General features: G+C 40.0%; 2 protein-coding genes across 6 annotated transcripts; one reads left to right on the top strand and one right to left on the bottom strand.

The window, feature by feature from the left end:
- The first annotated feature begins 18,768 nt into the window (after nucleotides 1-18,768).
- Nucleotides 18,769-77,686, top strand: NLRC3 (NLR family CARD domain containing 3). 3 transcript variants are annotated; one of them, XM_072603127.1, is made up of 19 exons: nucleotides 18,769-19,413; nucleotides 38,456-38,600; nucleotides 39,298-39,558; nucleotides 39,878-41,633; nucleotides 43,357-43,443; nucleotides 45,122-45,205; nucleotides 45,980-46,063; nucleotides 46,821-46,904; nucleotides 48,417-48,500; nucleotides 49,342-49,425; nucleotides 51,502-51,585; nucleotides 53,193-53,276; nucleotides 53,691-53,774; nucleotides 56,332-56,415; nucleotides 57,179-57,262; nucleotides 58,237-58,320; nucleotides 72,165-72,248; nucleotides 73,005-73,088; nucleotides 75,036-77,686. In XM_072603127.1, exons 2-19 carry the CDS (start codon nucleotides 38,594-38,596, stop codon nucleotides 75,124-75,126), a joined length of 3,294 nt encoding a protein of 1,097 aa, XP_072459228.1. In that variant the 5' UTR covers nucleotides 18,769-19,413; nucleotides 38,456-38,593; the 3' UTR covers nucleotides 75,127-77,686. The 3 variants fall into 3 exon arrangements, with proteins under 3 accessions (XP_072459228.1, XP_072459219.1, XP_072459238.1); XM_072603118.1 differs by lacking the exon at nucleotides 18,769-19,413 and adding an exon at nucleotides 23,809-24,114; XM_072603137.1 differs by lacking the exon at nucleotides 18,769-19,413 and adding an exon at nucleotides 32,266-32,344.
- Nucleotides 77,687-82,425: 4,739 nt separating this feature from the next.
- On the bottom strand, nucleotides 82,426-132,515 carry CLUAP1 (clusterin associated protein 1). Of its 3 annotated transcripts, none has more exons than XM_072603147.1 (12): nucleotides 132,248-132,515; nucleotides 124,674-124,785; nucleotides 123,849-123,933; nucleotides 122,485-122,664; nucleotides 120,986-121,081; nucleotides 115,579-115,662; nucleotides 112,992-113,125; nucleotides 108,783-108,924; nucleotides 94,975-95,047; nucleotides 89,096-89,203; nucleotides 86,781-86,836; nucleotides 82,426-83,083 (listed from the first exon to the last, which is right to left on the bottom strand). In XM_072603147.1, exons 1-12 carry the CDS (start codon nucleotides 132,267-132,269, stop codon nucleotides 82,934-82,936), a joined length of 1,242 nt encoding a protein of 413 aa, XP_072459248.1. In that variant the 5' UTR covers nucleotides 132,270-132,515; the 3' UTR covers nucleotides 82,426-82,933. The 3 variants fall into 3 exon arrangements, with proteins under 3 accessions (XP_072459248.1, XP_072459263.1, XP_072459254.1); XM_072603162.1 differs by having other exon boundaries at nucleotides 122,485-122,741; nucleotides 132,248-132,486; XM_072603153.1 differs by lacking the exon at nucleotides 132,248-132,515 and adding an exon at nucleotides 131,483-131,856.
- Between the last annotated feature and the right edge of the window lie 6,458 nt (nucleotides 132,516-138,973).

Here is a 138,973-nt window from a genome sequence, read left to right as displayed (position 1 = left end):
AGCCATATTAAAACATGCTACAAATCACTAATAATTGGAAAAATGTAAATCAAAACAACTCAGAGGTTCTGCTTGCACTTCTAAGATTGGCAAAACTGGCCAAAAAGGAAAATGGCAAATGATGGAGAGGCTGTGGGAAAGCAGGCACTATTGGAAGTATAAATCAGGTTCTTTGATCCAGCATTTGGTAGCCACTAGAGGTCAGGTGTGCCTTGAACAATAGGACTTACTAGTTTAGCAACTGCTCCAGAGATTAGCAACAGCTGTTCAAAGAACTATTTAATTTTCCTGGAAAAATAGTTAATACTAAGAGTGAAAAGAGGCCAGTTGCTATAGTAGTAAAACTTGCCGTTCCCTAGTTACATCTTTGGTCCTTGGTTCCATGTGATAGAAATCTCACTTTATTACCCCAGGGGCAAACAGGAGTGTCGATAAGATGTGTAAAAAGAAGGAACTTTGACATCATATAAACTAATTCTGATCCAGTGACTAAAATTAATTAGGCTATACCAATAATTATTGGAGCTTTGGGCTAAGGAAAGAATGAAAATATAAATTGTCCTAAGCACTCTATTTCATCAGTGATTAGTGTCTCCTGCAAATAAACATATTGAGAATCTTCCTTGTGCATAACATTATGAGAAATATAATGCTTAATAAAAACATACTTGGAAATTATATGGAGCTTGCAGTCATCTAGAACTACAGATAGCTTGGATGGATACCGACCAGGAAGGAAGGGCTAGGGATTTTGGTAATTTACAGATTGTTTTTTCTTTCCATCTTAAACAAAGTACTGTGTCTATAAAATGGTAAACATCTTGAGGAGAGGGAGAGTATCTCATCTTTGTACCTTCCTCAGCTCCTCGAATAGATCATGCAGAATATAGTTCCCTCTTGCCTTGTCTTCTATAAAAATCAAGAACGATAATTCACTGTCTCTCATTGGCAGTAATCAGCATTGTGGTACCATGAGGACTGGGCTCAAAGATGCAGGAGCCCAGTAAGTATGATAGATGAATGAATTCTGAAGAGGTTTTGAAAAGTTCTAAAACAGGTCCTCAGAATATCATAGATCTAGAGCTGGGAGGAACCTCGTAGTCTAAATCCTTCATTTTACAAATGGGGAAATTGAGGCCCAGGGAGGCTAAATGGGACTTGCACAAGGTCATACAGGTCATCAGTGTCAGAGACAAAATTAAAACCTAGGTCCTCTTTCCACTGTATTATATTCCTTCCAGAGAGGAAGAAATATCCAGCTTATGGTGACCTTCAATACACTAAATTAACAAATAGCTGTATTGAGGAAAAGTAGGTCTTGCTCCAGAAAATCACAAATACATATCCAGCCCCATCTAGAAATCTCTTGAAAAGAGGGATTATGATATTCTATTTGAATAGGTAGTTTGGGAATTTAGGCGGAGGTTGTGGCAAAGAATTGAATCTTTGCTCATTAAGGCAGGAAAAAAGCACCATAAACATCTCAGTCATAACGCAGTTCTCCTCCTTCTGCTCCTACTTATCTCAGTCACAATTCTCATCTGATCAGGTATTTCCATGCGAGAAAAGGACTTATGTGGACAGCAGAGAAAAGGAAGAATTTCTTGTGCTAGATTAGTAGTTACTGTGAGTCCATTGGGGCATGCATATAACATTCTTTTTTTAAATTATTGATTGTAATGACTAATTGCCAGGTAGCTTGGGCAAGGAAGTGAGGGGTGATGGAAGTACTATAAGACAGCTGGTACCTCAATGATTGTTGGGGGAAAGAGAAAAAGCATAAGGGCTAGAAGGATGGCTACCTAAATGTACAAATACAGGGAAAGAGATTAGCCTAGAATGTACTAGAAATGGAGAATAACATTTCAGTGTCACCTGATCATTTGTCATTGTGGTACCATAAAGATTGGGTTTAAGAAAGTGGGGAGCACCATCCCAGCTCTCCCTAGAACATCACTTCTTTTTTGCACCAGCCAATTGGGATCCTTCACTGGAACTTCACTTCTACTGTTCCAAGCTCCGCTGTGTTCCCTGCTACCAGGACTCTTCCAGGGAAAAAGAAACAGGGTTTCTTTCCCTCCCTTTTTCTGCTGCTGATCATACATCATCTTCTCAGGCATTTTTGTTTTGAAGAAGACTTTTTAAAATATTATTTTAAACATTCTTTTCTTTTTACATTTTGAGTTCCAGATTCTCTTCCTCCGTCACCCTTTCCCCACTCACTGAAAAGATAAACTATATCAATTACGTATGTGAAATCATGCAAAGCGATTTCCACATTATTTATATCGGAGAAAAATAAAAAATAAAGCAAGAAAATTATTATTACTTCATTTTAAACTTAGAGTTCATTAGTTCTTTCTCTGAAGGTGGATATAATTTTTTTCCATCATGAGCCCTTTGGAATTGTCTTGGATCACTGTATTGATCAGAGTAGCCAAATCTTTCATAGGTGATCATCATTATAACATGTGCTGTTACTGTGCACTATAATCTCCCTTTTCTTCTCACTTCACTTTACATCATTTCATATGGGTCTTGCTATTATTTTTCTGAAATCACCCCTTTCACTTCTTTTTATAAAATTTAATTAATTTATTTGTTTTCAATTTTCAACAATCACTTCTAAAAGTTTTAAATTTTCTCCTATTCCCTCCTGGAGATGGCATGCAGTCTTATATGGGTTCTACACTTACATTCTTATTAAACACATTTTCACATTAGTCATGTTGTATAGAAGAATTAAAACAAATGGGAGAAACCATGAGAAAAAACAAACCAAGCCAAAACATAACACAAGAGAAAATAGTCTGCTTCATTCTGCGTCTGATTCCACAGTTCTTTCTCTGGATGTGGATGGCATTTTGCATCGAGTCCTTTGGGAATGTTTTAGATCCTTGCATTGCTCTGAATGGGCATGCCCTCAATTTCCAGTTCTTGGCCACCCTGAAAAAGAGCTGCTATAAATATTTTTGTACATGTGGGTCCTTTTCCCATTTTTATGATCTCTTTGGGATACAGCCCTAGAAGCAATGTTGCTGGGTCAAAAGGTATGCACAGTTTTATAGCCCTTTTGGCATAGCTTCAAGCTGCTCTCCAGAATGGTTGGATCAGTTTACTACTCACCAACAGGTCATTAATATATCTATTTTCCCTTATTCCGTCTAGCATTTGTCATTTCTGATAGGGGACAGGTGGTACCTTCGAGTTGTTTTATTTTGCCTTTCTCTAATCAATAGGGCATTTTGAAAATATGTCCAAAGATAGCTTTGATTTCCTCTTCTGAAAACTGCCTGTTCATATCCTTTGACCATTTATCAACTAGGAGAGGTGGCTCTTATTTTTATAAAATTTGATTCAGTTCCATATATAGTTGAGAACTGATACCTTTATCAGAGAAACTTGCTGTAGATTTTTTTGATATTGCTTCATGGTCTATGGTAACTTTTAGCAAAATGTGGTTTCCCTGATTATCTCTTTCAACCAGGTCTAATTTTGCTTTTGCATATTGTTAGATTCTAGTTTCCAATTCATTCTGTGATCTGTTGTGGATTAGCTCATTTATTCACATTCACAGTAATGTTCATTAATTGTGCATTTCTCTCCATCCTATTTTCCTCTGTTTATCCTTCCCTTTATCTTTTTATTCTGTCCCTCCTAACAAATCCATTTTGCTTCTGACTGCTGCCTCCCTCAAACCTCCCCTTTATCTCCCCCAATATCTCTTATCCCCTTCCCTTCCTATTTCCCTATGGTGTAAGATCAATCTCCATACCCTTCTGAGTGTGTGTTCAAAGAGCTCCCCTCTTTGAACCAATTCCAATTCCAGTGAGAGTAAGGATCTAGCATGCCTATCCTACCCCTCATTTCCCCCTTCACTATAAAAGCTCTTCCTTGCATGCCTCCTTTATATGAGCAGATTTGCCTCATTCTACCTCTTCCTTCTCTTTTCTCACAGTACATCTGTCTCTCTCTCTCACCACTATTTTCTTTTTTTAGAGATCATCCCAGCATAATCGACTCCCACCCGTTTTCTGTCTATGCAGACTCCTTCTAAGTGCCCTAATAATGATTTGTTTTAAATTTATTTATTTATCTAGTTTAACTTTATTGAGCCCCTTATGTTTTTCTTCCCTCTTTACCTTTTTATGCTTCTTTTGAGTCTTCTGTTTGAATATCAAATTTTCTATTCAGCTCTGCCCTTTTCGTCTGGAATGGAAGTCTTCTATTTCATTGAATGTCCATTTCCCCCCCTGAAAAATGATACTCAGTCTTGCTGGGTAGGTTATTCGTGGTTACAATCCTAGCTCCTTTACCATCTGGAATATCATATGCCAAGCCATCAGTTCCTTTAACGTGAAAGCTGCTAAATTTTGTGTAATTCTAGCTGTGGCTCTATGATATTTGAATTATTTTTTTCTGGCTACTTGAAACATTTTCTCCTTGACCTGGGAGCTCTGAAGTTTGGCTATAATATTCCTGGGAGTTTTCAGATCTCTTTCAAGAGGTGATTGGTGTTTTCTTTCAATTTCTATTGAATCTGGATCTAAGGTATCAGGGAAGTTTTCCTTGATAATTTCTTGAAATATAATGTCTGGGCCTTTTTGTGATCGTGGCTTTTGGGAAGACCAATAATTCTTAAATTATCTCTTCTGGATCTTTTTTCCAAGTCAGTTGTTTTTCCAATGAGATATTGCATATTTTTTCCATTCTTTTGACTTTGTTTTATGTTGAAGTCTTATGAAGTTATTAGCTTCCACTTGCCTAGTTCTGATTTTTAAGGAATTATTTCTTTCATTCAGCTTTTGTATCTCTTTTTCCATTTGGCCAATTCTTCTTTTTAAGGAATTATTTTCTTCAGTGAATTCCTTTTCCATTTGGCCTGTTCTGCTTTTAAAAGAGTTTTTGGTGAATTTTTGTTCCTCTTTTACCATTAGGCCAATTCTGTGTGTTTTTTTAAGGTGATATTTTCTTTAGCACTTTTTTGTGCCCCTTTTATCAAGCTGTTGATTCTTGTTTCATAACTTCCTTGCATCACTCTCATTTTATTTACCAGTTTTTCCTCTACCATTCATCTCTTTCTTTAACTCTTCCAAGAATTCTTGCTGACCTTGAGTCCAATGAGCATTTTTCTTTGAGGTTTTGCAGATAGCTGTTTTTTACATTGTTATCTTCTTTTAAGTTTATGTCTCGGTCTAACCACTGTAGTAGCTTTTTATGGCCACATTCTTCATTGTTGTTTGCTCATTTCCTCACTTCACTTTGAACTTTATGTTAAAGTTGAGCTCTGTTCACTTGGAATGGGAAGTCACTATACGAAACTTTAGGCTTTTTCTTGCTGCTGATTTCAGAGCTAGTTCTGGGGGTCTGCAAGTTTTTGGTGCTTCCAAAGTGGTGCTATCCTAGGAGAGGTATGGTCATTGCTCTCCTGTTTTGTTCTGGTCTTTAACCAGGAAGGGCTACTGTTCCCCTGCAGTTGCAAGTAGTAATGTTCTTCTTGGCCCTGGAACTGTTATCCTTGCTTTCTTGTGGCCAGTCATAAGCGCTCCTCTGAGTCCTGGAAATGAGACCCAGAACTGCTTGTGGGCAATAGGATTGCCAATCAGCACCAGCTGCATCCATTGCTAGTAAAGGGTCTCTTTCTGACCAGTTGTCCAAACCCCTTACCGTCTCTGGGCTGAGAGCTCCCAAATCCACTACTGCTACTTTCTCAGATGCTACTGGTACTCCTCCCACTCTCTGAGCCTATACCCACCCTGGTGTCACAGACCTCTTTTATAGACCTCCTAAAGTTGTCTTAGACTGGAAAAATGTCTCCCTCTGACCTTCTGTTGGCTCTTCTGCTCCAAAATTTGATTTGAAGTGAAATTTTAAAGTTATATGTAAAGGAACGTTAGAGTTTAACTTGATCATGGCCTATACTCTGCCATCTTGGCTCTACCCCCTTCCCCAAGTATTTTTAAAGCAATTTACTGTGAAGCACTAGAGGAAAAATATTCATGACTGGGATGGGGGGGGGGGGGGAATGTTGTGTAGGTCAGAGGAAATACAATATAGATGTAAGGAAAACAATTTCCTGAGTTCTTATCTTTTAATACTGATCCCTATTACCAACTTTGGCAATTCTTAGCTCTATTCTATCTATCTTTTTACCCAGTCTGAATAATTGATATTAACTCATTTCACTTGCCCTGGATTTGTTGGTAAATCCATTTGTTGGGCTACTAAATCTTGGGGAGCAAGGACTAGACTTGTGATTTCATTGATATATAGATTCCCTAGGTGAGGGGACTTCTTAAACCAATACAGGTTGTCATTTTCTCTAAAATCTATAGTCTTAGAGAGTTGCCTACTGCACTAAGAGATGAAGGGATTTGCTCAGGGTAACACAGACAGTAAAAATCAGAAGCAAGATGAACCCAGGTGTTCCTGACTTCAAGAATGGCTCTCCAATTTGGAACTATGCCCAAAGGGTTATAAAACTATGCATACCCTTTGATCCAAAAATACCACTGCTAGGTCTATATCCTAAAGACATTCAAATAAAGGGGAAAAGAACCTATTTATACAAAAATATTTACAGCAGCTCTTTTTGTGGTGACTAAGAAATGGAAATCAAAGAAATGACCATCAATTGGCGAATGACTAAACAAGCTGTGGTATATGATTGTAATGGAATATTACAATGCTGTAAGAAATGACAGAAAAACCTGGAAAGACTTACCTGAACTGATGCATCATGAAGGGAACTGAATCAGGAGAACGTTGTACAAAGTAACAGCAACGTTGTTGGATGAAGAATTGTGAATGACTTAGCAATACGTATTCTCAGCAATACAGTGGTCCAAGACAATACCATCCCCCTCCAGAAAAATCACTGATACTGACTGAATACAGACTGAAGCAGGCTAATTTTCACTTTCTTTCACTTTTTTTCTTTTACTCAAGTCTTCTACAAAATGATTAATATGGAAATGTTTTATGTAATTACACATGTATAACCTATAACTGATTGCTTTCCATCTAAGAGAGGGGGGAGGGGAAGGAGGGATAGAATTTGAAACTTGCAACTTTAAATAAAAATGTTAAAAATTAAAAAAAGAATGGCTCTCCATCCATTTCTCCATGCGTTTTCTCTAGCCTTTAATTAAGAGTCTAGATGCAGGTTTCCCACCCCTGGTATGGTTTCAGCAGTTGACACTCACCAACTATGTGACTATACACAAAATAACTTAAAATCTCTGAGCCTTAATTTCCTCATTTATAAAATGGGGACAAAACCTTCAGTACCTACCTCTTGGGGTTCCTGTGAAGCTAAAATGAAAACCTATACGTCAAATGCTTTCTAATACTTGAAAAACACTGGATTTGGATTCAGAAGTTTGATTCCCAGCTCTATTTTTTACTACCGGTGTGACCTTGGCAAAAATCATTTAGCCTGTATGAGCCTCAGTTTTCTCATTTATAAATAAAGAAGTTGAACTAAATGACCTCTAAGACTTCTAGCTCTAAATCTGTTCATGTCAGTTATTTCAACAAGTATACCTCCTGAGTTCAGTCATTCCTGGAGTGCATTTCCCTGACCCCTCTGGACGTAGTCAGGCAAAGTCTATCTTATCCACTCCAACCTCGCTTCCACCTAGTAAAAAGGTTCCTGTCTAGACCCCAAAACTATTACTGCCCTTCGTTTGGGGCTTAGTGTTTCTCCCTTACCCCATATTTGGAGATGTTCAAACTAGGGCCTCAGAAAAAATGCTCTATCCTTTGACTTACCAAGTCATCAAAAGGCTCATCAAAAGGCATAAACATAGGAAAGAAAGATCAGGATAGTATTAAGTGCACATAAAGAGACACACCTTAATCACCTTCTCCTGGATTATTGAAATCACCTTCCAATTGATCTTCCTGTCTCAAGTCTCTTCCCTCTCCAACCCATCCTCCACAGAGAGGCCAAAATGATTTTCCTAAAGCGAAACTCGTTTCCTAGTGACTCCTCCTCAAATGTAGTTCCTCTGTTTGTCATTTAAAAACCTTCACAAGCTGGACCCACCCTTCCTATGCAGCCTTATTGCTCATTAGTCTCCTTAATACACTCTTTGGTCTAGCCAAACTGGTCTTGCTACTATTCCTTACATATAATATTCTATCTTTCATCTCCAAGACTTGACCTTCATATCTGGGGGGTGTTCTCTTTTTGATTCCCCACATCAGAACCCTCCTACTTCCTTCAAAGCACAACTCAAAACCTCTTCTGCATAAGCTCTTTCCCAACCCTTCTCCATTCCCTACCCCCAGCTTCTAATATCTCCTCCTTGAACTTATCTTGTATTTATATTTTGTGTATGCACACATACGGACATGTTGTTTCCCTCCAAAAGAAAGTAAATTCCTTGAGTGCAGAAACTTAAATGTTTGTATGTAAAGACTCTGGAATAATGCCTTGTACTATTGGCATCTATTAACAATTGATTGATTGATTGGCAATGGAGGTAGGTTAGAACCAAATTATAAAGAGCTTTACATGCCAGACTAGCTATTCAGTATAGGGAGCCACTGAAGGTTTTTTTCGCATAAGCTTTATTGGTGCTTTATGTTTTTTACCCCATAATCATTTCCTGATTTACCTCCTTGCCACTGCACGCTCCTTTGTAACAAAGAAGACAGTGAAGCAAAACCAACTGACAAAATGACCATGTTCCAACAATGTATGCAACGTCCAACGTATGCTCCTGCCGTCTGATGCCTCTTTAACGAGATAAGGGAAACAAGTCTCAGCATCTCTTCTCCTGGACCAAGATTATTCACTAGTTAATCTGAGTTTGGCTTTCTTTTAGTATTGTTTTTAATTTTATGATTGTAGTCATTGTATATATTTATATGTGTATATATATATATTCACATATATACACGCACACACATATATATACACTCATACACACCTTTACACAATACATATGTAAAAATATATATGATAGATTATATGTGTGTATATATGTATATATATTATGAATATGTATATACCCTAAGGAGGTCAAAGACCACCCACATGGTAGGCACATAATAGATGTATTGTATCAAAATGACTAGGGATACTAGAAGGAGGAGCAAATTTTGGAGAGCAAAAAAAAAAAACCTCTCTGGATGAATTCTCTTTTGGACATGTTGAATTTGGGCTATAGACAAGACATTGAGGTATAGCTTGTCCAATGAGCAGTTGTAAGTGTAGTACTCAAAGTCCAAGCTGGAAGTAAAGATCTGGGAATTGTCTGCACAGAGATAATGGAAGCCAAGGTAGTGAATAAGAACACCAAGGAAGAGAATGTAAAGAAAGAAAAAAAGATGACCTTTTAGGAATCACTTTTTTGACTCAGGAGGTAGGAGAATGTAGAGGAACCAGTAAAACAACCTAAAAAGGGTGGTCAGAAAGTATAGGAGAACCAGCATCAAGCCATACCACAGAAGTCTGCTGAGGAAAGAGCATCAAGGACAGGGGAGGGGCCAAGGAACGTGAAGACTAAAGGGGTCATTGAATTTGGTGATTAGGAAGTCATTTATTGGTGACTTTTGAGAGGGTAGATTCAGTAAAGTGGTAGAAACAAAGTCAGGTTGCAGGGGGTTAAGAAGTAGGTAGATGATGAGAAAGTGGAGGTGGTAAAGATATATTTCTCTTTCTTGAAGTCTAGGAGTGGAGGAGAGTTGAAGACAGCTTGGGTGGGGGGATAGCAGAGATAAATGAAGGGTTTGTTTGTTTTTTGGAACATGGCAGAACTAACATTTTTTTTTTGTAGACATAGAGGAAGGAACCAGAAAAGGTTGTATCCAACTCCAACTTCAGTAAGCTGGCCTTCATTTGCCAACCTTAGTTTCACACAGGGCTACAGTTTGGATGCAATGCCTGTTGAGTTCTCTTGCAACAAGAGCACTTCTTCTTTCAGGTCTACTGGATTTTGTGTTATCTACCATGTTCCATGTGCCGATGGGGAGTGGAATCATCTTTGCAAATGTTTTTATACATTTTGAACATTTTTTTGTGTTTTGACCGCATAGTGGAATTCCTCGCCTGACACAGTAATCAGGGCAGAGTTGGGTAAGCAGACGATGTTTAGGGCACCTTTTCTAGCCCCTTTCCTCATACCAGGAGGTGAGCAGTACAATCCTTAAAAGGCTGCTCAGACACCCAGGGGTCTACCGAGTCCAACTGCTACTTCCAGTGAGAAACAACCCTATGGCCTGGGCCGCCTGTGCAGAGGACTACAGCTACAGCTACTACAGTTGTGCTGTGACTACAGCTCCCAGTGTATCCACACCTGCTGCTTCATCACTTACCTGTCACCACAGGACTTTGAGACATAATTGTGAAATGGTATGGGTGATATCGTTTGATTCGTGTGTAAATTGGATTTAAGTGAGGCAGAGTTGCACAAAGTCATCAGCCTCACTCTCTCCTCCTGAGTCATCATAGTCCAGTGGCAGGACAGAGTCAAGATGACTGGCAATGGCTCAGGATACAGCGGATGACCTTGGTGTCTTCTGTTCCACCTAACTCTGACCTGTGGCTCCAAGAAGCTGCAGCATGCTCAGCAGCCACACCCTGGTAAACCGTTTTGGCAGATGGGCCAAACTGGTTTGAGGGTAACCAAGGGTTCTCAAACCCATTGGTGAGTTAGGGGGGTGTCTACCTCAAGCGTGTGAAGACTTCCTCTGGTGGAATGGGCGGATGAGAACAATTTATTCCAAAGGCCATGAAGGCAGATGAAGCAGGCGATGTGAAGCACTTAGAGCGTGGTTAGACACCGCGGAAGGAAGCAGTAGAGAGGGAAAGACTGAAGATGCAGGTGGGAAAGAGATATAAGAGATGCAGAAGATAAGATCAAGGATGAGTTGGGGGGTTAGGTTTGTTAAAGAAATCAATTTCTTCCTCTGGCACTGAAGGGAAGTAGAGAATTTTAGAAGCCCCAAAGGGTCTTGGAGGTTTGCTAATTCTTAATGTAACGGAGATGATTGTTTACCTGATGAGCAGTTATTCTGGCTATTGCCTCCAATCACTTCCCTACCTCATGGTGTTGAATATTGGAGAAAGGGAAGACTGCTTTTTTTTTTTTTTTGATCTGCCAGAGAAATCTGAGTTTACATAGCGATGTCATCATCCTCTTATACTTCCTCTAGCAAGAAGCCAATCTTATCACAAAAGGAAAGAAATACATTAAAAAAAATTAGCTTGCACTCTGAGAGACGAAGGAATGTATACAGCAAAAAAAATTGATGGGAGCAAATGTATACAACCATATACTAAAGACAGGATACTGTCAATGAGATCCTTTCCTACAAGCCTCTTTTACCCTAGGCAGGAAGCCTTGAGGTTTTATCTTTGAGTCAGTGAGGGTTAAATTGATGCTGTCCTGGTTTACTGACCACAGTTATGAAGTAGGTAGAAAGCCTCCCCAGCTCAAAAATCATCTTGCACTTCCTCTGTCATTAAAAGCCAGTTCAGACTTGAAGGGTGAAGAGGTGGCTAAGAGATAGAGTTAAGGTAGTGTGTCCAAGGATCTGAGAGGAATTGAGAAATTCCAGTGCAGGCAGATCTTTCCCTCTCTCCTGCCCCTAGAATTCTCAAATTACTGACTGGGGAGGCAGTGGAAGAGGTCAAAGTTCTGCCAAGCATGTAACCATGCCATGCATGTGCTTGGGACTGTATATAATGAGTTTTCATCCACCCATAAAATAAAATTAGGATAAGGTGGACAAAACTGAATGTCTGATGACTGTGGGCTTCTCTCCCATGATGTTGACAAAGAGTAGCAAGGTCCTTAGCCCAGAGACATGTGGTTTCCTGCCTCTTCTAGGCTGCTTGCTTTCATATGCTTTGTGTGTCACAGTAAAGTCTAAGATTCTGTTTCAAGGCTGAATGTGGGCTCAGGTTGTGTTAGCAAGATGGCAAATATTACAGGATATTCCTCAAAGGTATGAACTAGGTTTTATACAACTTTATATCCCACATGTTAATCAGCACAGTATCTTGTACATACTATGTACTCTGTAGATATTTGTTGAATGAATAAATAAAAACATAATGAAAGGGTTGAATTATAAGGCAATAAGGAAAGGAGTTTTCTAGAATGACAGTGTGGTATAGTGGAAAGCACAAAGGCCTTGGAGTCAGAAGACTTGAGTTCAAATTCTAACTCAACTACAAGTCATTCAACCTCATTGTGCCTCAATTTCCCCATCTTTAAAATAGGAATGTGGAGTAGACCTATGACTTCACTGGTATGAGGAACTCCCAGGTAAGGGAACTCCTTGCCCTAATGCAGGCTGGCACTTTCTCTGCTACTTATAGTATTAGAGAGGTGCCTAAAACATCAAGAAGTTAAGTGACTTGCTCAGGATCACACAGCCAGAGATGAGGTTTGAATTTAGGACTTCCTGACTTTAAGGCAGCTCTCTAGTTACTATGCTAGTGTCTTCCATGTTTTTCCTCTGTAAAAGCACAGTTCCAAATGCTTGTCCTGCCTATCCCACAAGTTGATTGTGAGGAAAAGTACTTTGTTAAACTACAGAATGTTATAGGAATATGGGCTGCTAGCTGTGTGACCTTGGAGAAGTCACTCTTCTCTGGGTCTCAGTTCCCTTTTCCATAAAATTGAGGGTGTTAAACTAAAAGGTCTTTGAGGTTTGAGGTCTCTTCCAAGCCCAACATTCTGAGTCCATGGATTGGAATTACTTATTCTTTACAAGAGGAGGCTGAGTGTTCAGCTAGGTGTGCAGTGGATAGAGGATTGGCCCTGGTGTCACTAGTACCTGAGTTCAAATCCAGCCTCAGACACTTGATACTAGCTGTGTGACCTTAGAAAAATCACTTAACCCTCATTGCCTCACCAAAAATAGAAAAGAAAAGAAAGAAAAGAGAAGAGGAGGCTGGGGGAGATACTTAGCAATTGTCAAGCTTCTTGTTTCTTTTTGTTTCTTTTTTTATAATTTATTTTTAGTTTTCAATATTTACTTCCATAAGACTTGGAGTTTTAAATTTTCCCCCTTCTGTCTCCTCCCCAAGACGGTGTGCAATCTGATATAGGCTCTACTTATACATTCATATTAAACATATTTTCACATTAATCATATTGTAAAGAGGAACTAGAACCAATGGGAAGAACCATGAAAAAGAAGAAACAAAGCAAAATAGCAAAAAAATGGAGAGAAAATAGTCTGCTTCCATATGTGTTCAGACTCCGGAGTTGTTTCTGTGGATGTGGAAGCACTTTCCATGGTGAGTCTTTTGGAGTTGTCTTAGATTTTTGAATTGCTGAGAAGAGCTAAGTATCAAGGTCAGTCATCGCACAATGTGGCTGTTACTGTGTACAATGTTTTCCTAGTTCTGCTCATTTCACTTAGTCTTTCCAGGTTTTTCTTAAGTCTGCCAGCTCAATAATTTCTTATAGTATAATAGTATTCCATTACATTCATATACCACAACTTGCTCAGCCATTCCCCAATTGATGGACATCCTCTCAATTTCCAATTCTTGGCCACCACATAAAGAGTTGTTATAAATATTTTTGTACATGTGGGTCATTTTCCAGTTTTTATAACCTCTTTGGGATACAGACCTAGAAGTGGTATTTGCTGGATCAAAAGATATGCAGTTTTATAGCCCTTTAGGTATAGTTCCAAATTGCTCTCCAGAATATTTGGATCAGTTCACACCTCCACCAACAATGCATTAGTGTCCCAATTTTCCTACTTCTTCTCCAACATTTATCGTCTTCCTGTTTTGTCATGTTAGCCAATCTGATAGGTGTGATGTGGTACCTCAGAGTTGTTTCAATTTGCGTTTCTCTAATCAATAGTGATTTAGTGCATTTTTTATATGACTATAAATGGCTTTAATTTCTTCCTCTGAAAACTGCCTATTCGTATCCTTTGACCATTTATCAGTTGGGGAATGACTTGTATTCTTATAAATTCAACTCAGTTCCCTATATATTTTAAGCTACTTGTTTCAAACTGAGGGACCATTGTGTTGCAGAGTTCTATACTATGTATACAGGAAACAGTAGACACAATTTCTGCCCTCAAGGAGCTTATTGATAGAAGAGACACACACATGGCCCAAATCAAATCTTGCAAATTCCACCACCAAAATATCTCTTTAAAATTTTCTGCTTTTTAAAAAATTAGTATCTTGGTTTTATACCACCTTCACTACTGAGGCTATCTTCTTTTATGAGGGAGGGAGGAAGGGAGGAAAAGAGAGAGACAGAGACAGAGACAGAGAGACAGAGAGAGAGAGAGACAGAGACAGAGACAGAGAGACAGAGAGAGAGAAAAGAAATAGAAAAAGATGTTGTGTGTTCATCCTTCATTGCAGAAGAAGACCATACCATCGGAGAAGTAATGATATAACTTGCACTTGACTTTGTTTTGAGTGAGGGAGGGCTGTGCAGGTCACCAGCCTCACTTCTCCTCCAGAGTCATCTGAATCCAGTGACCAGATATTCATCAGGATGACTAGAGATGAGACAGTTGGGGTTAAGTGACTTGCCCAAGGTCATACAGCTAGTGAGAGTCAAGTGTCTGAGGTGAGATTTGAACTCAGGTCCTCTTGACTCCTGCACTGGTGTTTTATCCACTGCACCACCTAGCTGCCCCTAAAGAAAAAGATGTTTTACAAAACTAAACACATCATTCATTGTGACAGCATATGGAATGTAACACAGCCATTGTCCTCCACTTTTCTAGTAACAGGAGGTGTATCTTCTCATCTCTTCTCTGGGGTCAATTTGGTCATTATAATTAGGTAACTTCCATTTCATTTTCTTTTCTCCTTTTTATTTACACCGTTGTAATCATCTCTATGTTTTTCTCCTTCTGCTTACTTCACCTTTGTATCAGTTCATATAAATCTTCCCATGCTTCACTTTGTTTTCTTTGTATTTGCTGCTTCTTACAGCACAATAAATATTTAATTACATTTATGTATCTCAATTTGTTCATCTTCCCAACCAGACCACAAGCTCCTTAAGGGATCTTGTTTCCTATTTCTTGTCTTCCCATCTAGGTTCACTCTTTTAGATATTCTGTACCCAACAAGACCTCTGAAAATGTTGATGAATGACTGCCTGAGAAAGTTTGCAGCATAGTAACTGGAGATGCCTAAGAATGTAGAGTCAGAGAACCTGGGTTCTCATTCTATCTCTGTTTCTGTTACCCGTGTTGGACAAATCACTTCCTCTCTCTGAGACTCAGTTTATTCAACTGAAAATGAGTAGAGGTTGGACCATATGACCATCAAGACCCATTCTAACCCTAAATCTATGATTCTTTGATCGATTTCCACTAGAGACAGGATAAAAGGAAATGAGCTTAAATTGACATATGAAAAACTGAGTTAACCTCAATTTATACAAAATGTAAATGACTAAGGATGGTAATAGCTGCTTCTTTTCTAAATTTGGATGTTAAATGAATTTCTTCCAAGTCTCTGTCCTTTATCCTAATCCCTCTTAGCTTCTGCAGTGCTAGGTCAGTGTGACCCAGGCTGGTCCTTGGTTTAGGTAGGTCCCTAGTTCCTAACACCAAAGGTCTATGGGTGAGTCAGAATCATAAAATATCGGTTAGTCAATATATATTAAGCACTTACTTCACCACACTAGGTGCTAGGTTGCAGAGAAAGGTAAAAGACAGTTTCTGCTCTTAAGGAACTTAAGTCCAATGGTGGAGACACAGGCAAAGGACCATGTACAAACAAACCATATACAGGATAAATTGAAAAAGTCAAGACAGGGAATGTGATGTCTATCTAGTGGAATTTAACAAAGGAGGAAATGGAGGGCCAGAGAGACAAAGAAACTTACTGAAGATCAAATAGCTTTGGAGTCAATTTCCTAGTACTCTTTCTGTTTCATACTATTGACTCTCACCAAAAGTCATTCAGTCAGCAAACATTTATTAATTGTATACTGTTTGTAGAACATTATTCGTGGCACCTGGAGGTGATGTAAAAATGATGACATCAGTCTAGGAGGAAGATAAGATGTATCCAAGTAACTGTACTATTAATAGAACTTATGTGCATAGGAGAGATACAAAGTATTATCTGATCGTACAACCTATCTTACTTTACTATTCTATGGAGCAACATGAAAATTCTTCTGGAAGTCCAGCATAGAGTTGTTATTGTAATTAAATTTGTTGTTCTTGTGGTTGTTTTCATCCTTTGTTTTTGAAGAAGACCATAACATCAGGGAAATGATAACATGACTTGCAGTTGACTTTGATTTGAGGGAAGCAGAAAGAGATGAGGAGAAAGAATTCCAGACATGGGGGAGAGCCAAGAAGATGCACAGTTGGGAGATGGAGTGTCTTGTGTGAGGAAAAATAAGGAGAATAGTCTCATTCATAGGGATGTGGAGGACAGTTAAAGCTTTAGAACACTGAAAAGATAGGAAAAGTTCAGGTTCTGAAGGGTAACAGACAGGCTGGGTACCTGCCGGGGATTATGGGTCAGTGGCTCAGTGGAGTAGAGAAGTGCCCACAAAGATCTAACTTTAAATCTGACTGGGGAGGCAAGACCTACACAATTAGAGGACAAGACCGTTTATAATAAAGTACTAAGTTGTGTGATGTACACAATGACAGAAGATACTAGAGAAGCTTCTTGGGGATAGGGATTTATTGTATGTCTGTATATCCCCGGCACACTGCAGAGTGGCACATATTAGGTGTGATTGATCAAGAAAGTAGAAATCAGTTTGCTTGATTTCTATAGGAATGAAAAGTAGCCAATCACTACTTACTCAAAGTGAGTGTAACCAGGTATACACCTGTATTTGTTATCCTTTTCCTTATTGGAAAAGGTTTAGAATCCTAGAATTAGAGTTGAAAGAGAACTGTGAGTTCAGCTAATCCAGTCCCCTCATTTTACAGAAGAGCTAACACCATTCCTTCTGTAATAATAGTTAACATTTCTCTCCTCTCCTCTCCTTTTCTCTCCTCTCCTCTACTTTCTTTTCCTTTCCTCACCCTGAAGCCCATAGAATGGACAACACTAGGCCCCTGCCCAAGCTCCACTTAATGGTTGTTTTCTGGACCCTCCTGCCTTAAGAGTGATTATTAATAGTAACTGTTGCTGTTTCCCTCCCAGTTTTGATTTAGTTATTTTTTCTTTGGCTCATTAAAGGAGCCTTCCCCTGCACTCTAAGTGAATACCTGAATAGGCCTTGGCCTAAGGGGCCCAGGTCTCCCTTTGCATCCTATGCCATCTCCAGTCATCCTGATGAATATCTGGTCACTGGATTCAGATGGCTCTGGAGGAGAAGTGAGGCTGGTGACCTACACAGCCCTCCCTCACTCAAAACAAAGTCAAGTGCAAGTCATGTCATCATTTCTCTGATGGTATGGTCTTCTTCAGCAACAAGGGATGAACATAACAAGTTAACATTTATATAATGCTTACTATGTGCCAGATGCTGTGCTAAATGCTTTATAATTATCTCATTTGATCCTCACAACAACTCTGGGAGAGAGGTGCTATTATTATCCTCATTTTACAAATGAGGAAACTGAGGCAAACAGATGAAGTGACTTGCCAGGGGTCACACAGCTAGGAAGTATCTGAGGTTAGATTGAACTCCGATTCCAGGCCACTCTATCCATTGCACCACCTAAGTACCTCTTAATTGTATATATTCAACGCTAAGATTTTTTGATTCTTTGATTCTACAAATGACCAAGATTATAACCTTGGAGACTTCCACACTCTTCCCTCCCAGACTTCACACAGTTGGTTGGTTCTGTGTTATGTTCCCTAGTTGCCTTGGACAAATCTCTCAGTTTCCCCACCATTTTCCCACTAAGTTCTTTCCATTTCTGCAATTTATGATCTGAATGCACTTAGCGTGTATATTATAACCCTCTCTGTTATATTTTATCTCCTACTAGACTCTGAACTTGCAAGTGGGGAACAAATCTGATCTAAACTTTGGGTCATTTCCATTGCTCAGCAGATTGCTGGCTAAACAGCAAATTTATTGAATTGTATTGTAACTGTATTTGCTGTTGTGCTGCGGAGAGGAAGAATTTATGTGGTCTTACAAGAACAGAAAAGCCTATTAGAACTAGACTAGTAGACATAGAAAAGTGGTCCCTGTTCACAAGGCGCATTCAAAGATAGTCATCCAAAACACTGCAAAGCTGGCATTTTCAGAAAGACTCCTTTGTCCTTCTGGGCCTGGCAACAATATTGTTAACTTCCCAAAGACAGAGGTCCTTAACTTGGGAGTCTACAAGCACCGCCCCTCCAAAAAGTCTGTGCGCAGACTTCAGAAGGTCCTTGAACTTGAATGGGGGAAAATTAACTATTTTAATGTGGTTTCCTCTACACTTCTATATATTTTGTTTCATGCATTTAAAACTATTACTCTGAGAAGTTCAAAGGCTTTTTAACAGACTGCCAAATGGGTCCATGAGACAAAAAAGGTTAAGGACCCCAGTCGTGGAGCCTTGGTTGCCAAGAGTCTGAACTGGGTCCAGCTCTAGAAGAACGACTCAACCAGTGATGAAGACAGAGGAATAACAATACAGTATGAGAGGTTAGGAGCTATCCCAACTCAGCAGCACTCTGGGTTTTTACTTTCCACATTTCTATTTCAATACTTCCACTTGTCCAATATGCATATTAACACTGGTGCTTTCTTTTCTTTTCCTTTATTTTTCAAGGCAGATATAAAGGAAAGTCAACAGCTTTGGAACCTTTTTTTTCTTTTATTAGGACTGAAAACTTTACCTGATTCCTCCTTGGAACCCTGTTTGAGTTTGTACAGGATTTTGGCTCTAAGAATAAAGCATCTCATCTATCTGTCGCCATCACCATCTGCCCTCTCAATTTATCAGACTGGTAGCTGATCCAGGAAGCTAGGCTTGGGGCAGACTCAGCTCAGCTATTTGTCTCTGAGACTGTTAGCTTTTGAAATCTTACAGGAAGGTAGTCACAGCCCCTACACAGGAAGAGATGAAGAGTTCAAGATGAGAATGGCATACGGGGGACTCGGCAGGGACTAGAGCAGATTCACTGGCATCTTTCTCCCTCGACTCAAACCCTTGTATGATTGCGTTGGGGGAAGATCTTTTGGGCCTTTTGGCACAGGGGCCTCATGGACTTCTGGGAGGACACTGAAGATACTTGGCAGTCACCATTGAAGCTGGGATAATATCTCTACAGGGTCAAAGGATCCTTGCCCTTCCATCTGCTTTCTAGGTCCTCCTTGTGAAGGAACTTAAAGTATCACACTGAACTGTGACATCTCTCCTTTCTTTGCTCTTAAGTCTGGGCCCCAGGCGGGGCTTAAGAATGGAAACCTTCCTGTCTCTTTCAGCTTGAATGAAGTATCTCCATGAGAAAGCTCTGAGATCTCAAAGGTAAGTTGATGACCAATTTATCCTACTAAGTTATCATTTCTAGGGTTAGAAAATGGAAGAAGGAAGAAATCTGGGAACTTCTTGGTAGAGATGGGGAGAAGTAGAGGACAAGGATGGCATTATAATAGCATTTCTGGAAGATGGCAGAATCAGAGTGTTAGAGTTCTAAGGATCTGAGCGTACAGAACGTCTGAACTGGAACAGAGCTTAGAATGGAACAGAAGCGGTTAGAATGTAAAGGAATCATAGAGAACATCTAAAAATAACCATAACTAACAATTATACTGTGCTTTAAGACACAGTGTGGCATACATAGTCTATAAGGAACTAATGAAATTGATGACGTAAATTTCTTGGTGACTATCTTAGTAAAATAAGAGTACAAGTGGTAGCTTTATCTAAGTAGATAGAGAACCAGCCTCACAGTCAGAGAGGCCTGGGTTCAAGTCCTTCCTGTGATACACACTGGCTGTGTTACTCAGGGCAAGTCATTTAACCTCTCAATGTTCTAGATATCTCCGGCTATTCTTTCCAGAGAAGGTGCTAACTGTTGTTTTAACAAAGAATTTCCTCACTGGGAGTTCCTTACTCCAATGAAAGTCACATATACAATCAATCTACCTATCTGTATTGAAATACTTACATATGTGACTGGGTATATATAAACATATATATAATATGTGTGTATACACACATATACATATATAAATATAAATGTGAGTGGATATATATGTGTGTAACTATATATACATACTGTATATAATATACACACATATATATGCATATATATGTGTGTGTTTGCCCGGATATAGATAGATAGAAATATAAACATACACGCACACACATATATATGTATATGTATATATGTGTATAAATATATGTGTGTATGTATCATTTTGTTTTGCAAAGTGCTTTGCCTATCGATAGTAACTCCTTTGAGCCTCACAACAAGCCCATGAGATGGATACTCTAGGTATTATCTAACTCAGCCCCTTCGTTTTGAAAAAGAGAAAACTGTTACTGAGAGAAGTGATGTGACTTCAAGGTCATTCACGAAGTCATGGAACTAGAGAGCAGGTCCCCAGGCTTCCAGACTCCTGCTGTGATGCTAGCTGAATAAACAGCCATCCTTCTAAGAGAACCAAATTCCTTTCAGCTGTTTTTGGAATGGAAGGAGACTGAGAATGAGACCACCATGTTCCATCCCTGCAAAGTCTTGCAATTTAAAAAAATGCTTTCACGAGCATTATCTTATTTTATCCTCACAGCAACCATGTGAGGCAGAGAGGACAGATATTTTGTTTTACATGAGGTACATACGTAAAAAATACTCTTATTTATAGATAAGGAAAAGGCCTTCAGAGCATCTTCTAGAAAACAGAAGGAGCTGCCTTGTTTCTTTGCTTTTCTCTCCCATGACAGCTTCAGACTGAGAGCCTGATCAGTGAGGAGCTGGGCCTGCAAACCATCAAATATTATGTGAACACAATTGTTTAGGCTGGTCATAGGCTATTAAACATATAGAAGAAAAATGGTCCCTGACCACAAGGAGCATTTTATCCAGTCAGAAAATAATGCATATAGATCAATACTATTATTTAAAAAGATTTCTTTTCCTCATCAAATGTCAAGCAAAACTGAAGATAAAACACTCATGAAGGTTGAATTTTCATGTTTTAGGTGTACCTCCTTTAAGATTTTATTTTTCAGTTTGTTCTTTGCTATTTTTGCCATATTGTATCATTTAAATTTCTTACATGCTAACTTTTCATTTGTGTGATTAAAGGAAAATTCCAATACAAAAAAAAGAGCTTTAAAGGAGAGGAGTAGGGTAAGAATTGTCCTTCAGTTTAGAGAATATGAAGGGATTAATTAGAAGAGGCTTCCTGAAAGAGGTGGTAATGAACTATGATTTAAAGAAACCAGAGGATGGAACTTGCCATGTGAACTCTAGCCTTCACTACTTCACTAGTATTTCCTCACAAGGAGGTGATATGCATGATGGGGTTTGTAGCCCCTGGGGCTCTGATCAAGTCAGGTGCATTGGGTGGATGCATACTAGGTTGTACCACACAGTTTCCCCCAGTTTCTCTTCACTGGTCCTGTATGAACTGAGAACAAAAAGACATAACTACAGAGAGGATATGACTGATTTGTGCCTGGTAGCTTCTAAGAAACGTAGGATCATGGATTTCTAGCTCAAATGAACCTTAGAGGTCTTCTAGTCCAGCACTTTCATTTTAGAGATGAGTCAACTGAGGCTCAGAGAGGTTGTGATCTTACCAAGGTCAAACAAGTAGTAAATGACAAAACCCCGGTTTGAACTCAGATCTTTTGACTCCAGATCCAGCACTACACTATGCCATACTACCCATACTACTGAGTACATTTAGCTGCATTCTGACTTCCACCATATCTAGGGAAGGTTCTGAGACCCTAAGATTCCCTAAATCTGTCCTTGTGCTCCAGAGGAGCACAAATGAGCCTGTACTCCAGGAGACCTATGCTAAGTATAGACCAATAAGATTCTTATTTCCTCCCTGATTCATGTGTACTCTGGTTCCCCACAGTTAGTCCTTTGGGAGGGTTATGTTCTCCAGGAGCCATTTATTCAGACCTTCACCTTGTATAAGGTGAACCAGTGCTCCATAGCAGATCAGGGAGACTGGTTTTCTTAGGAACAGGAACCTTAGGAACCCTTAGGACTTGGCAAAATCTACAATAGCACTCAGATCTCCCAACCTCCAGTCTAGAGTCCTTTTCATTACACTATGCTCCTCACTTCCTTCCCCTAAAAGGACACAAACGTAGCCTCTTTCTATAGGCCACTGGGTAAATGGTCTCTGCCCTTTGGGGTAGTTTATGCTGCATTTCATTTTTAAGGTCTTTGGGCCATATTCTCACTTAAAATAGGGGGTTGGTTCGACATGGGATTAGATTAGGAAGGGATTCAGTTGATTCAGTGTCCAGTATCATCCCTGGAGAACTAAATGATACTCAGAAATTGAATCCCTCCAGTCAGGAGATTTAACCTTCACTTGGAGAACTGATCACTATTGACCATCTGATCTCACATAATCACTCTGCCTGTTGCCTCCCCCATTAGACTGTGAGCTCGTTGTATGCCCAGTGCTTAGCACAGTACCTACATCAATAAATATTTGTTGACAGACACATGATCAGATAGTTCCACGGGTTTCTGTTTTCTTGAGATGCTTTTCTTATGCTGGTTGTCTGTATCTAATTAATGAGTTTCACCTCTTTAAAAGGGGACTCAAAGCATTGGGGTGGGAGGAGAGTGAAATCTTTCAACAAGTCATTTGCCTTCTGAACTTCAGTCCCACAAAATGACAGGCTATTCTAATTGAAAAGAACCTTCAAGACCATCTAGTCTAATATCCTGATAGATAAGGAAACTGAGTCTCAGAGACATTAAATAACTTACCCAAGGTCATATGAGTCATAAGCATTGGAGGCAGGACTAAAGCTCAGGTCTTCTGATTTCACTACATGTTGCTGCTTTCCCATTAAAAGCTATTTCTGATTCTTAGCTAGCATGACAGGATTAATGATTAAGAGCAGTGGACTTGAAGTCAGTGTACTTTGATAGGTAGTGAGTTGCCTGTCAATAGAGGATCTTGAAAAGAGGCTATATAATGACTTGTTGAGAATGATTTAGGGGAGATTCCTGCATTGAGTGAGAGGTTGTACTAGGTGACCTTTGAGTTCCTGGGCTTTTAAATCCTGTGACTCTTCCAGTTCTGGTCTTTGGCAAAGTCCAGGAGAAGAGGAGTTAGATAGGGAATGTCACTGTTCTGGATTGGTATTTGGAAATGAGACTTAAAAGAGCAGATGCAGGTTTTGGTGCCTGAACTAAGAAGGGGAAGATTGGAACAATTGCTGTTTCAAAAGCACAAACCCTGCTGATGGATGAGTTAGCCTGTCTGTACCTGGTCTGGAATGCAGTTTTCTAGGGTGAGGCCAGTTGAAATGCATAGCACCCATCCAGAATGAGGAAGATGTCATGGGGCTACAAAGGGGTCCACCACCGGAGGGGTTATGGCAAATGAGCTTTTGGAGGTTCTTAGGCTTAGGTCTGCACAGAGACCTCGCCCTTTCTCACGAGTAATAAATAGAAGTGGAAACTGAACAGGGAACAACATGGACATTAGGGTTCAAATAATGGCTCTGCCGTTTACTGGCCACATATCCTGGGGCAAATCAGTTTTATTAACTTCAGAATGGGAATAATAATATTCTCTGTTACCTACATCATAGGGTTATCATAATGCTCAAATGAGATCATGAATAAAAAGTATTTTGTAAGCATGGCATCGCCATGTAAATGTCTGTTATTATTATTGGTGGTGGTGGTGGTGGTGGTAGTAGTGGTGGTAGTAGTAATAGCAGTAAAGTGGGGAGTAGAATATTTGCCCCTGTGCTTCACAGCAGTGTTGTTTAAAAAGCACTTTGTAAAGAACAGTGGCCATGGATGCCGTCATTATGATGTCAGTGTTCCCACTGGAACCCTGGAGGAATTCCTTCCATCAGAGAAGAATTTCCCAAGGCCTCTGACTCTAGAAGGAAGTTCTGGGTTCCAAGTGAAGAAATGTCGTTTTGAGGCAAGGGTAGCTTCCCTGATAGGGACTCAGACCTGGTGCTGAGGACCTGGGAGAAACAGCCAGAGTGAACCTCAGTTTGGTGAGTGCTCTCCCTTGGGTGATCTTTTCTGTGGAACTTTGGTGATGGCCTTATAAAGATAAAGCAGGTCAGTGGATGGAATAGGAGAGAATGGGGAGCCAGACCAAGAATATGGTTGGAACCGTCTCGGCTCTCTCTCTCCAATGAGGGCTACTGGCCTCTCATAGATGAAGAATCCCCTAAGAGGGTTGAGCTTTTTCACAGACCAGTGATCTCCCGAGAGCTGAAAAAGTCCCTAGTACATGCTTGGACCTGCCACTCATTCTTTTCTCTTTCCTCTCTCTGCTTTCCCCTCCATCCACTGCTCCTATGACCATGAATTCCTCTTCATGAGTACCTTCTCTTCATCATTCACAATTAAAATGATCTCCTCCTGCCCATCCTTGTTGCCTCCTTTGTCTCTTCTTTCCTGTTCCCATCTCCAGCATCAGGGTTAGATTCAGGCCGCCAGACAGATGTCTGATAAAAGAGCACAAGTCCTCTGCCCCACTGGCATTTTAAACAGGCTTGGTGGTGTCTGGCTAATTATTTGTCAATTAAATTAAGTTCCATTTAATTTAATGGTGGGATTTTAATTTTTGTGTGGTTTCTGATGGAAAAAGAATTCAAAAAGAAGTTTTGTACAGAAGCAAACACTTCACATCTATTAGAGCTGAAAGAATACTTAGAAACCACCTTGTCCAACCCCCTCAGAGGAAAAATCAGAATTCCATGGTAAATTTCAAAAAATAGAACCCAGGTCTCCTGCCTTCAATACAACTCTCTTTCACCCAGTTTCCCAAAATATGACTTTCAGAGGTATTGGTCAGGCTCATTCCCTTCCCAAGTACTCTTGGCCTCATGATGCAAGATGAGTGTGTTTAGTCATTTTCAGTCATGTCTGACTCTTCATGACCCCTTTTGGGATTTTCTTGGCAAAGATATGGTTTGCCATTTACTTCTTCAGTTAATTTTACAGATGAGAAAACTGAGGCAAACAGGGCTAAGTGATTTGTCCAAGGTAAAATTATACATGTGAAATTATGCAAAACATATTTTCATATTAGCCATATCACAAAACAAAGTCAAAACAAGTGAGAAAATTATACTTCAATTTGCACTAAGTTCCTTAGTTTTCTCTCTTGAGGTGGATAGCATTTTTTTTTTTTATCATGAGTCCTTTGGAATTATCTTAAATCATTGGCTTGACCAGAATATCTAAGTCTTTCACACAACCGAAACTGCTTTCCAGAATGGACAAGTTCATAGCTCCACCCGCAGTACATCAGTGTACCTATTTCCCCATATCCCCTCAAGCATTTGTCATTTTCCCTTTTTGTCTACTAGGCAATATGATGGATGTAAGATAGTACATCAGAGTTTAATTAATTTTTGTTTCTCTAATTATTAGTGATTTAGAGGCTATTTTTCCAATTTCTGTTCATAGATTGAATTTCTAACTCTGAAAGCTATTTATTCATATGCAAAAGATAATCCTTCATGGCCATTAAGTTCCTTACAGGACCTCAGAAGAAAATCTGAAGCAGTGTTACATTAACTTAAGGCTTAAATCATTCTATCTTGGACTTGTGAAGTCTGGCAGGGGCTAAATATGGTGAAAACTGATAGAACATTAGGGGAAATCATGCCTGCTGATTTAAAATCAAACCATTCAGGGCACTTTTGCATTTAAGTTGGCAGAACATCAGTCATGGCAGTGATTTCATAAAAAGTGTAGAGAAAGAAATCAACCTGTGGTTTAAGCCTGAAGATCTGGCTTACTCTGTCACGCCACTGTGATAATAACTGAGTGTATGAATAGGAAACTTAAAAATAGCAACTTCTAGCAACATGGCATGTATATGAGTGTGTTTATGTATGTATGTATGTAGAATACAAATTTTCATTCCAGGGGTTAAGAAGCAATGAAGCCATATTTCTTTTCTAAAATACCAGAGTTCTGAGCATCACTGGGCTACACCAGTCTGGTATCCACACTAAGACCAGTACCAATATGATGAGTGGTGATGAGGATGCAAAAGAAAGCACATGAAGAAGGAGCCTGGGCATGAGAGAAAGACTCAATCTCAAATCAAATAACACTTTTCCATAACCCTTCAGAAATCAGGGACCAAAAGAATAATGGCTAAATAAGGTACTGAACAATTTTAATAGCTCCAATCTGAGCTATTCATACAAGTTATCAGTGCCAAAAATTGGGAAATGACAGCAGGATCTCAGGGTTATAGATCAAGAGCTAAAAGAAACATGCAAAGTCATCCAGTTCATTACTGTACAGATGAGGAAAATAAATTCCCGAAAGGTTGTGACTTGCCCAAGGTCACACAAGTTGTAAGTGAGAAAACTGGAATTCCAACTTAGGTCCTCTGATTCCAAATCTAGTGTTCTTTCCCACTGAACCACACTACCTCTAGGCAAAGGAGTTGAACTTGATTATAACAATTTCCTACAAAACTTCACCTTATGTTAGGAGGTCATGTGATCCAGTGGAATGCATCCTATTTTGATTTTGATTCATAGGTTTAACTTGCAGCTCTGCCACTTATTGTCTGTGTGACCTTGGACAAGTCATTTCGACTCTAAAAAAGAATCCCCAAATTGCCTCAGCCAGAAAACACTTGCTCTTCCCAAGCAGAGGCAAGGCAGCCAAAGGCAGCTTATAGTACAAATTCATTGATAAAACACTTTGAAGTAGTACAACAGAAGATTATAAATTAATTTTAAAACTGTGAAAAACAATGGAAGCAAAAACGGAAAGCTTTGTTTGTCATGAGACCTAAATGAGCCACCTCCATTGTCTCTAAGATGGGTGTAACTGTCAAGGGGTCAAAAAATAAATGTAAAATGGGACAGATGTTCATGTTTCTGTAACAATCTATATTCATCATCAGTGTCCAAGGAATCCCCTTTTGGACCCCCGTATCAGTCCCTAGCTCATTATGTGAAAATGTAGAAATGGTAGAGGGAGAGATTTGATTGCAGTCAACAAACATTTATTATCCTGATGTCATGGTCCTCTTCGAGAACGAAGAGCAAACATCAAAAAAGCCCTTACTGTGTGACAGTCACCATGCCAACTGGGAGAGACACAAAGAAAAGCAAAAACATAGTGTTTGCCTGCAAGGAGTTCATTTTCAAAGAGGAGAGAAGTATGCAAAAAACTGTATACGCTGTAGTGCAGTGGATAGTGCTGAAGTCATGAAGACCTGTCTTATATCCAGCCTCAGATGCTTACTAGCTGTGTGACCCCTGGACAGGACACTTAACCTCTGCTGGTCTCATTTTCCTCATCTGTAAAATGGAGAGAATAATAAAACCTACCTCCCAGAGTTGTTATGAGGACCAAATGAGGTAATCCATGGCACATAGTGGAAGCACTCCATAAATGTTAGCTATTATTATAATTACTTCTAGCAGGGGCTTAATAAATGCTCATTAAATTGAATTTGAACTTACTTAGAAATCTATTTCAAAAACTTTTCAACAAGTACAGTGGAAATACTTCATTAAGATGTGCTCCAAGTATCTGAAGGGCTGTCACCATGTCTCTCTGATCTTCTCTAAACTAAAATTCCCCACTCCTTCACCTTATCCTCGTGTGGTATGAACTCAGGACCTTTCACCATCCTGTCTTCAGTTTATCAATGTCCTTCTTAAACCGTGGATCCTAGAATTGAGCACAAAACTCCCCGTTGGATGGCGGATCAGTGCAGGAAACAGAAGCCCAACCACATGCTTATTTCTAGAAGATGGCCTTCTCTTTATTTTCAATTCAGATCACATAATTTTTTTTCACCACCCTATCACACTGTTGACTCATAAACTTGCAGTTTTACTAAACTCTCAGATCCTTCTCACACAAACTGCTGTCTAACTAGCTATGTCTCCTGATCTCATGCACTTGTGACAACAGTTTTTTGAACCCAAGCATAAGACTTTGCATTTTCTGCCACTGAATTTGGTTGTATTAGATTCAGCCTAATTTTCTAGATTATCAAGATCTCTTTGGGTCCCAGTTCTATTATCAACCCCTTCACCCTGATGTCATTAGCAGTTTTGATAAGCAAACTACCTAGGCCTTTATCAGAGTTATGGATAAAAATGCCAAGGGGATGGAACTACAGCACCTACTCTGGTGCCAGGCACTGTGCTAAATGCTTCCTAATTATTATCTCATTTGATCCTCACAACAACCCTGTGAGGTAGGTGCTGTCATTATTCTCATTTTACAGTTGAGGAAACTGAGGCTGACAGAGTTTCGCCCAAGTCATATGGCTAGTGTCTGAGATTAGATCTGGACTCTGGTCTCCCTGATTTCAGGCCCAGAACTCTACCTACTGGTAGAGTGTCTCTGTAACATAGAACCAAGCACAAATTCCCGGGGCATTATAAGTTAGACTTTATCCTAAGTGGAAACAAAACCATAATGATTAATCTTTGAACTCAGTCTTTCGGTGATCTCTGAAGGCATATAATGGTATTTTATTATCTAACCTATATCTCTCCATCTTTTCCATAATGATAACATGAAATATTTACTTTTACTCCCTTGACTTTGGTGTGTAATGGATAGAGTGCTGGATCTGGAGTAACAGACTTGAGTTCAAATCCAGCCTCAGACACTTCCTAGCTAAGATCCTTAACTTCTGTCTGCTCTGGTTTTCCTCATCTGTAAAACTGAGGAGATAAATATTACCTACTTCCCAGGGTTTCTGAGAAGAACAGATGAGATAATACTTGTAAAGTACTTAGCACAACGTCTAGCACGTAGGAGGCATTTAATAAAGGTTTATTTCCTGTTTGTTTCCCTTCTTCCTACTTTCTAACAAAGGGTAACCAGAAATGGAAACAGTCACATGGGGACATAGTGTATTCACTCCTTTCCTGAAGGTCTTCATGCAGAGGCTAGATGATTACTTACCAAGTGTGTTGTTGGTATGCTTTATCAGCTAAGGGTTGGACTAGATTGATCCGAAGTCCTTTCCAACAATGAGATTCTCTTTCTTGCCCCTGCCCCTTATCTGTACCCATCAAGGTGTAGCTGACTTTGTTTTAAGGGTAGAGGAGTGGCAACCCCAAATTTCCTGGTTTAAGTTGTCAAAGGGAAATTGACTGAAGGCTGGGGGCATGTGCAGGGATGGAGACAACCCTGAGCTGAACCTCCCTGCAAACAGATGTAGCTCGAGAGCTGCCTGGTTGGGGTTTTCAGTTCCTGTTGAGTCAGTCTCCCCCCAGGTCTACAGTGTGGTCAGTCTTGGGGCTGAGCTGAGAAAAGGGCAGCCGCTGCTGCACGGGAGCACATGGAAGGAATTAATACAAGCAAGAGGACTGAGTGTGGGTTAGCAGATATGAGACCAAACAGAAATGACATGGTAATATGGAGATCAAAGGATCATAGTCATAGAATAGGAAGGAATCTCAGAAGAAACTGAGGCCCAGAGAGAAGTTAGATCTTCTAACTCCAAGTCCAGAAATTTCCCCACTGTACTCTGAAGAGCAGTACAATGGGATCCAGAAAACTTTGCTTGGATTATAGTCCTACCTCTATTTCTAGTTGACTCAATGATCTTTGGTGAGTTACTCAACCTTGTTGGATTAAGAAGTCCTTAGTTCCATCTTCTGTAAAGTGAGGAATTATAATTATATATATGTACATTATGTATAATGTATATAATTATATCACCCTAAACCTAAAGGTTTAAAGCTGGGAGGGACTTTAGATATCACTTAGTCAGTCAATCAATAAACATTTATTAAGGACCTACTATACACCAGGCAGAGACAGTTAGGTATTGCAGTAGAAGGAATTTTGGCTCTGGAGTCAGAAGGACCTGATTTCAAATTCAACCTTGGATACTTACTAGCTGTGTGGTCCTGGGCAAATCAACTTAACTCCATTTGCCTAAATTTCTTCATCTGTAAAATGAGCCAGAGAAGGGAATGGCAAACCATGCCAGTGTCTTTGCCAAGAAAACCGCAAGTGGGGTCACAGAGAGTCAGACATGACTGAAAAGACTCAGTGACAACATATGTCAGGCATTGTGTTAAACTTTGTGGAATACCAAAAGTGCCAAAAAAAAAAATTCTTGTCTTCAAGGAGTTTAAAATCTAATGAGGAAGAACATTTTCATTTTTCATCTAAGGAAAATAATGCCCCAAAAGATTCACCAAGATCATACAGGATTCAAACTCAGTTCCTCTGAATACAAATCCATCACCCTTTCAGCCTGTCACAGATGGTTGGACTAGATGGGTAGTTGTCAGTTTTTTCAGAGCGTGAGGTAAATGTTTTCCCTCCCCCATCTCCAAATTAATTACATTAAGTAATTTATCAAGCTTACTACCATAATACATTGTGCTTTCTTCCAGGGATGCAAAGGTAAAAAAGAAACATGATTCCTCCCACGAGGCAGGTCTTACTTTTATCATAGATGTACATGATAGCAGTTCTACTATTGGTATCCTTTGAGAAAAAAACAAAAGCAACTATAACTAACAATCAGAAGTTATTATGAAGCCAGGAATATTTTTTTTGTTTTGTTTTTGCTTTGGGAGGCTATTGGGACCAAGTGACTTGTCCAGGGTAATACAGCTAGTAAGTGTCAAGAGTCTGAGAACACATTTTGAACTCAGGTCCTCCTGACTCCAGGGTTGGTATTCTATCCACTGCCCCACCTAATTACCCCACCAGTAATGCTTCTTAATGGGCTTTCTTGATTGATGGCATCTGCATACCTTTGAAAATAATTCCTAGGTATGTGAGGCATATTATTCAGTCTACAGCAGTTAATATGTGCTTATTTTTCCTACAGATCAATACTACATATTTTGTTAGAACTAAAGAGTAAAATAACAATGGTTGCTGTGCACATGGATCCCTTTCTTTTTCATTATTTTTATTTCGTTAAATATTTTCCAATTACATGTAAAATTTTTTAAATAATAATTTTTAAAAATTTTGAGTTCCAAATTCTCTCCCTCTCTCCAACTCCTCCTCCCTCCTTGAGAAGGAAAGCAATTTGATTTCGATTATATATGTGAGGATCATGCAAAACATATTTCCATATTAGCTGTGTTACAAAAGGAAACAAAATAAAACAATAAAAAAATTTTTTTTAAGTATGCTTCAATTTGCATTCCAAATTCATAATTTCTCTCTCTAGAAGTGGATGGCACTTTTCATCATGAGTCCTTTGGAATTGTCTTGATCAGAGTAGCTAAGTCTTTCACAGTTGATCAGTAGATCCCTTTCGGTAACTTTACATCCACCCCACCACCGCATCATGACCTACCCGGCAGTCTTTTTTCTTCTCCACCATGTTTTGTGGGCTCTTTGACCAGTCTGGTTTTTCACAAGTCATTCAATTTGGGGAACCTGGGGCAAGCAGCATGGTGTAGGACTAAGACCCCTGAACTTTGCCTCTATCTAGTTCTGTGACCATGAGCAAGTCAATTTTCCCATCAATAAAGTTAGATTAGATGGTGGTTGGATTAGATGATATCTGAAGTCCTTCCCAAATTTAATCTGTGGCAATGACTAAAGTCTTGACTCTTGAAAGAAAGACTTCAGAACAGGTCTTTCCTTCCCCCATCTTCTCATTAAACCCCTTCTTCCTAAAAAAAATGGTTCAATGGACAGGGATGGGTTGAACCTTTCAGTAAGACTTGCTCATTTGCCGAAATACCTTTGAGAACAACTTAATCTATTGAATCAAGTGGAATTTAGTAATGTGAGAGCAGAAGATGTTGGTGGTCTAATTGAGGAATATTTCCTAACAATTCTCCACTCACTTTCATCCCTTTTTTCCTGGATGGTTTCTTCCTCTTTGGTTTTTGTGTGCTCGTTTTGGACATGATACAATTACCTGCTTTTTCAGAGACTTATATGAGTTTCATAGCCCATGTTGGCTTTATAAGCCACAATCTTCTACTGGCCTGACAGTCCTCGTAAGCTGGTGTTTGGGAGGCAGGCAAGGTGATAACCCCACATTTCTGCCTAAATAAGTCACAATCTCTGCCATATGGAAGCCCCTTCATTTCCAAAGAAGTTCCTCAAAGTTTCTCCAAAGATCATTTTAATGTTACTTAAAGACTGCTGGTCTTTCTGTTCCTAGTCTATTTTATAAGTTGGTTTCCCTTACTGGGCTCTTATTTTTCCTTCTCTTTTTAGCAAAACTGGAACCCAAAGGGCCACCATCCACAGTACTCTATAGCTCAAACTTTATTACTAGTAAGTAGACTGTGTGACTCTGGGTAAATTGTTTAACTACTTTGGGTTTGTTTCCTTCTCTGTAAAATGAGAGGGTCAGACTAGTCATCTAGTTTATAACATTGGGGAATATTAAGACATCTTTTTTAAAGGTTAAAAGAAATTTTCATATCCATCTCTCTCCTCCTCCCCCATTTTATTCAGTTCAATTCAATCCAATTCTATAAACATTCATTAAGTGCTTTCCTTCATCAGACAGTGAGTGTCAAAACACATTCTCTCCCTCACCTTGTTGTGTAGGGAAACCTTGGGGCCAACCTGACCCATTTGATCTTTCTGAGAAACCACAGTCGTTTTGCACCCTCAGGATTTCCTCCTCTACCTCTCTGACCAAGCAGAAGAAGGCATTCATTTGCTATTGGTACACTGTTTAAAAAAAGCTGGGGAGGAGGAAGTGCCAGTGGATAGGCCTAGAGAAATGGAGACTGGTTATTATAAAAAATATGAGTTGTCTTTGAAGTTGGAAGCTGGGGTTAGAGCAGGGTTTGGATGACTGAAACTACAAAAACAATCACTCTGGTTGTTTCCTCCTTGCTGAGATGCCCATGGTTCTTTTCTTTTCCCTCTTCATCTTCCTTAAGCACTTAATAAAGCCCTTTCACTCATGGTGTTACATCACCCCAAATTCAGTATATTCCCTTGCTAACACGGTCAGATGGATTAAGGATGCAACAGCTATCTAGACTAACTCTTCAGTCTAGGCTGATGACTTCATGAAAGACCTAGTTCCTTCCTAAGCATGCTGAGGTTTGTAATTCAAGATCGTCTTGCTAGCTAAGAAATCTTGGTGAGTAAACAAAGAGACCTGTCTAACATCTTGGTGTTGAGGCTGCTGGGAACAGCTGTTATCAGCTCCACCCACCCTCTGGCCTTTGATAACTACTTTTTGTTTGTATAAATCCCCTACCTCAGTTTCCCTTTAAAATGTCATGTATCTCCTCCCCCTCACCAGACTCAGTAACTTCTTTCAGCTTATACCATCATGTGTCCTGCCTCAACCAAATACATACAACAACTAGCCAGTCATCATAGCAATAGGTGGAATCTATATAGTGCTTTTAAATTTGTAAAGCACTCTGCCTACATTAGCTCATTTAAGCCTCATAGCAACTCTGTGAGACTGGTGTTGCTGGTATTATCTCATGTTATAAATAAGGAAACCAAGGCTCAAGCTAAGTGGCTTGACCACAGTCACACAGTTTATAAATTTTAGAAGCTGGATTGAAATCCATGTCTTTCCTGCTTCCAAGTCTTTTTCCATTTATTCCATACTGCCCCTACTGAGCCAATTTATTTGCTGACAACTCTGAATATATTATTTTTACTTCTGAATTCTTTCCCTCCCACTGCCCTTTCCCACCCTACTCTAACCCACTGAGAAAAAACAAAATCTGTTGCAAACATGTACAGTGAAGAAAAACAGATTTCCTCATTAGCCATGTCTACAAAAACTGTGCCTCAGTATGTGCTGAGTTCATCACCTCTCTCTATAGAAGTGAGTAATATGTTTTGTCATGAGTCCTCTGGGATTGTGGTTGGTCATGCTGGTGATGGGCATTTCTCTAATTTAGAGCATCATTTCACGTGGTTATTGGATTTCTTGCTTTCAAACATGCTTATTCATATCCTTTGATGTTTCTTATTTGGGAACTAGTAAATATATTTCTCCATGAGTTTTGGTGACCAAAAAAGTAATCACCTGTAATTTTCCTTTTGGTGCTGAACCTTTTGATACCTAGCAGCTATCAAATTGATCTTCCCCAAACAATGATCTAATCCTATCAACCCCTCCCCCTCCATATACCACTTAAAAAATTCTAGTGGCCCCTTCTCATGTCCAAGATCAAATATAAAATTCTGTTTGACTTTTAAAGCCCTTTATAATCTTTTTATCTTTCCGATCTTATCACACCTCCCTCGCCTCCACATACTCAGTGACACTGGCCCCCTTGCTTTTCCTTGAGAACAACACTCTATCTCCTGTCTCTGAACATTTTTACTAGCTGTTTTTCATGCCTGGAATATTCTCCCTCTTCATCTCCTTTCCTTGTTTCCTCAGCTTCCTTCAGGTCCTAGTGGAAGTCTCGCCTTTTTTTAAGTAACCTTTCCCAATTTTCCTTAACCTTGGTTTTTTGAGACTACTCCCCCCGAGATTACGCTCAATTCATCCCATATTTGTCTTGTTTACATAAAGCTGTTTGCAAGTTATTTTCCCTGCTAGACTATGAGTTCCTTGAGATCAGGGGCTGGGTTTTTTTGTTTTTGTTTTTTGCCTTTTTATATCCCCCCAGTATTTAGCAGAGTGCTAAGACACAGTCGGTTCTTAATAAATGCTAGTTGATTGACATATGTCATCACTGAGCCCATATACAAAAGCCTCTCCAGATTGATATGCTCTATCAGAATTTGTGCTCCACTGTTGAAACATTTGAATATATGGGGACTTTTTTTATTATTAAAGACTTCCTTAGGATGTAAGCCCAATAACAGAGTCTCTGGTTCAAAGGGTGTAGACATTTTAGTCACTTTATTTATTTGCATAATTCCACATTGCTTTCCAAAATGGCTGTACCATTCCACAGCTCCACCAACAATGTATTAATGTGTCTATCTTCCCACTCCACCTCCAACATTGACTGTTGCCATTTTTATTATTTTTGTCAATTTTCAGGATATGAGTAAAACCTCAAAATTGTTTTGATGTATATTTCTCTTATTAGTGATTTGGAGAATTTTTTCATGTGGTTGTAAATACTTTGCAGTTCTTTTGAGAACTTGTGTCCTTTGACTATCTATCTGTTGAGGAACACTATTATTCTTCTACATATTTATTAATTGTTCATATATCTTGGATACCAATCCCTTATCAGAGAAATCTGATACAAAGATTTCCCCCCCATTTAACCATTTCCCTTCTTATCCTAGATGTATTAATGTCGTCTGTCCAGAAACTTTTCAGTTTCAAATAATCAAAACTTTTTATCTTTTGTAATTATGTCTAGCTCTCATTTGGTCCAGAATACATCTCTTACTCAAAATTATAAAAAATAATGTTAAAAATCATCTGTATAATGGGTATCAAATTGCTTGCCTTCTCAATGGGTGGCAGAAAGGTAGAGGGAAGGAGAGAATTTGGAATTAAAAATTTTTTTAAATGTTAAAAAAAAATACATCTCTTACCCATAGATGTGAGAGGTACATAACCTATTTCTCTTCTAATTTTTTTATAGTATGATCAAAAGATCACATATTATAAGATCATATTAGGATCACATATCCATTTAGATTTTAAAATGTGTCATGGAGTTTGGTGTGAGGTGTTGGCTGGCATAGCATTTGAAAAGCCAAGTTCATCCATTGATGGTGAGTGAGTCATCGACTTCAGGACCCTCTTTCAGAAGCCCCCCCCAACTAACCCTATCTGATACTTCTTCATTGCAGCCCTCTCTGCCATACCCTCCCACCTTACCACGTCTGCTTCCTCCTTTACTTAGTACTTATACGAATCTCTTTGTTAGCATCCTGTGGTTGGGGTGTTAACCCAGTATATATGAGTGACTGGCCTTATCTGGTTTGGAGTTTAGCAATGCATCTCTTTAGTGACTATCACATACTCGTGGTTCAGTGGAAAGAGCATTGAATTCACAGTAGCAAAACCTTATTTCTGGTGCTTACTAGCTGCATGGCCTATGGGCAAGGGTTTTAATCCCTCTAGTCCTCAGTTTTCTCATCTGCATAATGAGAGGGTTGCTCTAGATGACCTCTAAGGCCCTTCCCACCTCTAGGTCTATGAATCTACTATCCTGCCTTTCTTTGGGAACTGTCTCAGCCTCTTTTCTCTGCAGTCCCATAGATTCAGAAATATTTTAGGCTTAACTGCATTCTCTGGTGTTCCTCACATCTCATTGCCCTCAGTCCCATCCTGTCTTTTAGAACTCATATACTTGCCCCTGCCCTCCCATGCTATTTCTGCTCTCCAGATAGACTATGTGCTTATGTTCACCATTGAGTATGTATATTCATGGGGCCATCACTAATAGTTTTAGATTTGTGTGGGTAGCTTATCTTTTCTCATTGATTATAACCTTCCTGAAAGCAGGTGTAGTTGAAAGAGATATAGATTTTGAAACAGAAAGTTAGGACTCATGTTCTAGGTACTCCCCCTTACTATCTTGGATCTATTAATATTTCTGAGTCACAATTAATCAATCGACAAAAACTGATTAAAAACTCACTGTGGGTCAGACAACTCTGCTAGGTACATGTAAGTACAAACAATGAAATTTCTCCTCCCCTCATTTGCAAGGAACTTATGTTCTGATGGGAGGAGCCAAGAAGGATATATAAAAATATCTACAGCATAAAGTGAATATAGACAAATGTATACAAAGTAGCTAATTACAAGGTAGTTTGGGAAGGACACCAGCAGGTGAGAGGAATCAGCAAAAGCCTTAGTTTCTTCATCTGTAAAATGGCAGTAATGATAATCATGGTCACGGTCATCATAATGCTTATCCCGCCCCTACCTCACAAGTTGGTATGAAGAAAGCTCTTTGAGATCTCAAAGTGCTATTGAAAAGAGAATTATTATTTTTGCTAATCATAAATGTAAAGCGCCTTGTATGTGTGATATAGTCTCTTCCTGCTCAGTCAAGGACTCCACAGAGAGTGATCAACAAGCATTTATTAAATGCTTATATATTAAATTTAATATAATATATTAATATACATATATTGATATGTAACATATAAATATATAGTATCTTTATCAAGTGCATATATAATGTGCCAGGCATTGTGGGGAGAACTAGGGGTACAAAGAATAATAAAACATGGTTTATGCCTTAAGGAACTCATGTTCTCATGGGAAAAACAAAGTGCAAAAAATTGAAGATGTGGGATATATACCTTCTGCAGAAGGTGGGATTTGAGTTGGATTTTGAAGGAAGCCGGAGTTGCAAAGAAGTGAGGGAGGGAGAACATTCCCAGCATGGGGGTAGGGGTTTAGGAGGACCACTGCAAGTGAAAATACCCAGAGTCAGGTGATAGAACCTCAGGTGTGAAGAACGAAAAAAGGAATCCAGGACACTGGATCAGATTATGGGGAGGGTATCAAGAGTTGGTTGGTTGGTTGGTTAGTTGGTTGTTGTCCTTTGTCTTCTAAGAGGACCAAAATGACATCACTATGATAAAGTGAAATTTCAACGTGTCCGACAGTGGCTGATCAGACCAATACAAGCTTGGAATGCTCTACCACAGGTTGAGCACAAATAGTCTGTGTGAATATTTGGGGTGGATATTCCAATTTGTGCATCCTGCATTTACTTTGTGCTGCCTCAATTCTGCTTTGCTCAAAGAGCACAACATCCTTTCTGATGTGGGCACGCCATGCTGAGTGGTCCTGGGCCAGTGTCTCCCATGTTGCACAGTCAAATCCAAAGTGGGATCAAGAATAAGAAAACTGTAAAGGTAGGAAGGAGCTAGGATAGAAAGGACTTCAAAAGTCAAACAGAGGATTTTATATTTGTTCCTGGAGGTGATAGGGAGCTCCTAAAGTTTATAGAGTAGAGGAGGGACCTATCTAGACGTGATGTTTAGGAGGATCATTTCAGCAGCTGAATGGAGGCTGGACTGGAGTGTGGAGAGACATGAGGCAGGGAGACCTCCCTGAGAACAGCACTCAGTGTGATGCTCTTTTTCAAACTGGTTGTAGAAGGGTTTCTGAATCAGTCTCTCCAAAATGAGTCTGAATAAGGAATTTTCTCCATACCTATTAGCTTCCTTCTCTACTGCTTTTCTCTTCCCATTGTGAATAGGGGAGAGAAAAATGAACTTAGACTAAAGAAGACCTGGGTTCAGATCCTACCTCAGACACTAGATTATGTGACCCTGGGGAAGTCACTCAATTTCTCTGTGCCTTAGTTTCCTTATCTATAAAGTGAAGGAGTAAGAGTCAATGGTTTCTAAGTCCCCTTACAGCTTGAAATCTAGGATCCTGATCCTGACTCCTGCCTCTGAGGATTAATCAATTGTTGCTGTACGTTTCTGTCACTGTTTCATATTCTTTCCCAGAACCATGGACAGAGACTTAATAAAGCCCAGTCCCTGGGACCCAACAGCTGTTGGAGAGGGTCCTCACTGGAAAGGGCATCATTGCTTGCACTGCAGGCCTAGAACCATCTTTTCTGCAGAATTCCTGGATTTTCTTTGATGGAAGGTGAGTGGAGTCCCTCACAGTATTGTAACTGTGGCATCACAGTAATTAGATCTAGAAAGGACCTTGAAGAACATCTAGCTCAACTCCCTCATTTTACAGATGAGGAAACTGAGGCACAGAACTATGAAATAATTTGCCCAAAGTCACACAGGGAGTAAATAACAGAGCTGAGATTTGAACTCAGGTCTTCAGACTCCTTATCCAGTGTTTTCCCACCATATTACATTGACTGTTTGGGAAAAGGGTTGGAGTTAGATTCCCCAATTAAGTTTACTTTGGCTGCAATGGAAGGTATGGAGGAGGTAGCCCCCTAGTACTGTCTACCTAGTCATTCAGATCTCTAGAGTTTAAGCAGAAACATTGATTCTGTTTTAGTCCCTTATCTCATGGGAGTTAACGCTCTTTGGATTTTCTAAGACTCCTAACTATATTGGAGAGTTAGCTATCAAAAAGGTGTCTGATTGTATTTGGAAACGACTATCATGTAACAGTATATGGGACAGTCTTCCCACACGTATGCCAAGCTTACCTCTAGGAGACTTGGACACTGGGCAGTGTCTAGGCATTTTTGTGTTACTCCTTAAACCCTGATAGTACAAATTCCCTCACCCTACCTATTTCCCTACAAGACGTAGATAAAGTCTGTCCCTAACCTCTCTCTCTCTCCTCCACCCCCATCCTTACCTACCATGGACAGGTACGTGGATGCAGTGGCCCCATAAGCAGCTGGTTCAAGTCATCTCCTCACATGTTTTGGAGGAGATTCTGGGCTCCATGAGAAAGCAAGAAGTCCTGAGAGAGGAGGAGTTCAGTCTTGTTCAGGGGGCCAGTTCCCCCACCCAGAAGGTGAAGGTGCTCATCGATCTGCTGACTGGAAAAGGCAGCCAGGGCTCCCAGGCTGGACGGGACTTCACTGAGAATTCTACTGCTCAACTCAGCATCCACAATACTGCCTATGGTAGGCAGGACCTGAAAAAGAATGGAAAGGAAGATATAGCACTCTATATCTATTTTCTCCACTTCTCCTTGATCCTTTCTTCACCTTCTTTCACTCATCTCCCTTCCTTATCACTCCCTATTCCTTGTCTCTTATCCAGTCCGTAATCCATTGAGTAAACCCCTCCCCAATCCTGATCTTTTTATTTCTCCCTCTTGCTACAAATTGGGGTTATCCTATAAGTTCTTCTGGTTTCGTATCTTTCTGGAATGAAAGGAATTCACTGAGAACTTCTCTTTTTGAGCAATTCCCAAACTTATCCCCTGTCTCATTTCTTCAGATTCTGGGATGCAGAAGCACTTGGAGGTTCTCCTGAGCAAATATGGAGTCGGTGTGGATGTAGGCCTCCTGTCAGAGAAAGCTGCCTCAGAAAGATTGACCAACTTATTGTTAGTGGAGGGCTTGACAGATCTCCAGATAAAAGAGCATGACTTCACCCAGATTGAGACTACTCGGGGCCAGAGGCATGTGTCCAAAACAATTCCCCTGGAGCGACTCTTCTTACCTCTCTCCAAAGTCTCCATTCCTCCCCGGATCTCTGTGACTGTTGGGGTGGCTGGCATTGGCAAAACTACACTGGTGACCGTGTATGTCTCCATGTGGGCCCGAGGAGAGATTAGTAAGGAGATCTCTTTGGTGCTGCCTTTGAATTTCCGGGAACTCAACATTTATGAGAAGCTGTCTGCAGAGAGACTTATCCGCTCAGCCTTTCCCCACATTGGTGAAACAGGGCTGACAGGTTCTGGACAGGTCCTGATAATTCTAGATGGACTGGATGAGTTTAAAGTACCTCTGGATTTTTCCAATGCAGTGGCTTGTACAGACCCTAAGAAAGAGATCCCAGTGGACAATCTTGTCACTAACATCATCCGTGGGAATCTCTTTCCAGAAGTTGCAGTCTGGGTGACATCCCGTCCAACAGCTGCCAGTCAGATTCCAGGGGGGTTGGTGGACCGGATGACTGAGATCCGGGGATTCAATGAGCTGGAGATTCAGAGCTATTTGAACCAAATGTTTCCTGATAATCATGACCTCCCTGGCCAAATCCTAAGTCAGATCCAGGCCAACAAGGCCCTATATCTGATGTGCACTGTCCCTTCCTTCTGCTGGCTATGTGGGACAGTGCTGGGTCACCTGGTCAGGAGTGGATTGGGATGCCAAACCTCGGAGTTGGCACCTCCAAGGACACTCTCTGAGATTTATGCATGGTACTTCAAGATGGCCTTGTGTGGGGAGGGACAGGACAGGCTGAGGGAAAGCCCAAAGATTGAGCAGGCCGTCCACAGTGGCAGGAAGATGATGGGGACCTTGGGCCGACTGGCATTCCATGGCCTCCTCAGAAGGAAGTATGTGTTTTATGAACAGGACATGAAAGCTTTTGGTGTTGACCTCCCCCTTTTACAGAGCGGACTGTGCAGCCGCTTCCTCCTTCGGGAAGAGACCCCAGCATCCTCTGCCTACTGCTTCATCCACCTCACCTTGCAAGAATTTGCAGCTGCCGCTTATTACCATAGTGCAGCCAAGAGGGCGATCTTTGACCTCTTCACAGAGAATGGCATGTCCTGGCCCAAGCTGGGCTTCCTCACCCACTTCAGGAACGCTGTGCAGAGGGCATTCCAGGAGGACAACGGGCAGTTGAATGTGTTCTTACGTTTCCTCTCAGGTCTCCTCTCCCCACAGGTCAACTCCCTCCTGGCCGGCTGGTTCCTTGGGCGGGATGAGCACAGCAGCTACCGGGCCCAGGCTGTGGCCCACCTGCAGGGCTACCTCAGGGCTGATGCCTCTATCTCCTCCCGCACTGTGAATACCCTACGGTGTCTACACGAGCTGCAGCACACAGAGCTGGCCAGGGCTGTGGAGGAGGCCCTGGAGAGTGAGAGCTTGGCTGGGCTGCTGGACCCCATGCACCGCTCGGCTCTGGCCTACCTCTTACAAGTCTCTGAGGTCTGTGTCCAGGAGACCAACCTTAGCAGGTGCCTCAACTATGCCATCCTCAAGAGCCTGCTGCCCCAGCTCCTCTACTGCAGGAACCTCAGGTGCCCTTAGTGGGATGTAGTGGGCATTTTTCCTGTGAGCTTCTGGGCATGGGTTGGTGGGGCAAGGTCAGAGATGTAGAGAAAAACTGAGGAACCCAAATGGTTTTACCCTTTCCCACACCAAAAGGAGAACAGCCCTGCCCATTCTCTGTCTTCTGCGCTCTGACAATTTCTTGTCCACCCTTTCCTTACAGAGCTCAGAGAGGCAATAGCAGTCACTGGACATGACTAGCAGTATGGCACGTACCCCACAATGTCAGACAATGAGATGCCCCTACTTGGAGGTTCTGCCACTCTCAATCAATCAACAAGCATCTATTAAGCACCTAATATGTGCTAGACAGGCGTAGTACTAAGGATCCAGGGTATAAACCTCTGCCTCAAGAAACACACATTCTGATAGGGGGATTACAACATGTTTTATAGATACTAAATACAGGGTACTTATAAAAGAGGTATAAGGTGAATTTGGCAGGGAAGGACAGCTGGAGGAGTCAGGAAAAGGCCTCTTGAAGGAAGTGGTATTTGAGCTGAGCCTCAGAGAGCTGTGGGCTCCAAGAGGCAGAGGTAAGGAAGGAGGGAAGTCTAGGCATGGTGGACATGAGGTGGGCCCAGAAGCAGGAGACAGAATATCTTCTAGAGGAAATAGCCGGTTTGGCTAGAATGGGGCATTCTTTTTTTAAAGTTTATTTAATTTTAGTTTTCAACATTTACTTCCATAAGTTTTAAATTTTCTCCCCCTCTCTCCCCTCCTCCCTCCCCTAGAGAGCTTGCAATCTGATATAGGCTCTACATATACATAGAATGTAGTATTCTTGAGGGGGAGTGGGGAGTAAGGTATAATTAGCCTGGAAATAGGCTGCTGCCAGATTGTTGGTGGCCTCTCCAGAGTCCTTTATTTGGGGTGAGCAAGGGGAGGGGAATAGTTTCAGAGTTCTTTCAGAGGTCCCAGGACCCTCCAGAAAAGTTTTCAGAATGTCTTGTTCAGCCCCAGAGTCTGAACCCATTAGAATAGCCCTAGAAGTCCTCACACGCCTCACAGGGCTCTTATTTAATGACAATTTCTGACCTTGTCCCCCAGATTTGGGGCTGCCCCCTTTTCAATAGCTACGTCAGGAACTCCTAAAATTCCTCCATGATTTGGGGGTTTATAGCAGTACCTATTCTGTGGTTCACACTCATTGAGCTCTGGCGAGTGATCAGAGTGTTCATCATGTCATTCATAGCTTCTGGCAAGAGGCTAGACATGGAATAAGTAGGAGCAGCTGCCAAGTGATCCAAGGGCTGGTGTCTAAAAGAAGTAAGTGCTCTCCAGGGTAGCCAGTTACCAGAGGATCCAGGCAACATGCCCTAAGAATGGCTAGTTATTTGCCCTTGCCTTGTACTCTTGGGAGAGAGATGGACATTCTTGTTGGCTCTGCAGAGAAGTCACTGAGGCTATTTGGGGTGGGGCAGGTGGGCAAGGGTCCTTGCTTGGGAGTTAGAAGTCTGGGGTTAAGGCCTAGCCTTTGGCCTTGCTCCATTATATGATCTCCTATATCTTTGGCTCATCCCTTAACTCTGCCATCCACTCTTCCTAAGTCGCTCCAGAGACCCTATCCATCCAAGATGTGCTCCCAGTTCCTTAAGATGACCCTGGCCACTGAGGGACAGGAGAGGAGAGGAGAGAGCACTTCTTGTCCCTTCTGCTGTTAAAAATCTGCTCTCTGCTTTGTTTGACCAGGCTGGATAACAACCAGTTTCAAGACAATGTGATGGAGTTGCTGGGCAGTGTACTGAGCAGCAAGGATTGTCATATTCAGAAGATCAGGTAACAACAGCAACCGTCAGGCCCTGGGTATCTCCCCCAAAAGGCAGGAGGTGGGTCCTAAGTCTTTGCAGAACCAGTCTCCCTCATCGCCTCCCCAATGATGCGATGTTTCTGAATAGGCTCCCCAAGAATCAGAGCGAATGATCACACATTTATCCCTTTGTCCATTGTTAAGCATTCCCTCTGCAAAGTCCTGCTCTGGGTACAAAGGTCCTGCCCTCATGGAGGTTATAATCTAGCCAGCAGGGAAGGGTGATAGAACATGCATACAGATCTGAGTGTACATAATGAATATATTCTAACTAGGGAAGCATGGAAGGAAGGAAGGAAGAAAATAAGCATTTATTAAGTGCCTTCTCTGTGCCAGGCACTGGGCTAAGTGTTTTACAAATATTATCTCATTTAATCCTCACAACAACACTGGAGGTAGGTATTATCTCAGTTCCACAGTTGAAGAAACCAAAGCAGACAAAGGTGAAGTGACTTGCCCAGGGTCATACAGCTAGTAAGTGTCTGAGGTCAGACATGAACTCAGATCTTCCTGACTCTGGGCCCAGCTCTCCATCCAGTGCCTTACCAGCTGCTGCTAAAATTAGGGTTCAGAACAGACTACTGAGAACATAATGTTGAAGAGATGCAGCATGGCCTGGTAGATAGAAAGCTGGCCAGGGAGCCAAGATGATTCAAGTTCTTGAATTCCTGTCTATGCCAGCTGTGTGACCATGGGCACTTGTCACTTAGCGTCTCAGTGCCCTAAGACCACCTTCTAAGTCTACGCTCCTTTGTCCAGGTGAAGAGCATTTCTGTATCATGCATTCCCCACACTGATAAAATTACAGGTCTGGACCCCCATATGCCCCCTAAAAAAGACTGTAAGGAAAGTGCAGAGTGCTCTGCAAGGTCAGAGGAAGGGAATATTTTCAGGTGGGTGCATTGAGGAAGGCTCACTAGAGGAGATGACTTTTCTTCTGGGCCCACGTAAGTAGGCAGCTAGGTGGTGCAGTGGATAGGACACCAGTGGACGTAGAGCACTAGATGGAGTCAAGAAGACTCACAGTCAAACATGGCCTCAGTCATTTACCAGCTCTTTGACTCTGGGCTTAACCTCAGTTTCCTCAACTGTAAAACGGGAATAATAACAGCATATATCTCCCAGGGTGGTTGTGACACTCAAATGAAATCATAACAAGAAAGTGTATGTTAGTTATTATTATTACTAAAATGGAAAAAATTGGAGGAGGAGAAAGTAGGCATTCCGAAGTTCATTACTGAGTGCATGGGGCAGTGGGGGCAAGCAGATGAGACAAGTCCCCGTCCTTAAGAAGCTAATTTATTTGTGTTTTACATGACTATATATGTATAAGCTATATCAAATTACTTGCCTTTTCAGTGTGGGGGAAGGAGAGAGAGGAGAGAATTTGGAACTCAAGATCTGAAAAAAAGAATGTTAAAATTGTTTGTACATGTAATTGGGAAAAATTTTAAATATTAAAAAAAATTTTTTTAAAACGAATTATTTAATTGGGTATAAACAGCTAAAAAGCTAAACGGTAACATAAATGGATGAGACAGACAAGAGGCTTGCCCAAATTGAGCCCATGGGCGTGGCTGGGGTGGGGGGGAAGTGGAGGAGTTTGAAGACCCGGAAATGACAGTTCCTCTTTTCTACCTTGGGCAGCTTGGCTGAGAATCAGATTCACAACAAAGGAGCCAAGGCTCTGGCCAGATCCCTCCTGGTCAACAGAAGTCTGACTGTCCTGGAGTAAGTCTGATGTGTTTCTGGAAAAACCAGACCACTAGAGAAAGGTGGCTAGTCCCCATTTCTCCTGTCCTGGTGAACCCAGTTAAGTGCAGGAAGTTTTAGCGAAGGCTGTTCTCCCCTTTTCCCAGGGGCCTCTGGTAGAAATGATCAGGTTTTCTGCCTGTCCACACTGGGTCCCCAGATAGAAGACAATGACCTACATGATCATTTTTCCCACTGCCTAGTGTGTGTCTGGAATCGCCTCCTTTCTCAGTGATCTGAGCCCTTCAAAGTAAGGAGTGGCTAGCTAGAGGACTTCAGGTTTCCCATCCTTCCCCACTGTGGTTCCTCAGCAGTTACAAAGCTAGTTGTCTTCCTCTGGGAACAAGGTACCTTTTGTTGTTGTTAAGATATCTGGTGCCTAGTCAGCCCCACTCCTAGGCCCAGGACCACATTCTTTACTTAGGGAGGTTGTGAGGCACGTTTCCACACCCTGTGAGCAAGGCTGGCCCCTGAGCCTCCTTCTCCAAGTGTGTGTCTGCCCCCAGAGGATCCCCTGGGTTCTTTTTCTTCACAATAATCACTCTCAGGGACCCTCTTCTTCCCTGACCTTCACCTTCTTCCTCCCCCAAACAAGTACCAAGACATGAAACCCCAAACCAGCCCTCTGAGAATCAATGATTTAAAGGATAAAGCTGGCCTTGAAAGAACCAAAGTACACCTTAGCTTTAATTTCCCTTCAGCCAACAGAGAGGAGGCTAATTTGATCATTCTTCTGTCTCGTTCCTCCACCAGTCTTCGAAGTAACTCCATTGGACCACAAGGAGCTAAGGCCCTGGCAGATTCTTTGAAGATTAATCGGGTCTTGGTGTCTCTGAGGTAGGTGTTAATGGTTCTTTTTGCCAAAATATTTGTGCCGTGAGAGGGCCTAGGAAAGCCTGTCCTTTCAGGAGCCATGAGGGTGGCAGGAGGAACTTCAGTAGGTTAGCTGTCATAATACTAGCCCAAATCCCAGGCTAAAAGTCACTCTGGTGGCCAGAGGAGTCTGTATTCATAAGGTCATCTTGGGCTCTATTGATGGGAAACACTAAGGGTGCTTTGTTCTAGGCTGGCTGGGTGACCTCATCTCAAAGCAAAGTCAAAGGAATGTGAATCATAGGGAATGTTGATAGAGTATCCTTGATGTATGGAGAGGCAGTATGGCATTGTGGATAGAGTACCACTGGAGCCAGAAAGACCTGGGTGTGAGTTCTGCTGCAGACCTGCACTGGCTTTGTGACCCTGGACAAGCCTCAGTGCTCCAGAAAACTCTATAAGACTGTACGTTACTGAAAAGGTGACAATCTGTATTAGTAGAAGGAGCTTCCTCACCTAGAGATCCCCCCACCAATGAGATCTCAAGTGTGGTCCCCATCCCTTCTCCTGTCCCTATCCCTTACATTATATATACTGTCTCACATCAGCCTCATAACAACCTAGGAATTTTCCAATGAGAAAACTGACTTGTCTAGGATCATACTGCTTATACGTATATGAGAAAGGATTTGAACTCCAGTTCTTCTGTCTGGACTGCTAACCATTGCACCATATTGCCAACTCTGAGAGTCTGTTTCTTTGCTTCTCTTTCATGCTGCAGCCTCCAGAATAATGCCATCAAGGATGACGGTGCCAAGTTCCTTGCAGATGCCCTGATGGTGAACCACATGCTCTCCGTGCTGCAGTGAGTGTCCTGGAGCCAGCCTTCTGCGCCCCTCCTTATCTTCTGTAGACCTCTCTGCACATCTCCTGTGAGGAGAAATAAGGGGTGGGGTATGTTGGGTGGTCCCCAGGATCTTTTAACCAGAATAACTGGTTTTTCCCAAGGTTTATTTCCCCGGAACAGAAACAAAAACAAAATGTTAGGACAGAAAGACAAAAGGACACAAGGAATGACAGTGTCCAGTGTCCACTTTTGACCCGCCTATTAAAGCTCTGTCTACACTCAAAAGAGCTAAATGTAGCTTTTTGAGAAGAGATGCAGGCCTTAAAGGAAACTACACGAGCTCTCAGAAGAAAGTCTCTGGCCTAGCAGGCTCCCTGGCTTCTAACAACCTGCAAGTACTTACTGTTAGCAGGGCTCAGAGCTAAGGACTGGGGAGACAAAGACAAATGTCCCAGCCCTTCCCCTCAAGAAGTCAATAAAAGGGACAAAAATACATATACCAATAAATATGATACAGTAATAATGAATATTTATAAAAAGTTCTTTAACATTGTAAGGCACTTTACATTTGTTATTTCACTTGATCCCGACCTTAACTCTGTGATCTAAGTGCTACAGGTGTTATCTCTGTTTTATAGATGAGGAAACTGAATCTTAGGTTAAATGACCCACCAAGGTCACACAACAAGAAAATGTCAGATAGGATTAGAATCTAGGCCAGTTTGACTTCACGTCCACACTCTTACACTATGCTGCCCCCATGAGGCAGAATGTATTAAATGTAAAGGAGAGGCCTCTAGACCAAGTCTACAAGGTAGCCCAACAATGGAGTGTGTTTGGGTTTTTTGGGGTCTCAAAGCAACTTCAGATGGGACGGATTACTTTGTGGTCCCTACTGACTCTTTAAAAAAGAAACCTAAAATTCTTTATTGATATATTGTGGTTTTACATTGTCTAAATTTTTTCTTGTGTCCCTCCCTCTCCTCCCAGAATGCAATTCTCTAGATTTATTAAATTATTATTTTTATATATTTTAAATATTATTATATTATACATACTTTAATTAATTTTTAATTATAATCTATAATCATAATTTTAATTTTTTTTTAAAGAAAAAGAGGCAGAAGTTTTTAGAAATCAGCAAAACCAATAAATACATTGACCGGATTGATACTTTTACCCCAAGCAAATGTACAACTGGAGACAGTTGTACAAACACGTAGATTACAGTTTCTGTGACTTATTTGCACTCTCATTCTATATATTTTGGTGCCCAAAGGATTGTCTTTCCTCACCTTGGTTAGGCACCTGTGCCCAATCATGCTTCACTCCTATTCCCAACTCCTCAATGGGATATCACATTGGGGCTCACACATAGGTATTTCCTAGGGAACCATAGGGGCATGGTTGCAGGGAGAAAGCAATTGTCCTCTGACCTCTATCCTTTAACCCCACTCCCTGCCTGCCCAGTCCTTCATCCAGAGAGTGGCTGATGGATGGCGTTTATGAGTAACTCTGACTCTTCCACAGCCTGCAAAAGAATGCCATTGGGCCTCCTGGAGCCAAGCCGATTGCAGATGCCCTAAAGAAAAATGGGAGCCTGAAGGAACTCATGTAAGGAATCCCTGAGAATACTTCTCTTTCTATAATGTTCCTTGGTACCAGGGTGTGCGAAGGTTGAACACTGGTGAAAAGTAGACCGGCCAGGGAACCAGAACGAAACTCAAAAGACCTGGGGTCTGCCAAGCCCAGAATAGTTTCTGACTTCCTAAATGGTGCTCAATGAGCTTCCTTTTTCCCAGCTATCAAGTGATATTTCCTGACTATATATATCACACATACTCCTCAGATCCATGATTTCAATGGGCAGTACTCCCCCTGCCGGTAGCAATGGAAACCCTTCTGTACACTAGAAGCTTGTCTTTCCTAGATGTTATGGCTAAAGAGATTTGTTACCCACTGAACAGCTTTCTGGTGATGCTGAAACTCTTTGGAGTTTAGCTAGCCTGGTCCATGGATAACAGATGTGGTTTGTTACCTGACCACATACTTGACACCTTTCCAACTTGAGAAGATTTCGACACTTGTCATGACTTTTAAGTGCCTAGTGTCATCTCCATAACCTGATGAGGTTTCGGAGAATGCCTTTAATGGAAGATTTTATAAACCAAGTACTCAAAGGTTCAACCTCCAGGAAATTAAAGACAAGAAATTGGCACTTTGGCCCTTATCCTATGTGAATGACTTGAACAGTGGCTCTTGATCCTCTAGAACTCTTGAGAGAAATGGTGACCAGCTGGCTGCCTTTGTGAGCTCCGCTGATAGGTCTTCCCAAGTCACAGGAGGGAAATAGAAGGAAATATGGCCTGAAGTGCATAGCTGATTGCCTGGAGAGGAGGCTGGGGGAAGAGGGAATGAGACTCTGGGCTTACTACTGTTATCTGCTTGTTCTTAGGTTCTCTAGTAACAGTATTGGAAATGATGGCTCCAAAGCTCTGTCAGAGGCGCTGAGGGTGAACCAAGGCCTTATCACCCTGGAGTAAGTCTGCTTATGGAAAGTCAGGACCATGCTCACTGCTGCTGGTGGGCATGAAGTATATTCTCCAAGTGAGGCTCAGGCTTCTTCAGGCAGGTTCAGAGTGGATTATGGGTTATGTTGGGCTATGGAGAAAGAGAGAGAGAGAGAGAGAGAGAGAGAGAGAGAGAGAGAGAGAGAGAGAGAGAGAGAGAGAGAGAGAGAGAGAGAGAGAGATATGCAGAGAGAGAGAGAGAGAGATATGCAACCAGGTAGATAGAGAAATAGAGATTGAGACACATACAGAGACAGAGAAAGGGAGAGAGAGACAAGCTAAAGTGTATGGAATTTTAATCACACATTTTATTACCAGAAATAAACCAAACATAGCCACAAAACACTGGGCAGTCCTTCAACCTGTCCCAATGTTCAAAGCCTTTGCTTCTTCTTATCAGTCTCTGTACCATCTCTCCCCTTGCAATGTGAATGGGATGGGTCAACCAGTCAAGAGGAGATCAAGGGATAGTGCTTTTAGAGTAATTCAGGTGGGGAATGTGGTCCTGAAGGGAAGCACAGAGGGTAGATGGAGCCTCTGAAGTGGTCCATGGGCTGAGAAGTTTGAAGACCCCAGATATACAGGAAAGGGAGTGGCCAACAGGGAAAAGATATTATCATACTTCTTCCCTCCCCAGGAACAGTATGTGTGTTGCCATTATGCACCTTGCCTATATGGTTTGTCTTGGGGACCAGCCCTGCCTGACACTGCCAAAGGCTCCTCCTGGCTCTGCCATGTTGTTGGGCATGGTCTAACCTCTGGTGGCAAAGGATCTGGAATTCTATGACCTGGATTCAACATATCTCCCATAAGACTAAAGGCCTGCACTTATAAAATATTGTGGAGGTGCTGCTTGGGAGCAGTGTGATGAAACCAAGTTACCTGGCCTCTACTAAAATCAGATCCATGACCAGAGCTGTCCCAGTTACTCTTGTGTAGAATTGGAAGTTCATACACACACATCAATCTATAAATTCCCCACTGGCCCTGCCTCTTCCTACTCCCACACTGTCTCTTCAGGCTATGTGTTGTCTTATACAATCTCATTTCCTATCCAAGACTGATTTTGGAGTTTATTCTGATCTGTCACCATTATAAATACGTTGGGAGGGAACAGAGAGAATTATTTGCCCTAGACTACCAACTCCCAGGACTTTGTGTCGATGACCTTTGTTTTATTAGCTCTCTCCTGGCTTCAGACTGTGTGAAGTCCTAAATGCCCCATCTTTTCTGTGTGAGAATCTCTAGGACCTACATTCAGTGTATTCTTTCTAAGGACTATAGCTGAATAGGTAGGGTCTAGGTAGGGTCAGAACACTGAGGATCTTGGAGCAAATCTATCTATTGTGAAGCAGCGGAGCCTAGTAGTGGGGTTTACTTTGGAGTTGGAGTCAAGGAAAAGGGTAGACCTACAGTTTGTGGCCACTTGGACACTGCTAGACCACAGCTTCCTAATCCAAGCTACACTATGGGCTTCTCGAATATCTAAATCTTTCATCCTCTGTAACCTCAGTGCAGTGAATCTGAGCATCTCAGGGAGTGGAAGAGGGAGCCACTGGTGGGAAGGACCAAATACAGGGAAGGGAAGCAGGAGGAGGAGATGGATAATTTAGTGTACAGGTTCCTTGAAGTAAAGGCCTTGGGCAGTAACCATTGTGTGGGGAGGGAAAGTTATCTGAAGCCATTTTTTTGGAGGGAGGCTAGTATGGACTATAAACTCATGAAGGGCAGGAACCTTGTCTTATCAAGACTTTGGCTCTCCCTCAGTGCCACACATAGGGCTCATATTAGGTACAGGAATGAATGAATGAAAAAACAGTCAAGCGAAATAGCAGCCAGATTGGGGCAAAGTTATAGGGATAATGAATGCAGCCATTGGGGCATAGACTGATACATTGAATTGAATTGACTGGTGACTTTGGTCTCATTAGAGATGTGGGCTAAACAGAAGTCACTCATTAGCCATGGTGGGACAGCGACTCCCCTGATGACAGCCAGGCCAGGTCTGCAGAGTATAAGGGTTTCCCTCTTCTCTCTGTCTTTAGCCTTCAAAGCAATTCCATCGGTGATGCTGGGGTGGCTGCCTTGACACGTGCTCTCTGCTCAAATCAGACTCTGCTCAGCCTTAAGTAAGTTTTGGTTCCTGTCATCCAACTGTGCATTCCCATTTCCCAAGGGAAATCTTCCTTGCTAGGGACAAAAGGGACTGATTTATCATTTCTGAGGTATCTTTCAGGACTTCCCTTCCTAGGTAGGAAAGAAGCCTGGAGGAGATCAGGGCTTGCCCAAGGGTGAGGTGTGTGCAAAAGCCCTGTCGAAAAGCTCTTTGGTACCTACAGAAATGGCCTCAGTAATCAGTTGCAATCATAAATCTCTTTCTTTAATCCAGATTAGAGAAGGGCTGTGTAGCCTGAATTGATTGGGTGATGGTGTGGTTGGATTTGAAGTCAGAAGACCTGGATTCAAATCCTCACCCTACAACCTTTGTGATCTTGGGCAAGCCATATTACCTCTTAGTTTCCTTGTTTGTAAAATGAGTGGATTGGACTATATAATCATTACAATTCTGAATAATTCTAAGGCTATGGTAAGACCACCACCCTCAAAACAGCAAAATCTGCTTGTGGTACCACTTTCCCATGTTGCCACTGCTCTCTCTCTCTCTCCCTCCCCCCCCCCCCTCTCTCTATCTCTCTGTCTCTGTCTCTCTGTCTCTGTCTCTCTCTCTGTCTCTCTGTCTCTCTCTGTCTCTCTGTCTGTCTCTGTCTCTCTGTCTCTCTGTCTCTGTCTCTCTCTGTCTCTCTCTGTCTCTCTGTCTCTGTCTCTCTGTCTCTGTCTCTGTCTCTCTGTCTCTCTCTGTCTCTCTGTCTCTGTCTCTCTGTCTCTGTCTCTCTCTGTCTCTCTGTCTCTCTCTGTCTCTCTCTCTGTCTCTGTCTCTGTCTCTCTGTCTCTGTCTCTCTGTCTCTCTCTGTCTCTCTGTCTGTCTCTGTCTCTCTGTCTCTCTCTGTCTCTCTGTCTCTCTCTGTCTCTCTGTCTCTGTCTCTCTCTCTGTCTCTCTGTCTCTCTCTGTCTCTCTGTCTCTGTCTCTCTGTCTGTCTCTGTCTCTCTGTCTCTCTCTGTCTCTCTGTCTGTCTCTGTCTCTCTGTCTCTCTCTGTCTCTCTGTCTCTGTCTCTCTCTGTCTCTCTGTCTCTGTCTCTCTCTGTCTCTCTGTCTCTCTCTGTCTCTGTCTCTGTCTCTCTGTCTCTGTCTCTCTGTCTCTGTCTCTGTCTCTCTGTCTCTCTCTGTCTCTCTCTGTCTCTCTCTCTGTCTCTGTCTCTCTGTCTCTGTCTCTCTCTCTGTCTCTCTCTGTCTCTCTGTCTCTCTCTCTCTCTGTCTCTCTCTCTCTGTCTCTCTGTCTCTGTCTCTCTTTCTTTTTCCTCAGTAGCCAAAAGTCTTTCTAGGACTTCACAACCCTCGAGGTGGGGGAATTGAGGGAAGTAATGATGTTAGAGTTGATGATAGCAGGCATAGATTTGTGAAGGGCTCTCTGCAAAGGGTGCCTAGTGTTGGTCACCCCTAGCCAGTCCCCTCCCCCTTCTTATTTGAGCTTGGCCTTCCACTCAGCCCTGTGGTTTGCAGATCTTATGGGCACCTAAGGTTTCCTGGTCCTGAGAAGGTAGAGGTATCTGATATGATCTCTTCAGGTGAGCCTCCATTCCTCACTTTGGAATACTGGGAATCCCTTTCTCTCCTCAGCCTCCGAGAAAACTCCATCAGTCCAGAGGGAGCTCGGGAGATTGCCAGTGCTCTGCGCAGCAACCAGGCCCTCCAGAACTTGGAGTACGTTGGGTCTCTGGGGGGAGGGTTGGGTGAGGGAGATGGTAGAGGAAGGTAGGGGCATTAGCACTTTGGTTTATATTATTTTTGTGTCATCATGAGACCAAAGAAACTCCTCCTTGGGAATTTCAGCCTCTCTGGCCTATTCAATAGGTCGGGTGACTTGTTTATAGCCACACAGCTAGTGAATATTAAAGCCAGGACTCAAACCCAAGTCTTTGGTCTCCTTAAATCAATGATATAAACCATTCCCTAGGCTACTCTCTCCTAAAGGTCTACTGTCTGGAATTCACAACAAGGTAGAGAATTAGGTCCAAAGGGAGAAAGTTCTTGTGTTTGGGAGAAGTGGTAGTAGATAATGAGTACCTGGGCCCTGGACTACGCAATTCACATTTTGTGTTCCTTTGCTCTACTTAGCCTGACAGCCAACCTTCTCCATGATGAGGGCGCACAGGCCATTGCATTTGCCGTGAAAGAAAATCGAGTCCTCAGAACCCTCCAGTAAGTTTTCTCCTACCCACATTATTTAATTCTTCTCTACATCCCACAACCCAGAATTTCATCATCCTTATCAAAAAGTATTTATTAATTGTCACTCTGTACCATATTGGGAAATAAACAAAGGTCCAAGGACATTCCTCACCACCTCAAACCCCTAAAGACAATATTTGCCTTTCCTTCCTCCTTCCTTTCTCCTGCTCCCCTCCGTATCTTTCATTAACTTACCTTTCCTACATCCCTTTGCCACATAAGTAACTAGGTGGCCCAATGGATAGAGCACTGGACCTGGAGTTGGAAAGATCTTGAGTTCAAATCCTGCTTCAGATACTTCCTAGCTGTGGGACCCTGGCTGAGTCACTTTACCTCTGTCTGCCCCAGTTTCCTCAACTGTAAAAAAGGGTATCATAATAGCACCTACAAGCTCTCAGGGTTATTGTGAGGATCAAATGAGATAATAATTGTAAGACATCCCCCATAGTATCTGACACATGGTAGGCACTTAACAAATGTCTGTCACCTCCCTCCTCCCTGCTTGCCAATGACTTAATCTTCTCAGGTGACATAGGAAGTCATCTGCCCATTCTGAGATTCAATTTCCTCCTCTTTAAAGTGAGAGTTCGTGGGCAGCTGGGTGGCAAAGTGAATAGAGCAGAGGCCCTGGAGTCACAAGAACCAGAGTTCAAATCTGGCCTCAGATACTTACTAGTTATGTGACCTTGGCAAGTCATTTTACTCCAATTGCCTCCAAAAAAATAGCTAAAATACAGTGAAAGTTCAGATCAGATGACTTTTTAAAATTTTTAATTATTTATTTTTAGTTTACAATATTCAGGTCCATAAGCTTTTGAGTTCCAAATTTTCTTCCCCTTCCTACCTGCCCCCTCCCCAAGACAGCATGCAATCTGATATAGGCTCTACATATACACTCACATTAAATATATTTTCACCTCAGTCATGTTGCAAAGAAGAATTATAACCAATGGAAAGAACCATGAGAAAGAAGGAACAAAACAAAACATAACAAAACAAAAACGAGAGAGAACAAATAGTCTGCTTCGATCTGCATTCAGACCCACAGTTCTTTATCTGGACGTGGATGGCATTTTCCATCATGAGCCTTTAAAAGTGACCTTAGAAGCTTGCGTTGGCCAGAAGAGCCAAGGTTATCCAAGTTAGTCACTAGATGACTTCTAAGGCCCCTTCAAACTAAATTCTGTGGACTTTCTTTTGAGAGTATTTTCTGTTACTCCTCTCTCCCTAGAGTGGGGAACCCTGGGCACTGAGTGCCCATGAAGAAGTTCAGCTCTGGGGGTAGCCCACATTTGAGCCTTTGAACTAGGGTGAGTCATATTAAATCAGGGATCAGTAGCATCACCAAGGCAGAGCATTGACTCCAGAGAACATGGAGAAGGCGTAATGAGAGCCATAGTCATGACCATCCATGCTTCCCCTTGGTTCACTTTCTGTGGTGATCTGGGCTGACAGGGCAGGATATGTATATTTGGTTCCCGGTTCTGAAGTTGGTGCTAAAGCCACAATTCAAATCCCGCCTCTAACACTACTTGTGTAACCTTAAGTAAGTCACTTAACCTCCTTGGGTCTCAGCTTCCCCACCTGTAAAATGAGGGAGTTCAACTAGGTAATCTTTGAGGGTCCTTTCCAGTTTTAGTTCCATGAACCTGGAAGCAAGGGTCAGCCCTGGAAAATGAAAGCAGGGCCAACAAAACTGAAATTAGGAATGATTTTGGAAAAATTACTCAAGTTTTACTCTGATAACTCATGACAGAATAGAGGTTCCGCTGGGTTCTCAAAGGTTATCCCAGAAGAACACAAAGTTCTACTAGGTCCTGCCAAACTAGAAAGCCTTTGTGTGTGTGTGTGTGTGTGTGTGTGTGTGTGTGTGTGTGTGTGTGTGTGTGTGTGTATGTGTATGTGTATGTTCTATGGGGCTGGAGACAGATTATATCTGTCATACAAATACTAACCTCATTAATTTTTTTTGCTCTTTAAAAGTATTTTTTCACTATTAATCATCATTAATAAACACAAACATTTCAATATCCAAAGAACAAAAAGAGATTTTATATGAAACTGTGAACTTCTAATAGGTAAAATTTTTTTAAGTATATATTTAACTTAAAGTAGTAACAAAAGTTGCACCATTTGTGTCCCTTCTGAACTTTTTTGTTTTCTTTCATGTATTTTAATGCTTTGATTCTTTTCCTTCTTATTCCTTTCTCTTTTTGCTTCTTTCCTCCTTTTCTTTCTCCCTTCCTTCCTTTCTTTTCTCTTTTACTATCCACTAACTTCTCCACCCTCCCAGTCCCCCACCCCCAATACAAACCCTGGAGTAGGATACATAGAGTCAGGTAAAATACATCAACACATTGGCCATGTCTGAAAATGCAAGACTCATTCTGCAACTCTAGTTCATTAGCCCTCTGTGAGAACTATCTCACGTTCTCAGGTGAGGAGTTCCCCTGGCACCTGCTGGTCTTGGCTCAGATCTCTGAGACCACATTATCACTTATGTTTCCTGGTATCTTACCCTATGCAGCTTACAATGGAACTTCATCCAGACCAATGCTGCCAAGGCCCTGGGCCAAGCACTACAATTCAACCGAAGCCTGACCAGCTTAGAGTAAGTATGTGACCCTCCTCACCTGGCAGCTGGGAAAGATGCATGTAGGCAGGAATGGGCTAACTATGGCTAAAGAGGAAAATCATATGGTTGTGAAAGGTCATGCCAATGGCTGTCAGCAGTGCTGCAGGAAATTCTAGTCCCTGAAACCAAAAAACTAATGCTTTTTCAAACACCAGCTTGTATATTGATCATTTAAACACTCAGATCTACTCCTTTCTTCCAACCTGAGGGGAAAAAAGACAGTTAATGTGCCTCTGACTCACTAGAATAATTTGGAGCCGGGAGTTCTTTTAAATTTAATTTTCTGGGGAATATTATTAACAAAAATCAAGCATGCACCCAAAAAATGTATTTTACTTCAATCTTTCCCTATCTTATTAAGTATAGTGAACCACAGAATGAGACTCAGGATCACCATTTTGAAGATCAGTTATAGTTATATGTTGCTATGACTGTAGAGTTAAAAGTCAAAGAGATGGACCCCAAAACATCTGGAGGATTGAAAAAATAAGAAACTAAAGTCAAATTTTATATTAGCTTGTTTTCTGGTCATTTGCTACTTCTTCAAAAAGTGGAACACCTTTTAGTTCCAGGTTAGGGTTAACAGTATTGGATTCTGGTGAACTGAGGCTGTACTATACATACTAGGTATACCCTAGCAGATACACCCAATCTGGACTTAAGTACCAGCTAGAGCACTGTGGGGGAGTCACTGAGATGTGGAAAGCAGGGAATAATGGGGGGGCTTATTGTGTTACAGTTTGCAGGAAAATGCAATTGGAGATGAAGGAATGAAGGCCCTTGCCAGGGCACTGAAGATGAACACAAGCCTCAAAGCTCTCTAGTAAGTCTTTATAAGTTAATAGTCAAGGAATCCAGCCCCATTCCTCCCTCTTTTTACATATTTTTTCTTTTTGTTTGCCAAAGAAATTGTTTTTTTAGGTTGTTGCAAATGGCATAAATTAAAGAAGTGAAAACAGGCCAGTTAGAAAGTAGGTGTCAAAGAGAGAGAGGACAAGCCTCTTCCCCCTGACTTTTCTTGGAGACTCCCTCTGGTTCCCTATATCTTTAATTTTAATGCCTTCCCTTTTTCGTACATAGTTGTTTATATGTTGTTTCTGCCATTAGACTGTGAACTTGAGAGAGGGGGATGTCTTTAGCCTTTCTTTGTATCCCCAGTGCTTAGCACATAGTAGGTACTTAATACATGCAAACTGACTATTTGATTCCAATCTCAGGCGTACTGCAGCAGTAAGGGAAGTCTTTGAGCAAAATGATCTATTATTCAATTCAGTTCAACACAAATTAAGTCCCTATGCTGCGCTTGACACTGGGGAAATACAAAAATAGCTATTATGTAGACCCAGATCTCAAGGAACTTACAATCTATTTTGGGTGAAGCACAAGGTACACACATAACTTCAATACAAAGGAGAAAAGGGAATGAACACATTGGAGAGGTTCAAAGTGCTCAAAGAAAGTTGAGGGGGAGAGCCAATGAGGAGTGTGCTGGTAAATGTTTAAAACCAGGTCTCTGAAAATGCATGATACACTTTTAAGTTTAATCTGCATTATTAACATTCTATCTATTCCTTTTTTAAGTCTAGATAGAGCCTTGGTTTGTAAAGTTTGCCTCTCTCCACCTGGGATGAGCTGGCTCCAGCACACCCTCATCTTCCATTATTGTACGTTATTGGTAATTCGATAAGAAAATTCAGTGCTTGTTATAATTGAAATAATAAATAAAAATGGGGTTTGGGGCAAGAAATGAGGCAGGATAGATTTGCTTTTCTTCTACTAACTGTTCCATTTTTGTAGTCTTCAGGTGGCATCTATTGAGGCACTTGGGGCCCAAGCCCTAGGTGATGCCTTAGCTGTCAACAGGACCTTGGAAATTTTGGAGTAAGTATATTGGTCTTTAGAGTTGCAGCCTCTCATACAAAATACCTGAGTTATTAACTCAAGAAACTTGGATGTGAATTTACACATCAAGTCCAGTCAAGCAGCTGTACAAGGCACTGTGTAACCTAACAGTCCTGACTCACAAGAAACCCACAAACTAATGGGAAGAAAAAATGCAACAACTCTCTATGATAGGTGGGATAAATTGCATTTCACTCTAATGGAAGATACTGGCATTGAGGCAGATCAGGAAAGGCTTCTTGCACAAGGTAGGACTTTATCTGGGATCTAATGGAAGTCAGAAAGCATAGAAGAGAGGGAGAGAATTCCCAGCTGGGGGTGGGGAACCAATGAAAACACCCCGGATCAGGATGTTGAGTGTCCTGAATGAGCAACAAGGCCAGTGTCAATGGATTGCAGAGTCCACAGAGGGAAGTAAAGTGTAAGAAGAAGGCATACTTCTGATGGAAGACAGATTTCTTGTATATGGTGAGGTCTTCCAGATGTTATTTGTGGATGACACTGTACTGATCGAATCAATCCCCCAAGTGCTGCAGAGCTTTCCGAAGGAAGTACACAACCACTCAAAAAAAGTGTAGCCTAACATCACCCAGTAAAAACTAAGTGAATAAAAAATGCCTCTTGGAGGGGAGTGGGGGGATTGTGGGAGTATGTCTGCATGCTAGGATACTGCTGTGCCAGGTACTGTGCTAAACTCTGGGGATACAAAGAAAGGCAAAAACAGTCCCTGTGCTCAAGTCTGATGGGGGAGACAGCATGGAAAGAACTATGTATGTACTAACAAGCCATATACAGAATAAGCTGGAGTTAGTCTCAGAGAGAAGGCACTAAAAATAAGGAGGGCTGGGACAGGCTTCTTGGAGGAAATGGGACATTAGTTTAAGACTTGGAGGAAGCCAAGAGGCAGAGCTAACAGAGACATGGGGAGCAAACAGTGAAAATGATGGGAATGGGAGATAATTATGAGGGAGGAACTGTAAAGACAGAAAGAAAAACAGAGGATTTTAGGTATGATCTTGGACGTACCAGGAGCCCCTAGAGTTTTTGAATGGGGGGAGGTAGTAATGATATGGTCAGAGGAATTCCAGGAGAAATGACCTCCAGGATCAAATGCAAAATATCCTCATAACCTCAATGGACCCTGTGACCCAGTGACCCAAGCCTCCTGACCATCTCTCCTCTCCCACCTCTGAGCTATGTGACCCCAGGCAAGTCATCTAACCTCTGTCTGACTCAGTTTCCTTTACTGTAAAATGGAGATAATAGCTCCTATCTCCCAGGTTTGTTGTGAGGATCAAATGAGTTCCTATTTATAAAGTTCTTAACAGTGCCTGGAACATAGTAGGCACTTAATCAATGCTTCTTCAGGATGTTGACAGGGAGTCACTGGCAATTACTGAAGGGGGAGGGGAGGATGGCCATGGTCACACTTGCACTTTAGGAAGGTGAATTTGACAGCTGAGTGAAGGGTGGGCTGCAGCGGAGAGAGACTTGAAGCAGGAAGAGCCACCAGCAGGTTACTACACATGTGCAAGCATGAGGTGATGAGAGCAGTGCCAGCGTCAGAGGAGAGAAGGGGGAATGTACTGGAAATGTTAGGAAGGGATGTGGCAACTGAATGGATATGGGAGGTGAGGGGGGTGAGAGAGAGGGGGTGAGGATGACACTTTGATTATGAGCCTGGGTGACAGGGAGATGGTGGGACTCCTGACAGTAATATAGAAGTAGGGAGGCATTGCAGGGGCAGGGGAACAGAGCAAAATGAGTTCAATTTTAAATTTCTGCGATCCATTTGGTTCAAAATGTCCAACTGGTAGTTAGAGAGATAATACTAGAGGTCACGAGAGAGGTGAGGGCTATCTAAATGTGAGAATCATCTGTATAGAGATGATTATGAAATCCATGGGAGCTGCTGAATCACCAAGTGAAGTACATACAGGGAAAAAAAAAGAGGGTCCAGGACAGAGCCCTGTCTGGGCTGTCTTCCTATCTGGAGGACACTCAAGAGTTACAACCTGAAGATCCAGCAAAGGGGACTTTGAAGGAGCGGTCAGGCCGTTTTCGTTTAAGGACAGAATATAGAATCTTCCCTATCCTCATTCTAATCCTTTATTTCTTTTCCATGACGTTTGCTACATTTTTTGATTTTCTGCTTTTGTACCTACCATCTAAGTTGACTTACTTAAGTCTATGAGAATGTTTAGCTAAGCCATGGTGAGGGCCTGCTAATGGGAACAATCATTGGGTGGTGAGTAAACTAGTCTAGTCAGTCACTTAGAAGGGGTCTAAGGATGTTGTCTCTGTAAGGCATAGGACTCGTTTCAGTGAATCTAGTCCTCTGAGGGGGCCAGCCCTGTTGGGATGACTGTAACAACACTGGGGAGATGCTGTCTCATTGGGCCTCTGGATTCACAGGAGTTGCTTCTCCTGCTTTGCTTGGCCCTTTTTTCTTGCCCCGAGTGTTACCCCTTAATAATCCCTGCATGTATACAGCATCCATCTCGGTCTATGCTCTCATGAGGACACATTTTTCCTATGAATATCAACCAGTTAGAGTTATACACATAGGGCATCATGGTAATGTAAAAGAACATTTACTGAAATAGAAATGCAAGATAAAGAACAGTCAGTAACAGCAGCACAGGGAAGTCCGGCTTCTTGGTGCAAAGACAACCTCATCATTACTAAGACCTGAAATAGAGTTCGAGGGAAAGTTGTTATTCCCCCATTTTGCGCCACCCCGCCTCTCTTCTCTCCTTCTCTCTCTTCTTTCTTTCTTTCTCTCTCTCTCTCTCTCTCTCTCTCTCTCTCTCTCTCTCCTCTCTCTCTCTCTCTCCTCTCTCCCCCCTCTCATATTTCTTTGGCATATCTCTCTTCTGACTCTGGCTCAAATCCTCTCATGTCCCCTCCCTCTTGAGACTCTGCTGCCAGCATCTCACAAGACACAGTGCAGACTCTTCTACACAAACTGAGTCTGAACTCAGGTAGTGCCATCTCCTGTTGCACTCTGCGTTGACTTGTGGGGCATGAAGTCCCTTTCACTGACTGTCATAGTGGATGAAGCACTAGACCTGGAGCCAGAGAGACCCAGGTGTGACTCTGGCCTCTGACACTTGGTACTTTGGGAAAATCACTTAACCTTTCTCAGCTTCTGTTTTCCTTGTCTATAAAATGGAGAAAATAATAGCCTCTTCCTCAAAATCAAATGAGATAATATAAAGCACTTTTAAACCTTAAATTGCTTCATCAATGGGAGCCATATACTCTCCTAGTAAATAATTTGCAGTCCATAAATTTTTTTTTTTTTACTGAGTGCAAAGGCCAGATATAAACCCATATCATTAATTGGCATATTGTAATCACAGGCCATTATCTCAAATAAACCATGAAATCTGCAGCAGCAGAGAGCATGTGCAGAAATACAATACACACACCTATAGTAATAGCTCATATAGAGAAGGGGTGAACTATAAACCCAATATATAGGTCATGCCCTACATATAACATCACATACATAGCACATAGCATATTCAGCCCATCACTGAGCATCATCTGGCTACGTGTGATCACCTCTCTCATGACTCCTGATCGCCAGAGAGTCTCATTCTCCCATAGTGACGTACTGTCAGTTCTGCACCTGTAGTATCTTCAGACCTACTGTTCTATACTCCGAATCCTGAATTTGTGGATAATTCAAGAAGGTTATCACTGTCTCTAGCCTCCAATGAGTCAAGTACTTCTGGTGGCTTTTGTTCCCTTGGGGCCTTCGTAGGTGGAGAATTAGGCAGAAAAGCAGCAGTTGACATTCAGCCCTCCTTTTCGGACCTGGACAATCTCATCTGACTTTTCTGATTTCCCCAGAGGGTGCAATTCCTAGTCCATCTCTGAGAGACAGGCCCTTCTTAGAATCCACTTGGCTCACTGTTGCAATTTAAGAAGTCAGGTTAACCATTTGGTAAACTGTCAGATTGCTCAATCTTTCCACTACTTTAGAGTAAGATAACTCACCATCAGTCTACTAGCTTGTGTTTTCTCCAGATACCAAGATTTCTTTGTAGGATTTTTATCTTTTTGTCTCTTTCAACTCTTGTGGGAATTCCTGACCACAAACTTCAGCATCATATTGCCACTGGCTCTCCTCTGACCCTTTTTGATCTAAGGACATGACTGGACCATAGTCCTTCAGCCCATCTCTTGTCAGTGAGATGTGCTACTTGTGATTCTCTTTCTTCTTCATCTTTTGAGATCACAAAGCACAAATCAGTAGGTAACTGTGGCTCTTATCCAAACATCAGCAGGTATGGAGTAAAGCCTGTGGTATCATTCTTGGTAGCATTGTATGTATGTGCTAAAAAGAATAAGTGTTGACACCACTAAGTTCATGGTCTCTAAAATGTACAGCTACATACAATTAAAATACTTGGGCCCCGGATCAACTCAAGGATGTTAAGGTGTGCTTTTAGGTTTCTTGCTTTCTGCTGAAACCAACCCATCCTTGAGTAGCTCATTTTCAAAGTCTCTACCTTGGCAAGACTGGATCCTTACAGGGAAGCCATATGTGGCAAAATACTTTTCCCACAGTATCTTTGCAACTGTAGCAATTTCCTGATTTTTCTGAACTCGTTCAACAATCATTTATTAAATGCTGAGACACTGGGAATACAAGGGCAAAAATAAAACAGCCTCTGCCCTCAAGGAACTTGCATTCTTGGTTGAGTGTGCCTGTACCTACTGGGTGAAATGCTCTGTCCCCATTAGGGTTGTCGCTTATATTCTCCCCATCTTCTTCCAGAAATTAAAAAAGGCCACACGCACAAACTCCACTGGCTTGCTGGTACTTCTACTTGCCAGGTAAGCAATATGCTGGAAGCACTTTCTTTTGAACCCAGTGAGCACACATCTCACATTTCTTACAGAATCTGCTGCCGTCTGGGGCTTACTGGCTCCCAACTAGCTTGTGTTCCAAATCACTTTTACAGTCAACCATGGAGTGATGTGTCCTGGAGGACACTAGGATGGATCAGGTTGGATTAACTATAATCCAGTACAGCCCTCTATCGTACAATTCCAACTTCTGCCATTTTCTCAATGGCTTGGTGCCCTTTGGGAAAGGATGCCCAAGTGACCAAGGGTCATGACTTTGCTTTTTGGCTTGTACCTCCTCTCATACAATTGCTTTCACTGCTAGTCATCCAAGGAAACTTGAAGTAACGTGGAGGTGTTGGTCCAACACACCAAGATCTATATCCACAGAAGGGACATCCTTTGAGAGAAATCCCACACATTCAGCCACACTTTCATGTGTTCATGCTCAGTGGTTCAGCTCCTTGTGGGTCACAGATTGCCTTCATCCCCTTTCATCTGTTTCTGTGGGAGTAAAGGTGTCTGCATCATGTCTTTCCTGGCCAGTAGTGCATGCTAACTCTCCCATCTCTGGTGGGCAGTATCCAACTTAGTGCTAGTAAGAATTGGATTACTGTCAAGATTTGGAATTGAGGTCTGGACATATAGTCCACATAGTCTCAAAACTTATTGCCCATACATAGAGCTCTGTGAACTGAATGAAAGGACTCTGTCTATTTGGATTTATCAGCGTGAGCTTGGAATTCCTTAGGGAAGATGTAGATGTCACCAAGAAGATGGACATTGTGGTCCTGGTATATATCCAGGCTTATCATCTAGAGTGATGATCAGGACCAACTCCAGCCTATTCAAAGTTCAGTGACAGCCTGCTTCAAAGCCGACATTTTCAAATCAGCCCTTGAAAAGGTCAAGCATCATGGGGGTAGATTTTGTGAACTGCACTACAGGGAAACCTCAGACCCAAACCACGAAGTGATACACACCAACCCTCATGCTAGGTTTCTTCTCTTTCCTAGATTCACTATGGAGATAGACAGTGCAGTGTGTCTTTGTTGCCCTCTGCCACTAGAATCACAGAACTGAATTAGCATGGAGTTTTGTGGCCATCTAGATCAACCCACACCCAACAAAGAATCCACACATCATTATATCCAACAGGTGGCCATCTGGGCTCTGCCTGAACAAAGGAGAAACTACTGTCCTCTAGGGTTGCCATTTAACTTTTGGATAATTCTAATTAGGAATTTTTTCCCCACCTGTTTCTCCTGACTCCTCCCTTTGGAGTTAAACAGAAAATATCTTAATTCTTCCACATGACATTCTTTCACATACTTAAAACTAGCTGTCCAGACTTTGCTTCTCCATGATTAATCATTACTAGTTTCTTCAACTGATCCTTATACGACACAGACTCAAGGCCCTTTGCTATTCTGACTATCGTCCTCTGGACACTCTTCAGCCAATCAATGTCTTTCGTAGCCTTTGGAGCCCAGAGATGGACAAAGAACTAGATGTGCTCTAACAAGGGCAGAACACGGGATGATTGTTACCCTCTTATTCCTGTAAGCTATGCCTTTCTAAATATAATCCAACATTACATTTGGGGTTTTTTGGCTGACATATCACACTGTTGATTCATTGATCATGCCGTCCACCAAAACGCCCACCTTTTTTTCCATGTGAAGTGCTATGTGACCATGCTTCCCTTGTATTATATCTGTGAAACATATCTGTAAAAATATTTTGGACCCAAGTGTAGGACTTTACAATTTGATTTGATTCAGTACAGTCAAGATCTTTTGGGATTTCAGCTCTGTCAACCAGTGCGTTAGCTCTCCCTCCTCAGGTGTGTGTCCTCTGAAAATGACACAGGCCTTTCATTTTCTTTTGAAAGCATTCTTCTCCTCATTGGCATTTTGAACCTCTTTTGCCAACTGAGTTAGCCTATTTTTCAAGGTGTTATTTTCTTCAGCATTTTTTTGGGTCTCCTTTAGCAGGGTGCTGACCTGCTGTTCATGCTTTGACTACATGTCTCTCATTTCTCTTCCCAGCTTTTCCTCCACCTCTCTAACTTGATTTTCAAAATCCTTTTTGAGCTCTTCCATGGCCTGAGCCCATTGAGTGGGCTGGGATATAGAAGCCTTGACTTCTGTGTCTTTGCCTGATGGTAAGCATTGTTCTTCCTCATCAGAAAGGAAGGGAGGAAATGCCTGTTCACCAAGAAAGTAACCTTCTATAGTCTTATTTCTTTTCCCTTTTCTGGGCATTTTCCCAGCCAGTGACTTGACTTCTGAATATTCTCTTCACACCCACTTTGCCTCCAGATCCTCCCAGCCAGTGCTTGGGGTCTGAGATTCAAATGCTGCTTCCCAGCCTCAGGGCTTTTGGCGGGGGCAGAGCTGCTATTCAGTGTGAGATTAAGTTTAGGTGCTCAGGTGGGGGCAGGGCCACCTCTCGGGCTCAGTTCCCTCAGGGAGTTTATGCAGAGACCTTCAACAATGGATCCAGGGTCCTGCCTGCTTGGGGAGCCCTGGTCTGCTTCCACCTCCACTGCTGCCTCCCGAGGGGGCCTGAGTTATGGGGGCACCCCACTCCCCTCTCGACCCGCCAAAGAGACCCTCTCACCGACCCCCGTCACCTGTGGGTGGAGGGACCTGCACAGCCGCTGGAGATCCCGTCCCTGAAGCCCGCTCGGATCTGCTCCTCTAGGTGCCGCGGCCGCGGCAGGGCTGTGCTTGGCTCCCAGTCCGCGGTGCCCAGTCCGTGGCGCAAAGGGTCTTTTGCGAGAGGTTTGCAAGTCCCTCTGGAACAGAAATCTCCTTCGCTCCAATGTTCTGTGGCCTCTGGTGCTGCAGAATTCACAGTAAGTTGCTATTTACAGATGTTCTATGGGTTGTGGGTTCGGAGCTATGTGTATGTGCATCTTTCTACTCCGCCATCTTGGCTCCGCCCCAGGCCTTTCATTTTCTTGTGAAGAGATGTATGGATTGTTAGTGATCAGGTATTGAACTTAGACTGCTGCCTGCAGGGCCCTTCTAGGTCTTTGAATGGGCTATAGTTGGTCCTGAACAGTGCTAACACTCCAGAAATGCTTGCTAATCTGATTATACCAAGGCCACAAGGTCCATCTTCTTGGTGACATCCATAGTTTCCTTAGGCAACTCCAAGCTCATTCGTTCCTTTCATTTACTTCACAGAGGTCTAGTCCCTGTAGAGGCAGTAAGACAGAAGTGTCAAACAAGCAGCACAGTGGGCCGCATGCAGCCCACAACCTTGCCAAGTGTGGCCCAAGCCAGGCTAAAATGTAACGGGGAAATATTTAACAAAATAGATATGCAATAATGTGACATTTTAAAACTAAGTCAATATGTGGTCCACAGGGATCCTTATGTATGGTTTGATGGCCCTCGACTCTATTTAAGTTTGACGCCCCTGCTTAAGGTATATGATTGCAAGTGAACTTTCATAAAATTAATAGAATACATACATCACTTGAGATCTGCTGCCCAAACAAGCAGGAGATTCACACCTCACTGTCACTGTTCCCTGGGGTCCTGTGGGTCAAGGTAGAAAGTGCCCAGGAATGATTACTGGGGTAAGGATAATCTTCTTCGGGGGCCTGGATCTGCCCCCTTTCCTGACTTTCCCTCTTGTCTTACAATTCGTCCATTAGACTCAGCTTCTGGGAAACTAATTCCAAATTCTTTTCTTGGCTACAACCGGTATGCATTTGCCCATCTAGTTTCATCTTCTTCAACTGTGTTCTGCTGATATTTTCAAAGTGTGCTATCTTGACTTCTAGGCCCATGAGCCTTTGTTTTTCTGGGAAGAAGGGTTTTATGCATGATTTACTTACCCTGAGCTTTTGCAATGGAACCTGAGGGACCTGAACAGCTTCTTATTTGGTCAGTTTCACTTCTTACCAACCTCTCTTTTGGTCTGCTATCCTTGCCACTAATACGTTCACCAGAGAGATGAACTCTTACATACTTTAGAGCCTGTCTTTGCTGTTCGGGTGATCCCACATCTTTGTCATACATACACCAACCCTTCGGATCGCTCGGGTAAATCTGCTGTACATCTGCTCTGGAATCACTGCTTCTTTGACTCTTTTCAAACATGAGGCAGTCAGACGTTTTTTGCCCTCACACTGAACATAAGCTTCCTGTGCACTATTTGCACCACCCAGTTGTACACACAAGCTTTACAGACACTCCCAACACTCTGATCTCAGGAGACTGCATTTCCAGAGAGCATGTGAGGTCAAGAGCAGGTCCCTTGAGGATCTTCGTTAGTCTATTCTGTTTCTTCACATCAATTCCTTGTCACTGTTGCATTACATTATTTCAGTGGCATTTCCTAGCCAGGACTCAGAGTTCCTTGTTTGATGGATAGGGATGCCCTGTGTAAAGGACCATAGCTTTCCACAGTAAGTCCCTTCTATTTGCACTGGCAGGCTTACAGTGTGCATTCTGTCCTAAAATACTCTTGTTATATCCTGAGCTGCTGAAAGTGATGATATCAGTGTGCCATGAAATGCTTAAGATAATGAGGACTGTAGGCTTCTGCACTGGTCTCCCTGGCATGCTTCACCTTCAGTTTATTCTGCCCTCACCAGAACCTCTTTAAACTTTCTCATCTTTCCAGGTCCAGAGGAGAGGGTTTAATTGCTAATTTCTGAGCAGCCCTATGGACAAGGAAGCTGGAATGTACCCATGTCAGACAATTCACATAATTTGCTGGGTAAAATTCAGTTCAACAGTTACTTCATTATAATATCAAGAAAAGGTTTCAATTTCAAATATTCAGTTAAATATATATAATATATTACATATTTATATATTTATATAACATTATATTATATATTAATATATATTAAGTATATATAATGATATAAAGTTAATTGTGTCACTTCAGCAATAAACTTCAACACAATGATACAGGAACACAGAATTTCAATAATGCTTTGACTCACAAAAATGCAATAGTTGTAATGAAATAATTGGTTTTATCAGCAAGAGTTTCACAGCCTAGAAAAAATAAAAAAAAAATTACCATAAATCTTTGCATCGCTAGAGTAAATAACTCTGGCTTCGCACAACACTCAAAGGAGCCTTACTTTTCAAAGGATCCAAAAAATGCAAATCGTAATAATTTTGCAAAATCCTAGGATAAAGTCCCCAAATGTAGCTTACATTAATATGTAATATTAATTACTATCATCTGCAGGTGTCTAGTACACAGTTCGTTTCCATTCTGTTGTTCAACAGCCCCATTTTACCTTTGTTACAAAAAATATTATAGCAATACAAAAGAACCTTTACTAAAATCGAAATGCAAGGTAAATAACAAAAAAATGAACACAGACAACAGGTATGATATTTCTACTTGATCACTTCCCTGTACACCTCAACACAGCAACAGCCTAGAAAGCCTGGGGATCATTGGCTTCTTGGAGCAACAGCAACATAGGGAACCAGGCTTCTTGGTGCGGTAGAAACTAGACTATCGATGAAATCCTGGGGACAACTTAAAAATTCTTCTTCCCACCCTCATCAAAGGTATCCAGATGGGATGCCAGAGTTCCAAGCATACCTGCTATTTTCCTCTTCTCTCTCCTATTTTTCTGGTGTTTCTCCTTTTTTCTTCTAGTTCTTGCTCGAATCTTTTTTGGTCAATTTTCAAAAATTCTGAACTTAAAGTGAACATTTCCATATACAGGATAGCAGGTCATTAGGATTGTACATGAAACCACAAATTTTCATTTCTTATAGTTTGCTTTTCCTTGTAAATATATAATCAATTCAATGTTATTTTCAAAGCTATCCTGTTCACCAGTGTCTATTTCTAAACTTTGTGTTTACTTCTGTGAATTTCTAAAATATGCCAGTGACCCTCTTTTATTTCTTCCTTTTTTAAAAAAAAAAATACTATTGCTAGTCTCCATCTATCTCCTAAATCCTTCTGGTCCCTGATTGAAAAAGAAAAAAAAGAAAACCTTTGTAACAAATATTCAGAGTGAAACAAAAACAAATCTACATGATTAAGCATGTCTAAAAATGCATGTCTCATTTTCTACTTTGAGACTATCCCTTGTTTGTCAGGGTATGGGAAGAGTGATTCATCATCAGTCCTTTGGAATTGTGATTGATCATTTCATTGATCAAATTTCCTTTTTAAAAAATTTTTTTATTGATATCTTTTGTTTTTGCATGACCTAATCTGCTTCATGAATTGTTATGGCCAAAGAATTCATTACCCAGTGGCCAACCTACTGAGGAAGGGACTTTCTGTATCCAGTCAAGTTCAGCTCAGTCTGTTATAAGACGAATGTATTGCATTCAAGTAATGAATGTACCGTTCTGTAGAAAGGAGCTTGTAGTGCAGGCTAACTGGAAGGGCTGATACTTGAATGAACAGTTGGGATCAAGTGAGGGTTTTTTCAAGGGTGGATTGTTTGTAGGCAACAGGGAATGAGCCAGTAGAAAAGAAAAGGTTCAAGATGAGAGAGGGAGGAGATCTTCCTAAATCTCATGTCTGACCATGTTGCACACACCTCTCCCCTCAGTCAGTCAATGCAGGTAGCTCCCTGTCACTGCCATGGTGAAAAAGAAAATCTTCATACCTTTGCCTGCCCTCTCCCCTCCTCCAGCCTCTCCAGTCTTCTTACACTTTACACCTTCCTCATTACACTCTTGGATGCAATGACAGTGGCCTCCTTGCTCTGTTCCTTTTACAAGACACTTCATTTCCCAGTTCCAGGCATTTCCTCTGGTTGTCCCACATACCTCACATCCTCTTCATCCCTTGTCTCCTGGCCACCTTGGCCTCCCTTCAAATCCCAGATAAAATCTTACCTTCTACAGAAACTCTTTCCCTATAAACCTTAATTCGAGTTCCCTTCCTCTGCTGATTATTTCAAATTTATCCTGTTTTGAGCTTAATTATACGTAATTGTTTATATGTTGTCTCCCTCATTAAACTGTGGACTCCTTTGAGAACTGGCACTTTTTCCCTTTTTGGTACCCCTAGCACTTGGCAGATAGAGTCAGGAAGACTCCTTATGAGTTCAAATGCAGCTTCAGACACTAGCTGTGTGACCCTGGGCAAGTCACTAACACAGTCTGCTTATGTTCCTCATCTGTAAAATGAGCTGGAGAAGGAAATGGCAAATCATTCTAGTATCTTTGCCAAGAAAACCCCAAATGGGGTCATGAAGGGTCAGACACGACTGAAAAAGGACTTAACAACAACAAACAAAAGCATTTACCTGCTACATAAAATGTGCTTAACTGATGTTTATCGGCTGATTGTGTGAGTGGATAGGGAAGAATGAGATCTGGTGTACAAGAGAGGGCTTGACCTCGATGAAGAGCAAGGCAGGCTCTTTATTACAAAATCAGAGAATGGAGAATGTATCAATAGGATATTAATATATATTGGGACTCCAACAGACGTCTTTTATTTTCTCGGAAACACGGTTGGGAGTGGATAGAGAATCGGTTAGTGAGGGGTAAAATGATTTCTTTGCAGTAGCAAGAGCCCAGTTGAATTAGATAAAATAAACCTGGTAGACCCAGTCAGCACAGTCTGGGTCGCATCATTCCCCCAGGACCAATCAGCAACAGTGAGAAGCAGAGAAACCAGATCATAAGGTGTTACTCATTGTTGGGTTCGGCAAGGCATAAGTGATCATAGGACCATGACAGAGAATACACACTTCACGTAAGATTTGTTAGTAGTAGCTCAGCTTTCTGTCTCTTTATAATTTGTAGTGGTTGATATTTAGATACATGTCTGAAACCTGAGTAACTCATAGCTTCACATCTCTACAGGGATCACACTGTAATTGTTTGCTGTACAGGTTATTTTTTTCATGTGCGTTTTTCATTAGAGAGGCAGCATGGGCTTCCTCTGAATGCAATATCCTCAAAGGCTGGGACTATTTTCTTTTTGTTTACATTTTTGAGCCCTAGCACAGTGCCTGGCACATAGTAGGTACTTTATAAATGCGTATGGGTTGATGGTAGCAGGTTGATAAGGAAAGATAAGATAGATAAGGTCAGTCCTCTGGCTGACCTTGGAGTCAGGAGCAAGGAAGCCAGTGTCACTCAAACAAAGAACTTTGTATTTGATCATGGAGGTAACAAGGAGTTTATTTACCGGGGGATGGAGGTGGGCATGTGTGACATGGCCAGGCCTGATCAGGATTTAGGAACATCACTTTTTCCTCTCATCTTGAACCTTTTCTTATCTACTGGCTCCTTGACTACAATATCCTTGTAAAAAACCCTCCCTTGATCCCAATTATTCACTCAACTACCAGCCCCTCAAGTTATCCTACATCTCACCTCCTCTTCACAAAGAAAAAAAACCAAAAAACTGTCACGTTACATTCATGTGACCATGGGCAACACAGTCAAAGACTATAAATTACAGACTGGTTGCTGATCTATGAATCGGAAGGAATTTCCTGGTCAAGTGCTCCCTACACTGATAACATCACAAATCCAGACAAAACCCCAAAACAGCTATTTCTGTATTGCTTAAATATTTTGGAGAGAAAATAACAAATGAATTCAGCTTTTAGATAAACAAAAGTGATCAAGCATCATATTCTTTTAAAAATATATATTACTGGGAAATGATAACTTGAAGGTATCATATCAAACCAAGTCAATCCTTTTTTTCCTGTTGATAATTTCCTTTTAAATGTTTGTACAAGGAAGAAAATTCCAGTCAGCACCATGCGCACAAACATTCGGTGTCAGATTGCAAAAGCAGGCTGACATCAAATTCTTGTGGTTACGAGTGATATTTCAGCTTCGGAGAGGTGATAGAGACTCTAAGGTTTTGTTTCATTATTGTTGAAGAAAATGGGTGCAGCCTCTTCCTTTCCACACTGACCTCTTGAACACTTTGGCCTCATGTTGCCTTTGATTTTCTGTTTTTTCTGACAGCTTACGAGGAAACTTCATCGGGGTAGCTGGAGCTAAAGCCATGGCTAATGCCCTGAGGACAAACCCCAGTCTCCGGGTGCTCAAGTGAGTAGTTGTTGATAATTGGGAGAAAAAAAAGCCAGGCTTAGCAGCTGGTGGGTCAGCAGGACTTTATCACTCTTAAGTGGCTGCTGTGGATTTCCCCTATAGTGGCTTCTTTCTGAATAATTCAGACCTTTTATAAAATAACTAGATGGTGCAGTGGACAGGGTACCGGGTCTAGAGTCAGAAAGACTCATCTTCCTGAGTTCAAATCTGGCCTGACATTTACTGGCTGTGTGACCCTAACCCTTTTTGCCTCCATTTTCTCATCTGTAAAATGAGGTGAAGAAGGAAACGGCAAACCATTCCAGTATTTCTGCCAAGAAAACCCCAAAAAGGGATCATGAGGAGTTAGACACGACTGAAGTGACTGAACAACTATAAAGTGTCAGCTCTGAAAACACCTACCTGTGCGATCTTGGGCAAATCAACCTCTTTGGGTCTAAGTTTTCTTATACATAGAATGACAGGAATGGACTAAACAATCTCCAAGGTCCCTTCCAGCTCTAACCCCCTATCTTTATATAATGTTCTGACCATTTGCATACAATTCCCCTTAATACTAAGTGTCAAATGCAACTGGACTGTTGCCATAGTAGAGAAATCCTAGCAGCAGCTGCTGCTCTATGACATTGCCTAGAGACGTTACCCAAAACGTCAGCAGACAAATCAATTATGTCACCTTTCTAGTCATATGGTTCTTTGGTGTTCTCTTGGCCTGCAAAGGTCACTGTAAGGTTTTTTCCATCTTCTCCCTAGTCTTCAAGAGAACGCCTTAGGAATGGAGGGAGCCATCTGCATCGCCACTGCACTGTCCAGCAACCATGGACTCCAGCGTGTCAAGTGAGTGATGGTTAAAAAAAACGTAGAAGCTTAGTTCAGGGACACCATTCCCCTCCCATCCTTTTAGAACAGTCTTCTAAACAGGAAACTGGTACATGTCCAGTCAGTTGAAAGAATAAAACAGGTCACGTCTGAGACCTTGTCAGGTGAGGTATTTATTAAGAGCTTATTGTGTGCCATGCACTGTGCCTCCTTGGATGACAGACTGTAGAATCAAAAAGATCTTTATGGGATAGAAGGAATTCCACCAACAAAGTGAAATTAAATAGAGGTAAATGCAAAGTACTACATTTAGGCATGTACAAAATTAAATCACATAAATATGAAGGATTTAGTGGACTGAAAGCTCAGTATGTCAGTAGTGTGGCATAGTTGCTAAAACATCAACAACAAAAGCTCAATGCAAACAAAAAAGAGAAAACTTTAGTCACAGTCTTATTAGAGGTATAGAAGTTAATAATTCCATCATAAGCTGTACTAATCAGACCACATCTGGGGAAGTGCATTCAGTTCAGTTCTAGGTGCTGCATTTTAAGAGGATCATCGGCAAAGGAAAGGGCATCCAGAAGATGGTGAAAAGCTAGCGAAGGGTCTATCAGTCATGTCCTATAAGGGTCAGTTTAGTCAGGGATGTTTATTCTGCGGGAGGTGGGGGTTGAAGATTATTGTATTCAGATATTTGAAGGGTTGTCCTGTGAAAGAGGGAACTGATCCTCTGTTGCTTCAGCAGGTAGAACCAAGAGCAATGGTGCAATGGTGCAATGGTGCAGTAGATTTGGGCTCAGTCTAAAGAGGAAACTTCCAGCAGTGTCTAGGTCACTTGTCCAAGGATGCTGTATAAGAGGGGTTCTTAACCAGAGATTTTGGGGGTCCATTAACTTAGAGAGGAAAAATAATATCCTTATTTTTACAAATCTCTCAATTTTAACATTTCCTTTAATTATTACCTAAGAAGGCATCCATAGGCTTTCCCAGACTGCCAAAGGGGTCCTGACCTTTTTAACAAAAAAGGTTAACCATCTCTAGTGTAAAGGGATTTTGAAGTCAGTGGGAGGTTGAATTTGGTGACCTATAAAGTTACTTTCAAGTCTAGGTTTACATGATGCTGCTTCTTCTGGACAGTGTGGGCCCTAGGCAACTAGCTATTTGCATACCTGTACTAAAGGATTTGGATCTCAAAGTCTGAACAAGGGTCAGGTTGACAGAATGGTAATTGGAATTGGCTTACCCTGACCTGCCCTTGCAATCTGGCTTTCCATTCCCACCATTCTCATGAAGTAGCTAAGAACCAAGGACACTAAAGACCTACTTGTTGCCAAATTCAGTGGCCTCTTTGTCCTGATCTTCCATCAATTGTGTAGCATTTGATACTGTGAATTAACCCTTCCTTCTGGACAGACCGTCCTTTCCTGACTTCAGGGACACTCTCTTCCATGGTTCTCTCATACTGTTGGCTCTTCCCATTCCTTCAATGTGTATGATTCCCAAGGCTTTGTCCTTGACCCTTTTCTTTTCAATTCTTTTTCTGAGTGATCACATTAACCTTCATGGCTTTGTTGGTCATTTCTATCTGGACTCCCAAGCCTATAGGCTGCCACTCCAAACCTGCACTTTCAGTTAACTGCCTATGGGACGTTTCCAGCAACATCTCACACTCAACGTGTCCAAAACTTAATCTTTCACTTGAAAGATTTCACCCTTCCCTTCTCTTTTCTGTTGACAGCAGCATCATCCTTGCAATTCTTGCCACCTTTCATCAGGTGCCAAGGCCTGTTGAGTACTTTTCAAGGGTGGATATGGTATTATTTAACCTGTTATCTCCTTCAGCCTAGCAGAGAATGCTGCTCATTTATCAGCTGATAATGAGAAGTCTGTTAACATGAGGTTCCACTCCTTGGCTTTCTGATACCATTTTCAAGCCCTATCCAAACATGCCCTTTCTTTCAGTCTCCAGGGAAACTACATTGGAGAATCAGGTGCCAGGATGATCTCAGAGACTATCAAGGCAAATGCTCCAGACTGTGTTGTTGAAATGTGAGCCATAATTCTGGTGGATTGAGCAGGGAAGAAGCAGGGAAGAAGCCAAGCAGGAAGTCTGAATGCTAAGAGACTATTTAAACTCGTGATAACCTGAAGGTCAGAACCATGGTAGCTCTAGAAGGAAGGAGCTTATTGATCCTCTGGAAGCAGTTTCAAAGAGAGGTCATCATCTACTTCCAGAACTGAGCATCAGTACAGGAACAGCGATGACTGAAAACCTGCACACGCAGGGTAAATTCTTCTACAGATGGACAATGGTATAAAGACCTTGTGATTTAGGATTCAGCCACTGGAACAACAGAGGAAGGTGGCTGGCCATGGGTAAATAGCTGTTTATAAGGCCATTAAAAGTATTAATCTGACATGGGTAACAGAGGAAACATTCCTTGATTCTTCCAAGAAATACACATCTCTAATTAGCCACAATTCCTCAAGAAATGTGGAAAAACTGGGGCAGGGGGCATGGTGTGTTTGAGATGGCTTAAGTTGTGGGATTCTGGAGATGGAAAAGCTCAAAAGGTATTTTCATTTCTCCAAGTTTTCCACCACACCAGCACTAAACATAAATTATTCTTCAACGACAAACATAGGGGTCCTATGGATGGCAAACTCAGTATGTCAGCAGTGTGATATGGCAACAGAGAAAAAAAAAGCTGATGTGATTTTGTTCTACCTTGCTAACAGAACAAAGGTGGGAGTAATGCTGATGTAGTCTGGGCCAGTTAAAATCTGGAGTATTCAACCAAGTTCTTGGTGCTACATTTTATAAGGTATATGGATCATTTAAAACATGTCCAGAGCAGAGCAACCAGGATGGTGAAGGTTAAACAAAAATACCTCTCAGGTCTTTTTTGGGGCCCAGATCTGTGATTTCATCAGTGTGGGAATTTCTGTGATTCATCTTAGTGTGGAAATTCCTTCCACCAATACAGAACTGAAACTAACTCATTTGTAACTTGAAATCTTAGAACTCTTTTAGAAGTCTTTCAGATGAGCTTCTTTCAGTGGTCAAAAGGATCTTCACCTTAGATAATATGCTAGGCTCACAGGTTTGGGGAACTAATGCCTCCATTTTTGCTTTTCTGTCTCCAGAGCTCCAACGGTAAACCACTGATTGCTTTGTCACTAAATCTTCCCTCATTCCTCCTGCTAAAATGCTATATTGAGAACAGATGAAAGAAAAGGGGATGTTTTGCTAGAAGAAGATTTGGAGGGTGGGGAGATATGCTTTGCTGTCTTCATGCCAGAGTAGCCCGATTCCATTTGATTTTGCTTGGCTCTGAAGGACAGAACCTTGTACCAATGAATGAAAGCATTCACCACAAGTGAAACTGTCTAAAAATGGAATGGGCTGCCTGAGTGCACTGTCTGTAATGGAGAGTTTTAAGAGGAGGAAAAGACCAATGTTCCAGGCAGGGGCTGGACTAGATAAATAATCCCTATTTTAGTATTCTATAATTTTGATCTAACACACTATGGGAATTTATGATGTATTAAAATGTGGTGATATAATGAAAATCTCTTAGGCCTCAGTCGACCACAAATGCCACTAGGAAACCTCTATACCAAAGGCAGAGAGTCTATCAAAAAACATTCATTCCCACCAATGATTGTGCTGCTGGAAAAAAAAAATCATAAGACACCACAGATCTTATCAATCAAATCAATGAGAATGAATGTGTATGAAGACTATAAAATGATACTCATTTTTAGTTTGAACAGGACATCATTAGGGCTATAAAATTCCTTATAGGTAAGTACAAAAATGTGCCAACCTGCTCACACTTCCCTAACTGCCGCTTTCTCTGAAAGGACACTGATATTACAAGCAACAAGGTTCTTTTTAACAATGAGGTTGGCAGAAAATGTTACTTAGGTCTTCAAAGTGGGTATCTTGGTTTAGTTTAGACATCATGCTATATAAATGTCAAACCTGGCCTGGAAACCATAATATTCAGTCATCTCTTCTTTCCTCAACACAGCATTCTTTAAAAAAATTGTTTTATTAATATATTTTGTTTTACCATAACAATTCTAAAAAAGAATCCTACCCAACCCTTAAAAATGGCTAAGCAAAACTGTCTAACGTAGCTTTTGGGACTGACAGCACAAGTAAAATACTAGTTCTATAATTTAACATATTGTAACAAAAAGAAGCAAGTACGCTCTAACATCAGGCATCTGGAACCAATGCTGGTTATGTCTCATGTGAATCTTTCATAGTCCTCATTCTTTACAGTGTAAAAATATTTTATTATGATCGTATAACAGTTTGTTTATCTATTCCCCAAGTAATGGGCATATAATTTATTTCAAGCTTTTGCTATTATAAAGAATGCTATGAACATTTTGGTACCAATGACTTCCAGGAATAAAATGACTATAAATCCAGTAATGGAATTTCTGGGTCAAAGGGGAATGGGTAGTTGAGTAACTTTTTCTTGCATAGTTGTAAAAATTTTCCCAGAAGTGTTGAATTAATTCACAGCTGCACTAATTGTTACCAGTGTGTCTTTCTTCCTACAGCCTAATAATAAATGAACTCTTTTCAATTGCTACCATCTTTAGCATTCTGACGGTTGGGTGAAGATACTTCAGCTGATGCTATACACAAGATTATATTTTATTATTCTCTTTTATCAATTCCTCTCCTTTCTTTTAAAGATTCTCTGGACTACTGAGTTATCCTCCAGAGAAATGTTTTAAGGAACTGCTCCTAAATACAGAAACTTATATTTTGATAATCAGCTGATCCTGGAGAAACAAACCAATGCCTTCACTTTATTAACATAAGAGTTTTTAAGTTTACATAAAAGACATGATAAAAAATAAACCTAGTGTTTATATGATCACTTAAAAATAAAATCTTTTTTTTGCTGAGCAATTGGTATAGAAGCAACAAATTATTCTGTATGATATTTGCAAATGTGAATCATGTAGGTAGAAGAATATTTATAAGAATAATTATATGTAGTATAGCAGTGAAGACCAACAGCCTGAGAAGAAAAAGAAAGTCAGTCTGGGTATATCCTAGGTCCTGGCACATGGCATGTTCCCTGCCATCTCCTAGAAGCCAAGGAATTCATTCACATCCCAATGCTCCCATCAATCTAACTAACATGCCGTTCTTCATCTACAAAGGTGTCAATGCTGACTTACCATCACTTAGGACATTTGTTTTGAGTTGTCTTTCCTATAATAAAGTTGTAGCAAACATCACACAATTGTTGATTGACTGGAGTAAATTCTCCTGCTAGAAAGAGGCAGCCTGTCAGGGTGGAAGAGACAGTGCTGAGACAAGAATCAAGAGACCTGGCCGTCAGATCCTAGAGTCTGCCTTCTTAGTCTAGGCCCTGTGGCCCTCAGTTTCCCACTCTGTGAAATGAACCAGGCCAAGATGATCTCTAAGTTCTCTTCCTCTTCAAATTCTTTTTTTTTCAAATTCTTTTTAAAAAAGATTCTTTTAGGGGGAGGAGCCAAGATGGTGGAGTAGAAAAATACACATATGCTAGCTCCAAACCCACAGCCCATAAAATACCTATAAAGAAGAACTCCCAACAAATTCAGGAGCAGCAGAAGCCACATAACAATGGAGCAAAGGAGATTTCTGTTCCAGAGAGACCTGAAAAACTGACCCGAAAGGTCCCTCGAGCACCAAACCCGGAGCACAGCCCAGCCCTGGCTTGGCCAGGTGGCACTGAGAGGAGCAGATCTGAGCAGGCTTCAGGGAAGAATCTCCAGCGACCGAGCAGATCCCTCCACCCACAGGCGGCAAAGGTCAGTGAGAGGGGCTTTTCAGTTCATGGAGAGGGGAGTGCGGTACCCCCATAACTCAGGCCCCCTCGGGAAGCAGCAGTGGAGGCGGCAGCAGATGGTAGCTGCTGGGGGCTCCCAAAGCAGGCAGGAGCCCGGATTCATTGTTGAAGGTCTCTGTATAAACCCCGAGGGAACTGAGCCCCGTGAGCCAGCCCTGCCCCCACCTGAGCACCTGAACTTAATCTCACACTGAATAGCAGCCCCGCCCCACCAAAGCCCTAAGGCTGGGAAGCAGCATTTGAATCTCAGACCCCCAAGTGCTGGATGGGTGGAGGCTGGGTGGATCTGGAGGCAAGGTGGGTGTGGAGAGGACACTAAGATGTCAAGTATCCTACTGGGAAAATGCCCAGAAAAGGGAAAAAAAATAAGACCATAGAAGGCGACTTTCTTGGTGAACATATATCTCCTCCTTTCCTTTTGGATGAGGAAGAACAATGCTTACCATCAGGGAAAGACATAGAAATCAAGGCTTCTGTATCCCAAACAGGAAAAATAAATATTCAATGGGCTCAGGCCATGGAAGAGCTCAAAAAGGATTTCGAAAATCAAGTTAGAGAGGTGGAGGAAAAACTGGGAAGAGAAATGAGAGAGATGCAAGAAAAGCATGAAAAGCAAGTCAACACCTTGCTAAAGGAGACCCAAAAACATGCTGAAGAAAATAACACCTTGAAAAATAGGCTAACTCAATTGGCAAAAGAGGTTCAAAAAGCCAATAAGGAGAAGAATGCTTTCAAAAGCAGAATTAGCCAAATGGAAAAGAAGGTTCAAAAGCTCAGTGAAGAAAATAGTTCTTTCAAAATTAGAATGGAACAGATGGAGGCTAATGACTTTATGAGAAACCAAGAAATCACAAAACAAAACCAAAATAATGAAAAAAAGGAAGATAATGTGAAATATCTCATTGGAAAAACAACTGACCTGGAAAATAGATCCAGGAGAGACAATTTAAAAATTATGGGACTACCTGAAAGCCATGATCAAAAAAAGAGCCTAGACATTATCTTCCATGAAATTATCAAGGAAAACTGCCCTGATATTCTAGAACCAGAGGGCAAAATAAGTATTCAAGGAATCCACTGATTACCACCTGAAAGAGATCCAAAAAGAGAAACTCCTAGGAACATTGTGGCCAAATTCCAGAGTTCCCTGGTCAAGGAGAAAATATTGCAAGCAGCTAGAAAGAAACAATTCAAGTATTGTGGAAATACAATCAGGATAACACAAGATCTAGCAGCTTCTACATTAAGGGATTAAAGGGCGTGGAATAGGATATTCCAGAAGTCAAAGGAACTAGGACTAAAACCAAGAATCACCTACCCAGAAAAACTGAGTATAATACTTCAGGGGAAAAAACTGTCTTTCAATGAAATAGAGGACTTTCAAGCATTCTTGATGAAAAGACCAGAGCTGAAAAGAAAATCTGACTTTCAAACACAAGAATGAAGAGAAGCATAAAAAGGTAAACAGCAAAGAGAAGTCATAAGGGACTTACTAAAGTTGAACTGTTTACATTCCTACATGGAAAGACAATATTTGTAACTCTTGAAACTTTTCAGTATCTGGGTAGTGGGTAGGATTACACACACACAGACACACACACACACACACAGCACAGAGTGAATTGAATAGGATGGGATCATATCTTAAAAAAAATGAAATTAAGTGGTGAGAGAGAAATATATTGGGAGGAGAAAGGGAGAAATGGAATGGGGCAAATTATCTCTCATAAAAGAGACAAGCAAAAGACTTTTTAGTGGAGGGAAAAAGAGGGGAGGTGAGAGAAAAACATGAAGTTTACTCTCATCACATTCCACTAAAGGAAGGAATAAAATGCACACTCATTTTGGTATGAAAACCTATCTTACAATACAGGAAAGTGGGGGATAAAGGGATAAGCAGGGTGGGGGGGATGATGGAAGGGAGGGCAATGGAAGGAGGGAACAATTTGAAGTCAAGACTCTTGGGGAGGGACAGGATCAAAAGAGAGAATAGAAGCAATGGGGAGCAGGACAGGATGGAGGGAAATATAGTTAGTCTTACACAACACGACTATTATGGAAGTCATTTGCAATACTACACAGACATAGCCTATATTGAATTGCTTGCCTTCCCAAAGGGAATGGGTGGGGAGGGAGGGATGAAGAGAAGTTGGAACTCAAAGTTATAGGAACAACTGTCGAGTACTGTTCTTGCTATTAGGAAATAAGAAATACAGGTAAAGGGGTATAGAAAGTTATCTGGCCCTACAGGATATAAGAGAAGTTGGGGACAAGGGAAGGGAGGGATGATAGAAGAGAGGGCAGATTGGTGATAGGGACAATTAGAATGCTCGGTGTTTTGGGGTGGGTGGAGGGGACAAATGGAGAGAAAATTTGGAACTCAAAATTTTGTGAAAATGAATGTTAAAAGTTAAATAAACAAATTTTAAAAAAAATTAAAAAGATTCTTTTAACAAATACTTAAGACTGAATGTCAATAGAACCAACTAAATTTGCTTAGTAACAATTTACATTTAAAATCAATTAATTTTGACGTGTCATAATTTTTCAATCACTCCTATTAAATCTTAAGTAGGATTCTTTGTTGGTCCATTCATTCATTCATATTCACGCTTCCTTTTGTATAGTTGTGGTTAATTTGTACTTCATTTTTCTGGTTGTGGTTTTTTTTTTTTTTAGCTTTGTATTATTTTAAAGGTTTGTCTGGATTTATTTTGCTTTGCAGTATTCCATTCCATTTATGTATCATAATTTAACTATCCCACTTCTTGATAGACATTTAGATTGTTTCCAGTTTTCTGAGATTACACAATGCTACAAAAAACTTCGAACAGACCACTTTTTTTGCTTCTGATAACTTTCAGAGGTTCTCGTGAACAATGGGATGGATGGGCCAAAGAGTATGATTATTTTGTAACTTTTACTGCATGCTGCTAAGCTGCTCTCTTTAAAAATTCTTTTAAGTTTTGCAGGTTTACAATTCCACTGCTGATGTTTTAGGTTTACTGATGGGTAATCTCATGGTCTCAGGGAAACAAAAAATCTAGGTCAACAAGATTTACAAATTTAGTACAGATAACTGAAGAAGAAGACAGATCTGATGAAAAGGTGGTCCTGGTTGCCTTGGGAACATGAGCTTTGTCAGAAATAAGTGAGCTGAAAAGGAAGTCAAGAGAAACTGAAACATAATTGCAGGCTAATATGAAGGTTTTCAGGTGTCTTTCTCATCCATAAAGATGTTCCAAAAGGATGAAAACTAATCTATTAAATTTCTTATGAAGGAAAGACAGTGTGGTATAGTAGAAAGGGCCCTGAACTGGATGGAATTCAAGAAACCAGGATATTCTACTCAAGAGCTACAGAGCCATATACAAGTCACAGCCTTTCTTCATCTTCCTCTTATTCTTTTTTTTAATAAAATGTTAGTGGTATTAGATGAATTCAAAGGTCCTTCCAGCTCTAACATTCTATGACTCTGTGAATGAAATGTTTGAAAAATATGTTTATTTAAAGAAATTCAGAAGTTGGTACAGAGAGCACATAAGGAGTTTTAAAATGAAAAGGAAAGTCAGAATCTTAAAAATCAGTATGTTGTCACAGTGTTCTAAAACCATGTGAGAGCAGCATATACTGGGGGAAACTGTTCCTTGGCTAGTTAAAAAGATCTGACTTCTAACACAATGGTTTTAGCTATGTTTCTCTTCTCTTGTGGTTCTGTGGACGTTTTGTACCTCCTCGATGATAGGAAATAAGAAATCCTGTCCTCCAAAAATTGTAGATAAATATATTCAAAAAATATTTGGTGGTTCCTGTTTAAACCTCATGAAATCTAAGTAAAGGAGGATATCACACAAATAATTTACAGCTAATTTAGTTAAAATAATGCATCTTACTAATTTAGTTAAAATAATGCATCTTACTTTTCCAAACTTCTCATCATAGATTTTACCCATGTCATGTTTAATTAACATTGGGGCCACAAGGAGTAAGCTAGAAGTCATTATCACTCTCATCCAGAGGCTCAGGTTTCCGGGCCCTACGATTTGGCTTAGTCGGGGAGAGAGCCAGGCTTTCATCTTCCAAGTCATCATCATCTTCCTCATCATCCTCCATATCAATTTCACTGTCCTCTGAATCTTCCTGCAATAAAAGAGATGGCAATGTAACTTGACACCTTCTACTTCTTAGCTAGTTAGGAAGTTAAAATCCAACAACCATTTTCCTAGAAGTTCAGAAGAAAAAAGCACTACATGGCATAGGAGAAAAGGATTCAGGCCCAGGAACAGATGAAAGTTTCTGTATCATTAATATTGCCTTCAGTCATCAATTTCCAGACCAATACAACCCAGTACAAATTGGATTTACTATTATTATTTATATGTATATATATATATATGTGTGTGTGTATACATATAAACATACCTATATACACACACATATAAAATTTTAGCCAATTATCCCTGGAACTTGCTTCTTGGGACTCAGAAAAATATCACTTGGAAGGTATTTGGTCTCAGTTTCCTCATCAATAATCCTGAGGATAAAATCCACTCTCTTTTTCAAAGTGCTATCATGAGGACAACGTTGCAAACTTTAAAGTGCAGTAAAAATGAAAGTGTGTTTATTACCTATGGATGAAAGAAGATTCTGAATGGGTATGTTTCTTTTCATTCCTCTTAGATTTAGGGAAAAGAAGACAATGTGGAAAGTAGGTATGAGGAGCAAAGTGGAGAGGAGCCCATCTCCTTCTGGCAGTCTTTTGAAGGGATGTATAGGTTGGGCCCACTTTGAGTATATGTACATGTGGTATACGTAAAGTGTTCTGCAAACTTTAAAGCACTGCACAGATGTTAGCTATTATTATCATTACTATTACTGAATGAACGGCAGAAGACAGAACGTATGGAATAACAGTACACACCACACTCGTTCTGGACTGCCTGGGCCTACATGAATTCATAATGCAGTTAGCCATGCACATGAAGGCAGGAAGGGCTAGCAGCCCTAAGCCGCCTCCAGCTCTTTCTCCAGACTCTATTTCTACTAGTGGAATCTTCACTTTCTTAGTCTTCCAATGAGACAGTATATGTACAGTGCTTTGCAAACCTCAAAAGCACTCTATAATTTTTAACTATTACTGTCTATTATTCTAGGCCTAAAGCTGTGGAGCCATCCTCTACTCCTCATCTAGCTCCATCTCAGATTAGTCAGGCACCAAGTCAACCCTTCCACTCTCGCATCCTTCATTCCCCACTTCTCTTCCATGTCACTGCTAATTTCCTAACCTGTCACCTCACTTGTTGACTTAGCACAAGCATCAAATTTCTAATTGACCTTCCTGCCTTCCTCCCACACAACACTGTCAAATAAAATTTGGGGGTCTAAACATACTTTGCACGTGTTAGCCCTTTGCTCAAAAACTTTCAATACTGGCCTACTGCCTCTAAGTCCAAATTCAGCCTCGCATTCAAGGCTTCCCAGGATCTGGCTCCAATTTATCTTCCCTATATCACCTTCTACTCCCGCCAAATCAGCCAGGCCACTACTCCCAAATCATGCACGTTTCTATCTCTACATGTCTGTTGGTGTGACTTCCTTTTGTTCCTCTCTTTTTAAGGGCCCAGCTCAAATCCTGATGGTCCTTTTCTCCCTTCTCCGCCCCTTCTCTCTAACATCAGTTTTCATTTACTGTTATAAATCATGTCTCTCTGAGGGCAGTGACCATGTTTCTGCCTTTTGATAGCCTCCAGCACTTAGCACAGTGCCTGTACCATTTATCAAGTGCTTAACAAATAGGTTATATCATTTATTACCATGTGATCACAAGTAAGTCATTTAACTGTGGCTCTCTGTTTCCTCATTTGTAAAATAAGGGGATTAGAATACATGACTTATCCTTCTACTTATAAATCCATGATACTATGACCCTGTTAATCTTTTTCATCACAAGAAGATTGTAAGGTTCTTGAGGCTAAGAACCATGTCTTGTTCCTTATTTTGGTATTAATATATACATTATTCATCATAGTTCCTTACTTAAAAGAACTCAATAAATGCTAGATGAAGAGGATTAACTTGAGTCCCACTTGAGAAGTACAGCTTTCAGCTCGAATGGAAAACAACTGACTAATACTGGGGGAACAGAAGAAGTGTTTCAGTGACTTGATACTTGGAAGAGCTGAGCTAGTCCTTCTCTTTGGGGGTAGAGGTTTCTCCTCTATATGCCCAAAGCACTTGGTTTACGTCCTTCCTATAGCAATAGCGATTGGATATGTAATTTCATTGATGAGAGAGCTCTACCAATGCTACTTAACCATCCTAGGGCTGCTTAGAGCACTGACAGATTAAGTGACTTTCCCAGGGTCACAGAGTCAGTAAGTGTCAGAGGAGAGGCTTGAACTCAGGCCTTCTTGGCTTGAAGGCCAGAGATGTCAAACACACAGGCTCTGGACTGCATGTGGCTTGAAACACATTAAAATGTTACTGGGAAATATTTAACAAAAGAAATAAAAATATAATAAGACATAGATAATATTAACTAACATGTGGTTCTTCAAGTTAATATGTAGCTCACAGGGATCCTAATGTTTCTATTTGAGTTCAATACCACTGCCCCACATCATTACTGCCTCCTACAGCAACTGTCACCACCGTGCGGTTACTTCTGTACATGTCATATACCCCTCTGTGGCCCTACTGGAGGCAGACATTATGCAGCATTCTTCTCTGTACCATCCCCAATGCCTGACAGTGCCTTCATGTAATAGGTGCTCAGTGTTAATGCAAGGCACGATGGTGGATACAAAGACCCAAAATGAATCACCTCCCCAAAGGTATTCCTGGAATAATGATGGTTATACTGCTAAAGGTGTAGGTAAATTATCATTCAGGCAGCATTTCCTAAGCATTTACTATGTGCCAGGCAATAAGCCCTTATTGGAGAGCCAAAGAACAAGCAAAAATCATCCCTATCCTAAGGGATATATTCTAGAGAAGATGACAGGATTATAAACAGGTCCATACAAGAGGGATGGAAAGTAACCCTAGAGGGGGCGCTAGTTAGCTGAGTCTGGTAGAAAGCTAGGGATCCTAACAAGTGGGGGCGGAGGAGGAAGAGTGCTTCAGACATCATGGAGAGCCAATGCAAAGGTACAGATATGGGATGTGACAAGGAGCAGCAAGTAGGCCAGTGTGGCTGGATGTCAGAATGCGTGGAGGACAGAAACGGGTAATATGACTGGGAAGATATGAAGAAGCCTGGTTGTCATGCTAAGGAGCTCACATTCTTCTGATTCCAGAGTTTTATGCCAGTCTGAGAGTTGTTTGGCAAGCCTTGAAATGAATGAATGAATGGATAACTTGGAAGAAGGAAACCAGCTGCATGAAGGCAAAGGCCACTTCTTTTGTTTTGTCTTTGTGTCCTACTATCTAGCATACTATAGGAACCTAATAAGTACTCATAAGATTGCATTAAATTGATTTATTGCTATTAAAGGCTAAGCATTATCCTAAGTAAGTTAGGGCTGCTTCCTATCTGTGGAGAGTGAGAATGGAATGACCAGTGGATAGGGAAATGAATACAGCATTTGTGCTCATTTGAAAAATGGAAAATGAGATATTAATAAGCAAACAATACGTCATGTGCCAGTGAGGAAAAATTTCACCAGACGTAAAATAACCAACTTAGTCAAGAATAATCTCCAGTCAAACTGATCAAATCCATTATTCACAGTCTAGATACCAGCTTAGCATCTCAGGTTTTCTGTTCTTATGAGGTCAGACCTGGCATTTTAATAGCATAGGAAATCAGAATGTTATAGGCTTAGTTGAAACTTACATCATCATCGGTTTCTCCACCTTGCATGGTGCCCACGATGCGTTTGTTGGGTCTTCCTAAAGGGAGAAGAGCATAAACAAATAATGAAAATCTACTAGTTCTTAGGAATGAACTCTAACCAAGGTAAGACAGGTGGCCAGAATCCACCATAACATACACCTTTATTAGATGGCAGTAATATGAGTTAACACTTAAGAACTTACAATGAAAAATGCTATCTACCTCCAGAGAAAGAACTGTTAGGGTCTTAATGCAGACTGAAGTATAATTTTTTAAACTTTATCTATTCTTCTTGGGTTTTTTTGTTTTTGTTTTCTTTTGCAACATGACTAATGTAGAAATATGCTTTGCATAGCTGCACATGTATCATACTGCTTGCCTTCTCAAGGAGGGGGAAACAAAGGGGGGGGGATGGATAGAATACGGACTCAAAATTTTAAAAAAAACATTAAAATTGTTTTTACGTGTAATTGAAAAAAATATCTTAAAATAACAAAGAAACATTCCCAGAATAAAAATGGAAATGAAACAGGTTTTCTGATAAACAATGAGTAGATCAGAAAATTAACTGAGCCAAAACTCCCCATTCTCAAACACGGTGGGTAACCATGTTTATTTTTTAAAAATAATTAACAGGTAACAATACCACTTGGATCCCCAATTTCTCATGTTCCCATCAAATACCACGTGGTATCTGATGAAGAGAATTGTTAGTGTCCCATAGTAGATGGGTAACCATCTTTAGGGTGTCCCCCATGGTCTGATATGAATGCCAATGACATCAAAGATCTATGAAGACACTGCAAAAAAGACAAAACAGTCCCACCTTATTGTCATGCTATCTGACAGTCTAACAGGTTTCTTTTTCCTTGTCTTCTGAAGCTTTTTCCTCAACATAGGTTGCCTTTCTTAATCAACGGCCTCCTTTATTTGTTGCAAGTACAACGCCTTGCATACAGTATTATGCTTAACACATGCTTGTTGAATGGTTTACTGTTGGAAGTCTTATCTTTCCCTCTGAACTAGGATGCCCTTTCTGAATTGGTCCTGATTAAACATTAGGCCTAATCCCAATTCCAACCCTATGGATGCCTTCCTCATTAATATCATTAATTGCTTCTGAGAAAAAACAAAATTACATGAAACAACATCATGAAGCACAGTCTGGAAAGGTAAGAAAAGACCAGGTTTTCAGGGCAAAGAACTCACAGAGTAGAGTGTGAACCTAGAGAGCTTTATGCTTACCTCTTTAAGGAGCTGTTCAGCATGCCTAGCTCTGAAACAAGTGAATGAATGGATGAAGTAACTAGGTAGGGTAGTAGATAGAATGTTAGACTTAGGAGTCAGGAAGAGTGGAAGTTAAATCCTGCCTATAATCTTAGGCAAGTTACTTAATCTCTCTTCCTCAGTTTACTCATCTGCAGAATGTGTGACCATCTGTCAAAGATGCTATCAAGAGGATTTCCTGTTTGGGTATAGATTAGATTGCTGAGGTCCCTTCCAAACCTGAGATTCGATGAATGGGCAATTTGGGGGAGTTTACAGCAATGCCATGAATCAATTCCATTATTTGAATTCTCGCTATATATTTCCATTGTGTTAGAACCATTTCCCATATTTTACATAATTACAATTTCAAATAGTATGAATTTTTGTCACTACTCCACAAGATTCATTATTCAAACTAACTGGGACCCAAATGTAGAATTGGAAGACTTGAGTTCCAAGCCCAGTTGAATTGCTTATTAATTTTAAGACTTTGAGCAAGTCACAAGATACATCCTTCTGCAAAATAAGGGATAATAATATTTATATTACCAACTTCACAGAATATTTATGAGGAAAGCCCTTTGTAAAGTGTAAAGCAGCACATAAATGCTAGCTATTGTTACTAGCTGGGAATCGACTAGACTTTCTTTGCTAATCAATTCTTCTTGTGGCTTGAATGATTTCCTAAGTTCCTAAAGTGGAAAATGTATCTTCTGCCATTGGAGGCTACGTAATCTAGAACAGCGTTCAGGAGAACTATCAGTTAGCAGTTCATGACCCAAATCAAGATAGCAGGCCTAAATAAATTCAGACCCAGACTGGCCCTTTTAGAGCTCTAGACACAGTCCTGACACAGGGTAGTCTTGGCTCTGTGGTGCAAAGGGAAGGGGAAGGAGACTAAGCATTTATTAAGTACCTCCTATGTGCCAGACACTGAGCTGAGCACTTTGCAAATATTTCATTTAAAAGTGGGAGACTTTCAGACCACTCCTGAATACTTCTTTTAACTAAGGGGTGAAAGGTCGTGGCAAAAGAAATCTAGGTACCTTGCATCAAAACCTCCATGGCTGTTCGTGGCTTTGATAATCTTCTCTCTTCCATTTCACTGTCAGATTCATCATCTTCTTGGATGTCTATGTCTGAATCATCATTACCTATACAACAAAAAAATTAAATGTTACAAAAACATTTTACCTCTAGGTACAAATCAATTCTATCCATTAAAACAGATCAATATTCAAAAGTAATTTATTCCTCTCAGCTTTTTTCCTAATCTGTGAGAAAAAGAGGTTTTTTGTTTTGTTTTCTGCCTGTCAGTGTTCCACAAACAATATTATACTCTGTTTCTGACTTTCTTAAATCAGGGAGGGATACTGGTAAGACCCACAGATGGGCTGTGAGTAATGCATTTTTTTTTTTTTTTTTACAAAATCAGTTTGTATATGTAGAAACCCAAAACTGAGGAGCCAGGCTGCCATCGATGACTAAAAATTCCAAATTAGTTTATAAGAAAGAAAAGAAAAACCATGTGGTATGGACTGGACTTCCCTCCCAAATTATGTGCAGAGAACTTTAACTCTTCAATCAAGATGATAATTAGATAATAATGAGAGTAGTTGTCAGGATGAACTAGGTCTTTGGTTAAATAACAGGTAAGAAAGAAAAGCAGGAAAGGACCATCATTTATAGTTTTGACCAAGAAGAAGATGGTGACTCCCAGAAGCCAATATCTGATGCTAGTGATTATTTCTAATGAAGAAAATTGCAAAGGTATGTCTTCAAATCACTTTGTGGAAGATTTTATAATAACCAAAGCAATAGTCTCACATTCTGTGAACACTCTTTTACATCACTGGCCCTGGAGGGTTAGGACATGTACAACTGCTTTGATTGCAATGAAAAAGATGATCTTATACCTACTTCATGACGAGAATAACTACTCTTGGTTTATTTTCTTTCATAGTCACAAATGGCCGTTTAGGAGGATGGCCTAGGGATGGCAAGACAACCACGTCAAGATTGAGATGGTGCCAATTCTGGTTCCACATACTTCTACCTGGAAGCTAATCTGAGGGTCTGCTGATTAACTTTAATACCTTAGAAGATTAATAATTTTATCCGAGAGGATATCCCTTCCAGTGATATAGATGGGAACCCCTTCATGTCGTTTTAGATAGTGCTTTCCAAACTGATGCTGCTGAAAAGCTTCACCTGGTGGCCAAAATTCTGGTGATGAGTCTCTCCAAAGTAAGCCAGGTAAATACCTGAATAACAAGTACAAAAGTCTTACCTGCACTTAGCACAGGCCTGGCATGTAGCAGGTGCTTACTAAATGTCTATTAAGTGATTTACTGATCTGGCACAGACTTGTATCATATACGTGCCAGAATTTGTGGTCTAGTATTATAGTTTTTGGGAACCCAGGGTAACCTCTAGACCACAATGAGGCACCAGAGGCTAACTTTGGGCAGAAACAATTGATTGCCATTATGCAAAAAAAAGCCTTTGTTCAGCCACTAACTATTGTACAGTATGATGGAGAGATAGGTACCAGCACAGTAAAATTAAGTGATTCTGTTAGAATGCCTCATGTGAAGTCTGGCACACTAAGGGGTGTTGAGGTCAAATTCCCTCTCTTTCTCAGTCACCAAGAAAAGGTTTTGTGCCCTGAGAAACATGAGGAAGAACTAGGTCCAAAAAGAAAAGAATCTTACAGCTTCCTCCAAAGACTTCAAAGCAATGAATGTAATCCCTATTCACAAATATGTAGAGTGCACAAAGAGGACAAGGGGATGGGTCAACAGAAATGTTTCTCAGATTGGGTAGGGTACCTGTGTTCCTGAATGCCCAGTCCTTAGCAGTGCCGGGCACATAGTAGGTGCTTAATAAATATCGACAGATTGATGTCTATGACTATCTTCATATTCTTCCATCACCCATTTTAAAAAATGACAGCAAAATTTAGTTACTGGGTCACAGATCTAAAGTTGGAGGGGACCCCAGAGGCCAACCCCTTTGTTTTATAGATTTTCCACAGTGGGAAACTGGGGGGTGGGGATTGAAATGATTAGCCTAAACTCTTACAAATAATAACAGATTTAAACACAGGTCAATAAATACTACTAAATAAATAACATTTTTAAAACTCAGTTTAACTTTTTACTCCAGTTAGCAAAATCCAGTAACATTAAAGTCATCATACTATGCAATATAAGTCAAAAGACACCCTAAACTTTTCATCAAAATCAATGTACTTTTTGGTCCCCATAATTATTTTCTCTGGAAAGAAATGTATTTCAAACCAAACCATTAAAGGCTTTGTATCTAAGGGAGTTAATTAAAATCAACATGTCTTTTCGCTGAAATCAGTCATCAGTGTCATCCCTTAAACTAAAAGGCTGCAAAAATTAGTTGGACGATATGGTTAACATTGGGTGCTAATGGATGTGTCCACTTCTACGCAACCATCATCACTGTAGCAAATGAACCATATTACTTCTCATGTCTCTTCCAGGTCCAAAACTTTTATGATACTTTATCACTTTGATGACATATCTCCCAAAATGATACAATCTTATAGTGAGCCAAAGATACCTCCAATGTAAGGCACTAGGTTCAGAACCCTGAGCTTGCCACATGCGGAAGTCACAATATAATAAAAGTTCGCAGGTCACATTCACTGATGCCTTAGCTATAATTCCACCATACTTAATAATACCTACCACTCAGGGTGATGAGGATATAATGAAATAATAAAATCCTTTAAAAGTATTATGTAAATATTTATTATAGAATTCTTAAGTGCCTGAGAAAGGTGATTAAGCCTTAGCCAACTAACTAGAACTAGGAAATGGATGGAGGTGGGAGATTGAAAAATCTCTTTGGGGATGGACAAGATGGGGTTGTTTTTGGAAATTTCTGGGCTATTTTAAGAACTCCAAGGACTTCTCTATACCCCTAAAGTTCATACTCTGCAAATGCTGAATCCTTGCAGAGTTATATAAAGATTACCTTTGGAAATCCAAATTTTCAGTCTTTACTCAACAAGTTTACTGGAAGTAATTTCAGCATGAATTTATGTAAAATTTATGTAAAATTTATGTAAAAAAATGTATGCAACAAAAAAACCCCATACGTATAAGAGAGGGCACAAGTATCATAGGATGTCATCAGCATAAAAGGCAGAAAACTCTCAGTGCCTCTCTAGAAGTCTCCTCTCAAGTAGCATTTGTTGCCCCGGCAATGAAAATTACTTACATCACTTCAAAAGCACCAAAAGCAAGCCAGTATCTCCCATTTCTGGGTCTTTTCACAGGTTTTTTCCTCATGCCTGGAATTCATTTCTTCCTCAACTCTGCCTCTTCCTTCAAAGTTCAGCTCAAATTCCGTTTCCTATAGCAGGCCTTTTCTCATTCCCCAGCATCATGATGCCGTCCCCTCCTCAAATTATTTCCTATTTACTTTGTGTACATATTACTTTATAAATCTACATTTCTTGAAGACAAGGACTGCTTCATTGTTTTCTTTGTACTTCAGCACCTGGCACAGTGCCTGGCAGACAGTAAACAACAAATGCTTGTGGAACGATTAATTGATGGGAGCAGGGCAGCTGAACAGGCAAGTTCAAATAGAATGACCTTTGTATTGAGCTGCCCCCAAATCTAGGGTCAGGGGAGCATAGGGTAATTTGAGTAACAGCAAGTTAATAAATGAGAGGAGCTCACTTCCAGCACAGCACTGGAACAGTTCCTTAAGAGATCTGCTGGTCCTATTCGAATTACAAAGTTGATAGGCAAAAGGAAAATTTTTAATTTTATAAGCTGCAAAAGTGATACTGTAAGGCTGTTAGCATAAATGATGAAATATATTACTTATGAGAATATGACATGCAGCTTTGGATGAGACTCAGGACTCCCTGTCATCATGTGTTATAGCATCTCAGAATGCGAAGGTAAGAATCTGTGATAAGAGTTCCATTCACCTGCTGGAAGGCAGAAGGCTGAGCAGGATGGCCTCCTGGCTCCCCAGATCTAAAGTTCTCTGACTCCTCTCCCTTCACCCAGACTTAAGTCATGAAGAATATAAGCAAATGTCTATAGTTAGCCAGTTTTTCCCTCTAGAGAAGAATTCCTGCAGCCTGTAACAGCTATCAATACCACTATCACTCAAAGGTACATATCTGAATTCTGTGTTGAGGGATAGGGTGGCAAAGATCTTGCCTCCTCCTGTGTTAGGGCACAAAAGGTTGCCCAAGGCATCCTAATTCACAGCAGGGTGACTCTCCTTACACACAAGGAAACAGATGGAATACTAAGAAATTTAGGTTGGAGAGAATCACAAAGAGAATTCTTTCCCAAAAGACATCTTCCTAACTGTTGCCCATCCCTGAGGTGATCTGGAGTTAAAAGTGATAAAGACAGCAAAGTTCTGAAACGGAAATAATTTGTCTACAGGGATGTAAACACATGCATGAGTTCGTACTTCTGAAGAAATGGCAGGCACGGTGACCACAGTTTAAGTTCTATGTTCAGAAGAGTAAAGGAAGACCAAAAGAGGGTGGAGAAGAAATGAACTGGCCAGGGTTATGTACCTCAAGCTTCTTCGCTGAGCCCTCTTTCACCTCCATCAGGTCCATGCTGCCAAGTGCTCCCAGCTCTAATCTGCCTCTCCCCTCCCATCTTCTTCTTTCCTTACTCTGCCTGCCTTCCTTCACCACCCCATCCTCTGCCCCCACCCCCTTCAATGCTTACTCTGTACTTTCTATGATGTTTGTCCCTATACCCTTAGTGATTACGAAAGTTTGATTTACAGCCCTGTTTTCTGCAATCCTCATGGTCATTCCCAGTGAGAACCCATAAGAACTGGGCATGTCATTTCATAATTTCATAGGTTCATGATCAATTCACCATGTCTTACTTCTCTTACTAAATGATAAGGTCCTTGAGGGCAGAGACTATGTATTCTTTATTTGTACATCTGCAGTTCTAACATGGGGCCTTGCACATAGTAAGCACTTAAGATTTGTTGAACACTGATCTTGGCAAAAAATGCTTTGTAGTTAGATTGATACAGTCCCTGGGTATGTCTTGGTAAAGTCCCAAATATCTTACATATCCTTTAGTTATTCTGAATAGAATTTCTCTTTCTATTTCTTCTTGCTGAGTTTTGTTGGTAAAATCCAGTAATGCTGATGATTCATCTGGATTTCTTTTATATTCTATAATTTTGTTGAAGGTATTAGTCATTTCAATTAATTTTTAGTTGATTTGCTAGGGTTCTCTATGTATACTATCATATTATCTGCATAAAGTGATCATTTTGTTTTTTCTTTGCCTATGCTTACTTCCTCCATTTCTTTTTCTTTTCTTATTGCTATAATAAGCATTAGCATTAGCACTGCTATAGATTCCTAGTACTATGTGGTGTTTTAGTAGTACCAGCAGTACCAGTAGTAGTAGTAGTAGTAGTAGTAGTAGTAGTAGTAGTAGTAGTAGTGATGGGCATTCTTACTTTGTCCCTTATCACCCAGTTCACTCTTGGATTTCTCATAGTGAAAGTAACCTCGGTCCTTATGTTGTCTCCCTTACTGACTGGTTCCTCCCAGAACCTCCCGTTTAAGGACCCTCAGGCCAGCCATGTCCTCATTCCATCTGGGCTGCACTCTGGAGTCTCTGAACTTTCTCTACTGTGCCCCACGAATGGGACTTATCCTTTAGATCCCTGCCACCCCTACTACTGTTCAACTTCTCTGTTGTCTTTCCCCATTAGAATGTAAACTTCCTGAGGACAGGGATTGTCTTTCTGCTAGTACTTGTGTTCCCTAGCACAATGTCTGTCACACAGTAAGCACTAAATAAATGAGTGTTCATCCGACTTGCTGACAGTATCTAATGTAAGTAGTTCTGCCTAAAGATAGCGGCCTTACTTCCACTCTTGAGCAGTCGCTTTTCTTCTTCCTTAAGTTTATTCTGCATTAGACGTAAGGTATTTTCAGCCTCCTGGAGGAAGATAGCAAACAAGAATCAAAACTGTTAAGGATGAAAAATAAGTGATTTGTACTATTCTCTAAAATTTACACGTGTCCCATTGATAGGGGGCGGCCAAAGCCTTACACAGAGACCAGAACCAAAGTTAGATAATGCATGCACTTGCATACATACATACACACACAAACAACACAAACCCTAAAGAAGTACACTTACGTTCATCTCCTTTAAGCATTAAAATTGAGTATGATGGAATATCCCTTTCTCATCACTTCTGCCTCCTGGACCCCTATCCCTTCAAAACTCCCTTCAAGAGGCCTTTCCTGGTTCTCCCAGTGGTTGGGACCACCCCTTCAATCCTCAAATCACTGTGCACTATATATATATCTTATATTTAGTTATCTGTGAACACACTGCAGAACACAAGCAGAAAGTAAACTTCCTGAGGGCAGGCATTATCTTACTTCATATTTATATCCTTAGCACCTACTGAAATTTCTTCTATTCCTACTTTACCTCACAATTTCATAAGATTATAAATTTGGAGTTAGAAAAGTCCTTAAAGACTTTCTAATCTAACTCTCTCATTTTATACATGAGGACACTAGCCCAAAGAGACTGGTTAGGTGATGTGCTCAAAGCCACACAGGTTACTACCTGTAAGTGGCCGAGTTGGGACTTAAACCTAGGTCCAGGTCCAGCACCCTGTCTAATGCAGCATGATTTCCTCCATAAAAGCTGTCAGATAGTGTGGTTAGGCAGGATGGAGAAGGAAGGAGATATCAGCCTTAACTACTAATGGCAAAAAGTTAAAATAAAGGTACACCACACAAGCAGAACAGCTTTTCAAAAAATATATAAATAAATTTATTTTTAGTTTTTAACATTCACTTCTTTAAGTTTTAAATTTTCTCCCCCTCCCTTCCCCCCTCCCCAAGACAGTGTGCAATCCAATATAGGCTCTACATATACATTCTTATTAAACATATTTTCACATTTGTCATGTTATATAGAAGAATTAGAACAAATGGGAGGAAACACGAGAAAGAAAAAACAAAACAAAAAAGAGAGCAAATAGTCTGCTTCACTCTGCATTCTGACTCCATAGTTCTTTCTCTGGATGTGGATGGCATTTTTCATCATGAGTCTTTTGGAGTTGTTTTAGGTCTTTGCATTGCTGAGAAGAGCTAAGTCTATCAAAGTCAGTCATGGCACACTGCGGCTTTTACTGTGTACAACGTTCTCCTGGTTGAGGCAGAACAGCTTTCAAAACAAGTTAACCACTCTGCTGTCCACTTGGAGGGTAAGAAGTATAAGGGGTGCAGATACACTGTTCATTCATAAGTCTCTGTTCTGTTTCTGAGTTGGAAAGGCTCATTTTAGCTAGTGTTGGTTAAGTTCAAAGTTTTAAAATATCTTTAAAAGGTGTGATTAACTCCAAACAAACACATAAAGAATGGTTATGTTTCAGGTCTGTTACAAAAAGAGACTGGTTACTGTCAAGAGCAAATGAGAGACAGTTGGCATAGTCTCTGTAAAAAGATGCATAGCCAAATTTCCTCTCTCATCAGTGGAGGACTTATCCTTGACTCATGTTATTAATGGAGAAAACAGAGGTTGCACACACTGTGAGCTCCCTCTTCTCTCCTCTCCCCCATTCCTCAGACCCCCTCCTCTCCATCACTTCTCAGTCTCTCCTCCTCTACCTAGGCTAACCTCTCTACTTGATTCCCTTCCCTCTCGTTTCCTCTGGGAGTTGACTCCTAATCATTCTTCTCTCATCTTCAATATCCTTTATCCCCTGGTTGTCTTGATATCCCCATTCTTAACCTTCCCTTCATCTGCCCTCTCCATAAGTTACTAATCTGTATCTCTTTTCCCTTTCACAGCCAAACTCCTAAATATGGTCACCTTCACTTGTTGTTTCCATTTCCTTACTCCTCTACTTTCTTCTTAATCTGCTGAATTGTAATCTCTGACTTCACCATTTGACTGACACTGTCCTATCTAAGCTTTCCGACTTGATTTCTTTCCAGTTTTTGACCCTACCAACTACACTCTCCTCCCAGATGCTTTCTTTTCTCTTGGCTTCTTAGACACTACCCCCCTTTCAGTTCTTCTCTCACTTTTGTGACCTTTGTTGCTTCATCATTTTCTGCCCCTAAGGCTCTCAGGCTCTCTCTTTACCTCTTCTCTCCTTAGTGACCTCATCAATTCCCAAGACTTTAATTATTCTCTCTATTCAAATGACTCCCAAATTTATGTATCTAGCCCAATCTCTTATCCAAATTTGTGCCAGTGTTATCAACTGTCTGCTGGTATCTATTTCTATATTGATATACTATAGGCATTTCATGTCCAAAAATGGAACTTTATCACATATTCCACATAAAATGAGCATTTCCATATATACTATATAACAGAAAAAGAGGAATGTACAAGAAAATTCAGATCTCTGTTACCTTCTTTTCTTTCTAAGTATATAATAGATTCAACATGTAATTTTCAAAGCTATCCTGCTTATCAGTAATTATTTTTGGCTTCCTTTCTGTTCTTATCTATTTAAAAAAAAATTGCTTTAATGACCATTTTCTTTCTTTTCTTCATCTTCTTTTTTTTTTTTTTATTATTATTAAATTTATTTATTTAACTTTTAACATTCATTTTCACAAAATTTTGGGTTACAAATTTTCTCCCCTTTTAACCCCTCCCCCCCCAAACACCAAGCATTCTAATTGCCCCTATGACCAATCTGCTCTCTCTTCTATCATCCCTCTCTGCCCTTGTCTCCATCTTCTCTTTTGTCCTGTAGGGGCAGATAGCTTTCTATACCCCTTTACCTGTTTTTCTTATTTCCTAGTGGCAAGAACATTACTCGACAGTTGATCCTAACACTTTGAGTTCCAACTTCTCTTCCTCCCTCCCTCCCCACCCCTTCCCTTTGGAAGGCAAGCAATTCAATATAGGCCATATCTGTGTAGTTTTGCAAATGACTTCCATAATAGTTGTGTTGTATAGGACTAACTATATTTCCCTCCATCCTATCCTGTCCCCCATTACTTCTATTCTCTTTTGATCCTATCCCTCCCCATGAGTGTCGACCTCGAATTGCACTCTCCTCCTCATGCCCTGCCTTCTATCATCCCCCCCACCCTGCTTGTCCCCTTATCCCCCACTTTCCTGTATTGTGAGATAGGTTTTCCTACCAAAATGAGTGTGCACTTTATTCTTTTCTTTAGTGGAATGTGATGAGAGTAGACTTCATGTTTTTCTCTCACCTCCCCTCTTTATCCCTCCACTAATGAGTCTTTTGATTGCCTCTTTTATGAGAGATAATTTGCCCCATTCAATTTCTCCCTTTCTCTTCCCAATATATTTCTCTCTCACTGCTTGATTTCATTTTGTTTTAAAGATATGATCCCAACCTATTCAATTCACTCTGTGCGCTCTGTCTCTATGTATGTGAGCGTGTGTGCATGTGTAATCCCACCCAGTACCCAGATACTGAAATGTTTCAAGAGTTACAAATATTGTCTTTCCATGTAGGAATGTAAACAGTTCAGCTTTAGTAAGTCCCTTATGACTTCACTTTGCTGTTCACCTTTTCATGGTTCTCTTCATTCTTGTGTTTGAAAGTCAAATTTTCTTTTCAGCTCTGGTCTTTTCATCAAGAATACTTGAAAATCCTCTATTTCATTGAAAGACCATTTTTTCCCCTGAAGTATTATAGTCAGTTTTGCTGGGTAGGTGATTCTTGGTTTTAGTCCTAGTTCCTTTGACTTCTGGAATATACTGTTCCATGCCCTTCGATCCCTTAATGTAGAGGCTGCTAGATCTTGTGTTATCCTGATTGTATTTCCACAATACTTGAATTGTTTCTTTCTAGCTGCCTGCAGTATTTTCTCCTTGACCTGGGAACTCTGGAATTTGGCCACAATGTTCCTAGGAGTTTCTCTTTTTGGATCTCTTTCAGGCGGTGTTCTGTGGATTCCTTGAATATTTATTTTGCCCTCTGGTTCTAGAATCTCAGGGCAGTTTTCCTTGATAATTTCATGAAGGATGATGTCTAGGCTCTTCTTTTGATCATGGCTTTCAGGTAGTCCCATAATTTTTAAATTGTCTCTCCTGGATCTATTTTCCAGGTCTGTTGTTTTTCCAATGAGATATTTCACATTATCTTCCATTTTTCCATTCTTCTCTCTTTGTTCTGTGATTTCTTGGTTTTGCATAAAGTCATTAGCCTCCATCTGTGCCATTCTAATTTTGAAAGAACTATTTTCTTCAGTGAGCTTTTGAATCTCCTTTTCCATTTGGCTAATTCTGCTTTTGAAAGCATTCTTCTCCTCATTGGCTTTTTGAACCTCTTTTGCCAATTGAGTTAGGCTAGTTTTTAAGGTGTTAATTTCTTCAACATTTTTTTGGGTCTCCCTTAGCAGGGAGCTGATCTGCTGTTCATGCTTTGACTTCATGTCTCTCATTTCTCTTCCCAGCTTTTCCTCCACCTCTCTAACTTGATTTTCAAAATTCTTTTTGAGCTCTTCCATGGCCTGAGTCCATTGGGTGGGCTGGGACACAGAAGCCTTGATTTCTGTGTCTTTGCCTGATGGTAAGCATTGTTCTTCCTCATCAGAAAGGAAGGGAGGAAATGCCTGTTCGCCAAGAAAGTAACCTTCTATAGTCTTATTTCTTTTCCCTTTTCTGGGCATTTTCCCAGCCAGTGACTTGACCTCTGAATATTTTCCTCACACCCACCTCACCTCCTGATCCTCCCAGCCCGTGTTTGTGGTCTGAGATTCAAATGCTGCTTCCAGCCTCAGGGCTTTTGGCGGGGGCAGGGCTGCTATTCAGTATGAGATTATGATCTGGTGCTGAGATCGGGGCAGGGCCACCTCTCAGGCTCAGTTCCCTCAGGGGGTTTATGCGCAGACCTTTCGCAATAGATTCAGATTCAGGCTCCCGCCCGCTTGGGGAGCCCCTGTCTGCAGCCGCCTCTCAGCTTCTACCTCCCGGGGGGGGGGGGCCTGAATTATGGGGGCACCCCACTCCCCTCTCGACCCGCCAAAGAGACTCTCTCACCCACCCCTGTCACCTGTGGGTGGAGGGACTTGTGCGGCCGCTGGAGATCCCGTCCCTGAAGCCTGCTCGGATCTGTTTCTCTCGGTGCCGCAGCCGTGGCCGCAGCAGGTCTGGGCTGGGCTTTGTGTCTGCAGCGCGACGGACCTTTTGCGAGAGGTTTGCAGATCCCTCTGTGGGTGGAGGGACCCGTGTGGCCGCTGGAGATCCTGTCTGTGAAGCCTGCTCGGATCTTTTCCTCTCGGTGCCGCGGCCGCGGCAGGGCTGCACTCAGCTCCCAGTCCCGGCGCCCAGTCCGCAGCGCGAAGGACCCCCCGGCGAGAGGTTTGCAGGTCTCTCTGGAACAGAAATCTCCCTCGCTCCAATGTTCTGTGACCTCTGGGTGCGGAATTCGCCGTGAGTTACTTCCCTGTAGCCATTCTATGGGTTGTGGGTCTTCATCTTCTTTTTAAAAAAAATGCTTTTCCAATCTGATCGGTATAAGGTGGTGCCTCAGAGTTGCTTTAACTTGAATATTTAAATAGGGATTTGGAACATTTTTTTGATAGCTTGGATTTTTTCTTTGAAAATTTCCAATTTATTTCCTTTGACCATTTGTCTGTTGAGGAATGGTTCTAATAAATTTGAATCAGTTCTTTATATATCTTAGATATTAGATCTTATTTTTAAAAAAACTTGCAACAAATATTTTCCCCAGTTAAATGTTTTTCTTCTAATTTCCAAGTGTATTAGCTTAATTTGTACAAAAACTTTAATTTTATGTAATCAAAATTGTCCATTTTATCATCTATTTGATCATAACTCTCCTCCCCTTATTTACTGTGAAATGTATATTCTTCCTTGCTCTTTTAATAAGTAGGACTTTTTATATCTGTCATGTATTTGCTTAAAGCTTATCTTAGCACTTGGTATGAAGAGTTACTCTATACACAATTTCTATTAGACTTTTTTCTACTTTTCCCATTTTTAAAAAAAAAAATGTGTCCTGGGGGCGGAGCCAAGATGATACAGTAGAAGGATGGACCTCCTCTAGCTCTCCCCCCATAACCCATAAAATACCTGTAAAAAATGAATCTAAGCAAATTCTAGAGCAGCTGAAGCCACAAAATGACTGAGTGAAACAGATTTCCAACTCAAGACAGCCAGGAAGGCCGACAGGAAAGGCCTATTGCACCAGGCTAGGAGCACAGCGCAGCCCAGCCTGGGTCATATGGGACTGCACAGACAGGACTGGAGCAGGCTTCAGGGTGCGGAATCATGGGTAGCAGGTGTGGTTCCCAGATTTCTCAACCCACAAACACCAAAGACAGCTTCAAAGGTCAGTAAGCAAGCTCTTTCACCTAGGTGAGAGGGGAGTGCTGTCTGGCCCCAGGGCAGCAGCCACAGCAGCAGCAGTTTTCACTTTTGGGGCCCTCAGCCTAAAGATCATGGGGGAACCAAGCAGCTGATCTGGGTCTCGGTCCTGAATGGTGGTCCTGGGGTGAGAAGGAGCACTGGCATGGCAGAGCTGGTGGATGATGTAGAGAGGGAATCTTACTGGCAGTTCCAGGGCAGAAAAGAGTGCTTGTGGTTGCTCACAGACCACAGACAGGCCAGCAGAGGACTCCTCTCCCTTGATTGTGCTACCCTGGAGGAACTGAGAACTTGAAGATCCCTAGAGATATCTCAGAGAATAGCTGCACAAAACCCCTGAAGCCTAGGGTAACATGCCCTCCACTTGCCAAAGGACTCAAAAGTCAAGTAAGTGACAGGGAAAATGCTCAAAAAGGGGAAAAAATAAGACTATAGAAGGTTATTTTCTTGGTGAACAGGTATTTTCTTCCATCCTTTTAGAAGAGGAAGAGCAAAGCATACCATCAGAGGAAAACAGAAAGGTAAAGGCTTCTGCATCCAAAGCCTCCAAAAAAATATGCAATTATCTCAGGCCAAGGAAGAGTTCAAAAAGGATTCTGAAAATCAAGTAAGAGAGGTGGAGGAAAAATTGGGAAGAGAAATGAGAGCAATGCAAGAAAATCATGAAAAGTGAGTCAACAGCCTGCTGCAGGAGACCCAAAAAAATGCTGAAGAAAATAACACCTTTAAAAATAGACTAAAAATTGACTTAAATGGCAAAAGAGGTCCAAAAAGCCAATAAGGAGAGGAATGTTTTAAAAAGCAGAATTGGCCAAATGGAAAAGGAGGTTCAAAAACTCACTGAAGAAAATAGTTCTTTAAAAATTAGAACGGAGCAGATGGAAGCTAATGACTTTATGAGAAACCAAGAAATTATAAAACAAAACCAAAAGAATAAAAGAATAGAAGACAATGTGAAATATCTCACTGGAAAAACAAGTGACATGGAAAAAAGATCCAGTAGAGATAATTTTAAAATTACTGGTCTACCTAAAAACCATGATCAAAAAAAGAGCCTAGACATCATCTTCCAAGAAATAACCAAGGAAAACTACCTTGATATTCTGGAACCAGAGGGTAAAATAGAAATGAAAAGAATTCACTGATCACCTCCTGAAATAGATCCCAAAAGGAAAACTTCTAGGAATAGTGTAGCCAAGTTCCAGAGTTCCCAAGTCAAGGAGAAAATATTAAAATAATGTGTCCTTTCCCTAATAGCTGGAGGCCTTTGGGTTTATCAAACTCTATGTATGTTACTAGGTTTACTTCTGTATTCTATGTAGTTAATCTGTTGCTTCTGTATTTTGTGTACTTAATCTGCTCTACCATTGATTTATGTATCTTCCCCTCTATTTTTTAACCAATACCAAATAATTTCAATTATTATTGCTATGTAGTATAATTTGAGTTCTTGTACTGCTAGCCCCTCTCCCCTCTTTTTTCATAATTTCCCTTGAGATTCTTCACCTTTTTTCCTCCAGATGAATTTCATTATTATTTTTTCTAGGACTAAAAAAGTAATCTTTTGGTAGTTTGACTGGTATGGTACTGAATAAGTAAATTAATTTAGGTACTATTGTCATTTTTATTATGTTGGCTCTTCCACCCCATGAGGAATTAGTATGTCTCCAAATATGTGGGTCTTTATTTTATAAAGAATAATTTTTATTTGTATTCACATAGTTCCTATGTGTATGTTGGCAAGAAGTCAAAATATTTTATATATTGCATATTTATTTTGGACTTCCTCCTATTTCTTGCTGCTTGGTTTTGCTGGTAACATAAAAAAATTTTGATGATTTATTTCCTGCAACTTTGCTTAAGTTACCAACTATATGAAGTCATTTTAGTTGATTCTGTAGGGTTCTCCAAGTAAGCTATTGTATCATCTGCAAAAACTCCTAACATATTTTCTCTGAAACCTATCCATCCTCAAAAATGCTCCATATCTGTTGATGGAAGCACTAACCTTCCAAACACTCAGACTTGCACTCTGGAGTCATCATCCTCGACTCTTCTCTCTCCCTCTCAACTCTCACATCTAATTAGTTGAATATCATTGATTTTGTCTCCACAATATTTCCTATATTTAACCCCCTTCTCTCTCCACACATACAGTCTCAATCCTAGTTTGCCTCTTGTCTGGTTGGTTGCAGTAGCCTCCTACTGTAGGAAGAACCAGGCCTCTGGTCTGTCCCCTGTCCAAACAGCTGCCAAATTGATATTTCAAAAGTAAGGAACATCCATGTCATTTCCTGGCTCAAGAGGCTTCAGTGGCTCCCTACTTCCCTGAGGAAAAATACAGACTTCTTTGTTTGGATTTAATCTCTTTCAGAATCTGGCTCCAACCTACCTTTCCAGATTGATTTCATATCAACGGAGTACCCTTACATTCTGTTCCAACCAAACTGACTAGTTCTCTATATGTGAAATCCTATTGCCTACTTCCACATACCTCTATAAAGGCTGTCTCTTATACATATAATATTCTCCTACCTCACCTGCAAGTTTGGGAAATTTCACCTCTTTTCAAGGCTCACCTAGGCACCACTTCCTATCTGGGATCTTTTCTGATCTTCCCAATGGTTAGTATTCTAGATGCCTAGAACTACTTTGTATAAAGTATTTAATTATCTGTGCACATGTTCCCCCAGGAGAATGGAAGATCCTTGTGGACAGAGACTGTTCCTTTTTTGTCTTTCCTCAGTACCTGGCACTTAGCAGGTGCTTCAAAATGCCTATTAAATTTTCATCATCGGTGACAGAAAAACTATTGTATTTAGATGGAACTCCAGTTCCATCAGCCCCTGATGTATTCCATAAGGAATCAGAATTGGTACCTAAGGCCACCAAACTGGAAAGACTGGATGGACAAGAGCAAAGAGAGAAACTACATCCATTAGATGATGCAATCTTGAAGGTATTAAAGGTTCATTTCTTAGGGACAGAAAGTTATCAAAAGAATTGAAAAAATCAAAGCTATTACTATAGGGGAAAAAAAGGGTGATCACAAGGACATCAATAACTATTCAACTAATAACCTACTTTCTTATCTTTATAATATCTTTATCAGCTATTTTCCTTTCAAGGATATTCTTGGTGAAAATATGTGAAGAAAATACATAGACTCTTGTAAAATAATTTTTTGCACAAGACCACATCTTTAGAGTAGTAGCACACCTAACTGAAAAGTGCAGACCACATAAGGTCTCACTGTGCTTTTGTTTGTTGATAACAAAAAAAGCATTTGACTCAATACAGTGAAAGGCAGCCATAAAAAAAGACCTTCCTACAAAGGGCCTTTTGTGAATATGTCAGTAACAGATTCCTGGATAAATGCAACCTGGGGTAACCCTGTTCACTGGCCCTCTGATTATTGATTCATTCTTCACATAGCTGCCAATTCAATTTCCCTAACATGTACATCACTTCCATAATAAAAACAAAATAAAACAAAAACACTTCAGTGGTTCTCTACAGTCCTAGTGTAAAATACAAACTCCCTCAGCATGGAATCTTAGGCCTTCCACAGTCTAACTACTACTTCCCTTTCCATACTTACTTCTTATTCTCACCAGATTGGCTTATTAATGATTCCCCAAACTCCACATTCCATTTCCAGTCACTATGTTTTCTTACGGGCTATGTTGTCCCATGTCCTCCCACTTCAATGCTGCCTCTCAAAATTGTTAGCTTCCATCAAGATTCAGTTAAGCTGACACCTTCCACAAAAAGTTTTTCTTGATTCCTCTGGGTGTCATTGCTCCTTTTCTCCTGAAATTTTCTTGTATTTATTTATCTGAGAACATTTAAAATGTAAACTCCTTGATTTTGATTTTGATTTTCATATCCCCAGCCTCTAGCACACTGCCTTGCAATAGGTACTTGATAAATGTTTATTGGAGTTAAATTAACATCAAAAGCCAGGGATAAAACAGGGAGATGTATGCATGCCAAAGATATCTGTCACTGTTATGGTACCTTGAGTCCAAATGGAAAAGGGATTCTTTAGGGATGATGAAATCTTCCATATGCTTCTGCTTGTAAGTGATATTATGCTGAATGCATCAAACTCCAGAGCATGAAAGAGGTTCCCCAATAACATCTGTGATTACTCAAAAGAAATCAGCTTACAGTACAAACTAAAATATCTATTTTCTGTGCCATGTAGGTGGAAGCCCAATCTAATGATTAGTACATATATATGGGGCAGGCAATGCAGATTGGCAATGAGTTGGGCTCAGAACTGACAAAGAGAAAAGAAGGAGACCAGACTGCATTTGAGAAACTGTACAATAATTTTTAATACTCTCACCATAGTCTCTATCACAAAAGCCTTTCTTTTTAACAAAAAAGTTCTCCTAGAACTTTCGTATGACTATGAATCTTGGAACACTAGGAATTCATTGAAATTAAAATCCAAGTTGTATGTAACCCAAAAGTAAACAGAAAGATACCTGACAGGCACAAGTAGTTTGCAAAATATTGCCAATGATAACCTACAGGCAAGAAGTGGTATAAGGGATACCACTAATGAAACACAATCAGAAAGAAGGTAGATTGGTCATATGTTGAGAATTGAGCAAGACGAAGACCTCCAGCAGGCTTGGTAGATTTCTGTGAAGGATTTTTGGGAGAAGATGGATAAAATAGGATACAGTATAGATTAGTTGTGATGTGTGCTCATCCTTCATTGCCAAAGAAGACCAGGCCATCAGAGAAATAATGACATGACTTGCAGTTTGACTTTGTTTTGAGTGATGGAGGACTGTGCAGGTCACCAGCCTCACTTCTCCTCCAGAGCCATCTGAATCCAGTGACCAGATATTCATCAGGATGACTAGAGATGACCCAGAATGAGGTAACTGGGGTTAGGCAACTTGCCCAAGGTCACACAGCTAGTGAGTGTCAAGTGTCTGAGGTGAGATTTGAACTCAGGTCCTCCTGACTCCTGCACTGGTGCTCTATCTACTGCACCATCTAGCTGTCCCATTAGTTGTGATAAGCATGAAGGGAATGCCCACATCAATGAAATTAGAGCTTCACTGAAGAAAAATGAAGAAGTTACTACCAAGGGAGAATGAAGGAGAGATTTTCATATTCTCTGTTTTATACAAATCAAATGGGAAACTTTGAGGAATCAGGTATTAAAGCAGGGACAGGAGGAGAGTGAGAAGGCTCTGAGAAGAAAAACATGGAGGGAAAAACCAAAGAGCTAGGTAGGTACAGAGGTACTTTGGTACAGGTACTTTGGAATACCTATTCCCCAAGACACACTTTAGCACCACCTTAGGACATTCACTCCTTTACAAACATTACTAAGTCCTTATTATGCATGATTCTCTATTGCTAGACACTACATGCGGATATAAATATAATTAAGATACAATCTAGGTTTGCATAAATGTGATTGGGGCATCAGGTTTAATAGAGACCAATGCTAAGGAACTTTAAGGCACTAAAGACTATGGAAATTCAACAGTTTATCTAGATGAAATGTCTTCACTCAAGGCAGAGAGGCAATCAATAGCCTGGGTGATACCAAGTAATACTGGAGGCAACTGGTGATGCCCTATTATTTACTGCTTTTCCCTTTTTCTCCTTTTTTGTCTATCTCTCTCTTGATTTTTGATGTTTTCTTTTTTTGTTGCTGTTAAACAGTGAGAGTAAAATAACTTACTATAAATATGACTGAGGAAGTCACTAATTGAGATTCAGGCCTAGGATTTAATCTAAGCCACTGCAGATATTCATTTCTCCAGGCTGATTAAATTATACCACACAGTCATAAAGAGACACAAAAATAATACTTATCGTTCAGCAAGAGATTATTAAGGTTTATTTTCTAGGACAAAAGGTAAATTGAAGGAAAAAAACACTTATCCTGATATTTGAGGGACTTGATATTGCACTGGATAAAAAACAGTAAAGTGAAATACTACTATTTTCTCTTCTGCTGATTCAAGGTTGAGGAGAATCACTCAAAAAACAATGATTGGCACAGTTTTCTCACTGAATTTCAATTAATTAACTCAGTTGAGAATAAAGTATATCCCAATAGGAGCCTTTCCCCATTTGTAAAATGAATATAACAAGTTTTTCCACTGAGTGGTTGTGAAAGTCAAATAAGAGGATGAATTTTTGTAAAAGTTCTTTGCAAATTATGTAGTGCTATCCAGATTAAGTGGTATTATTGCTAATGTTTAAGTTAAGAAGTTTTTCTAGACATCTAACCTAAATCCCTCCTGCTACAGCTTAAATATATGTCTTCTTGCTTAGCTCTTAGCAAAGACTGAAAATAGAGACAGCATGTTATAAAGGATGATACACTGGACTTGAAACCAAAACACCTTGGGCTCTAATCAATCCTCTAGTACATAGTTAATGTCCCTGGCCACATCACTTAGTCTCTCTGCACCTCAGGTTCTTCAACTGTAAAATGAGGAAAAGAAGACCTATCTCTGGGAATGCCATATGGATGAAAATGAGATAATATGTACAGATTATCTCTACAAACCTTACATGGAGGTAAGTTAATATGATTATTATTAATATGTGCAGGTGAGTCACTTCTTAGTTTTCTCCAGGTTAAATCATTATTTAGATAAAAATGACTGTTCCCATCAAATTTATGACACCAAGGTGATCCAAAGGATATAACAACGACAAACTACAAAGTGAGTAAAATCATGTTGAGAAGTAAAAAAAATGATCACTGCACACCTCAGTTAGGCTGGATACTTAGATAAGTTTAAGAAATTAGGGAATGACCCTTTTCTAAAATTTTATTTGGCATAGTTCTAGAAATGCTAGTGATGGTAATAAGAGAAAAGTCAAAGGCATAAACATTGTTGAAGAGGAGACATAATTATCCCTACACACAGATGACATAATAGCTAACTTAGAAAACTCCAGAGAATCAGCAAAGGAGCTAAATGAGATTAATTAGCAGCTTCAGTAAAGTAGCAAGACACACAATAAATCTACAGAAATTGTCAACATTTCTCTACAGCAACAATATAGTGTGGGGCTTGGTCTAAGTGGCAAGACCCTGGATCTGAAGTCCAGAATAAAGCAAACCTGGAAACCAACATTATCATCACCATATTACTAGAGAGGAGAAACTAAAAAATTAGAAAAATATGGCCCTTGACCTAAGGAGGAAGAAAAAAAAAAGACATATACATAAAATAACTGAGAACAATTACAGTGTGTTATGCCAGTAAGTATAAAAACGTGTACTAAAAAACCAGAGTATTAGGTAAAAATTATAATCATTTACCTCAAACCTCTCTTGCTCCATTCTATGATGATCCTCAAGTTGCTGTTCTAGGTAGGCCAGATTCCGAAATTTTTCCAGGTAAAAGTCATACTGCTTCTGTAATTCCTCCTCAATCTTCTCATATTCATCCATGAAAGCTGGTCTATAGAGGTCAAAGAAAATGCAAATGAAATTTCTTTGGCTCTCTTCTGTTTAAATTTTTTATCAATATAATAAGTATATCAATATATTAAATAAATACATAAATATATAAACAACATACTATATAAAAATAGCTCACTTTGATATATAAAAGACATGGCAAGAAAAACTGAATTGCCAATTACAAACAAAGGCGAATGGCTAACATAGGGGATGCCATCATGCAGTGAAAACTGAGAGTCTAAAAGAGCTCTATAGGTGGGGCCTCCATAGACTCAATTTAATGAAATGAAATTTAATAGTAAGCACAGATTTGGAACTGGAAAGGACCTTGGTGGTCATCTATTCACCCCCCTCATTTTAGAAGAGGAAGTCAAGGTCCCTGGCGATTTGGTATGTTGTTCAAGAAGCTAACCTGGAATTTGAGCCAGGTTCTTTGATCCCAAATCCAGCCCTCTTTTGCTTTACCATGATTCCCCCCAAAATTTAATATCCTGAACTTGGGTTTTAAAAAATCAACTTCACATATACATAACAGGGTGATGAGGCTAGAACTTGTGCAAAGAATGTGGAGATTTAATAGACTGCAAACTCAATATATTCAACAGTATAATGCAGTTGTTCCAAAATCAACTGCAATTTTGATTCACAAATAAAGGGGATAATCATACCCATTGTGCAATGCTCTGCTCAGACCACACTAGAATTGTGAGTGGTTCTTGGCACCATGTTCAGGAAGAACATTAACAAACTAGAGTACCTCTGGGAGGGCAACCAGGATGTTGAAGGAATTTGAAATCATGTCATATCAGAATTAGCTAAAGGAAACAGGGATAGTGAACCTGAAGAACAGAACACTTAGTGGAGATAGGACAGTTCCTTCATATATACTTAGGACAGTCACAGAGAGAAAAGAGTCGATTTTTTTTTAAAAACTGTTCCTAGAGGATAGAATTTACAGGGAAGCAATTCTGACTCAGTATAGGGAAAATCTGAAAAATTAGACCTAACACGAAATGTCTGTAAAAGCCTCCTAGGAAGACAGAGAATTCTTTATCACTAGAGGTCTTCAAAGGGCAGCTATAGGATCACAAACTGTAGACAAGATTCGTTATTTAAACAGAGGTAGCTGTTCTCTCTAAGGTCCCTTCCAACTCTGAAACTCTATGATTTCTATGATTAGAATTCTCTTCTCAGTTTTCTTCTTTGGGGCAGCTGGTGGTATAGTGGGTAGACAGCTGGTCCTGGAGTCAGAAAAACGAGTTCAAATCCTACCTCAGACACTTATTAACTGTATGACCTTAGGCAAGTCACTTAATCTCTATTTGCTTTAGTTTCTTCAACTGAAAAACAGGGATAAATAATAACAGCACCCACGTTACATGACTGTTAGGAGACTCAAACAAAATAATAATTATAAAAATCTCCGGCACAATTCCTGGAACACAGTAGGTGCTATACAAGTGTTTATTACTTTCATGAAAGGACGTGAATGAGAAGCGTAATACTTGAAACTAGTCTTCCAAATACAGAAACTAGACCTGCAAATCGAGTGAATGTTTACATGTTGATTTTAGCTAAACACCTGACAAAATCTCGATGCTATTTTTCTGGACAATGGAAGAGATGTAGGTTAGGTAACAAGACAATTCAGTGGGTGGATTCAGAACTATTTGAACTGGTGCATCCCAAAAGTAACCATTTTAATTAATGATAAGTAGGAAGGTAGTTTCTAGTGAAAAGTCTCAAAAAGTTATCCTTAGTTTTGTGCTAGTTAGTATTTTTATTAAGGTATTTTAATTTATTTTATTAATGTATTTAATGGAATACTGTCAGATTTGTAGATGGCACAACGCTGATAGGGATAGCTAACATATGGGAACGACAAAGTTACAATCCAAAAAGATTAACTGGCTAAAGTGTTGGGTCGATTTAATAAGATGGAACATTCTCTTCAGTTCTGGGCACTACAGTTTAGGAAGGATGCTGGTAAGGTGAAGAGTGTCCAATGACGAGTAGCCAAAGTAGTGAAGGGTTGCAAGATTATGTGGCACATGGTATGAGAGAATTAGATATGTTTAAGTGCCTAGAAGAAAGAGTTTACAGGGGACACAAAGACTATCTTTAATTATTTGAAATACTATAACTTAGAAAACTGATTAGCCCCAAAAGACAGAACCTGGAGTCATGGATAGAAGTTAAGCAGCAGACTCTGGCTCAAAAAGGAAAAACTGCCCTTTGATGACTATAGTAGATTCTTCCTCTCCAGAGGTCTTTTTTGTGGTATCAAAGAACTAGAAATTGAGGGGATGCCCATAAAATGGGGAATGGCTGAACAAGTTGTGATACAGGACTGTAATGAAATTTTACTGCGCTACAGAAAATGATGAGCAGGACACTTTCAGAAAAACCTACAAAGATTTACATGAACTGATGTAAAGTGAAGTGAGCAGAGCCAGAAGAACACTATACATAGCAACAGCAATACCGTACAATATTCAACTGTAAATAAATACAAAGATACAAGACGGTTCTGAAGGGCCTATGGCAAAAAATGCTATCCACCTCCGGAAAAAGAACTGATGGAATCTGAATGCAGATCAAAGCAGACTGGTTGTTTTTTACTTTATTTTTCTTTTGTTTTCTCACTACTTTCTTTCACAAAATGACTAATATAGAAATATGTTTTACCTGACTGCACATGTGTAACCTTTATCAAATTGCTTGCCTTCTCAACGAAGAGGGAGAAAAGAGAGAGTGGAAGTGAATTTGGAACTCAAAATTGTAAAAGAAAAAATAAAGGTTAAAAATTGTTTTTACACATAATTGGAAACATTTTTTAAAAATAAAATGCTAGCTGACCACTTCTCAGGTATGCTGCAGAGAAGATTCTTAGACTAGTGATGGCCTCAAAGGCCTTTCTAACTCTTAGAATTGGTGATTCTGGTGAAAAACTGCCCCTATGTACAAAGATGTTCCAATTGTCCTTCTCAATTAATTTCTTATTTATTTACTCTTATTACAGATCTTAAGAGGTCTACTCTTTAAAAAAAAAAGATAAATATAAAAGTATATACTTTTCCTAGCTTAAAGCAATTTAGAGATAAATAGGAGGCAGATTTCTGCTCCCCATCTCCCACAAAAAGATACTTAAAAAACAAAACATACAGAATGATTTTTTTTTCAAAACAATTTTTAAAGCAGGGAGAATAAACATTCAGACAATACTACTCTAAAAATGGAAGGAATGTAACAGTGATTCTTCATCCAGGGTAAAAATGTACATTGTTACTTGCAATTATATCTTAATTTTTCCTGCTGCTGCAATTCCACGGAAGATACATTTTGACATTAGGTAAAATTTCAAATGAGTAAACTGTATCAGGGAAGTTAAAGGAGAAGGAAGGGAGAAAAGGGAAGGGGGAGAAAAAAGGTAGCTATATAGAGAATGGAGGGACTATGCGGAAAAGCAAAGAGAAAGGGGGAGGGGGAGGGAAAAGAGAGAACAAAATATTTTTTTAAAAGCAGAAGAAAGAAGAAAATTACAAAGATACACGAAGAACCTATTTTTAAGAATCCACAGGTTTGAAAGATCATGGGCACAAGAACCACACTTAGTAATTCATATGCAGTGTTGCATGCATCAACATGACCATGAAGAGGTTAGCTTTTCAAAGTAGGAAAACCAGGATGGAGATTAACTACTAGCCTGAAATGGGAGAAATCAATTCAAAACATGCTTCCATGGGATTTGCTATAAGGGTCTAATCTGATGTAATCAAGTCCTGTGTAACCACTACCATCTGGATTTACTTACTTTGCATTCCAAAAATTTTCAAAAGCTCAAACTCCAGAGTTAAGAATTAAGCAATGTTCTAGAAATTTTGAAAGCAGCAAAGAAAACTGAGTTTAACTGCTTCAGTGGATAGTCAGTGGGTAATTGAAGTCTAGTTTGTAGACTCTGAACTTGAACTAATTCTTGGACAGTAAGCATCTCCCCATTACATTACATTCCCTTAGTCTTTTGCTGCTTTGTCATTTCAAAGACTTGCACTCTCCCATAGGTACCTGACACTCTGCAGAGTCTGAAGGCGCTTTCGGTTTCTTTCAAGTTCTAATTTTCTTTTTTCAATTTTGGCTTCTAAGTTTGCTTCATCCGAGGCCACGTTATTGAGCAAGTCTTTAGTTTTCTGAACTTGTGCCTGAGAATGATAAGTCATTGTGTCAACATCAACTGTCATTCAAATGCATTGTAAAAAGCCATTTCTAAGCTACCAGAATTACAGATTCATAAAGTTAAAAGAACCTTCAAGAAGTCAGCTTATTTAACTACCTATTTTTAGGTTGTTTCAGAAGCTTGTGGATCTAGAAGGGGAGGAGATCCTTAAAGGTCATCTAATCCAACCCCCTCATTTTACAAATAAGGGTATTGAGGCCAAGAGAGGTTAAGAAATTTGCCCAAGGTCATAAAGGTAGCAAGTAGCAGAGCCAAGATCTGACCCCCAGATTCTCTGACTCCAAATTCAGAATTCATCTAAGTCTAGAAATATGGTTATCTATTCCTTACCAGAAGAGGGCCTTCCTTCTTAATATTTGTTTGAGCTAGAAGGAACCTTAAGGATCATCTTCTCTCATTTTAGAGATGATGAAACTGAGGTTCAGTGAGGTGAAGTTAAGTGTCCAAGGTCATAAAATTTAATAGTAACTCCAGGTAAAGTGAGGTCTTTTGACCCTAATCAGTTGATCCTTTCATTTAATTATACAGCCTCTCCAGGTAAGTAGAACAGACAATAGCACTGTTTTCAGATAAGAAAACTGAGGTTCAAGTAAACCAATGTCAATAATCAGATAGCCAATCAATTAGGTTTCCTTTGAAACCTAAAGATACCAGAAGCAGCAGCTTCCCAATGATAAAGAAGCCTATGCCATTCATTTGGTGCTTATTATCTTTGATACACAGATAATAACATGATCCTTAGTCTCATAAACAAAGGGAAATTAAAATCTTAATTTTAAAGTTAAAATTAAAAGTTAAAAATGACTATTGTTGTTCAAAACTATAAATATGTTAGTGTTAACACTTAAGAGGATCATAGATCTGTCATCTATGAAGAAAGGACCTCAGAAGCAATCTAGTCCAAGCCATTTTGCAGATGCAGAAAGAGGCCCAGAACTCATGAATGAATGACAAAGTGTTTGTTACACACCAGACACTAGGGATGCAAATATAAGCAAGATGGGTCTTGCCCTCAAGGAGCTTAAGGTCTAACAGAGAAAAGGAGCTAGAAGGGGGAAGGAATGAAAGTAAAGGAAATGGCCAGGAAAGGACACAGAATCCTGATTTAGACAAGACAAATGGGAGGAAGAGAAAAAGTTGGGAACTCTCTTTGCCAATGCTGCCCCATCCATCTTCCTTATTAGCACTGTGCTGTACCTAACCTGTTTCTGATAGTTTCATTATTATTTAACAACAATAAGTATCAATACTGTAAGTATCCTACCTAGGGTTTTATTGTACAACATGGGACATAGTCTTGTTTCCCTCTGTTTATGAGAGTACAGGCCATATCTTATCTATCAGTCTTTCTTTCCCAGCACTTTCTACAATGTTCTGCACGTAGTTATAGCTTACTAAATGCAAATTTACATATATGTAAATTATTTATTTCCCTACATATTTCTTTTTTTTTTTATTTTGTAATGTTTAACAATCACTGCCATACAATTGTGATTTTATCCCCCCCACCTACCCCCCACTCCCCCCCTCCCTCCCCACGACTGCATACAATTCTGTATAGATTCTACATATACTTTCCTATTGAGTATATTTTCACTATAGTCATGCTATGTAGTCAGACTAAGATAAATGAAAGAAATCGTATAACAAATCAGAACATGTTACACAAACACATACACATACACAAACATGATCTGCTACAATATGTGAGTGACTTCCATATTTCTCTCTCTGAGTGTGGCAGGCATTTTGCCTTGAGATCCTCCATTGGGATTTTTTTTTTTTTTTGGTAAGAAGTTCTTGTGTTATTACACAAATCTAAGTCTACCAGAAAAAACTCTCACACACTGTGGTTGTTGCTGTGCATAAAGTTCTCCTGGTTCTGCTCCTTTCACTCAGCATCAGGTCATATAAGTCCTTCCAGGCCTCTCTGAAGTCTTCTTGTTCATCATTTCTTATGGCACAATAGTACTCCATTACATTCATATACCATAATTTATTCAGCCATTCCCCAATTGATGGACATCCCCTTGACTTCCAGTTTTTGGCAACTACATAGAGTGCTGCTATAAATATTTTTGTACATGTGGGACCCTTTCCCATTTTTATGATCTCTTGGGGATATAGTCCTAGTAGCGATATTGCTGGGTCAAAGGGTCCCTACATATTTCTTAAGGGGAGTCTGTGCTAATAAACTTTCTCTCCAATATCTTTATTATTGCTGATGAATCACACAAGATTTTGTGGTACAATGTTAATAATAAAAAAGAAATCTTGGGATTTTGGAATGTCCCAAAGCTTCGTACTATTACCATATACTGTCAACGCTGTTGTATAGATAGAGGTACGTAGTTAAGGTGACAATTGCTGTGGGTATTTAGATATAATAAGTGTTAATTAATAGCAAAACAACCTTACCAAAATATCTTTGACTGCAATCCTCATCACTTTTTCAGTCTCATTTATCTCTAGTGGCCTGGCAATTGCTTCTGTTCTCAATTCCTATGAGCAAAAACAATCCATTTATACATGAGACCAGAAGAGACAATTATTAAAACCAATACTCCTAGAACTGAATATGATTAATGCATTTATTTAAATGATACATAAGCACACTCTATTAAAGTATCTTATAAAATGGGTGCACTGGTTTTCTATTTTTAATATCTTATACATTATTTACATATATTACCAGATGAATGAATATTCTATTTATAAAAATTTGAGAGATAGTGGTATAACTAATGTATTCTCCTGGTCAATGAGAGATTCATCCAAACCTGAGTAAGTCTTCAAGAGTGAAGACATTTGATTTTGACTTGCCTAGGATTCACTGTACAAGTATTGCCTACCCATGTGGCATCCATCTAAACATGTATATGCCTCTAAGTAATACTGTGATAACATTACCTTATGATCAGATTACAAATTTTACCAAATATTCTCCTATTGGTTACTATTTTATCTATGTTTACATACAAAGCACATTCTTTTTGCCGCCTCTTTCCTTTCTGGAGGCCTGCCTCTTGTTTTGTCCCTCCACTCATTTGATTCCACAAATGTTTATTAAGGGCATACTATGCAAACTATACTATCAGCTATCCAACTGTTTTTTTTTATGAGGAGTCATGGAACATTATAAGCAATTCAGGAGACTTACTCATGTGCATGTGCTTGCAAGTACTGGCTCCATATAATGTATGGCACACTTAAGTGAAATGGATGGCCTGATAGTGTGGGGCAGCACATTCTATGTATTATGTCACTATATTATGCCATTGATGAGAGTATTATAAGGGAACAAGCTTTTGTAAGTAGCATTTCAAAATAAGCCATATCTTTACCATCATACAATTGGGAGAAAGATGTAGGAAATTTTAAAAATCCTATTGTGCTTACTGTTTATTAATTATAAAAAATATTTTTAATTTGCTAGAGTAGCACCTCAAAGACTCTTTTCCAAAAAAGGTATCTTTCATGCAAATAGCAAAAGTGTGAAAGATTACTGAGAGATATAACAGAGAATCTTATTTGATGGCCCTCTGATCACCAGGCATAAAATCTGAACAAGGTATAAAACAGTGAGATATATGCTCATCAGAGGATACAGTTACAGAGGAGACATAGCATAGATTCAAAGCTGAAGAAGGATTCTCTACAGATGATTCCCTTTGTGGATGACATCACACTAGTTTCATCAAGCCCCTGATCACTATCCAGAGTCCTAGATGAGAGGCTACTCAAAAGATTTTGGCCTAACCACTTGTATAGGAAAAACAAAGTGGATGACATGAAGTTAGGTGCAAAACCCAAAAAGGTTATTCATCAGTTTATATATCTCAAGTAGACATAGCAAATGGAAATTAGTTGGATCCAGAATTAAACAAGAGGATAGAGTGGGCTGGATTTCCAATGGGAAATTGCATAAATCCTTTAATAACTCCAAACTTTTCCCTGAAATAAAGGCCTATCTTTTTGTTTCTGTTTTGTTTTCTTTTTTAAATTAATTTATTTTAAACTTAAATACCCAATAAGAAAAAGAAACATATTATAAACTTAAATACAAAATAAGAAAAACCTAGCACTGCCATGTACATAGCAGAATGTAAGGGAAGATTAAAAATATACAGCAATAAATTTGTTTCAAGAAAGTTTATATAACAAATACTATGTATTTTGTTCAGAGCTGTCCCTCTTTTCTTTGTTTCCTTGTAAGTCTTCTTTTGTTTTTGGCCTGTCTTTTTATATAAAAATAAAAATAGGTGTTATATGGGTGCAAGTCACAGAACACTACAATCTCTGAAGAATAAAAACTGAGTGTCATTTAGAAGGCACTGGGGAGGAACATGGTAGTAGTGAGCAGGATGCAATAAAAAAAACTACCAAAAATACCAAAGTAAAGGATGCCTTCAAAGAAATACATGACTGAAAAAGATGGGCTAAAAGACTGTAAAATTGTGCATGCCCTTTGACCCACTACTAGATCTATATCCTAAAAAGATTTTTTAAAAAAAGGACCTATATGTAAAAAATATTTCTAGCAGCTCTTTTTATAGTGGCAACGAATTAGAAATTGAGAGGATGCCCATCAACTGGGGAATAACTGAACAAGTTATGGTATATGACTGCAGTGGAATGTTATTGTGCTATAAGAAATGATGAGCAGGATGCTCTTAACAAAAATCTAGAAAGGCTTACATGAACTGATGCAAAGTAAAGAGAGCAGAACCAGGAGAACACTGTACACAGTACAGCAACATTACACAATCACTGTGAAAGACGTACCTATTCTCAGCAATATAATTATCCAAGATAATTCTGAAGGTCTTATGATGAAAAATGCTACCCACCTCTAGAGAAAGAATTGAAGAAGTATCAAAGCAAGCATTTTTTACTTTATTTTTCTTGAGGTTTTTTTGTCTGTGTCTTCTTTCACAACATGGCTAATATGAAAATATATTTTGTATATACGTGTATAATCAATATCAAATTCCTTAACTTCAAGAGAGGGGAAGAAAGGGGAGAAAGACTTTGGAGCTCAAAATTTTTTTTAAAATGTTAAAAACTGTTTTTACATGCAATTGAAAATAATAAAATATAAAAATTTAAGACTAAAAAGAAGAAAAAGAAAAGATGGGCTAATAACATGGTGAAAACAAGAGATATCTGACAAGATACTACAAGTGTTCCATTGGTAGCATTATGATACCAAAGAAAATGAAGAAGTCCTCCATTAGATGGATTCACTCTGGCAAATGTATAGGAGGACATGAACAAGAAATCACAAGGATGGGCAGGCATGGATGGGTTGCAATCTGCATCACCACCGGGTACATACATATTACGACAAATCCATTTGGCTATCCAAGTATTATAAGACACTGGTAGTACAGAGATAAAAATAAAATAGCTTTCATGCCAGGAGCTTAAATTTACTGGACAGAATATAGCATCTACATAATTAAGTATAACATAAGGCCTTTTGAGGAGGGAGAGCATACAGCTTGTGGAGCAGAAACTAAGTAAAGGGGCATCTGAGCTGAGCCTTGAAGACCAGGATTCTGAGAAGTAGAGATAAAGAAAGAATGCATTCTAGGCATAGGGAATACCTGTGTGCATGCACAGAAGTAAAAGATGGAGTGCAAATCTGAAGAACAACTAGAAGTCCATTTTGGCTCAAATGTAGAATTTGTGAAGGGGAATAGTGTGAAATAAGGGAGGAATGATTAGTAGGAGGCAGGAATGGTTAGTAGGAGCCAAAAAGTCTGAGCAAAATATTCCAGAAATTGTCTGGCTTATAATGATGATCCAGGTGAGGAAGACTACAGACTTAAAGCAGAACAACAGGTGTAAAAAGGAGAGGAAAAACTGTAGAAAGATTGAAGTTTGAATCATGAGAACCTGCCAACCAATTATATGTGAGGGTCAAAGGAGAAGGAAGAGTCAAGGATGACTGCAAGGTTTCAGGAGATAAAGGAAGATCCAAAGATAACCAGTTCCCAGTAACTGGAAGGAGGATGTCATCAACAGAAAATGATAAGTTAGAAGGAGGGATGGACTTCAAAAGGAAGATTATTGGATCTGTTTTAAATAAGTTAAATCAAAGTATCACTGGGACATTGAGAGATGCTAGTAAGGTGTTGAAAATTAAGGACCAAAACAAGAAGGGGGATATTAGCACCAGAAATACAGATTTTAGAGTCCCAATCCTTCCTTAGCTCCTTTCCCGATGTCAAGGGTATCACCCAACTGATGGCCCAGGGAAAGAGAAACCTTTCACAAGTATAGATAGGGGAAATACTCTTGACCAAACAAGGGATAAAGAAAATCCCAAAGAGACAAATAAACAATTTTGATTATGCAATATTGAAAAAATTTTACATAAACAAATTCAGGGCTATTAGAATTAAAAGGGAAACAATAACCTGGGGGAAATCTTCACATCAAATTTCTCTGATAAAGATTTGATATTCAAACTATATAGGGAAAGGAAACAACTATAAGAACAAAAGCCATGCAGATAAAAGGTCCAAGGATATGATTAGGCTATTCTCAAAAAAAAAAATTATCCACAGCTATATGAAAAAAATGCTCTAAGTCACCAAAAATAAGAGAAATGCAACTTAAAGCAACTCTACAGTTCCACTTCATACTCATCAGACTGGTCAAGATAAACAAAAAAGGAAAATAATAACTGCTAGAGCAGTTGTGATAAGATAGACATCCTTTTTTTTTTGCACGTGGAGTTGTGAATTAGTCCATTTATTCTGGAAAGCCTTTTAGAACTATGCCCTCAAGGTATTTAAATTCTTCATACCCTTTTGACCCAAAAATACCACTACTAGGCTTATACCCCAAAGAGATTAAAGAAAGAGGAAATAACTCATACACACCAAAATATTTATAACAGCACTTTTTGTTGGAGCAAAGAACTGGAAACAAAGGTGGTGTCCATCACCTTGGGAATGGCTGAACAAATTATGATACATGAATGCAACAGAATAGTATGGGGTTGTAAGTATGAGCAAAGAGAAATTCAGAGAAACTTAAAAATGATAATCACAACTATAAAAGACTAATGATAAAATATGTTTCTCACTTCTAGTTATGAATTTGAGGTGCAGAATGACACACACACTTTCAGACATGGCCAATGTGTAGATTTATTTTGCTTAACTACTGTTCTTTGTTACAACGAAGGGCTTTTATCTGGGAGAGGGCAAAGGAAAGGGGGAGCACTATCAAGAGAAATGGAGGAAGTAGTGATAGTAATACCAAAAAAAAAAAAAAAAAAAGGAAACAAAGAAAAGAGTATGAATGAAATTCTAAAAGAACATAGGAGAGAGCAGAAGGAATTTCAAAAGCAGGGCAATGTTAGAACTACCAAGCTAAATTTAAAATAATCTTTAAAAAACCAGCTGTCTAAAAGAGATTTACGGTCTTGTATATAATCCTTTTTTGTGTTCTTTATCTAAGATGTTCATGTTTATTGATGTTTGTCAACTTCATAATATGAAAAAGGAAAAAAATAAGTCAAACATTTGTAGCTATCCTTGCCAAGGGGAAAAAAATCTGTAAGACTGAACAGAAGATTTTTTTTCAGTGAAAAAAAAAAGTTTGTTGAATTTAACTGAATATAAGAAACAGCACAGGAACCATTTTTTTTATCTCTTTACAACTGATAATTCTACTCACAGTAACAGATCTATAATATTTTGACATTATGATTTCCACTTTAGATTTTGTTTTCCTTTATGAACTTAATGTCTTATCTATTACAGAAATTAGCAAAGCAATGAAATTATTTTCTTTGAACACTACTTACCCGCAATTCTACTTCTTTGCCAAGTAAATCATAGAGAGATGCTCCTTTTGATGTAATTTCAGAAGCAAGCTGCCTAGCTGCTTTCAAATCTGCAATCTGGAATTTAAAAAAAAAGCAAAAACTTCAGTAACATCCTACATTAGATGGGTGATTTGAAAATTAAAAATGCATATAATTAGAATGTTAACAGTAAGCGTGACTTTCTGTCAGCAAAATCTTCAGTTTCCCACCACTGTCCACACCCTCTCATCTGAATCAAAGCTTTTGGGAGTTAGAGGCAGGAAGTAAAGCAGGCACTTCTGTCTTTCTCTCCATGACAACCTGAGGAGCACAATGCTAGAAGCTAGTAAAAGGAATGCTGAAAGGTCTTACAATATCCCTACCTGCCTGGTCATCTGAGTAAAACCCTGTGCTGGGGATATGGGCAGGCAATTCAAGAGGTCCTCCTTGTTCTAAAACTTCATCACTTCTCCAGTCTCCCCTCTCCCCACTCTCTTCTGGAGAAAATGCTTTTGAAACCAATAAAAGGCTAATTACAAAGATCTGTCCCTTTCTGTTCTTTGCATGTCTTTTCCCAAATTTCCGCTCTACATCACACAGGCAACAGCTGAAAGTTGGGGGAAGAGGATAAGGAAATCTAAGCTAGGTTTGGAGGATGCAGACATAGGTCTTGGAGAAGCAGGTTCTTTCAAGGAGATACTTGGCTTATTTCTACACTGGATAAAAAGGCAATCAGTAGGACAAGAAAAGACTATTAAGAGAACAGAGACTAGGAGAGGAGAAATAAAAGGGTATCACTGGAGTTAGCTTGTGTCAGGTAAACATTTCCTCAGGAATGCAGCTAAGAGTCCTAGCTCACATTTAGATAGAACTTTCACTTACAAAGCACTTTGCTCACAAAAACACTAAAGCAAACAGGTCATTTCTATTATCTGCATTTTTCACCGAAGGTAAATGAGGCTCAGAGTGGTGAAAAGACCTGTCTACAATAACAAAGCTATTAAGTGGCAGATGTAAAACTCATATCCAAGTCTCCTTTCTCTAAAATAAGTACCCTCTCCACTAATGTCAAAGTGTCCACAGCTAGAAGTTTGTTCCAGAAAAATTCATTTCTAAGGCTGATATAGCATCTCCATCCTCTTGCCTAAGTATCTGCTCCCTCATCCTTCTGCCTTTAAACCTCAGGCTTTGTAATATGGTTAAAACAACCATTATTTATCCTTATTTTACAAATGAGAAAACTGAGGCTCAGAGCAGGTGACTTTGCCGTGGTGACAATAATGATGACTGACATTTGTATAACACTTTAAAGTTTATAAACTGTTTTCCATGTATTAGCTTTAATTAGTGAAGCTGAAACTCAAACCCATGTTGGCTGACTCCAAATCCAACTTTTTCCTAATGGACATTGTAGGTGCTTTTAATAACTTTCTTGAATGAATGAGTGAATGAAACAAAAAATTTTACTGTATGCCTACAGGAGTATATATTTGCCTTACCTTTGAGCCAAGATCAAATTTGAACTTGCTGATATCTTCCTCTCCTATTTCAGAGCCTTTCATTCCTTTGGTTTTCATGGCATTATAAAGGACTGAAGTGATTTTCAATAGCTCTTTTACTGCATATCCATCTGCTTGATACAGTTTCTTAGTGTTAAGTTTTATATGAGCTTTGGTGGCCTATTTTTAGAAGAAAAATAATCAGGTCCCTTCCATATAATGTCCATAAAAATCCTATGTGAACAACTGGAAAACGTCTAGGTTAAAAGGAAAAATTCCAATAGCAGATCAACATTATAATAACTATGTTATCATATTAATAATCATATGAGATAAAACAAAATAGACTAGTACTAGAAAATGCCACAGAAAATCTAGATAACCCTGATATTTCACCTCATATCCAGCAAATAAGCAATGTCAAAAGATGAGAACAGTCAGTGAAGGGATTATGGCAAAATACGCACACTAATGTATGGCTGGTGGAGAAGTGAATTGGTACAACCATTCTGGAAAGCAATTTGGAATTATGCAAAAGAAGTGACTAAATGATCTATATTCTTTGATCTAGATATTCCAGTGTTAGGCATTTATGACAAAAAGCAAGGAACAATATACACTAAAATCAGGGCTTGATTTATTTTTTGTAGCTTGTCTAGACTTAAGAAAGTGATAGAAAAAAATAACAATGATACAGATTAAACTTAAAATGTTTCAGGAATAATATATTTTTCAGCGAGGCAGCTGTTGAACATTTACCAGCATATTCCTTAGGCATGATCAAACAAATTGTAGTATATAAATATAGTGAAATACTATGTTGTAAGAAACAATGATCATGATGAACACAGAGAAGCATGGAAAGACTTCTGTGACTTACAAAGCCAGGAAAACAATGAACGCAATTACTATAACAATGTAAATGGGAAGAACGGAGACAAAACAAGCAAAATTGAATACTGCACAATTATGTAGCAAACAAACTTGTCTCTAAAGAGGAGATAAGAGAAAATGCTCTCCACAAGCCCTCACCCTCCTGTACCATCCCTCAAGATTGTTAGGGGTCCAAATGAATAGAACACTGCAAATGTCAGACTTTTTAATGTGTTGATTAGTTTTGCTAAATTTGTTTTCTCTTTTTCTTCTTTTCAATTCTTTGTTATAAGAGGTATGGCTCTCTGGGAGGAGGTTAGAAACAAGAGATAACAAGGGGATACAGATGTAGGTGATATAAAAACAAAAGATATTGATTTTTAAAAAATATTTTAAAGGAAACACTACAGAAAAGAATCTGAAATCAGTTTTAGTTAGGAGTCTCCCATTTCTAATTTCCTTGATTCTTACTATGAAAACTATGAACCAACCATGAACTGTGCAATGGCTTTAATGAAGAACACTCGATCTTGTTCTGTTTCAACGTCAGAAGGAATGTCAGTCTGGGGCTCATACCTATCAAGAGGTAGAAGACAAAAATCAAACAGATAGAAAGAGGGCAGACTGGATGGAACAAGCAAAATTGGCACATTGGGAAACAAAAAATGGACAATGCACTTATTTCCCCATTCTTAGCAGAATGAACAAAAGTAAAAAATATATATTCAATGCCAAGGTTCAACATGATCTATGTGAACAGACTAAGAAATAAAAGAAATTATTTTGGCTCAGTGTACAAAGCAAAACAGATACCTTCTTCATACCTCAAATTTAGACTTAACTCCCTCACATATCAATTAGCAGTCAATTCTTGACCCAGAGATAAACGAAATTAGGAATGATAACATATTTGCAAAGATAATGACAGAATTTGTTGGCGTTAACTTTCTCAGTCTTCTTGATGTATCTTAACAGATATTTCACACAAGGGCAAATCCAAATTATTATTGTAACAGTACCTATCATAATTATAGCTTCAAGATAGACTTCTGCCAAGCTTATTCTTTATATGATTAGATGTCCAGACTGAGATACCTAGGGCCAACTAAGAAAAATCTTTTGGGTCAATGTATTTTTGTCTCTTATACCTTTCATAGTAAATAAACACTGTTAATTTTTACCTAAAGATCCCATTGAACTCTAATTTCATTAAGCTCTTCTATATGCCCCACAACAGTATCAGTGAAAACAATCATTTCCACAAAGCTCATTAATAAAATGTAGCCATCAAGTTCAACTATTAACAAAGTACTAACCTCTTCACAAGCCAGAGAAGCACTTCAGAGACAAGCCCAAAGTTTGGTGTGCGAAAATTCTCCATAGAGATGTGTCGAGGATATCCCAGGGCCCTCATCATTTCTGTAAAATCTATTCAATATCATAAAATATGATCTAATCAGCTCTATATTTTCAGGCATTTATCTAATCTATGGGTTATCTGGGATCCTAATATTCTATTATTCAAACCTTTTGGTTATTTCAGTGCTATGGTTGATAAGACTCTCAGCTGGAAAGAAAGAGGAGATAAAACTCAGAACAATTACTCTGGCTACTGTTTAAATCTTATAATGTGCAGTAGTAAAAGAGACTGCCAATTAATTAAAATAAGGCTTGAGGATTTAACTATGAATTTAATTTACTACAATCACTATCCCCTTTTATTATTAAAAATGGTCAACTGGCTGTTTTTTCTTTTTAACTCAACTTTAGTTCACAGAGGAGGTTAGTTGAACTCCCAGGACAATATTTAGATTTGTTATTAATCAAATTGAGAAAGAGAATGTTTCAGGTCCTGCCTTCACATACATTTTGGAGTCTGGTGTGACAAAAAGCTAACTGAAGGGAGAATAGAGAAAGTCTTCCCCATATACATAAAACTCTGGAAAGATATGAGATGACCACCAAGAATTAAAAACTTTGTTCCCATGCTATGACAAATGTCTGCTAATTTAACTCTGATTTTGCTTACTGTTTTCATGTCAGAATTCTTACATTAAATCCATAATAAATGATATTGTAGAAGATGGCAGAATAGAAGGATGAACCTGTAGAGGTTCTCCTCCCATAACCCATAAAATACCTGTTAAAAATGACTCAAACAAACTCTAGAACAGCAGAAACCACAAAATGAAGGAGTGAGACAGATTTCCTGCCCAAGACAGCCCGGAAGGCTGACAGGAAAGATCAACTACACCGGGCTCAGAGAGCAGAGTGCAGCCTAGCCTGGGCCATGCCTCACAGACAGGACTGGAACAGGCTTCAGGGCGCAGAATCATGGGTAGCAGCTGTGGTTTCCACATTTCTCAACCCACTATCACCAAAGACAGCTTCAGAGGTCAGTAAGAAAGTTCTTTCACCTGGGTGAAAGGAGAGTTCAGTCTGGCCTGAGCCCAGCCCCAAGAAAAGAAGGTCCAAAAGTTCACTGAAGAAAATAGTTCTTTAAAAATTGGAATGGAGCAGATGGAAGCTAATGACTTTATGAAAAACCAAGAAATTACAAAACAAAACCATAAGAATGAAAAATAGAAGACAATATGAAATATCTCACTAGAAAAACAACTGACCTGGAAAGTTAAAATTCAGTTAAATAATTTATAATTTAAAATAATTTATAATTTAAAATATAATTTAATTTCATTAATTTTATTGTTTCAAACTTATAATTTAATGTAAAAATTATAGGACTACCTGAAAAACATGATAAAAAAAAGCCTAGACATCATCTTCCAAGAAATTATCAAGGAAAATTGTCCTCATATTCTAGAACCAGAGGGTAAAATAAAAATGGAAAGAATTCACCAATCACTTCCTGAAAGAGATCCCAAAAGGAAAACTCCTAGGAATACTGCAGCCAAATTCCAGAGTTCCTGGGTCAAGGAGAAAATATTACAAACAGTCAGAAAGAACCATCAGGATAACACAGGACTTACCAGCTTCTACACATTAAAAGGCTTGTAATGTGATATTCCAGAGGTCAAAGGGGACAGGATTAAAACCAAGAATCACCGACCCAGCAAAACTGAGTATAATACTTCAGGAGAAAAAATGGAATTTCAATGAAATAGAGGACTTCTAAGCATTCTTGTTGAAAAGACCAGAGCTGAATAGAAAATCTGACTTTCATACATAAGAATCAATAGAAACATGAAAAGATAAACAGGAAAGAGAAGCCTTAAGGAACTCATTAAAGTTGAAATGTTTACATTCCTACATGGAAAGGTGTTATTTGTAACTTATGACACCTTTTTCAGTTTTAGGGTTGTTAGAGGGAATATATGTATATATGTATATATGTGTGTATATGTATACATACACACATATACACATATATGCATATATATGTATATGTAGGTGTATATGGGTATGTATATAATGTACATTATTTACGTATAGGTACATATACATGGGTGTAATCTGTGTATGTGTATGTATATATATATATGTATATACACACACATAGAGGGCATAGGCTGAGCTGAATATGAAGGGAGACTACCTAAAAAAAATAAAATTTACTCTTGAGTGGAATGCACTAGAAGTAAGAGAAAGGGAGAGGTAGAATGTAGCAAATCATCTCACATACAAGAGGGAAGAAAGAGATTTTACAATGGAGGGGAAGAGGGGAGATGAAAGGAAATAAGTGAGCCTTACACTCATGAGATTTCGCTTAAGGAGGAATAACACTCAATTTGAAATGGAAATCTATTTTACCCTGCAGGAAGGCAAGAGGGAAAGGGGATAGGAGAGGAAAGATAATAGAAGGGGCAGTAAATTGGGGAAAGGGATAATCAGAAACAAAAACTATTGTGGGAGGACAGGTCAAGGAAGAGAATGGAATACATGGAGGGCAGGACAGAATAGAGGGAAATGTGGTTAGTCTTTTACAACATAACTATTATGGAAGTGCTTTTTATTGTTACACATGTATGACCTATATTGAAATGCTTGTTTTATCAGTGAGGGTGGGTGGGGAGGGAGGAAGGGAGAGAATATGGAACTCAAAGCTTTAATAATGAATGTTAAAAATTGTTATATTATGCAACTAGAAATTTATACAGGCAATGGAGTATAGAAATCTATTCTGCCCTACAGGAAAAGAGGGGAAAAGGGATGGAAGAAGGATGGGTACACAGAAAGGAAGACAGACTGGAGGAAGGGGTGGATGGGGTGCATGCTGTCCTGGGGTGAGGGGAAGAGATGGGAGGAAAATTTTGAATTCAAATTCTTGTGGAAGTGAATGGTGAGAACTGAAAATAAATAAATTTTATAATATTTTTAAAAATAAGTAAATAAATGATATTGTACAGCACCGAACAGTTTACAAAACACCTTACCATCTCACTTAATAATCACAGTTGACATAGATACAGACAGACAGACAGATAGACAGATAGATAGATAGTGCTTTATGTTCACAAAGTGCTTTACTTATAAAACCCTTTCAGGTAAGGAGAAAATGTAATATAAATTTGTCTATAGTCCTGTCCTCGTTCTTCTACCTCAGCTTTTCTCCTTTGAGCCTCAAAACACTTGTAAAGTAGTCAGGGCAGAGGTTGTAACACTCATTTTATGGATAAGGAACTTTGTTGGCTTCCTCAACGACAAAATGAGGTATCCAGAAAGGTTTAGTAGGTTTCCAAAGTTAGTTAACTCAGCTATGAGTCAGCAATCAAATCAATGTCTTTTGCAACTCCAAAACCAATCACCTTGTCATATCATGGTGTCCCATGAATGCAAAGCAATGCCCAGCAATCTTTCTTCAACCCTCTTCCCAGGTATCTCTATCTTCCCCCCACTAATACCACCTAACAAAGTTGGCCCTCGGTAAAATTATGGAAAGGTGAATCTTCTGTCTTATGTTGCAGCCTTCAGCTTCTGAACCTACCACCCACTATCCCCAAGAGAGGTTGGAGGAAGGAATGCAAAAAAGACAATGCAGACTGAAGATTTCTTTTTCAAATACATTTGCATTTTAAAAGTGAATAAGGGAAAATGGTCTAGGGATATGAAAATGCAATTCTCAAAAGGAAGCCATCCAAGCTATCTAAAGCTATATTTAAAAAAAAGTATTAGGAAGGAATAAAATGCACACTCATTTTGGTATGAAAACCTATCTTACAATACAGGAAAGTGGGGGATAAGGGGATAAGCAGGGTGGGGGGGAGGATGGAAGGGAGGGCATGGGGAGGAGGGAGCAATTCAAGGTCAACACTCATGGGGAGGGACAGGATCAAAAAGAGAGAATAGAAGTAATGGGGGACAGAATAGGATGGAGGGAAATATAGTTAGTCTTATACAACACGACTATTATGGAAGTCATTTGCAAAACTACACAGATTTGGCCTATATTGAATTGCTTGCCTTCCAAAGGGAAGGGGTGGGGAGGGAGGAAGGAAGAGAAGATGGAACTCAAAGTTTTAGGAACAACTGTTGAGTACTGTTCTTGCCACTAGGAAATAAGAAATACAGGTAAAGGGGTATAGAAAGTTATCTGGCTTTATAGGACAAAAGAGAATATGGAGACAAGGGCAAAGAGGGATGATAGAAGAGAGAGCAGATTGGTGATAAGGATAATTAGAATGCTTGGTGTTTTGGGGTGGGGGGGAGAGGACAAAAGGGGAGAAAATTTGGAACCCAAAATTTTGTGAAAATGAATGTTAAAAGTTAAATTAAAAAAAAGAAAAAGAAAAAAAAGTATTCCAAATCATCAATAATCAAAAAAATGCACATTAAAGCAATTCTGAGATTCTACCTTCCACTCATCAGATTGGGAAAGTTGACAAAAAGTGAAAGATGATACATGCTGAACAGGCTGTGAGAAAATGGAAAAAAATGATGCTCTTGTTGGTGGAGCGGTGAATGCAGCCACTGTGGAAAGTAATCTGCAATAATCCTAAAAAGTTACTAAACTATTCATGTCCTTTGACCCAGTGATACTGTACTCCAAAGATCAAAGAAAGAAAAGGTCCCATATGTAAAAATAATTGTATCAGCTTTTATCTTGTAATGGCAAAGAACTGGAAAATAAGGGGGTGCCTATCAATTGGGGAATGAACAAATTATGGTATATGGTAATAGATTGTGCCACAAGAAATGAAGACATAGTTTCGGAAAAACCTGGGAAGATTTGTATGGTGTGATGCAGAGTGAAGTTAACAAAACCAGGAGAACAATTTATACCATAATATCAATATTGTAAGAATAAATGATCCTGTGGAAATGGCTGAACAAGCTGTGGTAAATGACTGTAATGTCATACTACCGTGCTGTAAGAAATGGTGAGCAGGATGATGTTTTATATTCACTGATGCAACGTCAAGTGAGCAGAACCAGGAGAATACTGTACACAGTAACAGCAATACTGTAATACTGTCAGCTGCTTAACTATTCTCAGCAATACAATGATCAGAGGCAATTCTAAAGGACTCATGATGAACAATGCTATTCTAAAGAAAGAAATGGAGTCTGAATACAGATCAAAGAATACTGTTTTTCACTTTCCTTTTTTTTGTCTTTTACAACATGACTAACATGGAAATATGTTTTGCATGACTGTACACGTATAATCTAAATCAAAATATTTACTGTCTCAGGGAGGGAGAGGGGAAGAAGGGAGAGAATTTGGAACTCAAAATTTTAAAATAAACACCGAAAGTTATTCTTACATGTAACTGGGGAAAAATAAAATATTTTTTAAAATGAACAATTTTGAAAGATTTAAGAACTATGTTCAATAGCAAGCAATCATGACATCCAGAGGATTCTTAAAAATGAATGCTACTCAACTCATGAAAGAGAGAGATCACCCCTCCAATATGTAGAATGAGATACTTTTTTTTTTAATATGGCCAATATGAGTATTTGTTTTGCCAGATTAAGTTTATCTGTTATAGGGGTTTTTATATTTTACTTTCTGTGGGGGAAGGAGAGGTGGAAAGTATAAAACATGCTATTGAAAAAAAGTATCTTAATTTTTTAAAAAGTGAGTGAAGGGAAAGCCTGTTGTTTAATCCAATAAAGTTAATCTCTAGGGAAGAATTTCAGGTAATGGTCCCTGCATGAGGGATATATTTAGTGAAGACACTAATGTCTCTGAAGCCTTATCAAATAGGGGTCACTGTGCCACAGTGAAGCAAACCCTGTTCCAAACCTTTAGACTTAATTCTTGCTACTAACTTTCTATGTGATTTTAGACAAGGCATTTTCCCTCTTTGAGCCTCAGTTTCCTCCTCTGTAAAATAAATGGATGGTATATGTAATCTATAAAGCTTATTACAGCTTTTATTATGATTACCGTCATCCTCCTCAACTAAAATTCTCTTATGATAGGTAGATGATCCTGAGTCCCCAAAGGCTAAGTTAGTGGAACATAAGTTCTGGTAAATGTGAAGGCTTTTGAGGATTTGGGGGTAGGGAACATAGCCTGGGGAAGAACAGTGGAGAGATACCAGTCTAAAACTAAAGAGACTCATGTTGGGGTATAGCTTAGCCTGATTTCCCTTGGTGAACCACAAGACTGAAGGTCAAATAACTAGAGACGATGCTAGGTTTATCCTAAACTAGTTTAGAAAGCCTCATTCTGTAAAAGTGACTCCTGGAACAGAGAATTAATCTTATGTTAAGTAGGAGGGCCTCATATCTGGGAGGTATAAGTTACACAGCCAAAAAGCAACTTTGTGCAGCAGTTTAGTAATACCTTTCACAGAAGAAAGAAAGGTAGAGGAAAAGGGAAACCAGGAGAAAAGGTGGAGAGGGGTTTCTGGAAAATTTAGAAATATTTGGAATTCAACCAGCAGGATTTGTTATCAGGATAAAAAAACCCTTTCTGAGGAAGGACAGGAAAGATGTGAACAAATATTTTACAATTGTTAAGAAATCTATTTGACCTAAGACAGCAATGCTGAAGTCATCCTAAAGAGAAAGCTACAGATATCCTACACAAGGACAGTTTCTATAAAAGTGGATGAAGAATGCTTGCTGGGAGTTAGGGAGGAGATGGGCTGGGCAAGAAGTCAAAGAAGAAAGGGGAAATGGAGCGTTAATGGAGAGGCAGGACTCAACAAACCTGGAGGAGCCCATCTACTGTTTCACTGCACTCTTTATGATATTTTACTTCTCCAGAAGGCTGGCCACCAGATGAATTTTAGGGACTAAGGCACTAAAATACCATCTTCTTAGGGTGCAAAAGGGGGTGGCAACCTGCATCCGCTAGTGAGGTCTCGGGTCTTTTGAAGATGTTAAATACCATCTTAAATTCCATTTCCAAAAGCCCAGGATCTCCCAGGGATGGGCACTCTTTCCACCCGCAAAGACTACAATCTCTTCGGCCTTAAGGTATTTATGAGCCCCCAAAAGGAAAACTTTCCACTTTCCGAAGTGAGTCTTCTAGCCTGGGCTGGTCTTTGGGGGCTACGGCCAAGCCTTCCTGAAATCCCTCGGCTGCGCTAGGAAGTGTGGTTTAAGGACGGTGTAACAGTATCCTTCCAGAGCCCGGCTCCGCTCACGCAGCCCGGGATCCCCTCCCCCTCCCTCTCCCTCCCTCTCTCTCCCTCCCCCTCCCTCCCCCTCCCTCCCTCTCCCCCTCCCCCACCCGGCACGGGACCAGCAGCCCCGCGGTTAGCAAGGTCTGCCTAAGCTCGGCCGCTCCTCCCCCCGCCCCCCACGTGGGCCCCAGGCTGGGCTCACGGCGCCGGAGAAGCCGAGACCGCTGGCAGCTGGGCGGTCTGCAGGGCCGGCGGCGGCCTCCCCAGCCTCGAGCAGCCAAGATCCAGGCCCCCCCCGCCCCGGGGGAAACGGCAGGGCCCGGGCCGGGGGCTGGGGGCAGCCTTACTCCTTAGGTCACGGAAAGACATGGCTGGTGATCCCGTCGGTGACCTCGGTCGGCCCTAGAAACATGGAGATGGGAAACTTCGTCGTTAGAGACCAGCCATCCAGCGGGGACGGAGGAGGGGGGACTCCAGACGGTCACTATGGCAACCACCAACGGAAACCCGCGACGACCGGAGGGTGGGGCCCAACGTAGGCGAATGCGAAGCTGTGCGCCTGCGCAAAGGGCGAAAGTCGTCCTCGGCATCTAGAGCTGGCAGCTGGCAGGCTTTGGGTCTGGCTGTGGGTGCGAGAGCAGCGCCCCCCCTCGGCCACGCCCGGCGCCCGAGCCTCTCTCGTCCGGCTTCAGCTAGAAGGGAGAGGATGCCTGCATCCCGAGGAGGGCAGGGGAAAGCCCGTTACAGTTAATCCGCAGAAAGTGTAACATCCCCCCCCCACGCACCACCATGCATAGTTTGATTTATATGTATACGTGTACTATAAGTATAAACGTGTGTATAAGGTGTAACATTTGTGTATGCAAGTAACTATGTATCTATGTACGTACAAATAATATATGTAGATGTAGATATATATGTGTGTATGTCAACACATGCACATGTATGTATATGTGTATATTCATTTATTTATAAGTACACACACACCCCACAATTTAGGAGGGGAGGAGAAGCTTTCCCTTTAGGAGACTCAGATTCCCAGCATGCATGACACTGAAAGTTTTGTAGAAAACTCCAGAGGGGGCTTTTGAGGAATAGAATGGGTTTATGGAGACTTCCAGAAGAAGAAAAGGCAGGGAGGGGGGGTGCGGATTTCTAGCAGAAAGGGGAAAATGGGTCTTCAGTCCCTGCTGTCCTGTCCCTGCCCCTGTGTCTCTGTCTCAATCTCTGCTTTCCATGGGGAACTTCTTTACAGAAGTCACCAAACCTATTGTAAGCTACTAAGACCGAACTTAATCCTCCTTATTCCTCATTATGAATGTCAGTCAACAAGCATTTATTAAGTGCCTACTAAGTCCATAGGAACCTGGAATGTAAGATTTATGAGCCAAGGTAAGCTGGATGTGAAGGAGATGGAAAGATTAAAGGTTCACATCTTGGGTATCAGTGAACTTAAGTGAACAGGAATGGGTGAATTGAACCCATATGATCTCTATATATACTATGGTGGGCAAGACTCCCTTAGAAGAAATGGAGTAGCCCTCAGAGTCAATAAAAGTGTGTGAAAAGCAGCTCTGGGATATAAACTCAAAAATGATCAAATGCTCTCTGTTTGAATCCAAGGAGAACTATTCAACATCACAGTAATATGTCTATGCTCCAACTATTGATGATGACAAGGCCAAAGTGGATCAGTTCTATGAAGACCTACAACATCTTCTAGTAATAACATTAAAAAATACATCACATTCATCATAGGGGATTGGAATGCTAAAGAAGGAAATCAAAAGATAATTGGAATAATAGGCAAGGGTGGCCTTAGAATACAAGATGAAGCAGGACAGAGACTAACAGAGTTGTGTCAGGACTCTTCAGATGGATGTCACCAGATGGTCAATATAGAAATATGGAAATCAGATTGATTATATACGTTACAGCCAAAGGTGGAGAAACTCTATGCAGTCAGTTAAAACAAGATCTGGAGTTAACTTTGGCTCAGATCAGGAGCTTCTTATTACAAAATCAGATTTAAATCGAAGAAAGTAGGGAAAAAAATCAGACCGTATAAGTATGACCTAAATAATATCCCTTTTGAAGATGGAAGTGATGAATAGCTTTAAGGGATTAGATCTGATAGATAGAGTGCCTGAAGAGCTATGGATAGAGGTTTGAAACATTACAGGAGGCAGCAACAAAAAACTTTCCAAAGAAAATGCAAAATGACTGTCTGACAAGGCTTTACAAATAGCTGGGGAAGAAGGAAACGGAATGTGTGTGTTTGTCCTTTGTTGCTGAAGAAGATCATACCATCAGAGACATGACTTGCATTTGACTTTGTTTTGAGTGAGGGAAGGCTGTGCAGGTCACCAGCCTCACTTCACCTCCAGAGCCATCTGAATCCAGTGACCAGATATTCATCAGGATGACTGGAGATGACCCAGGATGAGACAATTGGGGTTAAGTGACTTGCCCAAGGTCACACAGCTAGTGAGTGTTAAGTGTCTGAGGTGAGATTTGAACTCAGGTCCTTCTGACTCCTTCACTGGTGTTTTATCCACTGTACCATCTAGCTGCCCCGGAAGAAAAGGGAAAAGGAAAGGAAAAAGGGTAAGATATATCGAACTGAATATTGAATTCCAGAGAAGAGCAAGGAGAGATCAAAAGGTCTTAAATGAGCATACAGAGAAATAGAATAAAACAATAGAATGGGAAAGAGAGCTCTTCAAGAAAATTAGAGATACCAAGGAAAATTTTTGTGCAAAAATGGGCATGATAGCCAATGCAACCAGGATTAGGAGAAAAGCAGAAAACTGAGAAAGGATTTTTACAACTAGTGTCTCTGATAAAGTCCTCATTTCTAAAATATATAGAGAACTGAGTCAAATTTACAAGAATACCAGTTATTCCAATTGATAAATGGTCAAAGGATATGAACAGGCAGTTTTCAGAGGAAGAAATGAAAGTGATCTATAGTCATATGAAAAAATGCTCTAAATCAAGAGAGATGCAAATCAAAACAACTCTGAGGAACCATATCACACTTATCAGATTGGTTAACCTGACAAAACAGGAAAATGATAAATGTTGGAGATGTGGGAAAGTTGGAACACTAATTCATGGTTGGTGGGGCTGTGAACTGATACAACCATTCTGGAGAGTAATTTGGAACTATGCCCAAAGGGCTATAAAAATGTGCATACCCTTTGACCCAGCAATACTACTTCTAGGGTTGTATCCTAAGGAGATCATAAAAATGGGAAAAGGCCCTTCCACATGTACAAAAGTATTTCTAGGAGCTCTCTTTGTGGTAACCAAGAACTGGAAATTGAGGGGATGCCCATCAATTGGGGAATGGCTGAACAAGTTGTGGTATATGAATGTAATAGAATACTATTGTGCTATGAGAAACAATGAACAGAAAGACTTCAGAAAAACCTGGAAATTATATGGTTTCAGAAAACCAAATAAATCTTTATATGAACTGACGCTGCGTAAAGTGTGCAGAACCAAGAGAACACTGTACACAGTAACAGTCACAATCTGCAGTGACTGATTTTGATAGACTTAGCCCTTCTCAGCAATGCAAGGACCTAAAACAATTCCAAAGGACTCACGGTGGAAAATGTCATCCACATCAGAGAAATATGAAGTCTGAATACAGAACAAAGCAGACTATTTTCTTTTTATGTTTTGTTTTTTCTTTCTCATGGTTTCTCCCATTCATTATAATTCTTCTATACAGCATGACTAATATGAAAATATGTTTAATAAGAATGTATATGTAAAGCCTATATCAGATTACAGACCATCTTGAGGAAGGAGGAAAATTTAAAACTTATGGAAGTAAATGTGGAAAACTAAAAAATAAATAGATTGAAAAAGAGTAGATTAGAAAAAGAAATTATGTAAAATGGATTAGAAACAACTAAGCTTAATGTTCTAGTTTTTAATAAGTCCACAGACATAAAAAATGGGCATGATAAAAGACAAAAATAGTAGGGATTTAATAGAATCAGAAGAGATCAAGAAAAGGTGGCAAGAATACACAAAAGAACTATACAAGTAGGGTCAGCTTTTTTGCCTTGGTCTCAAAGGTCAATGGAGACAGTGACTGCAGCTCTGAAGTTAAAAGACACTCGCTCTTTGGAAGGAAAGCCATGGTAAATCTGGACAATACTCTGAAAAGCAGAGATATCACCTTGTCTGACAAAGGTCCATACTGTCAAAGCTATGATTTTTCCAGTAGCAACATATGATTGGAAGAGTTGAACTTTAAGGAAAACTGAGCACTACAGAATCAACACTTTTAAATTGTGGTTCTGGAGAAGAGGTTTGAGAGTCTGTTGGACAGCAAGGAGGTCAAATCAGTCAATACTTAATTCAGGCAATTCAACTGGAAGATCAAATACTAAAGCTGAAACTTAAATACTTTGGTCACATAATGAGAAGACAGCACTCATCGGAAAAGACCCTGATGTTGGGAAAGATTGGGCATGGCAGAAGATGAGATAGATAGTATCATGAAAACAACAAAAATGAACTTGGATAGACTTCAAGAGATAGTGGAGGATAGAAGGGCCTGGTGTGCTATGGTTCATGGAGTCAAGAAGAGACAGACACAACAGAACAATAACAATGTGCCAGGAGCTGTGCTCAGTAGAGTAAAAAAACGTTTTTACATATGGCGGACTGGTCTTTAGTACTTTATTTTCAATTCTTCCCCCAGCCTAATCATTTCTATTTTTTTTTCACTTTTCTAAGCCTTGGAATTTTAGTGGAGATTTTGAATGAACTGATGATCCCTGCATCTGGCTTCTTGGTTTTCCCCCTCTTAGTGACTATGTTATTGTGACAATTAAACACTGGTATGATTTTAATTGCTTCCCTCCCAACCCCAAGGAGGACAGTTTTTAAATCCTGTTGGGGGAAGAACATATTAATTTTTAAAAAACATTTTAAACATAGGTGTTTAATTTATTTTTTCCCAACAGAACAGTTTGTGAATCCTGTTGGAGAGTTTCTTATATTTTACTTTGATAATTTTACCTCCCAACTCACAGTTGTTTTTAATCTTTTCCCATATTGAGCAGATCTTTTTTCTATGCACAGATAATTTTGTTTTGTTTCTAAATTATATACTAGAATTATTTTTCCGGGTAATATTCCAGGAAAGCCCTATTTATTCTCATCATTATGCTTTAAAACCTTTTTTCACTGGCTATATCTATAAGCTTTTCCAGGCAAGGTTTCTTACACCCTGTCAGTTGCTAGCATGAAAATATCATTATGCTATATGTGTGCTGCTGAAATTTATTGATGTACTTTGTCTCTCTAAATAAGTTTTAAATGCCTGTTCTATTCTGATTTTCCAATGAAATATCTCATATTGAATTCTTTCAATATTTATTTTGCCCCCTGGTTCTAGAATATCAGGGCAGTTTTCCATGATAATTTCATGAAAGATGATGTCTAGGCTCTTTTTTTGATCATGACTTTCAGGTAGTCCCAGAATTTTTAAATTGTCTCTCCTGGATCTATTTTCCAGGTCAGTTGTTTTTCCAATGAGATGTTTCACATTATCTTCCATTTTTTCATTCTTTTGGTTTTGTTTTGTGATTTCTTGGTTTCTCATAAAGTCATTAGCCTCCATCTGTTCCATTCTAATTTTGAAAGAACTATTTTCTTCACTGAGCTTTTGGACCTCCTTTTCCATTTGACTAATTCTGCTTTTTAAAGCATTCTTTTCCTCATTGGCTTTTTGAACCTCTTTTGCCAATTGAGTTAGCCTATTTTTCAAGGTGTTATTTTCTTCAGCATTTTTTTGGGTCTCCTTTAGCAAGCTGTTGACTCATTTTTCATGATTTTCTTGCATCACTCTCATTTCTTTACCCATTTATTCCTCTACTTCTCTTACTTGATTTTCAAAATCCTTTTTGAGCTTTTCCATGGTCTGGAACAAATTTATGTTTTTCTTGGAGGCTTTGGACATAGGAGCTTTGACTTAGTTGTCTTCTTCTGGTTTTATGTTTTGATCTTCCTTGTCACCAAAGTAAGATTCTATAGTCTGATTTTTTTCCCCACTGTTTGCTCATTTTCCTAGCCAATTACTTGACTTTTCATCTCTGTGTTAAGGTAGGACTCTGCTTCCAGAGTGTCCCAAGCTTCAGGGGTTTTACACAGGTGTTTTTAGAGATATTTATAGGGACCTGTAAATTTTTATTTCTTCCAAGGTTATGTGATCAAAGAAGAGGTATTTATTCCTCTCCTGGTTCGTGTGCTGGTCTGTAAGTGACCACAAGCACTCTTTTCTGCCATGGAACTGTGAGAGGATACCCTCTCCACTGCTACCACAAGCTCCACCATGCCAGTGATCTTCCTCACCCCTGGGTCCGTGACCCAGATCTAAGCAAGGGCAAAGCAAGAGAATCCTGCCTCAGTGCCAGAAAAGAGACCCTGCAATCCACCTCTGTTCAGCCACTGAATCTCCTCACAGTCTATGAACCGAGAACTCTGGAAGCAGCTGCTGCCCCTGCCTCCACTGTCACAGCTGTGGCTGGGGCTTGGGCTGGGGCTCGACCATGCTCCTCTCACACCCAGGTCCCACAGACCTTTCCTCCTGATCTTCTAAGTTGTCTTTGGCATTTGTGGGTTGGGAAATCTGGAAATCACCACAACTGTCAGCGATTCACTCCCCTGAAGTCTACTCCAGGTGTTGCTAGGGCCCCATCTGTGCCAGTGTAGCCCATACTGGACTGAGTTCCTCTCTCAGATTGGTGCAACAGACCTTTGTTGTTGACTTTCCAGGTCATTTTGGGCTGGAAATTTGTTTCACTCTGTCATTTTGTGGGTTCTGCTGCTCTAGAATTTGTTTAGAATCATTTTTACAGGTATTTGGAGAGGCTTGGAGGAGAGCTCAAGAAAGTCCTAGCTTTCACTCCACCATCTTGGCTCCACCCCCCTTATTACTTGATATTATATGATTACACACAATATGTCATTACATAGAGCTTTGTTTTTACAGTACATGCTTTTAGCTTGAATTAATATTTTGGAGGTATTGATGATGTCACATG

This window comes from Notamacropus eugenii, chromosome 1 (genome assembly GCF_028372415.1).
Source record: "Notamacropus eugenii isolate mMacEug1 chromosome 1, mMacEug1.pri_v2, whole genome shotgun sequence".
In the NCBI taxonomy this organism is placed as follows: Eukaryota; Metazoa; Chordata; class Mammalia; order Diprotodontia; family Macropodidae; genus Notamacropus; species Notamacropus eugenii.
The sequence above is the reverse complement of the archived record's forward strand: the minus strand, read 5'-3'. Positions and strand labels throughout refer to the sequence as shown.

Coding starts and splice junctions, on each gene's coding strand:
- NLRC3 (XM_072603127.1), top strand. Junction 41,634..43,356: donor CTCTACTGCAGGAACCTCAG/GTGCCCTTAGTG, acceptor TTGTTTGACCAG/GCTGGATAACAACCAGTTTC. Junction 53,775..56,331: donor CGAGTCCTCAGAACCCTCCA/GTAAGTTTTCTC, acceptor TACCCTATGCAG/CTTACAATGGAACTTCATCC.
- CLUAP1 (XM_072603147.1), bottom strand. CDS start 132,269: ATGTCTTTCCGTGACCTAAGGA. Junction 113,126..115,578: donor TTGCAGTCAAAGATATTTTG/GTAAGGTTGTTT, acceptor TATCATTCTCAG/GCACAAGTTCAGAAAACTAA. Junction 108,925..112,991: donor CAGACTCTGCAGAGTGTCAG/GTACCTATGGGA, acceptor TGACCTCTATAG/ACCAGCTTTCATGGATGAAT.